Source organism: Erythrolamprus reginae, chromosome 1 (genome assembly GCF_031021105.1).
Source record: "Erythrolamprus reginae isolate rEryReg1 chromosome 1, rEryReg1.hap1, whole genome shotgun sequence".
Lineage (NCBI taxonomy): Eukaryota > Metazoa > Chordata > Lepidosauria > Squamata > Dipsadidae > Erythrolamprus > Erythrolamprus reginae.
In genome coordinates, this window is record NC_091950.1 from 97,770,017 (window position 1) to 97,891,912 (window position 121,896).

A 121,896-nucleotide genomic window follows, 5' to 3' on the forward strand; every position below is an offset into this window, starting at 1 on the left:
GAGGCCAAAATAAGGCCGAAATAGAACTATCCTAGTCTCCCTTAATTTTCAAATTTCAGCAAAAAAACATGTGACACATATAGATAGAATTGTCGGCTATCAATAAAATTAACTGCCTTTGAAATGGGTTGGGCCGAGAGGCAAATAAGGAGCTGTGATGTTCCTTCAATACACCAGGGTGATTCGACACAAAAATATGTAAACCTTCCCTGGTGCAGAGCTGAAGGGATTGGATACTGTAGCCTAGAGGATAATTCTCTGCCTTATAAGGCAAAGGGTGCAGGTTCAAGTCCCAGTGGGTATGGCTAGCTGATGAGGCCAAAATAAGGCCGAAATAGATCTATCCTAGTCTCCCTTAATTTCAAATTCAGCAAAAAATACATGTGACATATATAACATAGTATATATATATATAAAAATTCAGCAAAAACATGTGAGATATATATGTGTGTGGGTGTCACATGTTTTGCTGTTCAGCAAAAACATGTGACACGTGCAGAATATAGTTTGTCGGCTATGAGTAAATTAACTGCCTTGGAAATGGCCCTGGGTCCATGAATCGTGCATTGTAAGCAAATATGTGTGCATTTGGAAATTGTTGGTACTGACTGTGATTATATTATAATGGCAAAATCTGGATCATTTATTTACTGGCAACAATGAAATTAGTTATACACAAATAAACTGTTAATGGTGGTTCCTTGATAATTCAAGATAACGACTACACTATTATTCTTAACCAACAGCAAAATCTTCTCTGAGTACTCAGAGTGCTGCATTTAATGGATGAAGCAAAGAGGAAGGAAAACAACTGAACTGCAGATATAAGTGGTAACCTTTTGAAGAAGAGGGCTGAATGTGGGAGAGGAAAACTTTCTTTTGGGAATGGGTGTACTCTCATCTGGAAAGTAATAAATATCAAGTTGTAAATAACTTTTGTTCTAATTTTATTTTGGAAATATAGAGAGTAAATGAGTCAAAAAAGCATATATTTACTGAAGTTGTACAATATTTTTTCACCATATGAATCTGGAATAGAACCAGTGAAACAAGAAATGTATTTTTTATCCATGCAAGGGAGAACATATCTTTTTTTATCCTACCCCCAATTTTGAACATTTTCAAACATTTTGTTTTCAAAATGTCTTTTTCCAATAGGGATTTTGGAAATTAAGCATGCTATATGGAAAGTAAGACATTGTCAGCCTAAAAGGGGGAAAACATATAATCTTAAAATATGGAAACTTTGATGCTCTCTAAACTTAGTTGTTTGCTTACAAACATTTCATTACCAGACCAGGCAACATCATCAGTGTGTTATCAACACTTCAGAGAGATTCAAGTGTCTTGGGACCATCTTTTACCCTATAGTATCAATTTGGAGGGAGAACAGAAATAATTTCAGAGAGCTCATTGACTTTTCCTGGGTGTCTAAAACAAATCTCATAATGCCAGTGATTCTCATCAGGAATACTTCTTCCCCAGTTTTGAAAAAGAAATAATATGAAGTTCAATATAGTTCCAGACGCAGAAAACAGCCATTAGAACAAGATCCCCCAAAACAATTCAATATGGATCCTCAAGAGATAATAGGGCTATCCAAGAGGTTGCTAAATATATGAGGGTCAAAAGGAGGTCAGTAAATATGTGGGGGGTCAATAGATGGTCAATAAATTATGGAAGTTTGACTGGAATCAATTAACCTGGTCACTGGTCACCCATTAGTGAAAGTAACCTTGAAATGTCATTAATTGTTCTTGCTATTATTACTCTCAAGACTATTAGTTCAAGTCATATTTATTAAATTATTTTCACATGATAAATGTTTGATTTCAAAGAACAATATGAAACTACACGAAAGGGTTGAGTTTCGAAATGCTTACTATTCCCCTTTCAGGAGATTTCCCTAACATAGAAACATAGAAACATAGAAGTTTGACGGCAGAAAAAGACCTCCTGGTCCATCTAGTCTGCCTTTATACTATTTTCTGTATTTTATCTTAGAATGGATATGTGTTTATCGCAGGCATGTTTAAATTCAGTTACTTTGGATTTACCAACCACGTCTGCTGGAAGTTTGTTCCAAGGATCTACTACTCTTTCAGTAAAATAATATTTTCTCATGTTGCTTTTGATCTTTCCCCCAACTAACTTCAGATTGTGTCCCCTTGTTCTTGTGTTAACTTTCCTATTAAAAACACTTCCCTCCTGGACCTTATTTAACCCTTTAATATATTTAAATGTTTCGATCATGTCCCCCCTTTTCCTTCTGTCCTCCAGACTATACAGATTGAGTTCATTAAGTCTTTCCTGATACGTTTTATGCTTAAGACCTTCCACCATTCTTGTAGCCCGTCTTTGGACCCGTTCAATTTTGTCAATATCTTTTTGTAGGTGAGGTCTCCAGAACTGAACACAGTATTCCAAATGTGGTCTCACCAGCATTCTATATAGCGGGATCATAATCTCCCTCTTCCTGCTTGTTATACCTCTAGCTATGCAGCCAAGCATCCTACTTGCTTTCCCTATCGCCTGACTGCACTGTTCACCCATTTTGAGACTGTCAGAAATCACTACCCCTAAATCCTTTTCTTCTGAAGTATTTGCTAACACAGAACTGCCGATACAATACTCAGATTGAGGATTCCTTTTCCCCAAGTGCATTATTTTACATTTGGAAACATTAAACTGCAGTTTCCATTCCTAACATTAATAGGATTAGAGTACACTGGCAAAAATAGCTTTGGTTACAGGTTAACATCTGTAGCCAGCTTTTTCTATTATATTTACTTATGTTTAGTTTTGATTAATATATATATTGATTGAATTGAGTTTTAATTAGTAATTTTAGTATTAGTATTAGTAATTATAGCAGTAGGACTAGCAGATATTTTAGAACCCTGGAATCTAGTAGTCTTGGATTATCTACAAATGATGGCATCATTACATTTTACAACAGTTAGGATGAGTGGAGAATGATTTGCAATCTGCAAGAAAGGAGTATATGAGGTTTGCATAGCTTATCCAAAGTCTGCTTATTAAAATAATTTAAATGCCTTGTTATACCATACAAACATAAGAAAATAATTTCCATGCAGAGACAGTTGGCTGCTTTCTATTTTGTTGTTGTTTCCCGCCACCCCCGTCTTAAATTGAAAAAAAGAAATCACTTATCTATTAATATAAACTTGTCTGTATATGTGTGTTATTTATTTAGTTCAATTTCTTATAGCTGCCCAGCTCATTGTCCTGCTCCTGGGTGGCTAATAGTTTAAAAACATAAACAAGAAATACTGTACATACTCGACAGATGAGATAAGCCACAAACAGCCATCAACCTAACCAGTTTACACAGTCTGTCATATTTTCCAACTTGCATGCTCAGTAACATAACCAAAACTTTAGAAAAGGTAAACAAAATTAGGCTAATCTAATCTCTGGGGGAATGCTGATATCCAGAACTAACAATAGGAAGTTCCCAGAATCTACAAGCCTTATAAGAGCCACTCACTCTTTCTAAGGTTGAGCTGAAGCCTGTTCCTCACCATCCAAGCTTCCAGTTTCTAGATACTAGGATAGAATCCCCATGGCACTATTTGGTCATCCTGGAGTGGGATTATCAAGTATCTCACCTAGTGCTATTGGATGCTCATCTGGTAGTTTCTTATAGACATTAAACAGGTTCCATTCAGTGTTGATGGGGGTGGGGGGAGTTCTAGCTTTTCTAGGAGAAACAGTGCAACACAACACAATAGCATTAGCAATAGCATTTAGATTTATATATTGCTTCACAGTGCTTTACAGCCCTCTATAAGCTGTTTACAGGAAGTAAGCATATTGCCCCCAACAATCTGGATCCTAATTTTAGAAGGATGGAAGGCTGAGTCAACCTTGAGCCTGCTGAGATTCAATATGCCAAACTGCTGGCAACTGTTGATCAGCAGAATTAGCTTGGGGAACTGTACTCTAACCATTATACCATCGAGGCTCAATACTGTGCTGCAAAACCCCTTCTTCATGTAGGTGTTTAATTTTAATTTAATTCTAAAAAAAACACAGTCTATTATGACATTTGTATAAGTTTCAAAGAATGTTAATTATCTTAGAAGGTTCTCCAAGAGAAAGCTTTTCAAATTGGGCAACCTTTATAAAAAATAAAAAATATTTTCCCCCCCAGAAAGGAACAATCTCTTTTCGGAAAGAAACGGGATTTTGAAGTAAGCATTGTAAAAATTCAGAATATGCTGGAGGTGTATGATTTTGATTTATAATTGCTCAAAACAACAAATACATAGAAACATAGAAACATAGAAGATTGATGGCAGAAAAAGACCCCATGGCCCATCTAGTCTGCCCTTATACTATTTTTTGTATTTTATCTTAGGATGGATATATGTTTATCCCAGGCATGTTTAAATTCAGTTGCTTTGGATTTACCAACCACGTCTGCTGGAAGTTTGTTCCAAGGATCTACTACTCTTTCAGTAAAATAATATTTTCTCATGTTGCTTTTGATCTTTCCCCCAGCTAACTTTAGAATGTGTCCCCTTGTTCTTGTGTTCACTTTCCTATTAAAAACACTTCCCTCTTGAACCTTATTTAACCCTTTGACATATTTAAATGTTTCGATCATGTCCCCCCTCTTACATGACCTAAGAGCATTTTATTTAGGGAATACTTAAATAAATTTATATTTATAATGGTCCTACTAAGGATGTGTAGACACTACACATTACATCACATGTTTTAAAAATCTTGTGGTTGTGGATTAGATAATTATGGCTGCAAATTTCAATCAAACTTTGGATAATTAATTATCTCAATGCTAAACCATTTAACTCTAATTTTTGTGAATCATACTAAATTAAATTTGATGGACATATTGTGACTTAAATACTTGACAACAAGAATACACTTTCCCATTTCACATCAGAATGCTCTCAGAGTGTTTGTTGCTATATCAATCCTTTTTTAAAAAAAACATAACTATATTAAAGTTTTTAAAAAAATAAAAAACAGAAAAATAAATATAGAAGAAAGAAAAGAAAGAGAAAGCCAAAACTGCAGGAAAAAGAAAGAAAACATTAAGACGTAGCTTCCAAGTTTCTTTACAGCAGTTATGAATAAAAACAGGTAGTGACCCACTGGTGATGTCATGATGATGTCACTGAATCAGATTGGTCAGTGCCAATCCATGGGCGCCACCATCTTTAAAACATTTTTTTAAAAGATTTCTTCTGAGCATGTGCAGAAGCTGAGTTTCTAGCACTATGCATACGGTCACCATCTTGAGGAAGCAAACTGGCAGCAAGGTAAGAACCCACTCTTGCACTGTTCTATCTGTATACTCTTAGATTGTTTGCTGCATATCTGTCCTTAATTGAAAGGATTGCTAATTGCAATATAGGTACCTCATCTGATCATGCCATAATGACAACACCTTTGCTGTAAGAAAATATACTTCATCAAAATATAAAAATAAAAAGTTAAAGTAAGACTAGTAGGTCTTCATTTATTTTATACACTTGAAACACAATATTCGTTTCAGAATAAAATACATTGAGAGTAACATGAACATTCTTGCAAATTATCAGTTCTTTGACTGAAATAATTATACCAATTTAATATTACCTGTACTTATATGACTCTGCGGGGTAGACTTCTTGTATCTCTAGTTAAATATATCAATATTTTATAAATTTTACTCCTGATTGTGAGTTAAATTTAACTGTGAAAGTAATGAATAAAGTCTAATATACCATGTAGGAAAACGGTAGCTCAGTGGCTAAGATCCTGACAAGCGTCAATCAGAAGGTCAGCAGTTAAGTGGTTTGAATCCCTAGTGCCGCGTACTGGAATGAGCTCCCATTACTTCTGCCAACGTAGCAGTTTGAAAGCATGTAGATTAGATTAGATTAGATTTATTGGATTTATATGCCGCCCCTTTCCGCAGACTCGGGGCGGCTCACAACAATGGTGAAGAACAATACATAGTAACAAATCTAATATTTAAAAATCTAGGTTACAGTTTTAGATTAAAAAGTCCAAAAAAAGAAACCCCAATATATAAAAAACAACACACAATCGAATCATACACAAAAACTATATGGGCAAGGGGGAGATGTTTCAATTCCCCCATGCCTGATGGCAGAGGTGGGTTTTAAGAAGTTTACAAAAGGCAAGGAGGGTGGGGGCAATCCTGATCTCTGGGGGGAGCTGGTTCCAGAGGGTTGGAGCCACCACAGAGAAGGCTCTTTCCCTGGGTCCCACCAGATGACATTGTTTAGTCGACGGGACCCGGAGAAGGCCAACTCTGTGGGACCTAACCGGTCGCTGGAATCCGTGCGGCAGAAGGCTGTCTCGCAGATGTAACAAAATGCAAGTAGAAAAATAGGGACCACTTTGATAGGAAAATAACTATGTTAGTCATGCTGGCCAAATGACCACTGAGATATCTTCGGACAGTGCTTGCTCTTCAGCTTAGAAATGGAGATGAGTACAGTCCCTAAAGGCAGAAATGAGTAGCACAATTGTGCGGGGTGAACCTTTACCTTTAATATGCCATGTATGATGTATGCAGTGAAGGGCTGCAAAAAATTTTACTACCACACTGTGGGCGTGGCTTATTTTGTGGGTATGGCTTGCTGGCTATATGACCAGGTAGGAGGGGCTTGACGATCTTTTGACCGGGGGTGGGCTGTTGCCCAGATGGGGGGAACGCAGTGGAGTAGCGAAAATGGAGCTCCACCTCAGAGCACCCAATTTGTATTGAAAGATATTGAAAGAAAATGCACAGCATCCTGCATAAACCACGCCCACAGTGTGGTAGTAAAAATTTGGGTAGGCCTTCACTGCTTAAAGGTCATGTGACTGGCTTAAATGTGACGTCACTCACATCAAGGGTTTGGGTTAGGGTTAGAGTGCCTGGCCTCTCCTCGCCTCAGGGAGATACAATTTCTTCATCTATGTACTATTACTTAACATCCAAAATATACTATTTAATTCTATGAATATATGCCATTACCTTTGGGTAATGTCATATTATCCAAAGGCACACAAAAATATACATTATCTACTATATAAAGTGTACGTACACACACGCACGCACAGCTCTTCTAAAATTATATACATTCAACTTCATTTACTATGATAGGAAATGAAGCCCAGAAGTGGGGGGAAAAGAAAAAAATCACAATTTTTCTACCAGTTCTGCGTACCTGACCACATTTTTTCTACCGGTTCTGCATACTTGACCAATTTTTTTTTTACTGGTTCTACGTATTTGACCGTACCCATAGGAGCCCATCACTGGATGTACAACATACAATATAACTCAAATGTGATGAAACTGTACCTGCATTTCTCAAAAACAAAAACCATTTCATTTATGAAAGAATGACAGCCAGTGAGGTGCATATATTGCTGTGAATATTGCTGTAGTATATAAAGTTAAGTTTTCAAATGTCACTTATTGTTTAATTTTACTCTCTCAGTCCCATATGGATGACAAGGCTTTTCTTTTCCAAAGTTGTGTAGTATTTGTTCTTTCTCCATGTAATATTTAAATAATAATTTGTAAATGCTTTCTAATAAATTATCTTGATTCTGAATAACTATTTCAAATTCTGTCACCTTTTCCAGGCTTATTTCTTTAAGAATGCTTTTTATTTTTCCAATTAGTATTTGCAAATACTTTAACTATAGTAGATTCTTTCCTTCATTAAGCAATTCTTGTTACTTTGTGTTGTTTTGTTAGTATTGCTTGAGTCCAGTTATATCATGCTGGCATATATAATTAGATCTTTCTTACTGTAATTCTGTTTGAAATGAAGAACATTTGATGGTGATGCTAATAGTGAAATCTTTGGACTTATCCTTGCTTTTAAGAACTTCTAAATTTTTAACATTTTTTCTTACAGTATTATTTTATGTGTTTCTTTATGTCATAAATATCTGCAATATTAGCTTAGCCTTTATTAGTCAATATTAGCTGGGTGGCACAGTGGCTAGAGTACAGCACTGCAGGCTGCTTTAGCTAACTGTTAGCTGTAGTTCAGCAGTGCAAATCTCACTACCGGCTCAAGGTTGACTCAGCCTTCCATCCTTTCAAGGTCAATAAAATGAGGACAATATGCTGATTCTGTAAACCATTTATACAGGGTTGTAAAAGCACTATGAAGCAGTATATAAGTCTAAATGCTATAATGCTATTGCTATTTACTGCTGATATTCTGCCATTAGGAAATTTTAATCATCATTATTCATGAAGACAATTTGCTGTATAATATAATCTGAGACTAAGAAAAGTTAGCCCACCTTTCTCTTTTATATCGGCTTGCAAATACTGTTGCAAAATGTTGAATCTTACTCTTTTTTCTCATTCTGCATAAATCTATTAATTGTTATTTGATAATCCCACAAGTTCGGATTTGAATTAGTACCATTTAAAATAAGAAGTGTATACTAGGTAATAGATATATTTTTGTTCTCACTATTAATCCTAGTCAGGAAACATTTTAAGCGTTTCCATCTTTCAAAACCTTGTATTTTTTCTTTCCATAATTGATTGTAATTGTTTTGAATAAATTGCATCCTGTTAAGTAAAGTGTCTTATTATTGTCTTTGGTTTTTTAAATATTGATCTTATATCTGGAAAACCAATCAAAATCTTTCATTGTATCCGACTTTGTGGTATCATAATGGTTAACACAACATCATCTGTATAATTTCATTTTATTTTATTCACCTTGAATTATGATGCTGATTATCAGTTTATCTTTCCAGATCTTGTTGCCAAGACTTACAAGTTGGCTCGTCTCAAGGTAAAGTTTTATTGTATTTCTTTAATTAAAGGTTGGAGGACACACTTGAAAACAAATTGGAGTGGAAGTTGACCTATATTCACATGACAAACTTAATACTTTTGATAATTAGAGATGTTAGTAGCTTGCATCAATTTATAGCTGATGAAACAGCTATAAATTGAATGTTTATTGAATTTATAGGTCGCCCTTCTCCTAGCGGACTCAGCGCGCTTTAACCCATAAAGTCATTATTATTATTATTATTATTATTATTATTATTATTATTATTATTATTTGTATGCCGCCCCTCTCCGAGGACTCAGAGCGGCTCACAACAAGGAAAAAACAGTACAAATTCAATATTTAAAAAAAACAGTTTAAAACCCTTAACATAAAAACAATCATACATCTCATGTAGACCATACATAAAGTGGAAATGGCCCAGGGGAATCAATTTCCCCATGCCTGACGGCAGATGTGGGTTTTGAGGAGTTTGTGAAAGGCAAGGAGGGTGGGGGCAGTCCTAATCCGCAGGGGGAGTTGATTCCAGAGGGTCGGGGCCACTACAGAGAAGGCTCTTCCCCTGGGTCCCACCAGACAACATTGTTTTGTCACCAGGACCCGGAGAAGGCCAACTCTGTAGAACCTAACCTATCTTGATTTTACAGCTTCTAAAATTCCAAAATTATTTCCAGTGTCTTGGATAAATTTGAACTAAATCTAAATTTAGGGCCTTTTTAAAAAATACTGTTTAAAGAAGTGAATATACTTTTATATTAAATGTAAAAAAACCCTAGAATGTATCTATATATGATGAATTATAGATTTACTAAACATGGAGGCGAGAACAAAAACAAAAGGTTCTTCGATGTAGAGAATATATCAGAGTTATAATTTTGGATCACTCCTTGCTTTCTGTTTATGAGCTGGCTCTCTACCAATATTCTCTAGAAATATTGAAGAAATGTGTTAATTTGTATGGTTCGAGTTTGTCTGTTTAAAAATTACAGGAATTATTTATTTTATACAGTATATAGATTTCATTTTATTGCCTTCTTTTTTATTTGACAGTGTGCTTTTCCTAATTTCTCTCCTTGTCCTTTCCCTCTCACCTTTTTTCAACATTAAGGCAATAAAAAGTAATTACTTTATTTTAAAAAAGAATGATAAAATGAGGACTTAAAGGCAAGAAATATCTTGTCTCTCTGAAAGGCCAAATTTTCAACATTTCTTCTGCAAATATAAGACAAGACAAGACATTGGTCAACTATTCCATAGAACTGCACTTGTGAAAAATAATTTTAGTGGAAAGCAGTTTATGTTACATGGTTATTTCTGTATAAGGCATGCCACCTGCCTTTCAATATGTCTGTTAGGACTACACTACATGATTCTAAATGGCATTCCCAATTGCATTTCCATTTCTGCTAAACAATAAGTGGTATATGTGCTATTCCAATACTTGTGATCTAGGACTTTGTGGTGACTGCTGCTGTTTAAAGTTAAGAGCTAACTGAACTGCTAAAGGGGTTTGAATTGTGGAATGTGCTTGTGTGCACTTGCACATGTTTCAGCTGATCACTCTTCATCAGTTCTTCCCCAGATAGCCTGAGGTTTCTTAACAGCAGCAAAAGCCCATAGGATTCCTCCAGCAAATCACTTTCTTCATCTCTCTCTTCCTCCTCCCCCAATAACATACAAATGTTTCTCAATATCCTGCTGAATGAAGAGGCCATATGTGTAACATCTATACCTGCTGTTTTGTAATGTGTTTTATTTTTAGCCTGGTAAATGTCTGACAAATACCTGTTTTATTTTATAAATTTATGACTGATGTGTGCACACAGCATCTTGCAAAGGTTGTTTGCATAACTATTTACACTCCACATGAGCCACTGCCTTCTCCTTTATTTCTCATGGCCTCCTTTAGTGATGTAACATTTTCTCTGTTGATTATGACCATGAAACTAACAATATTATAACAACTGCTATCATGTCTCCCCTAGTCCTTCTTTTCATTAAACTAGACCAGGGGTCTGCAACCTGAAACACTCAAAGAGCCATTTGGACCCGTTTTCAACAGAAAAGAAAACATCAGAAGCCATAAAACTTGGGTGTCACTCACTCCCACCCAGTCACATGACCCCCCTAGCCACGCCTAACCAGCCAGTCATTAGGGCAGAGAAATGGAGCCACAAAATCCTTTGAACCCCTTCTCCCCCTTCTCCCCCCTCTCTCAATCTCTCTCTCTATGTGTATCTCTCTCCCTCTCTCTCTCCCCCCTCTCTCTCTGTCTATCTCTCCCCCTCTCTCTCTGTCTATCTCTCCCCCTCTCTCTCTGTCTATCTCTCTCCCTCTCTCTGTATTTCTTTCTATGTGTCTATGTCTCTTCCCCTCCCCCCTCTCTGTGTCTGTACATTGTTCTCCCCCTCTTTCTCCTCACCTCCCTGACTCTGAGATGAGGCATTGAACAGGCTAAGAGGCACTCTCACAGTACCTTGCATAACATAGTGAACTTTAGAGTGCTTCGCATTGGAAGATATGGTGTCCCCTCTTCCTTCTGGAGCCCATTACAACATGGACCCATAATGCAATCCTGTCCCACTTACACCTAGTAACAGGGTGTGGCTTGCAGCTCTGAGCCCAAAGTGGTGGGAGTTGAAGGCTTCTTTGAGCCCAATGTCATCCAAAGCAATTATTATTATTATTATTATTATTATTATTATTATTATTATTATTATTATTATTATTATTACTATGTCAATACAACACAGCAAACGAGATCACTATGCTGGATTTCGTATTTCATCACCAGTTGGGCGCTTCCCAAGCACCTAGGACTGCGTGATGTAGTGGCGAATTATGTTTGCCGACAGGGCCGCCGATAGGGCGGTACTACTGGGAGTGGCGTCACGGGCCCGGGCAAATTGGAAAATGGGGGGGGCGGCGCCCGCCAAAAATTCCCCAACCCAGCTTGCAATGGGGAAAAGCGCGCCAAAGAAAGCAAAAGGACCAGAGACACCTCGCCAAACTTCGCCTCTGCGGAGCTTCTCTGACCGCGGCCCGCACCTTCTTCTCACCCCCGCGAGGAAAGAAGGCAGGGAGGCCGGCAGACAGGCAGGGAGCCCCGATCGCAGCCACGGAAGAAAGCGCGGGGGTGACTTGGCCCTCCAGAAGCCAAGCCGCGCTGCTGGGGAAGCCGGGAGAGGACTGAGCCTGGCCGGCTTCTCCGCCGGACTTGTGTGTCCCCCAAGGATTGCGAGGGCAAGAGAGCAGTGCCTTTCGGCCTCTGGAGGTGCTGGGCCGGGGATTCGGGGGGGGGGGGGGGGCATGAACACCGCCCGCCGCCCGGAGCCAATCGCCTTCCTGCTGCTGGCGCTGGGAGCAGGTAAGTGCGCGTGGCCGGCCGGGTGGGAAGGGCGAGGCGCGAGGGGGAGGCAAGGTCCCTCTTTTCATGCATCCACTCAGTGAGCCTCTCCTTCCTTCCCTCCTTCCATTTCTTTCATTCCCCCTCTCTATTTTTATTTCTCTTTCATTCTCTTTCTTTCTTTTCTCTTTCTTTCCTTCCTTCTTTCTTTCTTTCCTTCTTTCTTTCTTTCCTTCTTTCTTTCTTTCCTTCTTTCTTTCTTTCCTTCTTTCTTTCTTTTGTTTCTTTTTCTTTCTTTCTTTCTCTCTTGCTCTTTCATTCTTTTTTTCTTTCTCTTGCTTTCTTTCTCTTGCTTTCTCTCCTTCCTTCCCTCCTTCCATTTCTTTCATTTCTCCTCTTTCTCTCTTTCTCTCTTGCTCTTTCATTCTTTTTTTCTTTCTCTTGCTTTCTTCCTTTCTCTTTCTTTCTCTCCTTCCTTCCCTCCTTCCATTTCTTTCATTCCCCCTCTCTATTTTTATTTCTCTTTCATTCTCTTTCTTTCTTTTCTTTCTTTCTTTCTTTCTTTCTTTCTTTCTTTCCTTCCTTCTTTCTTTCTTTCGTTTCTTTTTCTTTTTTCTCTTTCTCTCTTTCTCTCTTGCTCTTTCATTCTTTTTTCTTTCTCTTGCTTTCTTTCTTTCTCTTGCTTTCTCTCCTTCCTTCCCTCCTTCCATTTCTTTCATTCCCCCTCTCTATTTTTATTTCTAATTCATTCTCTTTCTTTCTTTTCTCTTTCTTTTCTCTTTCTTTCTTTCCTTCTTTCCTTCTTTCTTTCTTTCCTTCCTTCTTTCTTTCTTTTGTTTCTTTTTCTTTCTTTCTCTCTTTCTCTTTCATTCTTTTTTTCTTGCTCTTGCTTTCTTTCTTTCTTTCTTTCTCTTGCTTTCTGTCCTTCCTTCCCTCCTTCCATTTCTTTCATTCCCCCTGTCTCTTTTTATTTCTGTTTCATTCTCTTTCTTGCTTCTTTTCTTGCTCTTTTTCTTTCTCTCTTTTACCTTCCCTTCCTCTATTTCTTCTTTTCTTTCTCCTTCCTACCGTCTTCCCTCCCTCCCTTCAGTCCTTCCTCTCTTACTCTCCCCTTTCATAAGTTTCCTTGCTTCCTTCCTCTGTTCCTGTCCCTTCCCCCTTTCTTTCCTTCCTTCCCTCCCTCCATTTCTTGCTTTCCTTTTCCTTCCTCCCTTCTTTCCTCCATCACTCCCTTCTTTCACTCCTTCCTCTCTTACTCTCCCCTTTCACCTTTCCTTGCTTCCTTTGCACCCTTCCTCTGTTCCTGTCCCTTCCCTCTTTCCTTCCTTCCCACCCTCCGTCCATTGATTTACCCATTCCTCTCTTTCTCGCCCCTTTTACCCTTCCTTCCTTCCTTCCTTCCTTCCTTCCTTCCTAGCTCGCCCTCGCCTTTCTTCCCTTCCTTCCAGATGGGAGTGCCCCCTCAAGACACCCGCCTGACTGCTGGTACCCTGCTTTTTCTCTCCCCTCGTCCTTTCCAGCTCCTCGCCGGTGGCTGCCGGGTGTGGGATCCCCCTCCCTTCTCCCCTCGCTAGAAAGCACATGGTTTTTTGTCAACAAGAAGGGAGAAGTGCCAAGGAGCCATAAATAAGCCTCGCTCCGCCTGACCGATGCCAGGAGGATCTTTCTTTCCGTTGTCACTCCCGCTTCTTTCTTTCTCCTGGACGAGTCCACACAATCGGCTTAACCCAGTTCCTGAAATAGCCTATGGCAGTGTTTCCCAACCTTGACAACTTGAAGATATCTGGACTTCAACTCCCAGAATTCCCCAGCCAGCATTCGTTGGTCGGGGAATTCTGGGAGTTAAAGTCCAGATATCTTCAAGTTGCCAAGGTTGGGAAACACTGGCCTATGGGACCGCCTCGCTTGGTGTGAAGCTGGAAATGATCCCCGGGGGATGGAGTGGCTTGGCGACTTAAAATAGTTTTAAAATGGCGGGGGGGGGCAGACACTTAGGCTGTATGGGGCCCCAAAATTCCTGATGGTGGCCCTGTTTGCCGATCCCAGTAAAGTGGCCTTTTGCAATTGACAGATGGAGATTTTGTCAATTCCGATGGTTTTCAAATGTCCCCTGAGATCCTTTGCCACTGCGCCCAGCGTGCCAAGTACCACTGGGACCACTTTCACTGGCTTATACCAGAGTCGTTGCAGCTCGATTTTTAGATCTTCGTATTTCACTAATTTCTCTAGCTGCTTCTCCTCAATTCTGCTGTTCCCTGGGATTGTGATGTCGATGATCCATACTTTCTTTTTCTCCATTATTATTATTATTATTATTATTATTATTATTATTATTATTATTATTATTATTATTTAGATTTGTATGCCGCTCCTCTCCAAAGACTCGGAGTGGGGTCTCGGGTATAGGGCCTCTTTGCTCCTGCACTAAAGCTCTGGCTATCATCTTGTCAGGACCCAGAAGCTCTTTGTCTGAGTGTGGTGGGTGCAAGTTCCAGCCCCAAATGGCAGGAAACAAAGGCTGCCTTGAGCACAAATGTTGCACGAAGGCACTTACTGGGCTACTTCACTCCTGCACTAGGGCTCCGCTGACTCTCCTCCTTCTCCTCCCACTCCTTCTCCTTTCACGATCCCCTTGCCGGGTGTGTTGAGGCTAGGAGGAAGTATTTGAGCAGGAAGACCCTGCTAGGTGTAAGTGCAGAAAAGACACACACAGGGTGGGCAGGCACTAATTTGGGGAAGGTATCTCCATTTGTGTGCACCCTTCCGGCCCCACCATAGTCAGCCAGGGGATCGCGAGAAGAGAAAGAAGGGGAAGGAGCGAGGTCATTCTCTCCAGGTTTCCAAGAGAGGATTGACAATGAGAGATACAGAGATAAGCACACAGCTTTAATTGAAAAGCTTCCCCTGGGTGGGAAGTATCAGCCACTGAAATAAAAGAAATCATTCCTTTTCAGGTAAAGTATTTAGATGACCACTTTACTTTTCTGAAGTAAGGAGTTCTGACTTATGCCACAAGCAATTTTTCTCTTTTCTTTTTTTAAGGTCTGCTGGTTTTGCTATAACAGCCTGACACAGCTCTTTCCCGAGATTATCTAACTTTTGATAACCAATATATAGGAATCATTCATCAGAAGCCCAAACATTTTTCTGTCAAGATTTTGGGGTTGATAAGTGATTCTCTGACATGCATGTGTTTTGGATGGAGTTATAACAATGCCTCTTAACCAAACATTTCATGGGCCTGCAATGTGTTAGATCTATCTCATTTGTAAAGGTTTGGTCTGGAGATATTTTATCAAAGTCAATGTGGCTCATCATGAAATATATAAACAATGCATCTAGTATAGTATATGATTGATAATTGTTAAAATATGCCTGTGAATAATGTTATGTACTTCTCTACAAATGGATTATACAAGAGTCGCCCAGAAAGTAATGCACCACATTTTTTTTCTTCAACAATTATTTATTGAACATAATGAAACTTACACACAAGAAAGTATGATGTTTCTTCTACACTCTCTATTTTTCTATGTAATATCTGTCCCGTTCCATGGCCTTCCTCCAGCGAGACACAAGGGTGTGTATGCCCTGTTGGTACCACTCCTTGTTCTAATGGCCTCACCCTCTGTTCTTCTGTTCTGTTTTTCTAATGGTCTCACCCTCTGTGCCCAGCGACTAATCGTACTTCTGTTGACTGTAGATTCTCCATAAACTGTACACAAACGTTTATGAATGTTCTCAATTTCTCCGCAGTGAGAAATTCAATGACGATACGCTGCTTGTAACATACATCACTTACAGACACCATTTCAAAACACTGCTGCAGCTATGCTATCTGTCTGAAGAAACACAAAATTTACACACACAAGCCTGACAATTCAAATAATATATATTTAAAGTTTTGCATTCACACCATTACTGTAGGCTGAAGGAAAAAAAAGTTGTGCATTGCTTTCTGGGCGACCTTCGTATATTTTCCATAGATAGTGATAATATTCCTTAAGGTCTTGAGAGCTTTTAAAGAGGTGGCTACCATATCAATTCAGAATTATCCAGGTATTCTCATCTGATCTTCATGGCATATATGACAGGTCTTTATCTACATTGTGGTTGCTTACAACAGAACCACAATAGCTGGAGATATTTGACAGGAATTTAGCCTGCAATATGGTTTATCAATCATTGCCACCCTAGCTCATTTGTCCTTTAATTAATCGCCTCTGAAAAAGGCAGTGGTTGTACATTCCTTTATTTGTAGACCAATGTTGCAACATAAAGAACATTTTCCTTCTTTCTCCTATACTCCTTTGCTCACAACATGATAATCTGGAATCATAAAGAACCCGTGATTGGAGATATCACATGGAAAATAATTTCTATGTGAATTAAAGGCTTTGGGAGAAACAATGGTTCATTTGCTTCTCTGGACACTGACTGTGCCCAGCACAGTCATCTCACTTCACCTTACCTTATAGTCACTTAAAAAAAATCAGAGTAGATGATCAAGCAGAAAGTCATCTTTTATCAAGATGGGGCTATTAAGGAATAATTTTTGGAATGCATTTGCAGGCATTCATATTTCTGGAAAATCAAGAATAGGAGATGTGGAATAAGAATTTTCTCACTTTTAAAACTTCCAGTGTGAATTTGACAAATTACTTGACAGCACATTCATCATCTGGTCAGAAGAAAGTTCATAGAGGCTTTTTTTCAAGTAAGTGAAAATAAAATTACAAGTAGAACCTGCAATTGTCTATGGGAAGGTTTTTTTATCACTTGAACTGTATTAAACCTGATACCTTATGAGTCACAAAAGCTTCAATTTAGCAGAATCAAGCTCTGCCTGCAATAATGCCTATATAGTAAATACTGTATATAGAGGCAGTATTGGTCTAGTGGTTAAGGTGCCAGGTTAGAAACAGGGAGACTAGGAGTTCTAGTCCCATCCTAGACATGGCAACTACTTGTCACTCTCTCACAGCCCAACTTGTGAGGTACAAGGCTATTGTTGTGAAGGAAAGAAGAAAAGGAAGGAGTGTGTTTGCCATCTTGAGTTGTTTATAAAAATAATAAAAGTGGGACATATTTAAAATAAAAAGTACAAATTAAATAGCACTTTGACCTGAACATATTAGATTAACTACAAACATCAAATTATTAATAACGGATCTGACAACCTGAACACCTTGGTTCAGGCACCAATTCAGCCTTGGTTTCTCTATCTGCCAAGAAGTACACAGAGAAGCCTTTGGTGTTCTGAAGATACCACCTATACTTTTTAAGGCACTAACTGAACTCTGGTGTATTGAAATAACCCAACAGCTTGGCTTTGTGCAAATCCTTGAACTACAAAGTAATATTTTATATATACAAATCAATAAAACACACACACACACACACACACACACACACACACATATGTCACATGGATTTTTGCTGAATTTGAAAATTAAGGGAGACTAGGATAGATCTATTTCCGCCTTATTTTGGCCTCATCAGCTAGCCATACCCACTGGGACTTGAACCTGCAACCTTTGCCTTGTAAGGCAGAGAATTATCCTCTAGGCTACGGTATCCAATCCCTTCAGCTCTAATATAATATACATATATACATACAACATAAAACAGTGCATAGTGAAAAGTGCCCACCACCACGACACACACACATATCCCACCACCAATTTGGGGGTGTTTCTTATATAACCCACTTTGACCCAAGAGCAATATATCTATTTACATATCATAGAGTGATTCCAATTTATTTCTTATAGCTTGGTCTCGGATTCTACTCGTCATATATCATCTGACCTTGTCCCACCGTCCTATCAGTTGTCTCAAATCAGTAAAAAACTAATCACACAGGCTTGATTTGACCACACTTGAGCCACAAAGTAGCCAACTACCATTTAGTTTTGTGAATTTTACTAGAGGGAGAAAAGGAAGGAAGAGATGAGCACAGCACCAATACCTGGAGAGGGGTCTTGTTTAGTATCAGAATCTCTTCCTCCTCTGCTTCACCATCACCAATCCTATAGTAAGTGTCTCTGAAGGAGGAAAATATCAAGTGCATAAGTGCACCAGCATGCCTGCCATCCCTGTTCTAATGTTTCCCTCTTATTAGTATCCATCTCATGTATATAAACAGCGTTATATCTACGTATACTACCAATACGTACTTGACAAAAGAAGAATGCTCTGAAGACCTACCTCTGCCGGCAGGCATGGAAGCCATGAGTAATGAGATTGTCTTCGGACGTTAATATGTATGATTGAATTGGATGAATGCATATGACTGTACAGTATATGGATTTTTTAAATACTGTTTAGCAATTTGTATAATTCTTTTATAGTAATTTAGATTTCTTTTCATATTACTACATTTATAATGTTGTACGACACCCTGAGTCGCCTCGAGAAGGGCGGCATAGAAATCTAATAAATAAATAAAATATATAAAATAATATAAAATAATATAAAATAATATAAGATATAAGATATAAGATATAAGATATAAGATATAAGATATAAGATATAAAATATAAAATATAAAATATAAAATATAAAATATAAAATATAAAATATAAAATATAAAATATAAAATATAAAATATAAAATATAAAATATAAAATATAAAATATAAAATATAAAATATAAAATATAAAATAATATAAAATAATATAAAATAATATAAAATAATATAAAATAATATAAAATAATATAAAATAATATAAAATAATATAAAATAATATAAAATACAAAATATAAAATATAAAATATAAAATAATATAAAATATAAAATAATATAAAATATAAAATATAAAATAATATAAAATATAAAATAATATAAAATATAAAATATAAGACATAAGACATAAAACATAAAACATAAAACATAAAACATAAAACATAAAACATAAAACATAAAACATAAAACATAAAACATAAAACATAAAACATAAAACATAAAACATAAAACATAAAACATAAAACATAAAACATAAAACATAAAACATAAAACATAAAATATAAAATATAAAATATAAAATAATATAAAATGAAGATCTTCCCATTGCCACCCACCCATTATTTCCAACTGTTGTATAGGAAGGAATAGTTTTCAGCTATATTCCTTCTGTTGCACATTGGAAAGGGTTAATTCTGAAAAGGAGGATGTAAATGATTGTGATGAATTAATAAACCAACCATACAATCCCTCAGGTCAAAGAAAGAAGCCAGGACTTTCTTTATTAGCATACTTAGACGTGTATTTGCAGAACATGCAAGCCTAAATGTGATTCTAATTTGTGATTTATGTATTTATTTCCCTGCAAAAAGTATATGACTACCCAGCTTGAATATATGAATGTGGGCAGCTAACAAACCAGTTCACAAGAAAAACAGTACTTAAAAAAAAAACCTGCCAAAGACAACAGAAGACATAGTTAAAAATAAATTCTGTGTATCATGCAAAACCAGCTGATGTGATCTACATTTCTTTGTGTTCAGGGTAGAGAGTTGTGACAGCAAGCAAACAATACTACATGCTACAAATGCATTATTCATTTAGGATTTTTCCAGATATTTTTCGGGGGATTGGGGGGGGGGGAGAAAGAGGAACAGCAGCAGACAGCTTAACTTTGCAGATCTCTAAAAGCCAAGTGAAATATGGTAGTATGCCCTCAATGACAAATCCCTGCTTTATTTCTGCCACCAGAAAATTCCCAAAGACCTGGTCCACGAGGTTATGGGGAAACCTCACCTTTCCACCCCAGCCAAATCAGAATCAGAAGAAAGCTAGAAGGGACCTTGAATAGAATAGAAGTCTTTATTGGCCAAGTGTGATTGGACATACAAGGAATTTGTCATTGGTGAATTGGAGATCTTCTAGTCAAGCCCCCTACTCAAGCAGGAGATCCTATACATCTCAGTCAAGTGGCTATCCAGTCTCTTTTTAAAAACCTCCAATGATTAGATTACTAGAGTTAGAAGGGACCTTGTAGGTCATCTAGCCCATACACAAACACACACAACCCCCGTGCCATTTCCACCCCCGTCCCTGTCAAAAGTGGCGTTCCCCAAGGCAGTGTACTCTTTTCATCCTATACATCAATGACCTCTGTGATAATATTGCAAGCCACTGTGTGCTTTTTGCCGACGATGTAAAACTTTTCAACACCACTGACAACACACTCACTCTCCAAAAAGACCTTGACTTTGTCTCAGATTGGTCTAACACCTGGCAACTTCAAATATCAACCAACAAATGCTGTACCCTCCACATCGGCAAAAAGAATCCAAACCTCATATATGAACTGAATAAAAAAATTCTCACAGTCAATCCACACTCAGTAAAAGACCTTGGAATAGTAATATCAAACAACCTAAGTGCTAAAGCCCACTGCAACAATATCGCCAAAAAGGCTTCCAGAGTTGTTAACCTGATCCTACGTAGCTTCTGCTCTGGCAATCTCACACTACTAACTATAGCCTACAAAACTTATGCCAGACCCATTCTCAAATACAGCTCATCTGTCTGGAACCCACACCACATCTCGGACCTCAACACTCTCGAAAACGTCCAAAGATATTTCACCAGAAGAGCCCTTCACTCCTCCACTCGAAACAGAATACCCTACGAAAATAGACTAACCATCCTGGGTCTAGAAAGCTTAGAACTACTGTTATGTCCGAGGTTTATATAAGAATTATATCTAGGCAAAGTTCTAAATAGTTGTTGTTAAGCAGAAATCATCAAATGTAATAAGAACTGTTTACCTGTTTTCTATTGGCTGGTGTAGTTTGGCGCCGCTTGTTGCTGGGCTAAATGTTATAAATAGGAGGCTCCTGGTCTTACGCATCTTCTGCTGAGCGCGAGCCGGAGCGAAAGTGTTACAGCCTCTCGTTAACCTCCCGCTGTGAATAAAGAAGAAATACTTAGAACTTGTGTATCTCAGTTATTACAGTGGCGACGAGGACACATTACACCCAGTTTAACCACCAACAAGAGTCCAGCCGAGCTGCTTATGGGGAGGAAATTGAGGTCTCCCCTGGACAGATTGCACCCCTCTTTTGTACAATTCAAAAATGTAAATATGTCTATTCCGGAAAGGGCAATGTCTGTGGGTCAACCGATATTTGTTAAGAATTTTGACAGGGGCCAGCAATGGGAATATGGCACAGTGACCGAGCAATCTGGCCCAAAGACTTATATGGTCAAATTAAATGATGGGCGTCTATGGAAACGACACATAGATCATATACGGGAAAGACAGGAAACAGCTAGTATAAGAACAAATGTGGATAACAATAGTAATGGGGTCTCTACTCCTTCACCCCCCCCCCCCAGGGAGTTATACTAGACCGGGCAGAAATCAAGAACAAATAGACTGGGACTTACCTGGGGTCAGTGGCCACTCCAGCGCTGCCCCTTCTCTGCCACATGCCAGTCATGGGGAATCTTCTTCAACAGGACCTGAAGAACCCTCCTCTTCCGTAGATACCCAAGTATCCCATGAACCTCGTCGATCAGAGAGGACACCGAGAAGGCCTGCCCGGTTGGATGACTATATTACTTATTTGTCAGAATAAGTGTAAATAAAAAAACTAACCAGAAGGGAGAGGGGTGTTATGTCCGAGGTTTATATAAGAATTATATCTAGGCAAAGTTCTAAATAGTTGTTGTTAAGCAGAAATCATCAAATGTAATAAGAACTGTTTACCTGTTTTCTATTGGCTGGTGTAGTTTGGCGCCAATATCAGATAGCTGTCAGCCGCCGCTTGTTGCTGGGCTAAATGTTATAAATAGGAGGCTCCTGGTCTTACACGTCTTCTGCTGAGCGCGAGCTGGAGCGAAAGTGTTACAGCCGCTCGTTAACCTCCCGCTGTGAATAAAGAAGAAATACTTAGAACTTGTGTATCTCAGTTATTACAACTACGGCGCCTAAAACACGATTTAAGTATTGCCCACAAGATCATATGCTGTAACGTCCTTCCGGTCAACGACTACTTCAGCTTCAACCGCAACAACACAAGAGCATGCAACAGATTCAAATTTAATATTAACCGCTCTAAACTTGACTGTAAAAAACATGACTTTAACAATCGAGTTATCGAAGCGTGGAACTCATTACCGGACTCAATAGTGTCAACCCCCAACCTCCAACATTTCCCCCTTAGACTATCCACGTTTGACCTCTCCAAGATCCTAAGAGGCCAGTAAGGGGCATGCATAAGTGCACTGGTGTGCCTTTCATCCCCTGTCCAATTGTCTTTCCTTTATCTCATATATCATATATATTTTCTTCCTTTCATATATCTTCTCCTCTATTTTTAGATACTATCTTTATATATATTACTCAATGTCTATTCTCTTCCATATGTATTGTGTATTGGACAAAGAATAAATAAATAAATAAATAATACCCCCACACACACACACACGCGCTCATGCAGGAGTCCCTACACCATTTCAGACAAATGGCAGTCCGATCTCCTCTTGAAAGTCTTAAGTGTTGGAGCTCTCACAACCTCCACAGGCAAGCTATTTCGCCCTCACTGTCAGAAAGTTTCTCCTTATTTCCAAGTTGAATCTCTCTTTGATCAGTTTCTATCCACTATTCCTTGTCTGGCCTTCTGGTGCCTTGGAAAACAGTCTGATCCCCTCCTCTGTATGGCAGCCCCTCAGGTATTGGAACACTACTATCATGTCTCCTGTGGACCTTCTCTTCGCTAGACTGGTCATAGTTTAGTTATAGTTTATTATATTTGTATGACGCCCCTCTCCGAAGACTCGGGGCAGCTCACAACATAGGAGTAATACAATACATTACAAATCTAATAATAAAGAATTAAATCCATTTAAAAAGACATTAATAATATAATAAAACCCCTAACGATGCAGTCACACACATTCAACCTAATCTATCATACAGTAAGGCCAAAAACATAATAAAAAGGGGGAAAGATGGTAATTATCCCCACGCCTGCGACAAAAGTGGGTCTTCAGCATTTTATGGAAGGCGAGGAGGGTGGGGGCTATTCGAATCTCTGGAGGGAGTTGATTCCAGAGGGCCGGGGCCGCCACAGAGAAGGCTCTTCCCCTGGGTCCTACCAGCTGACATTGTTTGGTCAACGGGACCCGGAGAAGGCCAATTCTGTGGGACCTAATCATGCCCAGTTCCTGCAACCGCTCCTCATATGTTATAGTCTCCAGTCCTTTAATCAACCTGGTTGCTCTCCTCTGCACTTTCTCCAGAGTTTCAATGTCTATTTTGTTTGTTTGTTTGTTTGTTTGTTATTTTGGTAGTTATTTCTGAGGGCAAGCTGTTTCTCCTGGTTAATTATCCTCACTGTTACGAAGTTCCTCCTCAATTCCAGGTTGCTTGTCTTATCAGTTTCCATCCATTGTTTTCTTGTCCTGCTTTCTGGTGCTTTGGAAAATAAATCAACACCCCACCCCTCTCCACTCCTCTTTGTGGCAGTTTCTCAGCGTCCCTTGGGAGCTGGGCGGCATATAAATTAAATTAATAAATAATAAATATTGGACTATTGCTATGACGTCTCTCCCCCCCTCCTTTTCTCCTGGGTGGACATCATTGCAATGTCTTGTCTATTCTGTGCAGCAGGAAAGAAAGAAAGAAAGAAAGAAAGAAAGAAAGAAAGAAAGAAAGAAAGAAAGAAAGAAATAAAGAAAGAAAGAAAGAAAGAAAGAAAGAAAAGATAGGTAGGTAGGTAGGTAGAATGAAAGAAAGAAAGAAAGGTAGGTAGGTAGGTAGGAAGGTAGGTAGGTAGGTAGAAAGAAAGAAAGAAAGAAAAGATAGATAGAAAGAAAGAAAGAAAAGATAGGTAGAAAGAAAGAAAAAGAAAGAAAGAAAGAAAAGATAGGTAGGTAGAAAGTAAGAAAGATAGAAAGATAGAAAGAAAGAAAGAAAGAACAAAAGAAAGAAAGAAAGAAAGAAAGAATTATTTTATTGGCCAAGTGTACCCACAAGGAATTTTGGACACAGAAGGAATTTGTCTTTGGTGCCTATGGTCTCAGTGTACATAAAAGGAAAGATACATTTGTCAAGAATCATGAGGTACAACACTTAATGATTGTCATGGGGTCAATCAGGAAACAATCAATATTAATAATCCACATACACGCGAGCCGGGTGATTGGGGGGGGGGGCACAAAGCCCTTTCTCCCCGACGAAAACTACCGGCCGGTGCCCGTTCAGCGCCCTGTAAAACCACCGGCTTCCGGCAGGCGTCGCTTCTCCAAGGAACCGGGCGCAGCGTGTGGGCGGGCGGCAATATAGCCGCCAGGGGTGGTTGGGGTGGTTCCTCCTCCCCCGCCCTCCTCGGACTAGGATAGTATATGGTAATATGGGGGCGGGGTTAAGCCCGGCCAACCTTTTTTCTTATGGGAAGCGCGCTGGCTGATCCCGAAGTAGCTGGGCTTCGGCTCGTCCGTTTTCCGGAGCCGGTGCTTCAAGAAGGGACCCGCAAAATGTGACTCACCGCCTGGCTGGTCTCACTGGCGGCGCGCGGATTGTGACTTTTGCCTCTCCAGCTGCACCGGCTATCTTTCCCGCGGTTTGGAGGCTGTAAGTGGATGTTTTCGTTTATTTTACTCGCTGGGTGTGCAGACCCTGCTGATTGGGAAACTTGGTCTGCTTTTACCTGGCTGTCCCCGATCCCATTAGTGCAATACTTTGGCGGGGGAATAGGGCGTGGGAGGGTAGGTCGGCTGGCTTCGGGAGTTTGTAGGATAAATACCGCTTGAGTTTGAGGAAGAATTGACGCCCACCTCGCTCTCTCCCAAGCCGCGTTCCTCCGGAGTTGTGGAACTACAAGTCCCCCTTGTCTTCGGCCGTCCTGGCCTAGCGCCTCTCAAAAAGCTGTCAATCATAAACCGTAAAACATACTTATTTCGAAAGGGACGGGTTTCCCTCAAAACGTGTGTTTGTTTGTGGACAGGTGATAGAATCGGGTTCGCCCTCATTTCTTTTCACCAACTTGCCAAGCTCGGCGCCCAGACGTTAACTTTCCTGGAGTTTAGAAAGGCGAGGAGAGGGGGGGGGAAACATATTTAATTTCAAGCAGGGGGAGAACTTCCCGTTTGTAGGTAAAAAAAATAAACACAAAACAAAGCAAAACCTCTCCGAAGGACGAGTGGCGGTGTGTGTGTGTGTTTGTGAGGAGACCTGACAGCTGTTTTAACAGCGGCGTTTCGAAACCTGCCTTTGTTTTAATAAAAAGGATTGGCAGCTCGGGCTTTCGCCAATGCCTCAAAAATTGAGGACGGCGTGCTTCGAAATGTATGCAGGCGAATTGGGGTGGAGGGGGGGTGCCTCCTTTCAAGCGGTGGACCGGACCGGATTTTGAATGTGCCATGAGGCGAGAATTATTCCTCGCGGAATACCAATAACGAAGGTTGTGAAAGGAAACATCCCGACCGCTGACAAGCCCAGGTCTGAGGTATTTGAATTGACAGGAGGGAGTTTGGGGAACGAGATGCCACCCCCACCCACCCCCACATCGGATTGCCTATAACTTTAGCTCCAATATATATTATCCATAGAGCAGCTCCCTTTGTTTAAATAAAGATGGCTAGCTGTATGGTAAGGGTGCTACAGAGCTGGCCTTCCCCCTCTTTGTTATTTCGAGTATCATATGTATAGAAACATGCCCTGAATTCATGGCTCTGCTATTTGTCCCCCACCCCCTCCTTTCTTTCCTCTGTGCCAAATGTAGCATCCGAGGACCATCCTGATGTGCAAGTGTCTTGTTAAGGCGCTAGAAAGGGAGGAGATTCCTTTGTCAGCTTCCTCTCCTCTTTTGTGCCGTTGGTGGAACACTGCTAAGATAGCAGCACTAAGTCCATGGACAGGTCCCGTCCCATTTCACCCCCTCCAAAAAAAAGGGTGCTGGTGGAAGAGGAAGGGACACCCACCAAATTCTGTATTTCTGTATATCTCGGGAGGCTGGGCTGCTTCTCCCTGTGGAGATTGGAGATTCTGCTCTGCGTTCCACTCCCTTGTCTGTTAGGCGCTTGGTGGCTCCATCGTTATCTTTATCAAGGAATAGGTTTGGATTTTCCTCCTGCAAAGTTTCAGCTGCGGAGCCCAGTGAGAGGAAGACCACCTTGCTCAAAAGAGCAAAAGCATCGGTGCCGAGAGAAGAAGCGGCGGGTGTGGTCCTTGGCAGAAGGGATTGACTTGCCTTGCAGTGGACCCACGCTTCCTCTGGCTGATCTGATTTCCTTTGTGCCAGTCTGCGCCCCCCCCCCCCCCAATGGTTAATTCTCTTTGTTGATGGAAGGGAAGGGAATCAATGCTCAATTCAGTCTGAGAGCAATGGAGTGATAGCCTATCAGCAGAAAGCCTGACGGAGGATGACAGAAGACAGGAGGGGCGGGGGGCGGGGTTGGAGCAGGATTCTCCTTTAACAAGAGTATGAGCTGGGAGGATGTTCTGGGTTTACCTCACAGATTCAGACTCCTGTTCCACCATGCATGAGGTAGCAATATCATTCTAATTCCCAGCCAAGTAATCTAAAGGAGTCTAGGTTGGGAATACCATTGTAATTTGATCTAAGGTTTGTTTGTGGAGGTTTGTTCTTTCTTCCTCTCTCAAAAATCACATCCCCTTTGGGACAATTTATTGTGAATGGCGACCCTTGCTGGTAGATGGTATATAAGTAAATATGTCCCCGTCCCCCTCAGCCTCCAGTTGAGCTTGATTCTTGGTGAGGCAGGCAAGTCTGACCTTTTGTTTTCTATTTTTCTTGGCATTTCACCCTTTTCCTCCCTGCAACTTACTGTTGTAGACTGGGAACATATTTGCCATCCATTGCTTAGTTAGGATTCTACATTTTCTTTTTCCCCTGCTTTTTTTCCTGCACTTTATTTACCCAACCTCTTGGATTACCACTGCTATCAAATTATACTGTAGGGTACAAGCATTTTTTTAGATCGGGTTCTCTACCTGATCTTGCTATAAAGAGTTTGAAAAGTATCCCATCCTTTTGAAATATTAGTTCTGTCACTAAACATTAAGTAATGCAAGCTTGTCAGTCTTCAAACTCTGGCCTGGCTGACTTTCCAAAAGAAATAGATGAAGTAACTTACAAAAACTAAGGAAACAAGTATAAGATCCAGTACACTGAAAGTTTTGCAAAAAAAAAAGGAGCTGACTTTGAATACCTGTGAGAACAAACTAGGCCTGCTGACAGATATCAAAATATTCAATAGCAGTCTGAAAGCATTACATTAAAAGTAGTATCTGAGCTGTCATATAGCTTGAAGATAAACACCTTGGTACCTTTCTGAATATTTGATCAACTTCCACAATCCCTTGTTGTTGACATTTCTAGCTTGGCAAGTGTTTTGATGTCAAAAGCATACTTGTATTCCTGTTATTAAATTTCTACCCAACCTTTCTGGTTTTTTTAAATAGTCAATTGGGCTTAAGTCGATTGCAAATAAAAAATAAACAAAAAAGTACAACAAAATAGAATTAAATTGAATTCTGGAATAAATTTAAGTTGGCAAAGGATAAGAGTCTACCATCTTCCTAAATATTTGGAGAGGAGGGTTCAAATGCATCTCAGATAAATGGTGGGGAGTGTTCCATAGTGTGGGAGGTTTGCAAGAGATGACATTTTCCCTGTCTACTAGATGGTAGAACTTCTGACAACAGAGAGATTTTTCTCCGGGGCCTTTCCTGATGCTCTGAATAGTGAGGTACTGTGGATTTATATATCGTGACAGATAAAATTGTAAGCCAAAGAAATGACTGAAGCCTGAGAAGCAGGCTCCCTGTCAGTCAACAGGAGTGCTGAATTACCACCAGCTTATCAGGGACTTGGCAGCACAAGGAAAGAACAGCCAATCATTGACCATCAACACACCAATCCACCAATAGGAAGGCACCACCAAAATAGCTGAAAGCACACATTCTGGTAGAGAGAACTTCCCTGAGGATGGGCTCCAGCATGAGTCTGAAAGCTCCGAAAACTAACCCTCTGGTTGCTAAACCAACTGGATTTTCAACATTATCCTGGGACACATATATTTGTCTTCATTTGTGACTGATAAAATTCCCTGTCTACTCTTACAATGATTATATGCCATCAGGTCATAGTAAATTCTAAGCGACCACATGGATACTTTTCTCCATGATGATTAAATGTCTCCAGGGCTACTTATACTTATTTATTCAGATACTAGTATAAACAAATGCAATCTTTACTGTTCACTTTCTGAACCAACACTCTCTCTTTCTCAAACATATATTGCCATGCATGTCGATGCAGCTCAGAATCTAGAAGGACAAAGCAACTCAGAAGAAGTTAGATAAGAGAAACTAGTTCTTTCCCAAGGCTCTAAAGCAGTGATGGAGAATCTTTTCTCCCTCGGGTGCTGAAAGAGTGTGTGTGTGCACTATCGCGCATGCACAAGTGCCCACACCCATAATTTAATGCCTGGGTTGGGTGAAAATAGCTTCCCTCACCCTCCAGAGTCCCTCTGGAGGCCAGAAATGGCCTGTTTCCCAACTTCTGGTGGGCCCATTAGGCTCATGTTTTGCTCTCCCCAGACTCCAATGGCTTCTTCGGAGCAGGGGGAGGGTAAAATGCCCTCCCTCATCCCCTGGAGGCTCTCTGGAAGCCAAAAACGTCCTCCCAGAGCTTCTGTGCGAACCAAAAATCAGTTGGCAGGGACAGATATGCACGTTGGAGTTGAGCTAGGGCAACGGCTTGCCTGCCAGCAGATATGGCTCTGTGTGCCACCTGTGGCACCGTGCCCTAGGTTCGCCGTCACTTTTCTGAAGTACTATTACAATTCCCATTCAGTTCATATTTGCTTTTTGGGAAACTTTGCTTTTTGGGATTCAACTTTAGTTCTGACAGTAGACTTGTTATGAGAATAGACTCTGATTTTCAGGACAGAAACCTCTTATTTTTCCAAACGCTGCAAAAAATGGCATCTATCAGGCCAATCTCTTTGCTTTGTGGCATGCTTTGAGTGGGTTTCAAATACTCAACTTTTTGTAAAGCATCAATTCATTCATACATTCACGCAATATGTGGCATATGAGAACCAAGTCACTCTGAGTCAATATGGAGTATATGATAACTTCATAACAACCCTGGTAATATGTTATCAAAGTAACATACAACCATTTTTAAAAAATTGTATTGAAGTGTTGCTTCCTTCCTGGCTTTTAAAGCTGAAAAAAAGACTCTCAGAATGCTTTCCATATCAAAATAAACATCAGTTAACATGATAATGGTGTAGGTTTTCATATCTGTCAGGCAATATTGCTCTTGGGGGTTTAGACAACAGATGTCTAGACAATGGATTTCCTGATTTCCTGACAATTTGCCAGCAACCTCAGGATATCTGGCTTATAAAGACAGGAGCCCAGTCAGTCGCTGCTCAGTTGCCTGTGGTCTACATAGCATACCACTTTCTTCTTAAGGTGTCAGCCATAGTTGCTGATCAAACAATAGTATAGCTGTTGTCTAGACCAGTGTTTCCCAACCTTGGCAACTTGAAGATATTTGGACTTCAACTCCCAGAATGCCCCAGCCAGCGAATGCTGGCTGGGGAATTCTGGGAGTTGAAGTCCAGATATCTTCAAGTTGCCAAGATTGGGAAACACTGGTCTAGACCAGTGATGGCGAACCTTTTTTCCCTCGGGTGCCAAAAGCATGCACACGTGTGGCGTGCCCACACTCATGATTCAATGCCCCTCATGTGCCCTGTCCCCCTAATGCTGCCCCACACAAGCATGCATGCGTCCCCTGCCACCCATCTTCTCCCCCATTTCCTGGCTTTCGGTGGGCTTGGTAGGCACATTTTTCACCCTCCTCAGGCTTCACTGGAGTTTGGGACGAGCAAAAACGGCCTCCCCTGGACCCCCTTATGAGCATGTGAGCCAAAAATCAGCTGGCCAGCCCTGGAGCTGAGCTAAGACTCATGTGGTGGCAGATAGGGCTCCACATGCCACCTGTGGCACATATGCCATAAGTTCTGTTGTGGTTGGCTCTGGGCCAGCTCCCTGTGGGGGTGGGTGAATCCTCCCAGTGTCAAAGGCCTGTTTTACTGCCAAATGCTTCGGACAGCAAAGTATCATCGGAAACAGGGAGTGACTGTGAAATCGGACCCTCAGAGTGGGTCATGGCAGACAGCCCATTAGGAAGCAATTCATCTTCCTCCTTATCTTCGCTGGACTCTGATGAAGAAGCAGTTATTGATGCACGCATGCGAAGGGCCATGAATAGAAGAGAGCAGCTACGTAGGTATTACAAGAGATAAGAGAGTTCACCTGTGGTTGGGTTGTTGTGGTTTTTTCCCACTGTATTCAAGTATGTTTGCTTTGAAGGTGAGCCCTTTGACTACCAAAAGGGGTTTTTGCTTCTATTTTTCTTTGGATAAAGAAAGTATTCTTGACTTTTCACGTGTGTGTGTCTGCTTTTGCTACTTTTGCATTTAATTAGGGGATTGTGCAGAGAGCCCAGCAGAACAAGTTCACCATCACTGATCTAGAACATGGTCGTTAAACCCTGAAGCCCAATGCTATCTACCAGTTAGTTAGTTAGTTAGTTAGTTAGTTAGTTAGTTAGTTAGTTTGCTTGCTTGCTTGCTTGCTTGCTTGCTTGCTTGCTTGCTTGCTTGCTTGCTTGCTTGCTTGCTTGCTTGCTTGCTTGCTTGATTGATTCATTCATTCATTCATTCATTCATTCATTCATTCATTCATTCAATTGACTTCTTTGCTGCCCAATCCCGAAGGACTCAGGGCGACTTACAACAACAGTATGAGTACAATATAAATAGATACAAAACAGTTAAAGGAGTCGAACATTATCTAAGGTTAAAACATAACAAACTAAAACCCCATAAAAAGTCATTATAAAAAATGGTGATCACACTCCTATACATACACACCATTCATACAATCGGCCATGGAAGATGTAAATTTATGGCTCCCGGGCCTGCCAGCAAAGCCAGGTCTTTGTGGCCTTGCGAAAGGCCAGCTGGGTGGGAGCAGTATGGATATCGGGGGAAAGTTGGTTCCATAGAGCCGGGGCAGCCACAGAGAAGGCCCTCCCCTGTGGTCCTGCCAACCTGCATTGCTTAGTCGACGGGACCCCGAGGAGGCCAACTCCTTGTAATTTGAAACCAGTATTCTAAGTGAGACCTAGGAATGTTCCTTGCAACAAACCACAAGCAGCAACTGAAGCAGACCTGGAATTTTAAACTGATTTGGCAGGAGGTTTTAGCAGCCTATTCGATCAGAAGACCAAAGGATCTTGCAGATCCCCCCCACCCCCCTAGATTTAGGAAGACAAGTTGTCTTCACATTTATGAGGATGTCTTCAAAATGGACAATTAGAAGCTAAAACGACCTGGTGAAAAGCATTCCTTTGGCTCTGGAAAGAGTAACTTGAGTAGCTGGTGCAACACAAAAAGTTAGAGCTTATTACTCCTAGTGAATTGGCTAGTTTATTATTCCCTTTGTCTCCCCCCCCTTCCTCATTTAAAGGCTTTTATAAAGGACAAAAGAGATGAATACCTTCAATCTAAGATTTGATGTTGTAAATTGTAAATTAACCATTGAAACAACTTAATGTTATCCTGATAATTCTTATTTTGCTGCCAGATTTCAGAGGCTCAATAAGAGGTATATATCTAAATTGTGCCACTCAGCAGGAAATGCTGTGTGAGTCTGCTTGTGATGATTTTTCACCAAGATTGAAAGAAGAGTGAACCATGGATAAATCTTGTGCTGTATTGCTTTTTACATTTAGCATTTGCCATCAGGAAAGAAGCCAATAACAAAACAGAGGCTATGAAACGGTTGAGGATAAGATCTTTAAATGAAACTGCCATCCCAAAAGCAGCTTTATTATTAACACTGTAGCACACAATTATTTAAAAAGTGGATTGGAACAGGTTCTAGAAAAGTTATTTTCAGGTCTGCTTGAATGGATTAAGGCAGAGGATTCAATCACTAGGTTGTTTGGCTACAGAAGAGTATGAAATAAATACTACCATGTTTTGCCTCTAAAGCTAAGGCATATCTAAAAAGCTACAGTAGCTCTCTGAGAAGTCTTCAGTATTCCAGTTTCAGAACACTCACACGGAATTGAGCAGGGAAAGGTTTGATAGATCTTTCTTGTGGACTAAGAATTTCTCATTTCTTTCCAAATAACCGGCTTCCTAGATTGTTGGGAGATGAGTTTGAATTCTGTATGTCATGTGAACTATATAAACTAAAAAGCAGATGAAAATATTGCTGTGCTTGATGGATTTTTAGAAAGGCTTTTTGCTACTTCTTATATTGGGTTTAGCAAATCCTGTTTTGCATTTTCTTTAGAATGCCTAACTTGGCAATGATGTTTATCATACTTTCAGAATATTCCCATTTCATGAGCAATTCATAGATGAGACTGGCAGTTGCCAAAAGATGAAGTGACAATGAGATACCGAACTAGATTTCATCAAAGAAAAATCAGGTTAGCCCCAACACAGTTCTGTACGCATTTATTCATTAAAACAAATATTCCTTTTCATTTTATTTGAATTTCCCACTCCTCTGATTACAGTTCCTAAATCACCAGTCAACATAGCTAGTAGCTGAGGATAATGAGAATTTAATATTTCTGAAGGTTATGATTGGAGAAATTTAGGTTTAATACATATCTGAAAATGACATAGAGTCCACGAAACATCAATATTTGTTTGTTTGTCTTGTCTGTTTGCTTGTTTATTTGAATTATATGCTGTCCCTCTTTAGGGACTCGGGGTGGCTTACATCATATAAAGAACAATGCAAAATATCCTAAATCCAATTTTTAAAACTAAACTAATTAATCTAAAACACCCAATTTATTAAAACACCAGTCATTCTCATTCTAACAAACATTGAAACAAACATACGTTCCATTCCTTGGCAAGGGCTCATGTTGGCATAAGTAGGTCTTCAAACACTTGCGGAAGGCATGAAGGGTGGGTGCAGTATGAATCTCTGGGGGGAGCTGGTTCTAGAGGGCCAGAGCCCCCACAGACAAGGCTCTTCTCCTAGGCCCCGCCAGACGACCTAGTTGACGGGACCTGGAGAAGACCAACTCTGTGGGACCTGACCGGTCGCTGGGACTCATGTGGCAGAAAGCAGTCCTGTAAGTAATCTGGTCCAATGCCATGTAGGGCTTTATAGGTCATAATCAACACTTTCAACTGTGTTTGGAAACCAATTAGTAGCCAATGCAGCACTCAGAGTGCTGGAGAAACATGGGTGTACTTAGGAAGGCCCATGCTCTTGCGGCTGCATTTTGCATGATCTGTAGTTTCCAAATGCTCTTCAAAGGTAGCTGCATGTATTTGTAACTATACAGTAGTCCCTCACCTATTGCTGGTGTTACGTTCCAGACCCAGCCGCGATAGGTGAAATCCGCGATGTGGAATTTATCGACTGATAGTACTTATTTAAGTATTTATATTGTAATTGTTTGGTAAGTTTTCATTGTTTTAAGTGTTTATAAACCCTTCACACACAGTATTTATTTTAGATACAGTATTTAAATACAGTATTTACAATTTTAGATATTTTTTTTTTGAAAAACCTGCCGATCGAGTTCGGCGGGCTGTTTAAATCTGCCGATCGACTTCCTCAGAAACCCGCGAACCAGCGAAGATCCGCGAATGATTTTTCTCATTAATATTTCTTGAAAACCCACAATGAAGTGAAGCCGCAGTAGGTGAAGCGCGGTATAGCAAGGGACTACTGTATATTGTTTTATTTTATGGTGGAGAAAATAAAAAAATATATATCTGAAAGGTAGCCCCATGTGCAGAGCATTGCAGTTGTAGAGCTTCGAGGTGATAAGAGCATGAGTGACTTTGAGTAGAGACTCCCTATCCAGATTGGGTCGCAACTGGTGCACCAGGCGAACCTGGGCAAACACCTCCCTCGCCACAGCTGAAAGATGATGTTTCAGGGTCAGCTGTGGATCAAGAAGGATGCCCAAGTTGCCGACCCTTTTTTAAGGGGGTCAAAAGTTATTCCCCCAGCCCCAGAGTGATGGACAGACAGGTCGAATTGTCATTGGGAGGCAACACCCATAGCCATTCCATCTTGTTAGGGTTGAGTCTGAGATTGTTGACACTCATCAAAATGCTAACAGCCTTCAGACACTGGCACATTTCTTCCACTAATTCACTGAGTGGACACGGGATGGAATGTATAGCTGAGTATTATCAGCATACAGATGGTAACTCACCCCATGCCCTCAGATGATCTCACCCAGTGGTTTTATGTAGATATTAAATAGCAAGGGGAGAGGACCAACCCCTGAGGAACCCCACAAGGGAGGGACCTAGGAGTCGACCTCTGATCCCCTGTTAACACCAATTGTGACCCACCAGAGAGATAGGAGGTGAACCACCATAGGACGGTGCCTCCCACTCCTAACCTCTCCATGGTTGATGGTATCAAAAGCTGCTGAGAGGTCAAGGAATACCAGGATATAGGAATGACCCCTATCCCGGGCCCAGCAAGAAATCATCAATCAGCACAACCAAAGCAGTTTCTATATTGTAGCCAGTTCTGAATCCTGACTGTTGAGGGCCCATATAATCAGCTTCATCCAAGGACCGTTGGAACTGGAGCAACACCACATTCTCAACAACCTTCCTTATAAAGGGAAGGTTGGAGACAGGATGATAGTTGTTTAAAACAGCTAGGTCCAGGGAAGGCTTTTTGTGGAGGGGGCACACAATTGCCTCCTTGCAAGGAGCCAGAAAGGACCCCTCCCTCAAAGAAGTGTTGACAATCTCCGGGACCCAGCCCTGTGTCACCTCCCTACTGGCCGAAACCAGCTAGGAGGGACAAAGGTCCAATAAAGATGTCGCGGAGCTCACAGCTCCCATGGCCATACCCCAAACATGCAAGAACTGAGCCACACTTTTACTTTAGCTCCAAAACTAGTCTAGCTTTTCTCTTGTTTTATCACCATCCTTTAGAGGGATGGTAAAAGCAATGGCAGACAGTTGATTCCAGAAAGATTTATATTTCTTCAGGTCCTCTGGAGCTGCATTTGGATAGATTTATATGCTAATGTTGTTGCCAATGCTTTGTCAACCTGAAATTTAACAGCAGTGAGAAACAGCTTGTGTTAAGAATGAGAAATTTTAGAATGCTGATGAGAAGATAGTCCTGATTTACATTCTTATTCAATTGCTCTTAACTTTTGGAATCCTTGACTTTTTTCAGTGAAAGTAATGTGCCTATTGTCATTTATATGGAAAACCCCCTGCATTTTTCAGGCAGGCTATCAATTAATCCTTCTCGACTGGAATTCAAAATCTGCTTAGGTCACACTTTTTAAAAATTTTGTGTTCCTCTAAAAACATTGATAAAAAAATTACTAATCAGATGATTTAGATTTGAGAATTATGCATATAAATGTCCAATCATTTGCTCAGCTTTGAGCTAAATAATTTCTGGCTCATTTCCCATTATTTATAGCATAAAATTTATAGCATATAAATCTAATAAATTTATTATTATTATTATTATTATTATTATTATTATTATCACCTTATTCCTCAGTATATAGTTTGAAAGCACAGCTGCTTTCAATCCCTTATGTCCTTCCTCTGGAGTGGGTTTCTAAATTTTTTACTACCACTTTGTGGGTACAGCTTGATGGTCATATGGGATTGGCTTGCCGGTCGTATAATAGTTATTTCAGAGAGATGTTACTACTATTTTTGCTATTTTATATTTTACATGAAAAGCTTTGCATGCAAAGTGTGTGTTGTACCATGGCAGCACAGCAACCTTTATATATTGAAAATGTTATAGATAAAGGACAAGCAAGTCTCATATAGCATTTTTGATTTCAGTCGTGGATTCCTTAGATCAGTGTTTCCCAACCTTGGCAACTTGAAGATATCTGGACTTCAACTCCCAGAATTCCCCAGCCAGGACTTGCTCACTGCAACATACTTCCACTGGGTGCGGTGCTAGAAACTGAGAATTTTGAGAAGAAATGTGGACTTTTTCCTCAACTGAAGAGAGAGAGAGAGAGAAAGAAAGAGAAAGAGAGAAAGAGGGCAGAAAAGCCCAATTGGCCTTAATTTCGGGACATGTCATATTTTTGGGGAAACACGGTATTCAGGAATTTTTCCCATTCAGAAATATGGTTTCTTCTTCTCTGTTTTGAAAAAAAAATATTGGTTTTCAAATATATTTTTAAACAGACAAATAATAAAGAATAATAAATAATATTAAAATAAATAATAATAATAAACAAACAAAACAAAATATGGCTTCTAATGATCCTGGATCCATGGACATCAACTGCCATCTTCTTATGAATTTATAATCCCATATCGGAATAAGAACGTCAAAACTAAATGCTAGTATTTGGGACTTAAAGCCAAATTAAACAGTCTGTTTACAGTATTTAGAAAAGGAGGAAGTATTTTTTTAAAATATTTACCTACGAGTCATAGAAAAGATTAGCAGTAATGCAAGGCAGAGTATTTTGCAGGGTTTGAATGCCACAGCAGACAGACAGTAGATTGTCCTGTCCCCAACTCATCGGCAAATGTTGACTAAACTAGCAGTGGATTTTACTTTAACCCTGACCATGGAATAATGTTCACTCCCATGCTGGAGGGAGTGATGGGCTGGCAAATTTTTTACTGCCACACTGTGTGTGTGGCTTATTTTGTGGGTGTGGCTTGTTGGCCATGTGACCAGGCGGGAGTGGCTTGACAATCATTTGACTGGGGGGGGGGGGGGCTTAAAGGTCATGTGACTGGGTGGGAGTGCTTACCAACCAAGATAGGTTTTCAAATAGGTGCTTGGATTCTTTTTCAGTTGATTAAGTCATATTATTTGAATAACCACAAAAAGGACAAATGGTAGACAGCATTATTTGTTGAGGAGCCCAGTAACATTTTAAGGTTTTGTACTGAACCCACAAGGTTTAGTATGATAACAGATTAGGCAAGTAGCTCATTTTTCTTTAATTGCTATAAAAGTTCAGTTCTAGATATTGATTAAAACGATTAAAGCGTTTATGGGTAAAAACATATTTCCTATTTTAAAAGTAATTAAGGATCATACTAAGGTACTAGAGAAAGATGGACCATAAAAAAATCTATCAAGTATTCAATAAATAGTGCATAAACATACCACCCCGCACTGCGTCACACACTGTGGGGTTAGCAGCCCATTACTGGCTGGAGGCTATTACAATAGTTTAAGGTGGCAGACTAGTATGTGTATGAAGCACAAACAACTCAACTCTTGAAACAGCCAAAGAGTTCATGAGGAGGTTACCGTAATGCTTCTGGCATTTACTGCCTGAAACAATCACCCTGCTCTCCATAATGGTAAACCAACTCTCACTTTCTATTCATCTCTTGGAAATTTCTTCCTTAGTTGTTAGCCAGCCCTCTTTTGTTTTGGTTCAGATCAAATAACCATCAACAGTTCATGGAATTGGCATATACAGTAGCAGTGTTTTTCTAAGTTGGGAACTTTAGTATGGGTAGACTTCAACTTGCAGAATTCCCCAGCCAATCCACAACTTATAAAGTTGCCAAGTTTGAAAAAACATTGTAATGCAGGAAGCCTGCTAGCTGAGGACATCTAATTTCTTACCCTTAATTCTTAGGCTCATTTAAGACCAAAAAAATACTCTGAATAGCCTTGAGTAGTGAGTTGGTTAGTTGCAGTGCTTCCTTTTATCAGAGTCCTTCGAATATTCTGAACTTGCTTTTCTCCCATCAAAATGGTCACAAAAAGGACTTTTAAAACAGGTTCATACAATAAAGTTTACTGCTAAGCAGCATTTGATTATGTGTGCATTTTAGAAAATAAGTATTGATTGGACCCGACCTTCACTTTCCATCACTGTGTGGATGTACATATAAAGTAGTCATTTTATGTTCTCGGAGAGGGGTGGCATACAAATCTAATAAATAATGATGATGATGATGATGGTGGTGGTGGTGGTGGTAGTGATGTAGGAGTTTAATTTAATTCTGTCCCTTGCTTCCTCAACCTCCTTACTTAAGCCTTACTTTCTATAGTTTTTGTGTTGTCCTCTCCAGTTGCAACTTCAGGGCTTAATTTCTTGCAATAATTCTCACTGTTTATTGTAGGACTTTAGTCATTGGGAACATTGTGTTTGCTTTGAACACTGAAAATGTTTTAGGAGGAAAACATAGATGGTCACCCTGTTGCAAGGTCTACTGAATTCCTTTACTCCATTAATTTGCCTGCTCCACAGCATTCCATGAATAATTAATTTTGAAACATTCTCTTGTTTTAAAAGATGCTGAAGTTGTCAAGTGTTAGAAAACCTGTAACACTGAAGAAAATTCATCAGACTCCAAATAGCCATACTGTACATGAGCCACGCTTGAAGTACTCTCTGACTGAGGCTGGATGAAACAGTGGAAACATTTCCTTTTCCTTTTTTCTGGTCTCGTGGTGGCCTCAAATGAAATAGTTTTCCTATGCCACCCACTCTTTCCCCCCATTCTCATGGCATTTTGTGATAAGGATAGATGGAGATGGGCATCTGTATCAGAAGCTGGAAAACCACCTTTAGGCTCTGAAAGTTCTCTAGTATTCTCTTATTTAAATATATTTTTATTAAATTTTATTGCAACAAACAAACAAAAATACTTAAAGAAAATGTGCCCAACACCAATAAACCCCACCACCATTTAGGGGATTAAATTATTTGCAATAAATTTCAATTTCTTCCTTAGCTCCGTTTTACATTTCTTTACGTAAAAAAAGTGATTGGAATTTATTTTTCACATTGTCGTCATAAATTCTACTTAAGATATAATTTTTCACCTTATTCCATCATGCCATCAGCTTCTCCAATTTATTTTCATCAAAGTTATTTAATCTTATTTCCATAATTTCGAAGTGGATGTGGTCCACCATGTACCAGTACCAATTCTGGATTGTCCATTTATTGCTACCTTTCCACCCTAATACCACTATTGCTTGAGCGCTTTCCAAAGCTGCTGTTTTGATTTCTTTAAGTTCTCTAGTATTCTCTAGTAAGGCAGGTATCAGGCTCCAGGAAGATGCTTAAAGGTAGAGAAGAATACTTTGGGGCTCCATTGAAACATTTGGGAACATATCCTTTCACGGGAAGGATACGGGTTTAACTGAGCAGAATGTGCAGGAAAGCTGTATGGTATTACAGAAAAAAACACATGTGGCTCCTCCCAAAGGGAACAATGGCATTTTAAAATATAATATTTAAAGGCACACACACACACAAACACACAAACAGCATGTTTTTTCAGAGTTCCTTTTGCTCTCTAAGCTTGGTTGTTTTCTTGCAGATGTTTCATTACCCAAACTGAGTAACATCATCAGCGCTAATGATGTTACCTAGTTTGGATAACGAGGCATCTGCAAGAAAACAACTAAGCTCAGAGAGGATCCCTTATTTCAACCCCAAGCTTTATTGAAATGATACGTCTCTTCCAGTTTTTGGAAGGCAATAATGTTTACTACTTTCTTAGAATTCGCACTGTTGAGCCAAGTGAGGTTCATTCAATGTAACTATGCTTGGAGATGTACCTTTAGAAAGGAATGCATGGAATAATTACTAGGAAATAAGTCTCTATGAGATTTTCCAACCTTATAGCCAGATTATATTCTTTACATCCTATGTTATTTCGATGATTTTAAATAGCTCTGGATCAAAGCCCAGCAAGAAAACTGAAGTTGGCAATGAACATCAAAATTTCCTTGGCAGCCAATCCTTACTGTTACTATATAGAGCCCGAGGGCATGCTCAGAAACAAATATACAGGGATCCAGCCTTATAGAAATCACACAGATCCCAGAAAGTTTAGCCGATGCAGCTATAACAGCTGAAGCAGGAAGGGCATAACAGCTACTTAACCCCTCTTAACCCAACAAAAATCAGCAAACTGTTGTTGTGGTCTTAATAGTCAACATGAGGCTGGATGATACATCTTAATTTATAAACAACATATATTAAAAATAGTATGTACAAAAATAGATCTTGTTTGTTGTGGGATATTTGGTCTGAACTTCTTTTTAAAAAGATAATGAACAGTGCTTGGAAACGAGATGCAAGAATAAGGTCTTCTTATGACAGTTTCTGAATATCTTGTATTTTGTATAATATTTGAAAGGGGGATTAAGATTTTTATGCCAGAATTGTAAATAAAGTATTATTGGATGATTACTCATAACTTTGTTAATAATAACAGTACTTGGATGGCTTCAATGATGGTGAACCTTTTTTGCTTCAGGTGCCGAAAGCACACATGCCTATCGCACGCACATGCATGCCCAAACCCATAATTCAGTGCCCTCCATGCGTTCTCCCCCTGTACATTCATCATGACACCGCCCCCAAGCGATCCTCCCACGCATGTGCGCACAACCTCTCTGCTCTCCAATTTTCCAAATTACAGTGAACCCAGGAGGCCCATTTTTCACTCTCCCCAGGCTCCAGAGGCTTCCCTGGAACCTGGGGAGGGTGAAAATGCCATCCTCTGCCCCCCCGGAGGCCCTCTGGAGGCTGAAACCACACTCCTAGCGCCTCTGCAAAAGCCAAAAATCAGCTAGCTGACATGCACATGCATGCTGGAGCTGAGCTAGGGCAACAGCTTGTGTGTCAGCAGATATGGCTCTGCATGTCACCTGTGGCATGAGTGCCATAGGTTCACCATCACAGACTTAGGGCAACACAGTGGAACAGAAACAGACAAATATTTTTTACGCTTATTATAGTTTTATTTATCTGCCTGCCTGCCTGCCTGCCTGCCTGCCTGCCTGCCTGCCTGCCTGCCTGCCTGCCTGCCTGCCTGCCTGCCTGCCTGCCTGCCTATCTATCTATCTATCTATCTATCTATCTATCTATCTATCTATCTATCTATCTATCTATCTATCCATCTATCCATCTATTTATTTATTAGATTTGTATGCCGCCCCTCTCCGTAGACGCAGGGCGGCTCACAGCAATAATAAACAATATATAACAAATCTAATAATTTAAGAGAAACACTAAAAACCCCATTATTAAAAGCAAACATACACACAAACATGCCATACATAAACTGTATAGGCCTTGGGGAGATGTTTCAATTCCCCCATGCCTGACAGCAGAGGTGGGTTTTAAGGACTTTACAAAAGGCGAGGAGGGTGGGGGCAGTTCTAATCTCTGGGGGGAGCTGGTTCCAGAGGGTCGGGGCTGCCGCAGAGAAGGCTCTTCCCCTGGGTCCCGCCAAACGGCATTGTTTAATTGACCGGGACCCGGAGAAGGCCAACTCTGTGGGACCTAATTGGTCGCTGGGATTCGTGCGGCAGAAGGCGGTTCCAGAGATATTCTGGTCATAAACAACACTAGTTTCCAAACCTAGCCACCCTTTGAATAAAATATTCATGGCTAGAGACCTCTTCTTTCTATGACATTTGGCTAGTATTTTTTTTTTTGGGGGGGGGGGGGGGGGTTTGTTTCCCAATAGGAAAACTATAAATTGGCTTATGCTGGATGCAATAGTGGGTTCTAAAACCTGTTGCTACTGGTTCACATATGCATGTGCAGAAGCATCCCGGGCAGGTGGGCAGAGTCTCTCACTGCTGGTGCTACCGTTTCGCAGAACCAGGCCTAACCGGAAGCAACCCACCGCTGCATATATTTCAAGCTGCGAAATACCTTGAAATAGATCTATACTAGTCTCCCTTCATTTTGAATTCAGCAAAAATATGTTACACACACAGAGAGAGAGAGGCAACATACATGCATACATATATATGTAGAGTAAGACATCAGAGGTTCTGTCTTAGTACAGTATATGAATCTATTCATTGTAGGATGTTAAGTGAAGATTTTTAGCTTAGCATAATCAATGAACCCTGGTTTTGCATATTGGTCCATCTAGCCTAGTATTGTCCAGATTACTAAAAGACCTTTAGAGTTTCAGAAAGGATGTTTATCCTAGTCATTCTTTTTAATATTCCAGGGACTGAACGGAGAGTCTTTGGTATATGGCAATGCCATTGAATTATGGTCCTCCTCAGAAGTATAACTGGGGAAGAGAATATAGAACTTTTTCACCAAACATCCTAGGACACCCAATGTTCTTAGGTTCTTTTTTGGCAACTTTGCCCAGTAGCTCAAAGGCTATACTATATATGGAAAAAGAATTTGATACAAATCTGACCACTGCATGAAAGCCAGTGGTCTGCCAAAACAGACTATCTAAGTTATTACTCTGTGTGAACTGGGTGAAGAATGTAGATGAAGGTAGCAATTAAGTTGACTTTGGAATGATATTCTGGATACATTGGCAAATATCTTAGGGTACCTAATAGTACAGTTCCACAACATGCTTCATGATATCATGGTACAAACCTTGAGACTTGTTTCTGTTTACAGTATATCCAGTTAAGAGAACATGAAGAACAAATGACCAAGGTTTCTGTTGTAATATCACAAGACATGTTTCATTATTTTGGGGTCATTGTAGTTTGTTTTGGCTATGAATGCTACTTGACTTTGGCAGTTCTTAAATATTTACCAGGTCAGTCCCAGGGGTGGGCTGTTGCCCGGACCGGGGGGGGGGGAAACGCAGTGGGGTAGCAAAAATGGAGCCCCACCCCAGAGCATCCAATTTGCACTGAAATATGTTGAAAGATAATGCAGAGTGTCCTGCATAAGCCACCCACACAGTGTTGTAGTAAAAATTTTGGTAGCCCTTCACTGGTCAGCCCTGATAATACTCAGGTGGACAACCAGCTGGGAAAGCTGCTGTATTTTCTTGATTGAGAAGCTGAAAAAACAGCCTTTCTGCTGGAATTGTTATAGATTGCAACCAAGTTCAGTTTCTTTTCCTTTTCTTTAAACTTGCATCATAAGAGCACAATAAGAAGCAACCACAAAGTTTGTATCATATTTTGTGATGGATGATTGCTTATTATGGAGGCATGGTTAAAACACTGGGCTCAATCTGTTTCTCCTGGGAGTCTCCAAATAGGTAAGAAGTGACATTTTAAAAAAATAGTTTATTGATTTATTAAAAAAGAAAGAAGGGAGGGAGGAAAGGGAAAAATATACAGAAAAAAAAGACAGAAAAACACATATCAGAATAACATATTAAGATAGGATAGTAAACTATACATAATAAAGTAGCATTTCTGTTCAGAGTCGAGATTATACAAATATAGCAACATAACTTCAAATCAAGTACATATACAAGTTCAAAAATGTGTTAGCTTAATTAATTGTATTAGGGGATGAAGAGGGTGATGTATATATATGAGAAAGTGAAGTTTAGTTAGGGAAGAAAGAGGAGAGGGGAAGACCTGCCAGATAGCAGGCGATTTTGACTTGATGACTTTTGAGTTGTGACGTATGGTGGGTGTATATGATAAAAAGGAAAGAGTAGGATTGTAAGTGTTTACAGGTAGAAGTGACATTTCATCCATATGTATGCCTTAAGGCCAAATAAAAATGGGGAGTATCCTTTTTCTAATATAATATAATAGTAAAAGAGATCAGCTGAAAAGTTTTGTTAATCTGCCTCTCTTTTTCTCACTTAATCCAAACCCAAATGTGTGTTGGGAACTAAAATAAATGGCTGGAAAAAATGGACTGAAGAAAGGGGAAGGAAAAAACCAGCTGGTTTGCTACCCATTTCCTATGTATTCATGCTTCCAACCTCTTTTATATACATGAACAGAAATATGCGCCCACTGCTGTTACATACACTTCATTCATAATTAATAAGCAATTGAGAATTATGGTGTAATGATTAAGCATCAGGCTAGAAAGCAGAAGACCATGAATTCTAATTTCATCTTCAACATAACGCCATCCGAGTGACCTTGGATCCATCAATCTGTTTCAACCCTAAGAATCAGAAGGCAATGCCGAACTACTTTCAAAGCCTACACTGGTACACTTTCAAAACTGTTGCCAAAAAACCCTGTAGAGACTCTTCTTCAGGAATTGAGATTGATTTGAAGGCACCAAAACCAGACAAACAAACAAAAAAAACCCCCTACACATTAAATCTGACATTGTATCTTCTTTGTTGTAAGATCATATATGAAATTCTTCTTTAATTTGTACACCTATTGTATTATTTGCTTCTTACAGCAACTTTATAGAACCGCCTCCCCAACAATTCCAGGTGATTGTCAGAAAGCCAATATAAAGTCATAAAAGCAATCCGGAGCCTACCCTCATCTCAAGAACTTGTCATACAGACAGCAGCGTCTACTGCTGTTCAACAATTAGTACCTAAAAGCCCTGTGCAGCAAATATTTTCATTGCTTTCTGAATATCCTTCTGATGCTTTCTGAATAGCAGAGCCTCAATGGTTAGAGTACAGTACTGCAAGCAATTTCTGCTGATCACCTGCTGCCAGCAGTTTGTCAGATCGAATCTCAGTAGGCTCAAAGTTGATTCAGCCTTCCATCCAAATCCAAATATTCCTGAAATCATTGATGGTTCATGTGTGTTGGTTCCTCTTCCCCCCACCTTTTAAAGTAAGAAATCCTTTTCTCTGTGCCATAGCCAAATTAGTAATACTCTTTGAAACAACCTTATTCATTTTATACTTTATAAACCATTTGAATGGTTAAAAATTATTATTTCGTCTGCTTCTGTGTTCTACCATCTTCTTTTTCTCTTCTCATTGTCACCATGTTTAGTTCACACAGAAATCCAGGTATTGTTGTACTTCCACAAACTGGTTTCGTCATGGAAGTCTTCTTTCGTTTTTGTTTTGCTTATCCAAGCAAGGGAATTCTACACCTACAACTAATAATAATGTGCTGGGAATAAGCTTGTTTCCATAGAAACCAAGATGGTGTCAAACAGATGCAATGGCACTTCCACAATTTAGGAATGAGGCACATGCCAGCTAGATAATGGACTACGTGATCTCTGGAGAGAAAGAAGGGTGAATTAGTGTTTTGATTTTCATAAATCACAGGTATAATCTGTGTTTTCTAACTTGCGTCTGATCTGTAAACAGCTGTAATCTTTTGGAACTATTAAAAAACATGCTGAGAATTTTGCAGTGAATTATGCATTGCAAGTTGTCATGTTGAAAGCATCATTGTAGGGCATATCTTTTGCAGTATTAGTAGTGCCTGTAACTAGTCTATTAATGATCCGATTGATGCTTACTCTGGTCTGATAACTTCATTTTAATCCCATTTCTGATGGTGAATGTATTATAACACAGTCATTTCCACTCTCAATAGAAAGTGATTGATATTTGCATTTAGTTTAAATCTTTTAGAAGTATCTGGTCTAAGACATTAAATCAGCATGTTTGTTATCTGTGATTGTTCTTTTTTTAATGAAGTGTTGACTCTTCTCCCCAAATAATACTATGCCCAGCTCTCAACCTAAAGAAATTCCTTAAGAAAAGTGAATTTGTTTGTATGCTTCAGTTACATGGAGACATTGCATAGAGAGGTACTGTTTCTCATTTAGTTTTATGCCCCAGCTTGGATTACATGAATTGCTTTCAGATTATTATGAGACACCCAAGAATTTACAACATGGAACACATTGTAAAGAAGTTGTGAACAGCTTGAGTTTCCAAGCTAGCTTTCGTAAACTGTCATGAAATATATTAACAGGATTAATGTGTGCAGTCATTTTTCCCTGGAGCAGTGTCATGTCTCCAGACAGTAACTTTTACTCTGTCTGAGTGGGATCAGAACTGTGCAGAAAACTAATATTTCTTCAGCAGGAAGTAATAATTTAGATAATGAAACTAAACTAATGAGGTCGTTCTCATAGACCTAGAAAAAAATGTCCTAGCATCTTTTGAATTGTCTTTATTCAGAGGACAGCAGAGGAGAGCAACCAAGATTATTAACAGATTGGAGTCTATAACATACGAAGAGCAGTTGCAGGAACTAGGCATGGCCAGTCTGGCAAAGAGAAGGACCAGGGGAGACATGATAGCAATGTTCCAATACTTGAGGGGCTGCCACACAGAGGAGGGGTTCAGGCTGTCTTCCAAGACACCAGAAGGCTGGACAAGGAACAATGGATTGGAAACTGACCAAGTAGAGATTCAACCTGGAAATAAGGAGAAACTTTTTGACAGTGAGAACAATTAACCAGTGGAACAGCTTGCCTGTGCAGGTTGTGAGAGCTCCAACACGTGAGATTTTCAAGAGGAGATTGGACTGCCATTTTTCTGAAATGATGTTTGAGTAGGGGGTTGGACTAGATGACCTACAAGGTCCCTTCCAGCCCCAGTAATCTAAATCTAATTGATTCATTTATTTTATATAAAAGCATAGCAAAATTATTTGGGTGATTTGCAGATGATAAAGAGTTGCCCTGCAGAGAAATTTAATAGTTTACATTCAATTTGAGGAAGGAAAATCTGCTTTAGAAAATATTTCAGGGAAGAAAAGGATTTTGGAAAAATTTCTGTGTATGGAGCTTGCACTCATTTAGTTGTGCTAGGATAATTACAGGGTATTTTCATTATCAATTATCCATCAGTATACAGTCTCACTACATTCTTCTACTTCAGTTAAATCCCAAGGAAAGACATTCTAAGGTAATCTTTTCACTTTTCTGACTAGATTGGTAAGTATTGACAACCAGAGAGATTTTGGAATACAGTGATCCCTCGAGTTTCGCGATCTCGATCTTCGCGAAACGCTATATCGCGATTTTTAAAAAAATATTAATTTTAAAAAACCCCACTTCCAGGTTTGGCTTCGGGAGTCAGCTGGGAAGCGGCGCGGCTGTTTTAAAAGGTCGCAGCCGGCCTGGGGGGCTACCCAGCACCCCCCCGAACCCCCAACCTGGGTCTTCCCGGTCGCCCACGCAAAGGGGAAACCCCGGCTCCTCGCTGATGCCCACCGCTCGCCCGCCTGCCAGCAAGAGGGGGAAGACCCAGGGAAGGTTCCTTCAGCCGCCCAACAGCTGATCTGCTCGGTAGCGCAGCAGCAGCGAGGAGCCGAATCGGGGTTTCCCCTTTGCGTGGGCGGCGGGTAACGCAAACTCCACCATCTACGCATGCACGGCCATAGCAAAAAGGGCGCGCATGCGCAGATGGTGTTTTTACTTCCGCAACCCTACATCGCGAAAAATCGATTATCGCGAGGGGTCTTGGAACGGAACCCTCGCGATAATAGAGGGATCACTGTAGTGAAAAAAAAAGGGGGGGGGTTAATACTACCATAACATTCTAGAAGAAAGAGCTTTCATCACTTTCAGTTCTAAAATAACCTTAGAAACGCCACCAAGATCAATTCAAGATAAATGTCTATGTTCTGAAAAAATATGTCTTTCCCTCTATTCCTCATTGACTTATTTTATTTGTATTCTTATATCTTCTCCTTTATTGTTTCTTTGACATATTTTACTACGTGTATATTCTCTATAACCTACAATGTGTATTGGACTAAACAAACAAACAAACACTTCTGAGAAATTGCAAGGTGGATTCAAAATAGCTTTAAAATAAATGAATTTCATTTTCCTCCTTTGGTTCCACCAAAAATCCGTTCCACCAGTTGATAACATTAACTTAAAAGAAAAACTACAAAATTATTGGTAACCTCCCCCCAATTATATACATTCTCAAAATAACAAGTAGTCTAAAGCCTGCTGTCTTTTTTCAAGGTGAGATATGCATTTAGCAAAGGATACATATCAAAAATGATCAGAGTGCATCAAGTTGTCCTGGATTAGGGATGTCAAACTCGTGTTATCACAGCATCACCACGTGACGTATCGGGACTTTTTCCCCCTTCGCTAAATTGGGCATGGGCATGACCAGTGCTTGACACATCCAGGCCATAGGCTGTGAGTTTGAGAGCCCTGTGCTAGAGCCTTTTAAATGCTAGCCATTCTAGCTGGATTTTGTCCTCTTGTATGTATCCTTTCATTTATATGTGCATAGATTCTTCCATGAAAATAAAGGTGACTCTGCAGATACACAATCTTTGAATCAATGTTCATATTCTATTTGATAAACAAAAAAAAAAAAAAACCATGACACCTTCTTTCACATATGGTGGTTGTGTTCTGAGATGAAAAAATTCTGGACGAAAATCCACAAATAGTTACAAGACATAATAGAAACAAAGATAAAATTCTTACCGGAATTGTTCTTATTGTGAATAATAAAAAAGCAATATAGTAAAACCGAAAAATATCTAATATTACATATTACAACTGCGGCCAGAATTACCTTCGCCCGATATTGGAAAAATACAGAAATCCCCTCAGAAAAAGCAGTAATTAATAAAATATATAATTGTTCTGAAATGGATAAACTGACAATGGAATTAAGGGGCCAAAAAGATTCTGAGTATCATGAAATATGGGTAAAATGGCACAGATGGATTGAGTTAAGAAATAAAAATAAAAAGATCACAAGAGAACACATTCTATTTGATGTAGCATTATGATCTCATACATATATTTCTATTGCTGAATCAAAGGATTCTATACAGATAGGGCATTAAGTGAATGCTTGGCCATAATTATCTATGCCCTGTTCACATTCAGTATAGATACAGTGGAACCTCGACATACGAGCAGCTCTACTTACGAGCTACTCGAGATAAGAGCTGGGAGGGGAGCGACATTTTTGTTCGCCTCCCGAGCTCACATTCGGGATACGAGCGCCAAGGAGCTGTCTCCTGAAGCCGAACGCTAACTTCCGCGTTCGGCTTCAGGAGACAGCTCCTTGGCGCTCGTATCCCACGCGCCACTTCGCAGCTGTCTCCTGAAGCCGAACGCTAACTTCCGCGTTCGGCTTCAGGAGACAGCTGCGAAGCGGCGCAGGTGTTTTAAAACGTCGCAGCCGGCCTGGGGGGCTTGCCAGCACCCCCCCGAGCCCCCCAGGCCGGCTGCGACGTTTTAAAACACGCGCACCGCTTCGCAGCTGTCTCCTGAAGCCGAATGCTAACTTCCGCGTTCGGCTTCAGGAGACAGCTGCGAAGCGGTGCAGGGGTTTTAAAACATCGCAGCCGGCCTGGGGGGCTTTCCAGCACCCCCCCGAGCCCCCCAGGCCGGCTGCGACGTTTTAAAACACGCGCACCGCTTCGCAGCTGTCTCCTGAAGCCGAATGCTAACTTCCGCGTTCGGCTTCAGGAGACAGCTGCGAAGCGGTGCGGGGGTTTTAAAATGTCGCAGCCGGCCTGGGGGGCTTTCCAGCACCCCCCCGAGCCCCCCAGGCCGGCTGCAACCTTTTAAAACATGCGTGCCGCTTCGCAGCTGTCTCCTGAAGCCGAATGCTAACTTCCGCGTTCGGCTTCAGGAGACAGCTGCGAAGCGGTGCGGGGTTTTTAAAACGTCGCAGCCGGCCTGGGGGGCTTGCCAGCACACCCCCCCCGAGCCCCCCAGGCCGGCTGCGACGTTTTAAAACACCCGCGCCGCTTCGCAGTTGTCTCCTGAAGCCGAACGCTAACTTCCGCGTTCGGCGGCAGCGGGTTTTTTTGTTGTTGCACGGATTCATTGACTTTACATTGTTTCCTATGGGAAACAATGTTTCGTCATACGAGCGTTCCGACTTACGAGCCTCCTTCCGGAACCAATTAGTCTCGTAAGTCGGGGTTCTACTGTATTGGAAAACACTTTTGACAATGCCCTTAGGAACACTATTTAAATGCTGAAGGTTTCCCCCTCCCCTTCAAAAATAGGTCCTCTAAGTTTCTCACAGCAAATTGTCCTATTCTGCATTCAAATTTTAGATCAATGTAGCAAGTAACAGGTTTAACTCCTCAAGCAGAGGGCAAAAGAATTGATGGTATCTCAGCAGTAGAACTGGCACCATATTTACATGAGCTCACATGCCACATGGTAAGGATATGATAGCTGGAAGTCAGAAGGCTAAGAGGAAGCCACCAGTGATAAAAATCTGCGCTAAAATAATGAGGCATGCCAACCCCAGTAATCTATACTAACAGATGTGTGCCATTTCCACCAGTTTAAATTTTATAGTAATTTTCTAAAGTCTAAAAGTGTGAGCAAGGATTAATATTGCCGACATATTTTGAAGATTAAGCAGCAAGAACTGATATTTTTAATACATACCTCAGTTTTTCCTATAGTGATATAGAAGAGCCATTAGGGATTCTTGCCAGACATTGAAAAGGACACTAGAGAAACAGATGTCTGTTGCAAGGGAATGATTTTTTTCCTATTTGATCTACAAATTTCATACTTCTCTTTTAATTTTCTATTCAAATGTCTTTCAGCAAAAAAAAATCCCACCACCCAAAAAACAAACAAACAAATATGAACAAATATTCTGTCATTGCAAAAACTAATTGAATCCATGTCCATCCAAAATAGATCACAACTTTGCCTTTTAATTTCCAGAAACCTTACATGGGCATTCTAAACATCCATCATCTTACCTACAATCTACCTTTTATTTTGATAGAATACAGTATTATAGTATTAAGCAAAAGAAATGAGGAATGTTTGAACACCAGTTCATTGTTTGGACAAGGCCTGTAAGAAAAAAACCAGAAACAGCAAACAAATGTCAGGAGAGATAGTGGAAATAGTCAAGCAGAAATGAGAAGTCAAATCCAAGAATGACAAAAATTCAGAAAGAAGCTTTATAGTTTATACTTTAAATATTGTAAGTACTGATAATGTTTTGTTTGGGCAATTATTTAATAATAAAAAGGCAGGTGAGGTGCATTCTCATATGCCCTGCTGTAGCACCTCCCTTATGAAACCAGTTGCAACGCCTTGGTCTCTTCAATCTTGAAAGGCAGCGTTTAAGGGGTGACTTGATCAAAGTGTATAAAATCATGCATGGGATAGAAAAGGTGGATAGAGAAAAAATATTTTCTCTATCACACAATACTAGGACGAGGGGACACTCCCTAAAGCTCAAAGGCAAGAAAGCGAGGACAAATCAAGGTAAATATTTCTTCACCCAGAGGGTCGTTGGTTTATGGAATTCACTTCCAGAAGAGGTCATGACAGCTGTCAGCCTTGATAGCTTCAAGGCAGGATTACACAAATTCATGGATGCCAAGTGTATCAGTGGTTATTGAAACGGATGTCCATGTGCTGCTTCTATGTTGGTTGAGGCAGGCAGGATTCCCTTGGGTACCATTTGTTGGGGGTCAAGGGAAAGGGAGGGTTTTGCCTTCTCTTTCTACTCAAGATCCCCATGTACAATTGGTGGGCCACTATGTGACACAGAATGCTGGACTCGATGGGCTTTGGTCTGATTCAGCATGGTTCTTCTTAGGTTCTTATGTTCTTATCTTATGTACTCGATCATAGTGTTTGATCGTGTGGCTTGAGCTTAAATTTTCATTGATGGAGCTGGTGGGTGGCAGAGAGAGATGGCACTGCAGTAGTTCATGGAAGACAGCATTTAGAGTGTGGAAACTCCTGCAGCTGAACCTCACAATGAGATTAGAAACAGAGCTGTGAACATTGCTTCGCATTAATGTAGTCAATGTGTCTTGCCCTGGCCTGATGAAACTTTATTAAATTTTGGCATGCTGTCAGACTCTTCCTTCTTAGAATGAAGCTGCTTTGAGCCAAGTTTACATTCTTCATAAAAGTTTCGTGCAGCTCTAAATCTAAAATCTGTTAAGAAAAGATGGATAACAACCACTGTCCCCCTTCTGATGTTACAGGCACAAACTACATACCAGTGTTGCATATGTTTTCTGTGCTTTGTTTTTCTTTGCAAGTCTTTGCTGTTTAGCAAACTGCTAGGAAATGTGATAACACTGAGAAAGCCAGGTCTCCTTGAAATCCTCTGAGCAGGGGTAGGCAAAGTTGGCTCTTCTATGATTTGTGGACTTCAACGCCGAGAATTCCTCAGCCAATCATGCTCGCTCAGGAATTCTGGGAGTTGAAGTCCACGTGTCATAGAAGAGTCAACTTTGCCTACCCCTGTTCTGAGTAGTTGTCTGGCTCCCAGGTTGCTTGCTTGGAAGAAGATACCAGCTCAACATCAGGATAGAGAGGGTTCTCTGTTGTCCTTTACTTGTGTATTTCCAACCCTTACTGTGCCATAAATCATGTAAATAAATCATTGAATGTCATATGACTCTTTTAGTAAAAAAAATCTACCACCTGTTCTTTCAAATTGATGAAATGCAGACAATTATATGTGGACTTGCAGACAAAATCCTTTTATTTACTGAAAAGGACCTGTACTGATGGACTTGTACCTTATAATTAAGCAGAGTGTAATTTGGGGGACGTGCTGCTTGTGGTTGAAGACTGGAATGCCACTGCTGAAAATAGTAAGAATTAAAATGTACTCTAAATGGTTTGTATGCCTATGAAACAAATAAAGCAAGAGAACAACTCACCAGTGACTGCTAATCCAATGATTTCTTTATCACTGTTTGTTTAAAATATGTCTATATATGTGGACATCACTGGATAGATCACATATAAATCATATTCACCATGTTATTGGGGCAAGGAGCTTGGGGAATTCAGTTTTAATAGTAAGAACATAGCAGGGGGCTCGTTGTAGAAGTAGTTCATGAACTGCTCATGTGGAAATTTCAAATCAATCAAAAACAGATGGACAAAATTAAATTGGTTTCCATGATACAATCTTGAGCATCTGCCTACCTACTCAGAACCTCTGTGGAAACTGGAAAAATTGTGCAGTGTAATCTAAGCAGTTATTAAGGATGGATATAAAAAGAGGCTGTCAAAGACCAGAAACGGAAAGGAACAACTAAAAGTGTCAGGACAGATAGTGGAAATAGCCAAGCAGAAACCAGAAGTCAAATTCAAAAATGACAAAAACTCAGAACAAAGCTTAACAAAGAATTTCAAAGGACTATTAAAGGAGGCAAAAAACAGCATTAAAACATCTGCTTGCATGTATGAGTGGTTCTTTAAATTGGGGTTTTTTAGATTGCTTTTAATATTAGATTTGTTTACATTGTCTTTTTATATTGTTGTTAGCCGCCCCGAGTCTTTGGAGAGGGGTGGCATACAAATCTAATAGATAGATAGATAGATAGATAGATAGATAGATAGATAGATAGATAGATAGATAGATAGATAGATGGATGAAAAAAATGAGGTAAATCTTCAAAAGATCTCCAAAACGACCAACTGGTATCGTAGAAGACCCCAAAGGACAGATAATTGATTTCTAGAATATCAAACAAAGATGGAAGAAGTATATTGAAACTTTATACAATAGAGATGTATTTTGCAGATGTTTTCTATTTACTTCTAGTATTAGAAAAAGTACAGTATTTCACCACTGTGGTAATTATCACATTGGAAGACTACAGGAATTGTGCTTACAATTGCAGACTAGAACTGAAATACTGTAAAGAAACAAAAAATATTCAAACGTTGTGTCATGTCTGTGCTTACAATGATCAGAAGCACACAGACATTTTTTTTCACTTCATGGATGTGAAAGTCGGACTTTGAAGAAATGGAATATAAAGGGTATTTTTTTGAACTTTGGTGTTGGAGAAGACTCTTCAGAATGTCTTAAATAGCCAAGCAAGCAATCAAATAAGCAAATGGATCTTATAGAAACAAAGAACAAATGTTTAATCTCAAATTACAATATTTTAAACATATTAGATTAAAACCTATTTCTCTTGAGAAGAATGCTGAGAATGCTGCAGAATTCTGAGAATGGTAGAATAATACTGAGAATGATAGAACTGAAAAGAAGAGGACAATCAGCACCAAAGTGGGTACCCTCAATTGCAGTGGTGGATGAATTTTTGGAGAGCCATAGAGAAAAAGGAAGATGACATTGACAGCGATATGCTAGATCTGTTGCCAGAATGATGGGCTGAAAGATATTTTAGTCCCCGCCTGCCTAATTCACTGAATAATGTGGGAAAGGTACGAACAATCAAATTTGCAAAATTCTGCTATTGTGGCCAATCTTAATAACAATAGTTTTAGCCTTCTTTTATTTATTTATTATTTGGATTTGTATGCCGCCCCTCTCCGAAGACTTTGGGGATTTATTTCTTGGCCTGGTCTACTTAATAGGGCTGACAGCTCTGAAGGGATGGCCTGGGAACAGATTTGAGAAGGTCTATCTATATATTTGCTAAAAAATTGAAAATGATTTGATGAAATTGGCAAACTTATTCAATCAATAATCTGAAAAAATGTGGAAACATATTTCAGCTCCAGATAAGCTTATATTAGAAACAGTCTTCCAACAGTTGCTTGCAATTATGGTGGGTGAGGCAGGTGAAGAAGAAAGATATGACCAAAGCTAAATTCAAGTTTATTAACTGTTCCTTTCTCTCTCCATGCTGCACAAAACTAGAAAAGTTCCCTTAAAAGTTCCCCACAAAACTAAAAAAGTCACCTTAAAGCAAACAAACAAAAAGAAATGCAACAATGTTATTGTTATCATGGACTCAATATTTTCAGTGTCTGGTATTTTTCAGGAAGGGTATTATTAATGTTCTCCTTTCCAGCTGCTGTGCTTTGAAAATTGTGTGTGTACTTAAATTCTCATATGTTAATGATAGAAGAAGAAACTGTTTGTGTGATTAAAACAGTTTTCTATACTAAATTCAGGGTAGAGGTGCAAAATAAGAAAAGAGAGTGGTTAAAACATCAAGATGTCAGCCACATTCATTTGATTGAACCCAGTCTTCTTTTTAATATACAGGGCTTTGATCAGGCTTTGATCATATCTCCGGGACCACCTTCTGCCGCACGAATCCCAGCGATCAGTTAGGTCCCACAGAGTTGGCCTTCTCCGGGTCCTGTCAACTAAACAATGTCGTTTGACGGGACCCAGGGGAAGAGCCTTCTCTGTGGCAGCCCCGACCCTTTGGAACCAACTCCCCCCAGACATCAGAGTTGCCCCCACCCTCCTTACCTTTCGTAAGCTCCTTAAAACCCACCTCTGTCATCAGGCATAGGGGAATTGAGACTTTCCCTCCCCATGGCTTATAAAATTTATGCATGGTATGTTAGTATGGATGATTGGTTTCTAAATTGGGGTTTTAAATTAACTTAAATATTAGATTTGTTTACATTGTACTACTGTTGCTGTGAGCCGCCCCGAGTCTGTGGAAAGGGGCCGCATACAAATCTGTTTAATAAATAAATGAATGAATGAATGAATGAATGAATGAATGAATGAATGAATGAATGCATCTACAGCCCCATTTTGACTCCTGCCTCCACAAGTGCCCCTGATGAGGAAACCCTGAGCTACATCTTTCCCACAAATCAGAACTTTTCCACTCTTATTGCAAAAAGACAAAGAAAAATACACCATTAGATACAGAGACAGGAAAGGATTAGTTCTCAGCAGTCTCTATTCCGGAATATAATATGAAGGTACATGGAGATTTTGTTTCTAGAAATGCTTGGCTGTTTGCTTCTGTCTATGAACTTTCGTAGTTGCAATACTACATTGGTATGTAAACAATTCAAGTCCCCAGTAATCTCTCTTCCAGGTGAAAGCAAACATAGATGAGATGTTCTTTGGCACTTCTTATATCCTACAATATGCCATCTCAGTTGCTTTTTTTTTTTTTAAAGACATTCACTAATATTTACAGCAGTATATGTTTTCAACAACAAAAAATAAACCATTAAACAATTGAGGAAGAGACAAGTTGTTTCTTCCCCAAACCCCAAAATCTTCAACCTTATATTGTCTACAGTTGACCTCTCCCCTTTTCTCAGAGGTCTGTAAGGGGTGTGCATAAGCGCACTATTGTGCCTACCGCCCCTGTCCTATTGTCCTATTTGTCTTCTTTTTTCATTACTTTCTATGTTATGTTTATATAAACTACTATATTTGATTAACAAACAAACAAACAAACAAACAAATAAATAAATTAAATTGAAGCCAAAAGTCAATTGAAGTCAAATGTACTGTGTGTATTTCTTAAGCAATATTTGAATAATTAAAGGTTGTACATTTCATTATTGTTCAATGTGTGGATAATTCCATCTTTCTTAGATAACTAGCAGGACCACATATCCCAGAATCTGTTCCAGTGGATAATGGTGATACAGTCCTCTTGAAATTTTCACCTTATTGAACAAACATAGTTAGTTTTTGTTTCAGTGTACTGCAAGGACTAAGAAAATTAAATTGTGTGAATTATGATTCAGTCAACCATGATGGAATGAATCCTATAAAAACAACCTGTTTATTTATCCCGATTATATGTTTATCTATTTTGTTGTGCCACTTATTCAGAATAATTATAATATGATTTGTTACAATTTTGAGGTTGACAAAGACTCCCAATGTATGCCTCTTGCCCTAAGCTGTTCTGAAATCTAGACTTTCTGCTGTTGTTTATCCAGGTTAAAATGGCAATTTACATCTCTTTCCACTTCAATTAACCATAGTGGCAACAGTTTTGTCAGTTGATATGTCGAATTGAGTGAGACTAAGAAACTTCTCTCTTTTTTCTTGTGAAGGTGCTGAAGGGGAAATATATTGTCTTTTCTTCACCCACATCCTGTTACTGGGTTTGGGGATTCGTTATTTTTTTCTTGTTTCATTTTTAAACCATCCAGAGTCTTATTAAGGTTTAAGAAACAGAAATTGTAGACATAGACAAATGGACTTCCTTCAAATGAAGAGTTGCACTTCTTTGAAAACAGCAAAGGCAAAACAAAGAGCAGAGAGGTCAGGTCACTGTCCTGAAGTCATTAGAATCATCAGTCTCAGACTGCTGAGACTTTCAGATTCATTAGTTGAAACCTTGACAATGTTCTATATAGTCACATTTCTCAAAAGGTCCTATGAACATCAATTCTTGCAAACGTTTTACAAGTTATCCAACTTCTGGATTTATTTCAAGGTGCTGCTTTTGGTCTTTCTAATATTTTGTGGTTGGATATAGGTGTAAATTTTCTGAAAGATGCCCTATTTAATTCATAAGCCATGAGCCAAACTTCAAAAGGAATATAGCCAATCATTAGGAGCGACATTTCGGCAATATTCCGATGCAGTCAAAAGTGAGCACAAGGAAGTTATTTGCCCTCATGATCCTGTTTTCCTCCTCCTCACTGGACATATCATAAATCATATTCTCCAATGAACCAGGTTGGTGGGCTGTGAAACCCACACCCCTCCTTCTGACTCCAGGAACCTAGGACACAAAATCAGTAAAATAAACATTTGTGGAATGTAGTTTTAATTAGTAAAATCAGCAACTCCATCAGCCTTTCCCCCCTCCTGCTTATGGCAACTTGAAAGCTTTGCAAGTTGACAGTAGACTTTCTGGTGAAAATCTTTTGCTAAAACTATGAATGTGCTATATTATAATTATGTTATATCCCTGTTGAAATTTGCCTCTAATGCCTTGGAGGCCTAACTGAACTCATTCTTTTTCTAACAATAATGGTAAAGTTAGAAGGATTGCTTTTATGACCCGTCATAATGTACAACAGAACAACAAACAATAGTAGCAGTCAAGCTGTGGAAATTTTGCTCATTCCCTGTATGGAGTCTTTTCCAGACTGTTGGTGCCTCTGAAGTGCTACTTGAGTTTCTGCATCACTCAATTATTAAGAATATTTTCTGGATTATACCTTTGAATCAGGTCTGCTGCAAAGTCTGTCCAGTGATTGATTGCTACAATTGGTGTAAAGCTGAGGAAACATATTACCAGAGAAAGGATATTTGAGTGGAGTTTTGTTTTTTCTTTGTGGAGCTAATCTGATACTGAAGTCATCTCTAGTATTTCTGAATCTTCAAAAATAGAAAGGTCCTAGTGGCATAGAGAGTAAAAAAGATAAAGTTGAGGCAAATAGGCAGTTGTTCTTACCAAAGTGACAAGGCATAAAACATGCCTTAAGTCCACAAGAGATAAAAGTCAGAAGATACTCATGTAGACAACTCCATAGTGAAAATAAGTACAAACATTAGTTATGGGTGATGGAGAAGATAGCATGTCCAAGATTCTGTTACTATAACCAAAATCAATGAAAATACAGTAGTAATTTCCTAAATTAATTTACTTGAGGCTGACAGGTAGAGCAATAGGAAATTTGCCTTATGAAACAAACCATAGTTGCTGAATTCACTTCACAATTAGGGTGTGTATGTTCTCACAATGGTATAAAAACTAATATCAACTTATATAAAGATGTCATTAAAGTATGTGAGTTGAGATACAGTACTTGCCAAATATGATAGGTTAAAAAGTGAAATAACCGTGAAATAACTTGAACTTCATTGTGGATAAGGGAAGGTAGATTTACAGTGTTTTCAAAAGAACAAAGAGAAACAAAGTCAATCTATTTATTTACCTTCTTCAGAAAAAGGGGAAAGTAGAATAAGGCTATTTGGGAACTCCAAGGAGAAATTAAAATCTCCCCTGACTTTTTTTTTTGCCTCTAAAACACAATTTCAGTCTTTGATCTGAAAGTGATAATTGCCTAGGATCACATATAATTTTCCATCTTGAGGCTCATTGAGATGATAATAGGAAAATGAGGGGAGGCAGTGCATTTCTTAGGAAGTCCTGAGCCTAGTCCAACCATATATGAATATGGGTCACAAACAGAATTTAGAATAGAGGGTTCTCCTGGGTCTTTGATGGCTGCCAGAAGAAAATAGGAAGATATTAAAATTCAGGAAAATAGCGCAATAGAGAGCATGGCAGAGAAGCTAGCAGAAGTATTGAACTCTTGTCTGTCTCTAATATCCTTGAAAATTTCCACATTATGTACTATATTCTCATTCAGAAGGAAAACCAACATCATAAATGGTCTAGCAGCTCCATTATTGCAATGTGAAATGCTTCATAGAATGAAAGCCTACTATAGCTCTATGAATTCACATCCAGCCTAACTTCAATATGGATAGGCATTTTGATATGATGATAATGCTTTATGTTTCGCTCTTTTAGACCATAAGAAGGAAGCAAGATGAAATGAGTTTGGTCTCAAAAGACAGGGCAGGGGTTAGAAAAAAAGGTTCACAAAAAACCCCAGCGACAAGTGACTGAATGTTGAGCACATGAAAGGATATTTATCAAATTGAGAGGTGGTATCAAGCATTGAGCAGTTATATTGTTCAGCAAAAGGACAAATGGGATAATGGTTATGAAAGATCAAGTACAAAGCCACAAGTTTATAGAACGAACGTAATAAATCACTGGTGGCTGCCAAGAATTGGACAGTGAGTAGCAATCAAAATTAATAAGACGATTTTTAAGAAATGTCCCTATATCAAAAATAAAGAATTGGATCTATATACTTGCATGATTTGATTCCTAACTTCTGGCTACCAAAGAATGATATTAAAACTGCATTCCTCAGCTGTCAAAAGACAGGGCATTATGAAAGATCACAATGAATTGGAAAGAGAGCTTCAGAAGCTCTATTACCTGCTGATCACTCGAGGCATAATTATTTTAGGATTGGATCACTTTCTTCATTCAGACTTCAGGTTAGGCAGAATTCATTCTTGCAGGTTTTTTGATCATGGTGGTGAGATGGTCCTCAGACAGTCACTGGCATATCTTAAACCCTCCATTTTATCATACCACTCTGCTACGCCCTGGTCCGACCACACCTGGAGTACTGTATTCAGTTCTGGTCACCACACTTCAAAAGAGACATTGAAACTCTGGAGAAGGTGCAAAAAAGAGCAACCAAGATGATTAAGGGACTGGAAACAAAGACTTACGAAGAGAGACTGAGGGAACTGGGCATGGATAGCTTAGAGAAAAGGAAGGCCAGAGCGGACATGATAGCAGTCTACAAGTATACGAGGGGATGTCACAGAGAGGAGGGGATCACTTTATTTTCCAGGGCACCAGAGGGCCGGACGAGGAACAACGGCTGGAAGCTGACCAAGGAGAGATTCAACATGGAGATAAGGAGGGACTTCCTGATGGTCAGAGTGATCAACCAATGGAATAACCTACCAGCGGACGTTGTGAACTCCAACACTCTGGACATTTTTAAGAGAAGATTGAACTGCCACTTGACTGGTGTGCTATAGGGTTCCTGCTTGGGCAGGGGGTTGGACTTGATGGCCTTCATGGTCCCTTTCAACTCTAACAATAAATAAATAAATAAATATTTCAAAGACATTTTACAGGTAGCCCTCCTTTAGTGACATTTGAAGCTACAACACAACTGAAAAAAGCAACTTACGGCTGTTTTTCACTCTTATGAATGCTTGGCATGCTTGGCAGTTGGGTCATATTTGTCTGTTCTTTTTAAATAACTTTTTAATGGGGCTTTAGTTTTAGATAATGTTTTAATCTTAGATAATGTTTGATTTCTTTTTATCTCTTTGTATCTATTTATATTGTATTTTTATTGTTGCTGTAAGCCACCCTGAGTCCTTCAGGATTGGGCAGCATTGAAGTCGAATAAATAATAAAATAATAAAATTTTATGACAGGGTCATGTGATCAACTTTTGAGACCTTCTGGCAAGCAAAGTTATTTAGGAAGTCAGATTCATTTAACAACCATGTTACTAACTGAACAATTATGTTATCAGATTAATACCTGTGGCAAGAAAGGTCATAAAATGATTCCTAATTCACTTGACAACTTTTGCTTGGCAACAGAAATTTTGGGTTCAATTGTACTTGTAAGTCAAGGACTACCTGTGTATGAAACTAAAAGGTGATTAGTTTACCATCATTTTCCTTGAAGCTGCCTTTAATTCTTTGCTCATCTAGATAATCTTTTTTTTTTAATGGCATATTAGGCAAAATAATAAGGTGGGGCTTAAACAAAGACCCAATTAAGTATGCACATACATAGGTGATGTTCTCAGTTACATCAATAAAAAGAAACCATATTCTTACATTATCTTGTTAATTAGTGCAAAGACACTGGTATGGTCAGAACAAATTTAAGTTCAATAGTTGAATATGTCTAGCTGTTGGCCATCAGATTATTCTCTTCACCATTCACCATTAACATTTTTCTCCTTTTCATCAAATATAAAGCAATAATAATGATGTTGCAGATCAAAAAAATAAAGGAATTCTTAACTAAAAATGGAATTTATATATGCTATAAAATAAAATTAAAAATTAAAAAAGAAGTGAAGGAATTGGAGAAAATTATGAAATACAAAAATCTGCAAACAGAATAGAATGTCTGTGGCAAAAGAAAGCAAATGTAGTACTATTACAATAATAATAGACACCTTGGATACAATTTCTCCCTAAAACTGGACCACTTGAACATCATCGGCATTGACAAAATTACTACCAGTCAATTGCAAAAGGCAAAGTTGGAACAGCATATATTTCATGATGGTACTTTTAACACTGTCAAACTACAATATCTGCCTATCTCAGCTCCTTGGGAGGGACTTAAAAGATGGATAAAAATTCCAAATCTAATGCAATTGCTGTAAAAATTGCTGCCTTCCATTGAGGACCTGTATACTGCATGAGTCAAAAAGAGGGCAGGGAAAATATTTACTGACCCCTCACATTTTGGACACAAACTGTTTCAACTCCTACTCTCAAAACGTCGCTACAGAGCACTGCACACCAAGACAATTAGACACAAGAACAATTAGACAAGAACAGTTTTTTTCACTCTACTAAACAAATAATTCCCTCAACCCTGTCAGACTTTCTACTAAATCTGTACAGTACTTCTATTCTACTAGTTTTTCTCATCATTCCTATCACACATTTCCTCCCAGCAACTGTAATTTGTTGCTTGTATCCTAAGATTTTTATTAATATTGCTTCTTCATTGCTTATTTGACCCCTATGACAATCATTAAGTGTTGTACCACATGATTCTTGACAAATGTATATTTTATTTTATGTACGCTGAGAGCTTATACACCAAGAGAAATTCCTTGTGTGTCCAATCACACTTGGCCAATAAAATTCTATTCTATTCTATTGTAAACATCTGGCTGCAGCCAGCCATAACATATTAAACTTATATGTCACCCAATTTTCAACAAATTATCAACTCACAACAATTAAAGAAATTACAATAGAGTAATAAAACATGAAAGAAAAATATTTTTAAAATGGCAAGCATGATTAAACAAGGGGTCTCCATCTCCCTCGCCAAAGCTTTTTTTAAACAGGAGGATTATTGGATGTCAAGGCCAATCTCCCTATACAAGGCCACGCTTCTAGGGTCCTAATGGATGTAATAGAATGTAGGAATAACCTTGGCAACAGTCGGACAAAAGAAACCTGAGTCCAGGGCAGAAATGTAATTTGAGTAAGAATCCCAGATATGACCTTCTCTAATTCTCGTGGAAATAAAGGAAGGGAGGGGTTTGAACCACATTCAGACTTGCAAGATTCCTTGCAATAAAGTAACATTAGAATTCATAATTCTGCTCTCCCAGTTTGGTCTACCTTGAAGGACTTACAATAGATGACTTGTTTAATCAAAGGAACCCAGATTATATCAACTGTACGAGATCAAACTAGCCGAGCACATGCTGTGACATCAGGCAGCATCTACTTTTTATCTACCTTTACTCATTGTGGTTATGCTCAAGCAAATTGGAATCTGATTTGGGCTCCGTTGTTAGATCAGGAAATGCCTGGAACTCATGTTCAATCTAGAAGATTCTTCATTGGTGAATCTGGGCAGACTGCTGTGATTGGGCAGCTTGATGCATTTAGCATGGAATAGGAAACATGAGCCATCTGATAAATACAGCTATTTCTCTTCAGTTTTCTTCTCCTCTTGCCAATCCACCCTCCCTTTATTTTAAAGAGAGAACACAGACACCTTCTGTACATTTGGATATTTGCAAAGCAATTACCATCCAAGTAATTGAGTGGGCACTGTGTTTAATTATAGTACATGCTTAAGGAGCTTAATAGAATAATTGAGATGCTTCATTTTTTTTCTATGATGAAAGAAACCAATTTTTATCTTTCTCGAGATGAAAAGTTTCAAAACAAAGAGGCATTGAGGAATGCTGTCAATCACTAGCTCTTTGGCCAAGAATCTTGTACAATATGACTTTTGTGCCCTTATCTATAGGAGAGTGTCTCTGCAGAGAATTGTGACCCACAGCTGCATTTCCAGTAGGTCAATCAATGGTAGGTATTAGAACTGCTAGGTGGAGAGCAAGTTTTAAAATAATGCTGGAAGTAGCTTGCAAAGTAATTGCAGACAATTCCTGTTAAACCACTGCATAAGATATTTATTTTTTATTTGTTTAACATTATTTAGCAGTTATGTTATACATTATCCAGGAAACTTCAATGTTAAATGCAGACGTTTGAGTGCTTGTTGTTAAGGTCTGTTTGGTTCACACTTGCACACTTCCCAAGGTGCACTACAGGAGAGGCGGCTAGCTCTGCATTAGAAAGAAAGATGAATGGCTTTCCTGCAGATGTATCTTAGGCCCTCTCCCCCTACCAAAGCTGCCTCACCAACAGGCATCACAGCCAGTAAAGTTCAGTGCTGGCAGGATTTTGAACCAGTACATAGAAAAAGTTGACTCATCTCTCCATCGAAATGGTACCTATTTATCTACTCGCATAGAATGTGCTTTCAAACTGCTTGGTGGGTTGAAGCAGAGACGAGCGACAGGAGCTTACCCTATCATGCAGTGCTGGGACTTGAACCGCTGGAGCAAAGACCATCGCCTGAGCCAACATCCCCCTTAGTGCATTCAGTTTAATTCAAATCTTAATTTGAGATATCTATTAAAATGCATTGTTTATATGTTTAGAAACTGAATTAATAAATAAAGCACTCATTCTGAAATTGCCAGGTTTGGTTAGTATTCTAGTTGAAGACCAAGCTATGGTAACTTAACACCATGCATTTAAACTACTGTGGTTCAGTCTACTTGGGACTGATCTTAAAAAATATTTGGAAACTTCAATTTGTCACAATGCATTGGGCTACGTCTGTTCAGATTCTCAGCATTGGGAGCATATTGCACCAGTTTTGTAGCTCCTGCTGTAATGAGAGTAACTTGGGAGATAGGAGGAATTGCTGAAGCCTAGACAACAGTCTGATAAATGAAATCTGAATCAAAAGCAGGAATGGGAGCAGGAAAAGCATCTCTTAAAGGACCATCTCTAGTTCCTTGGAAAATAAATGTAGGGAGAGCAGAAGTGCTTTCAGATTTACAAGGTTCTATTATTGTAACTTCACAGTAAATATAGTGTTGGGTTCCTGCCTGGATCTTCTAGAAGGGCTGACACCATAATTAGTTATTCATTGGTGTCTGAGTCAAATTTAAAGTACTACTATCGAACTATAAAACTCCTATAAAAGCCTACCAATTGTACCTTCAAGGTGAAAGTACTCCTATCAATAGACTCAACAATTAGTGCTACCAAGGAGAGAGTACTGCAAATCCCACACTTACAGAAGGTTCAGTAGTCGAGGTGAGGCAGTATTTATTTATTTATTTATTTATTTATTTATTTATTTATTTTTATTTATTTGTCAAGTACATATTGGTGATATACAAAGATATAATAATATTTATATACACGATACTAGTAAAAGAGAAACATTAGGACAGGGGACAGAAAACACTCTGGTGCACTTATGCATGCCCCTTACTGACCTCTTACGAATTGGGAGAGGTCAACAGTGGATAGTCTAAGGATAAAGTTTTGGGCAAAGTGGATAGTCTAAGGATAAAGTTTTGGGCAAAGTGGATAGTAGATAAAGTTTTGGGCAAAGTGGATAGTCTAAGGATAAAGTTTTGGGCAAAGTGGATAGTCTAAGGATAAAGTTTTGGGCACAGCCTATCTGTGGAGACTGAATTGGCTCCTTTGCTAATCTCAGTCGCCCTCAGTCTGCAGGAGAAGGGTGGCCTGGAAATATAAACAAACAATCTTTCAGAAACTCATGAAGTACCTGATGTGAACATTTCCATGTTTATATTAACTACTTTTATGTAGATTACATTGCATGGGTTTTAATTTGGTGACATAAAAACGTCAAATATATAAAACAGTGCCTACCAATTCAGTCTAAGCCTGCTTAGGCACTGTTCAATTTTCTGACCTAATCTTTGTGCTAAAAAAATCTTTTGTGTCTAATTTATTTACATTTACATGACATTACAGGCTGTTCTCTCAATAACCTTTTTCTGTTCTCTGTTATTATCTTGGGAACATCAATGCTAGAAGTTTGCACACGAAAGAAAATTGGATTTTAGTTTAGCTTTAACAACTTTGTTAGTTGTCTCTCTCAATTCAGGCTACTTTCTCTGCTCATACAAGCTCCATAACACAATCTCGTTTTATATATTTGAAGCATTGTTTTAAAAGTTGATTGGGGGGAAAGTCAATCTGCTTTACATCAATAGCTCTCAGGACAAAATACAGTTAGTGAAACATAACCACTTTAAACAGGTACACATAACACACTAGTAATCAATATCTTGCCTGTCCCAATTGATCTTCATAGGAAATGTTTTAGGTAACAGTGTAATTGATTAGGGTTTTTTCTACCTCTGTTATTTTAGGAGTCAAATCAGTTTCATTCTATGTAGCCCTTATCTAAAGTCATGAAACTGTTAAGAAATTGGTAGGACCTCACCACAAGTATTGTATCTAGGGTTAGGGTTAGCTCAGTAATGGCAAATCTATGGCACATGTGCTACAGGTGGCAGGCGGAGCCGTATCTACTGGCACGCGAGCTGTTGCCCTAGCTTAGCTACAATGTGCATGTGTGTGTTGGCCAGCTGATTTTTGGCCTCACACAGAGGCACTGGACGGGTATTTTTGGCTTCCGGAGAGCCTCCAGGGGAATGGGAGAGGGCATTTTTATCCTCCCCCAGCTCTAGGGAAGCCTTTGGAGCCTGGGGAGAGTGAAATACGAGCCTACTGGGCCCACCAGAAGTTGGGAAAGAGGCCATTTCTGGCCTCCAGAGGGGTGGGAGAAGCTGTTTTTGCCCTCCCCAGGCATTGAATTATGGGTGTGGGCACTCACGCATGTGCGATAGCACACATGCATACTTTTTCAGCACCCGAGGAAAAAAGATTCGCCATCACCGGGTTAACCCATATGTTTAATTAACATGATCTAAAACAGAAGTTCAAAACAAGGCAGGGAGATTGATCAGAAGAGTAGAGATTAAATTTAGTAAAGTGCTACAAAGGTATACAAAGGGAGTTGACTACATTTAATAGAAGGAGTTGTAATAGTACTCTACAAGTACTTGAGAAGATAGCAGATTGAAGGTCAACATGAGTTCTTCCATCACCGAGAATGCAGGTTGCAGAATAAATGGATTTAAGTTTTGGAAAAAGCAAATTCTGATTAAATAGCAAGCAAAGCATGTCCTAACAATATGAGCAATTATGCCCTAGAACCAATTACTAAGAGGGTTGATAAGCTCTTTTTGGCTGGATGTGTTCCAGTGGAGGCTAGACAACCATCTGTTGAGGATGCTTTAATTTGGATTCCTGCACTTGATTGTCTAAACATTCCCTCCCAGGCCTTTGATTCTATGAGTCAGGCTCACTAGTGTACAAGCATGCGTGTTGTTGTTTTTTAAACCAGGAAACCTATCCTATGTCCAATTTTTATTGAACTACTTTCAGTGGACCTAAACTAACTTGGCCAAGGAGGTGGGATGCCAGGAACTACAATTCAGCATATTTGGAGGAACTGTTTTTCCATCGATACTTTAAATACGACAGTACTCACCAGAACTTAGTATTTGGCGTTATATTAAAAGATAAAAATGAATATCAAAGTCAGCTTGCCTTTTACAAGCAGTGAAAGGACAAAAGGTTTAACACCCTCAAGTCATGCTTGTGAACTCCTGGAGGTTGGCCGTTATAGAATAGAGAAAACAGATTAGATGAATATTTAGTCTGTTGAAAGCATGTTTCTTTTTAGATGCTTAGCTTCTGAATCTTTGAGTTCACCTGAAAGAGTGAATGAATGCACTTAAAACGGGTTCAAGTAATTGAGGATAAAAAAAACTGCTACAAAGTTTTAGAATGGTAAGTTATTGAATTCAATCCATCATGGATAAGCTACCCCTTCTGGAAGGCTAAAACTTCTCTCTGACTGGAGGGACAGATTCTAGGAAAAGATTTAATATAAGAAGACAGCTGCCCATGTTTAGCTAAATTTGTTGGCTAAACTAGTAACAAAGCTAGTTTGAGTTAGTCTGAATGTTTCTTCAGCTATCATTATTGATAGGAATGTCCAGAGTTTCTGAAAGAACTTTTTCATGTATCATCTGTTGTCTTCTGTCTCTTTCAAAGCTTGAGAATATGATGTGCTCTCTACCGTCAAGCTAGCAGAGCTAGAATACAAAAAGAAGATAAAAGCAGTGGTTCAGCAATAGAAAATAATAGATTTTCTGGGATAAATGTTGGTATGGCTTAGAATGTGGTGCCTACTAACCTGCACATTAGGTTAAAGTAAGATGCGAGATGTGTAGATTTAGATGAATGTACTGTATGTCCATTCTACCTTGAATGAATGACTGCTGATGCTGAACTCCCTAAGCCCTTTGAAAGCAGAAAGCAATTTCAGCTTTTTGTGACAATAAAATAAAAAGCTTATTCTTTTAGATAATTTGTATTCCTCAGCTTTACGTGTTTTATAATCTCTTTTGGGTCCACCAGAGAAATCTCAAAGTAGCATTATAGCAAATGGTTTTTGAAATAGTGAACTTTTCATTTCTATAAATGATGAATGCCAATAGGAACAAAATACCACAATCCTTTATTTGACCCACCATCTAAAAAAAAAAACCCATCACAAGACAAATTTGATAACTTCTGCATTATGCCTCTTTTCTTTAAACTTTCCATGATAAAAGGGCAAGAAGAGGGCAAGAAATTGCAGATCTAGCATTCATTAAGCATGAAGAACATTGAAATCCAATATTTAGTAGGCAAAAGTTAGATTTGGTATTTTCCCCAAATTTTTCCAACCTCAGCAGATTTTTAAGGTTCATCTTAAAAGGGATTTTTCTTACAGATGTCTGAATTTTAGTGTTCACTATTCTACAGGCAAAAAGTTGTGAGCATGAAAACAGCTGTTCTTACATAATTTTGGGGTGCTAAAAACGAAAATAATATTGAAAAATATATACTGGTTCTAGTTTCCAGGATATAAGCAAGATCAACCCCTAGTCCCCTCCTTTGTGGGGTTCTTCAGTGGTCGGTTCTCTTCCCTACCTTCTATTTAACATCTACATTGGGTGAGATCATCATGCTGATGATACCCAGATTTACATCTTCATCGCCGTGCCAATTCAGTGAAGCGGTAGACGTGATGTGCCAGTGCCTGGAGGCTGTGAGGGTCTGGATGGGAGTTAACAGGCTCAACCTCAACCCTGACAAGACTGAGTGGCTGTGAGCATTGCCCCCGAAGGACTGATCTATCTGTCCATCCTTGGTTCTGGGATGGGACGGATAATAACCCCCTCAGAATGGGTCCACAATCTGGGAGTCCTCCTAGATTCTCAGCTGAGATTAGAACAACATTTCTTTGCTGCGGCTAGGGGGACCACTGCACAGGTTCACCTACTGCACCTATTTAGATTGGGAGTCTCTTCTCATAGTCACATATGTCCTTATCACCTATTTAGTCTGAGATTCCATTTCCTCCTATCTTCGTCTGCCTCTTAGCCCTCTGTTTCTGTCTCTTCCTTTCTCTCACTGCTGTTTGCCGTCTCCTTCCCGATAATGTGGGTGTCTCTTTATATGTCGGATGCAATCTGCTGCAATAGTTAGCTTCCTAATTCTTTGTGGATCACCAGGGCTTCAGACCCACCATGTTAAGATAACAAAGACAGATGTTTTTGTCCTGGATAGGGAGAATGCTTTTGCCTCATTGCCGCTTGGGATGCCCCTCTCCTTCCACTCAGTCCTTCAGACTCCCATGCCTTGAAGTGATTCCAGAAAAATGAAAATAGAGCAGCTTCAAAGAAGGAAAATCATTCTTTTCCAGCTGAAACACCCCAGAAGTCTCAAACTTTTGAACATTTTAAACTTGTTTACTAATTTAGTTTTTCTTGATAAACATAGGTGGCACGCGGAGCCATATCTGCTGTCACATGAACCATTGCCCTAGCTCAGCTCCAATGTGCATGTGTGTGCCAGCCAGCTTATTTTTGGCTAATATAGAGGCTCTGTGAGGGCATTTATTTGGCTTCCAGAAAGCCTAGGGGACGGGAGAGCCGTTTTTACATTCCTCTGGCTCTAGGGAAATCTTTGGAGCCTGGGGAGGGTGAAACACAAGCCTACTGGACCCACCAGAACTTGGAAAAAAGGTCATTTCCGGGGAGAGCTGTTTTCGCCCTCCCCAGGCATTGATTTATGGGTGGGTATGAGCACACAAACATGCTTGATAGCACACGTCCACGCTCTTTCGGCACCCTAGAAAAAAAAGGTTCACCATCACTGCAATAGATTATTTCATATATTCACTCTTGCGAATATAATTCATTTAAATTTCATATAAATATATGGGTTTATATATACGTATTAAGTTTTGGCACATTGCGGTCCTATTACCTGTAGTTGGAAAATGTAAAATGTCCATTGTATGAAAATTAGGAAAAACCAACAAATTTCATTATTATATTTGAATTCAGCATTAAGAAATGGCACATTTCATTTCTGAAACTAAAAAAAAAATTGAAAATTTGTAGAACAGTGTAATGTTTACAATGTAATGTTTCAAGCCTTTCCATCAAGAATTCAGACGTGACCAGGTAGGACAAAATAAAGCATATTTAAGATAATTTGCTGAAGCCTTTGTCTGTTAGTGTTATCTTGTGAGTTGTGTGTGGGGGTTATGAGTCTCTAAGCCAAATAGAATAAACACACATTCATGCAAAGAAGAATCAGAGAGGATTCTGCCTATTTGCATAGTACAGAACAAATCTATTTCTATTTTCTCTATAATATAATATCAAATGAGAAGCCAACCTTATATTCTTTCAGGGCCAGGTTTAGAATATCGAGACTTGTTTCAAATATCAAATGATTCAACCATCAGTTGACATTTTTTGCCATGTGGAGCTAATTTTGCATGCACATGATCATAGGCCATTCATCTAAATATGTTCTCCTGTGAGGATTGCCATTATTTCTGGAAGGAAAGAATGTTCCTTATCTTTAAGGGTAGATCACCCCATTTCAGATATCTTGTTAGATTTGGATCAGACTTGCAAATTGTTCATTGTGCTGCATGGAGCAGGATATTAGAAATGACTAGACGTTTTATACTGTGCCTTGGCCTCTCATCACTTTTGTTAAAAAAAAAATGGTTAAATGAAGCTTAGAAAATACAGAGGATTCTTTCTTATGGGAAGGTTGTAAGCATTTGGTTTTGTGGTATTCTCCCAGAATATCCCAAACTGACTGAAAGCATTTATTATGAGCATGTTTATTCAGAGTAGCAATCACCATATTGCCTTTCAGTCTAAAATTTGCACTGAGCTGAGCTATTCCCCAGGGAGAAGAGATATGCATATTCCTTTCGCATGCAAGTAAAGGAATTGGAAACTTTCTAGGAGCCATGAAAGTTGAGGCAGAGTAAGCACCGCGTGCAGATTTTAATCTGGAAGAGAGAATTAGTGATTCAGAGAGACACAATGTCTCAGCAGTTAAAAACTGTCAGCTGGAAAGCTGACAGTCCAGTTCAAGACCCGAATGCTGTACTATGGGATGAGCTCCCGTTACTTTATAATGCTCATACTATGGGATGCTCATTTATGCTCATACTGTGGGATGAGCTTCTGCCACCTCCTGCCCACCTACCAGTTCAAAAAACCAAGCAAATGTGGGTAGGTAAATAGGTACCACTTTGGTGGGAAGGCAACAGTATTCTGTGTTTTCTTGGGATATAGTCAGAAATATCTTCCGACAATGCTGGATGTCTTGATGAGAAACAAAGATGACACTGTCCCCCACAGGGAAACCTTTACTTCATTAATTACCCACCCCTAATTTTTTTAGGCCAGACCAATGAAATGAAAAGAATGAAATGAAAAGAAAAGAATGGCTAATTTGGTAGAAATCAACCTATTTTGATACAAATCATTCCAGTTCTGTGATATCTGATAACACAGTTCTGTGATATCTGATATCTGATAACGCGGAGAGGGGTGGCATACAAATCTAAATAATAAATAAATAAATAAATAAATAAATAAACAAACAAACAAACAAACAAACAAACAAACAAACAATATCAAAGCCAGGAAGGACTCTAAAACTTTTGGTGTTAGATTTATAAATTCTTGATTTGATTCTTAATTAGAATCAAATTAAGAATTCACGCTCGAGAAAGTGACAAACACAAAAATGTGCTACACAAAGATAACACCGTATAAACTTATCTCAAGAAAACATATCAGTAAAGGCATCTGACATTAAAATACCTTTCATTTCATAGGGATGACAGACTTTAATTGTTCCAGCATCTGTTAGTAGGAAAACTACCAAGCATGGTCCTTATGGGAAAATGCTGGATTCTCTTGCTGACAACTTTCCTTTTGAGAAGGTAGTGGCATAAGAAAATCAGCGTCATGCTCCATAATTGGATGCATTCATAGATTTTGAGACTGCATACACTTAAACTTCAATTTAACATCATTTTTTGGCAGAAGCTCACTGATATAACATGCCTAGACTAGTTTCTTCAACTGAAACTAGAATGATCCAAAATACAAATTGAAGAATGATTTAGTGTAAATACACAAGAATCAAAGCCCATATTCCGATTTGTTCTCCAGGTTTGAAATATTAGGGTTTTTTCCTCCCTTTTTAGTCACTTGGCATTTGGCCATTTTCTTTAAGACCATTGAATTCATGTGGATTCAGCTGGTTCTCCTGACGACTGCTGATGTCTGGTTTGTTAGCTTCATTTCTGACAATCTTCATTTGATGCTGCTTAATAGGAAAGTTTGGGACACTGGAGGAAGAATTTAGGGCATTGGAAGAAAATGTGATGCCAGAGATCTTCATTTTAAGAAGAAATAAAACTAAATAAAATCAAATATTGTATGTATCTCATGCTTTAAAAAAGCAGACATTAATAAACTAAAACAATGCTACGTTGTCCAACTATATATTTCCACCAGGTAATTTTGAAGACTCCACCAAAAGCGATAAAAGGTGCCTTCAGAATGATTATATTTTCAACATACACCATTATACATCTTTGACAATGTAAGAGGTGTTAAATACCAATGATACATCTTCTTGTAGAAATTCTCTTTCAGATTATAGCTCAGAGTGAATTTCATGTTTTCCCATTGATCTAGCAATATTATTATATCATTTTTGCCCACTTAATTACACAGTCTTTATTATATTCACTTCTAATACAAGACTATATGCATGACAATGACATGCTCATTATCAATACCCAAATCCAGCTCAAATTCAGTTTTTTGTTTATAAAACCAGAATTCTTCTTATCCAATTTAAATATTTCTAATATAAAGCACATAAGGAAACCACTGACATATGAAATCATCCTTTTCCAATATTTCCCTTGTTTTTAATTTAAAACTTTATGAAAGTCAATAAATCAAGTTTGTGTGGCTAATATTTCTCTTGAAAAGCTTCTTGTGGTGTTTAAAGGATAAAACGATACTTTATGAGGATTTCTTCATATTCCCGGTATGTTGTTTAAGGCACTTGAACAGATTTAATATTGAGAATATATAACAATTGATAAAACTCAATTTAAATTATCTAAAGGTGTGATATTCTTCCAGAATCTGATTTTGCTGTGTACATCAAAAACTTCTTTTACTTCTTATTCTAACCCTCAAATGTAATACTCTTTTTTTCCAAACATTCATAGGCTGATCCACTGATAGCCCATCTATTAAAAAAGCATATGGCTACATCTTATTATTTTACCTAAAGAAATATTAAAATGCCACCATTTAATGCAGGGTCTGCAACCTTAAACATTCAAAGAGCCACTTGTCCCATTTTTCACAGAAAATGAAATGGGAGCTACAAGACCTGGGTGGGTGTGGCCAACTCAACTTTATTCACTCCCAGTCACATGACCCTTCCAGCCACACCTTCTCAGGATTTCTCTGTCTATCTCCCTCTCTCATCTCTCTTTCTCTCTCATCTCTTTTTCATTATTTCCCTCTCCCTCCCTCTCAGCCACCCTGAGTCTTCAGAGAGGGGTGGCATACAAATCAAATCAAATCAATCAATCAATCAATCAATCAATCTATCAATCAATATCTTTCTCTTTCCCTAATCTCTGTCTTTTTTTCTCTGTATCTTCCTATCACTCTGTCTCTCATTTCTCTTTCTCTCTCTCATCTCTTTCTCTTTTCCTCTCTGTCTCCCCCCTCTCTGTGTCTCTCTCTCTATGTATATACTGTATGTGTGTGTGTATCTCACTCTCTCTAGCTCCCTGTTTCTATGTCTCTTCCCACTCTCTGAGAAAACCTCCCATTCTCTGAGAAATGCTCTCCTTGTGGCTTTTCTCTACCTGTTTTTTCTTTCTTCCTTTTGAAAATCCGTGCTGGGTGAGGAATGAGCACAACTCACAATGGAGCCTTCCCTTCCCTTCCCCCTCCTCAGTGGTGGGCTCCTACGGGAATGGCCAGGAACGTGGTTTCCGGTACCAAAATGTGGAGCTCCACCCCAGAGCACTCAATTTGCACTGAAAGAAGTTGAAACAAAATGCATAAGCCACACCCACAGTGTGGTAGTAAAATTTTTGGTAGCCCATCATTGCCCCTCCTCCTCTAGTTCTCAGTTTCCTGGCCCCACCACAGCCAGGCTGGGGATCAGAGAGGAGGAGGGGGAGAATTAGGGAAGCCTCCACCATAGGTTGCACTCATTCCTCAGCCTGGATTTCCAAAAGGAAGAAAGAAAAATGGGTAGTGAAGAGCCTGAGAACATTCAGGACTTTCCAAGAGAGTGAGAAGAGACAAAGAGACAGAGAGCAAAAGATACAGTCTCTCTCTCTCTCTCTCTCTCTCTCTCTCTCTCTCTCTCTCTCTCTCTCTCTCTCACACACACACACACACACACACACACACACACACACAGACCACTGGGTGAGTGTCTTTGGCAAGAGCTAAAACCAGCCAAATCTCTCTCTCTCTCTTTCTCTCTCTCCCCCTCCCTCCCTCCCTCTCTCTTTCTTCCCTCCTGGTGGGAAGAGGCAGGAGGCTACTTCTGGGTTTGTTTTCCACCCCAAGAGAGTATTGCCAGGGACAAGTGGGACAGGGAAAGGGCTCCAGGAGGGGGAGGGGACCAAGTTTCCCCATTGTGAAGTAATCTATCTTTCACTGTGCTGTGCAAAGTGCTGCAAGAGCAGTGGGCAGGTCATGGAGGGGGTATTGGGTCTTCCTCCCACCCCACACCAAAGAAAAGCTCGTGGGACTTCTCCTTCCATCCTACACTCGCTCCTGCACGAAGGCTCCGCCTATGCCACTGTCATGTCAGGATAATTTAGTTTATAGTTATAGTTTATTAGATTTGTATGCCACCCCTCTCCAAAGACTCGGGGCAGCTCACAACATAACAGTGATACAATACATTACAAATTTGTATGCCGCCCCGAGTCTACGAAGAGGGGTGGCATACAAATCTAAAAAATAATAAATAAATAAATAAATAAATACAATAGTAGAAAATTAAATCAGTTTAAAAAACGTTAATAACATATACTATTCAACCTAATCCATCATACAGTAAGTCCGAAAGCATAACGAAAAAGGGGGGGAAGGTGGTAATTATTCCCACACCTGGCGACAAAGGTGGGTCTTCAGCATTTTACAGAAGGCTAGGAGGGTGGGGGCTGTTCGAATCTCTGTAAGGAGTTGATCCCAGAGGGACGGGGCCACCACAGAGAAGGCCAACTCCTGCCAGCCAACATTGTTTGGTCGACGGGACCCGGAGAAGGCCAACTCTGTGGTGGCTAATCGGCCGCTGGGATTCGTGCGGCAGAAGGATGATACCTCTTTCATATTTCTGCTGTGACAGGGTGACAGGCAGCCGCAACAGAGGGCCCAAAGAACTGCATACGGCTCCAGAGCCACAGGTTGCAGACTCCTGATCTAGTCCAATTGAATCATTGTTGTGGAATGTGCTTAATCAGGCATTAATTGTATTTATTGAATATAACTCTCATTTCTCATCAAAATTTAATTCCTCAATATTTGTGCCAAGAGCATTCCAACTATGGAACTCTTTTTTCCTCCTGAAATCTGACTCCAGTTCGGTAATAGATGAAAAATTAAAATCTTTCTTTACAATTAATTGGCCTATGTTTAATCCCCAAATCAAACCAGATATATATAATGTCAGGTTATCTTTGGTTCCAAAACTCTGAATTTTTACAATCAAAAATTTTTTATTAGTAAAATTATATAATAAATCATTTGTACCCCAAATCCCTCATTCAGCTGTACGTATAGTTAGGAGTTCTTAATTAGATTTTCTATCCCTCTGCTAATTATCAGATTTTCTGCTTATTTGAATCTGATCAACTCAGCCTATAATCAAAATATATTTTTCATCAGGAGCGTATACATTTCTCCTGAGAAAAAAACTTCAGTCTGTATTATCATCAATTTATGAAATATCCCTCTCTGTTTTATTATACCTCTCAACACTATTCTATTCCATAAAGCAAATATTGTTTGACAAAACATCTAACTGTATCAGTTCTATTCTTTTCTAGAACGAAAATAGGTTTGGATCCCAAGTCTTAGTTAAAGTACAAAGTTCAAAAAGGAAGTTGGGTTGAAATTACAATACAGTATTACAATCATTAAATAGAATGACTCACCCATGAGAGATGGCTTCAATTCTCCTTGTTTTTCAGAAGCAAATTAAAGTTTATTCCAATAGACGTTTGCCCATTGATCCCTAAATAAAATATAAAAATGACAAATGCTAAAAATAGGCAAAGAAAAAAAAAGAAAAAAACACCCCAGAATTGTGACTGCCATTTATATATAACATAAATGAATGCACCACAAAAATAAATAATTAAATAATTAAAACTGTTCTGCCTGGGTCCCTCCAGCAAACACCAACCCAAAAAGAGAATCCAGACACACTGGTAAAAATCAAAGGCAGTTTATAGAATTCAAAGCAAACACAGGTAACAGAAAATGTCCTTACAAACAGGAACACGCTGAAACTTCAAAGATGTTTCACGAAGGCCATGAAGTAAAAAAGGATTCTTGCTGTCCAAAACAACACTGGAGATAACAAACATACGCCTCCCCCAAGTCTTCCAGTCTTCTAGGCCACAAGCCAAGATCAGAGACGCCGAGAAGCAAAGCAGGGTCACAGAACTCCCAGTTGATAACGCTCCACATGGCTAAAAGGGCTTGCCTGCCTTTTAAACCCTGCTGAGGAGAACCACGCCCAAACCCAGCTGTTGCCAATTCAGTGATGCCAATACCTTTCTAATTGGTCCCGTCTCTGAGCTGCACGTCTCTGTATCATGTCAATTATAGCCTGTGCTTCCTCATCCAATGAGGCCAGGCTACTGGGTGGGGAGAGCCCCCCCCCCCCCGGGGCTCTCAGGCTGCTCCCCCTCATCCTCTTCCTGACTTTCCTCTCCCCCGTCTGCCTGGTCCTCCCCCTCCTGTTCACTGTCCTCCTCCTCCGGGCCTGGATCCAGCAGAGACGCAGCCAGTCCCTGAGGAGCCTCAGGCTGAATCACAACAAAAACTAATAACAAGATGGGAATAAACTAATTCTTTAACTATTAGGCCACAGGAGTTCATTTTCTTTCCCCTGATAATCTGCAACCCCTTAAAAAAGAAAAAGGAATAAAAGGATATATGAAATTATCCTTCCACTCATACAACTAATTTCTCAATGGATTGTGGTACTTTCTGTCACAATCTGAATATTAACAGACAGTAATTTAAGGATCATAGACCCTGGTTAACCAATATTTCAGAACAGCCAGAAATGTACAATACAAGGTCAAAATCACTACCACTTGTTGCTTAGTCTTAATATGCCCTTCATGAAACTTTATGTTTACCATAGTCCCCCAACTTTTCTGGAAATAGCATTAGATTTTTTTTTACCATATTCAATAACCTTTACATGCCCGGCTCTGCTTGCAATACATTAATCATGATTAGAAAGACTTCTACAACCACAGGTTTAGGACTTCAAAGACAGTTATATTTTGAAGGCATGTGAAAAACTGAAGCAAGCAATTCATCATGGTTTTACATGCTCTGAATGCATTGTTCAATAGCATTTGCAGGACGTTGTTTATCTTTCTATAAGGAAAATTCAGAGCATGAGTTTTCCCTGCATGCTTGACTTCGTGTTAATATATTGCCTCACAACTGGCTATTTTGCATTTTTTTAAAAATAAAAAAAATCATTTTCCCAATAGATCTACTTTACCAGCATCTTTGGAAAGTCATCCCACTATCCCTCTGTTAATTCAGGCTAGCACTTTATTGCCTTTTTTATTTATTAATTGGATTTCTATGCTGCCTCTCTCTGAGGACTCCAGGCAGATCACAACATATAATAAACAATATACAATATCTTGAATCCAATTAATTAATTAAAAACCTAAAATTCCCAAAAACCATTAAAAAAACAATCATTCCATACACTCAACATTCTCTCAACACATTCTAATGGCCCCAGGCCTGGGGGCATAAATGACTCTTCAGACTCTTACAGAAGGCGAGGAGTGTGGGGGCAGTATAAATCTCTGGGGGGAGCTGATTCCAGAGGGCCCCCCCCCACTGAGAAGGCTCTGCCCCTAGGTCCTGCAAAGCGACATTGTCTAGTTGACAGAACCTGGAGAAGGTCAACTCTGTGGGACCTGACCGGTCGCTGGGATTCATGCGGCAGAAGGCGGTCTTGGAGGTATTCTGGTCTCATGCCATGTAGAGCTCTATAGGTCATAACCAACATTTTGAATTGAATCCAGAAACCAATTGGCAGCCAATTTTTTGGCACTTTGTGTACATTGCTGGTTCATACTTGAGTTGTAGTCCACTATGACACTAGCTCCCTCTCAACAGTTAGAACCAGCGGTGTGCCCAAATTGCCAAAAGAGCAAATACAGTCCTAGTTTTATCAAAAGAGTGTTAGCATCAAGACTACAAGAAGTCATAGTGCCACTTTACACCATGCCGGTGAGACCACACCAGCATGGAATACTATGTCTAGTTCTGGTCACCATCATACAAAAAAAAAAGATGTTGAGACTCTGGAAAGTATGCAGAGAATAGAAACAAAGATAATTAAAGGGTATGGAATCTAAATTGCATGACGAATGGTTGAGGGACTTAACCTTTAGAAGAGAAAGATCGGCAGTTGGGGTGGGTGGGCAGAGAACATGACAGCCGTCTTTCAGTACTTGAGAAGCTGTCACAAAGAAGAGTGGCTTGACTTATTTTCTAGGGCACTGGGACAAGAAGTATTGGGTAAAAGCTTCTCAAAGAGAGATAAAAACTAGCAGTAAGGAGAGTTTTTCTGACAGTAAGAGCAATGAATCAATGGAATAGCTTGGATCCTAAGATAAAATACAGAAAATAGTATAAGGGCCGACTAGATGGACCATGAGGTCTTTTTCTGCCATCAGACTTCTATGTTTCTATGATCCTGGAATTGTGGGTGGTCTGTTACTTGATGTTTTCAAATGTAGAAAACATCAAGTGTTTTATTGGGATGGTATAAGACTCCTGCCTTAATTAGGAGGTTGGATTAGAAGACCTCCAAGATCCCTCCCAGCCTTATAACAATAGCAATAGCATTTAGACCAGTGGTCTCAAACCTGGGCCACTTTAAGACTTCAAGCTTTGCTGAGGTGAGGTGTTGAGCTTTGCTGGCTGAGGAATTCTTGGAGTTGAAGTCCACAAGTCTTAAAGTGGCTCAGGTTTGAGACCCCTGATTTAGACTTATATGCTGCCTCATAGTGCTTTTACAGCCCTCTCTAAGCGGTTTAAAGAATCAGCATATTGCCCCCCAACAATCTGGGTCCTCATTTTACCCACCTTGGAAGAATGGAAGACTGAGTCAACCTTGAGCCGGTGGTGAGATTTGAACTGCTAAACTTCAGCTAGCAGTTTAAGTAGCTAAAGTGTTGTGAGCCGCCCCGTGTCTACGGAGAGGGGCGGCATACAAATCTAATAAATAAATAAATAAATAAATAATAAATAAATAAATAAATAATAAATAAATAAAGTATCCTGCAGTGCTGCACTCTAACACTGCGCCACCCCTACTGTTATGATTCTATGAATTCTTTTACGTCATCAATTAATTCCTGGTAACTTCCCCAACCACTCCAGCTTTGTTCTTCACAAATATTAGAAAGAATTTCTGCTGTGAAAATCATTCTCCTCAGAGAGATTTCAAAGGGATTCAGCAAAGTCAGCCACAGCTGTGGGGGTTGTCCAAGAGAAGCCATCTGTTCCATGGGAGGAGGCGAGAGAAAAGAAGAAAAATTACACCTTGTATTGACAGGCATTTTATCTGTCCAAAATTAAAAGAGTGGAGGGGGGCTTCTTGGGTTTTTTGTTTTGATTATCAGTTTTCTTCACTGCAATCAAGTGTGTTGTTTTCAGAACTTGCTGAAGGAGAGAAATAACTATCTCAACAAACTCCCATCTTGCCAGGATTCCTGACAATTAATTAGTTTGGCTTGACAATCATATTCAAAACGTTCTCACCAGTGGATGCTCATCAAATTGAACAGAAGTATCAAATAGAGCAGTGTTTCCCAACCTTGGCAACTTGAAGATATTTGGACTTCAACTCCCAGAATTCCCCAGCCAGCAAATGCTGGCTGGGGAATTATGGGAGTTGAAGTCCAGATTGTATTTATTGTATTTATTAGATTTGTATGCCCCCCCTCTCCGAAGACTCGGGGCGGCTCACAACAGTAATAAAAAACAGTATAACAATGGAACAAATCTAATAATAAAATTATATAAAAAACCCCAACAATTTAAAAACAGCACATATATACCAAACATAAAATATAAGAAAGCCTGGGGGAGATGTCTTAATTCCCCCATGCCTGGCGATATAGGTGGGTCTTGAGTAACTTGAGAAAGACAAGGAGGATGGGGGCCGCCACAGAGAAGGCTGTTCCTCTGGGGCCCGCCAAATGACATTGTTTGGTCGATGGGACCCGGAGAAGGCCAACTCTGTGGGACCTTATTGGCCGCTGGGATTCGTGCGGTAGAAGGCAGTTCCGGAGGTATTCTGGTCCAATGCCATGATATCTTCAAGTTGCCAAGTTTGGGAAACACTGAAATAGAGGTCAAGAAGGATTACTCATTTTTATTAATAACTTGGATAAAGAAGTGAAGAGATGGGGAAATGAGCTGAAAAGTAGCAGACTATAAGGGAGGAAAATGCAGTGACGTTCAGTTTAGGAATCAAAACTCAAATGCACATAGGTGATCATCTTTCCCGAGAAGAAATGCGTTTATAAGCTGCATCAATTGGAATAACATTTCCAAAACACCTGTAGCCCCTTCCTCTTCATATCACGTCTAGTCCTGAATTGGAGAAGCAATTTCCCCATGGGATCCCCTGGCAGGATCTCTTTCAATCCTTTGCAAATCACTGTAAGCAAAAAGCTTTTGCCAAAATCTTCCACCAGATCAGGCGCTTTAAATTCCCAACCAGTTTGGGAATTTTCTTGGTTTCTGGATATATCCAGTGAGAAAAATATAAGACTTTAGTAAAAATGGACTTGAGTATTGTGTATGGAGGGAGAACAATGGTCATATATAAACAAATAGTATTTGATGGTAATAACTTTTAAATAGGCCAAGCTGAATCTCTTATGTCCTACAAGGACATTAGAGCTTTCTCACACATACTGTACATGCAGAACAGTGAATAGGGTGCAGTGTTTTCTACTGCTTGGCTTAAAAAATGCTGCCAAATAACCTTCCTTCCTTCCTTCCTTCCTTCCTTCCTTCCTTCCTTCCTTCCTTCCTTCCTTCCTTCCTTCCCTACTTACCTACCAAACTGGTTGGGAATTTGGAGACTTGAAATACCAAAAATCTGAAGGATATTGCTTTAGGAGTATGTTTCTCATCAATATAACAATTTTTCCTTTATTTTATTCAGGTTACCTAATTCAGTGCACATACATTATCTCTTTCTCTTTTTAAAATTAATTTCAGTGAAATGATTAATGTTCCTCATGCCGTATCAGCATTTCTGTTAATTGCTTTGAAATATATGTTTTTAAGATTATATCTATTACTAAGGAAACAAAAATGAATTGGGGAAGATATTATGTTCTATTTTCCTCTCTTTTCTAATTGCTTTAAAAGTCCTTGTAGTCCAAGTTATTATATTGCATCTGATTCTAGAATGCCTGAAGAAATCAGTTTTGTCCTCAATAGAGGGGGAAAGTGTTAGGGTATTAAAAAAAATTAGGAGAAGAATAAATTATTGAGCTATAGAATTTTAATATTTCATGTTTTTAAATTGCTTTACCAAATGGGATGCTCTCTAGATGTATGAATTTCAACTTATGTAAATCTCGTCTACTTTAGGAAGTCCATGTTGCATGTAGATTGGAAAAAATAGATTTTTGTCTCTAGAACACAGGTCACCAACCTGTAGTCTGTGGACCATTGGTGGCCCATGATACTACTTCTATCTTCTATCTATACTGTTTCTTTCCTTCTAGGGGAGAGGAGGAGAGGAGGGAAGAGGATAAGGAAGGGAAGGGAAGGGAAAGGAAGGGAAAGGGAAAGGCGGGAGGGAAGGGCAGTGGAGGAACTACAGCTATAGCTCTGGAATATGGGACTGACTTTCCCAACAGTATCAGCAAGCTACCCTCAAATAAGTTTCAATTATTTTGTAATAATTACACTACCTTTAATACTTTTATTACAATTAAACAACCTTTAAAGATTTTGTTATGATTAAATAAATACTTACAAATAAATATTTATTTATTTATTTATTTATTAAATATTATTCGTTATAATTAAATAAGCATTTATAATTTTGTTATGTAAAATAGGTGCATTTCATATTAATAAAATGGAAGTTCTCTGATCATTATTTTACAAACGTATTTACAGTATCTTTCTTTTTAAAAAATCATACTAGTGGTTTGCAAATCTTAAAATTATGAATTAGGGTCTGTGGGATTTAAAATTATGACCGTGGTGGTCCCCGAGGTCCAAAAGGCCCTGCTCTAAAACAACTTTCCCCCCACACACTGTTTTATGTTGTGGTGTACTTTTAAAAGATTTGAGATGCCATTTAATTATGTGTACTTTATCTCTTATCATTCTTCAACCAATAAGGCTATTGCCTTATTTTGGAAGATGACATTCTGGGTATTTCTGCACACACACACACAGAGAGAGAGAGAGAGAGAGAGAGAGAGAGACCTCACACACTTCACACACACACACACACACACACACATACATAGACACAGAGGGGGGGAGAATGAGAATTCTCCATTGCTGGATCGCTGTGGTTAATGGAAGAAAGCATTTTTCCAATATGAATTATAATTAATCTATGGAAACTAAAATGAAGCCAATTTCCTAAACATATTTGCTTAAAAATTAATTCCAAAAGAATGGAGATATTTCCGTAAAAAAATATCACAACAAATGTTCATATGATTTCTGCATTCCAGATTCTGGATTGTGTAGCTGGGTACTGCCCCGTTTCTGTGCTCCCCCCTCTTTTTTTTTGTCTTCCACAGTCTCTCGCAAATAGGCTTATGCTACCCTCATAATCATTTGATTTTAATTTATGTTATCTCTCTCTGCATCTTGGCCATGGGGGCACCCTGGCATGACTAAATGCTGTATTTTCTTGTCTTTAAAATAGAACTTGAAACAGCAAACCTCTTATAAGTCTTTTGGAAACATAAACCTCCCCCACTTTCTATAGCTGGAGGGAAGACAGGCTCTTGGCTGATAATAAAGCTTCCCACACCCACTATAATTAATAAGATGAAGCACACAAAGCAGCTGCCTTCAGTGGATTTCAATAACTGCCCTCTCTTTCTTGTTTTAGAACCCAAGAAATCTGCAGATACCAAAAATATCAATCTGCAATTTATCTCCCTCTAGATGTATTAGGAATATAGCCCCCAAAATTGTCAACCACTGTGTCCAGAAACGACCACAACTTTAATAATAATAATATTAATAATAATAATAATAACAACAACAACAACAACAGAATTGGAAGGGGATCTTGGAAGTCTTCTAGTCCAACCCACTGCTTACGCAGGAAACCTTACACTACTTCAGACAAATATTTATCCAACATCTTAAAAACTTCCAGTGTTGGGGCATTCACAACTTCTGGAGGCAAGCTGTTCCACTGATTAATTGTTCTAACTGTCAGGAAATTTCTCTTTAGTCCTAAATTGCTTCTCTCCTTGTTTAGTTTCCACCCATTGCTTCTTGTTCTACCCTCAGGTGCTTTGGAGAACAGCCTGACTCCCTTTTCTTTGTGGCAACCCCTGAGATATTGGAACTCTGCTATCATGTATCCCCTGGTCATTCATTCATTCATTCATTCATTCATTCATTCATTCATTCATTCATTCATTCATTTATTTAGCTTCTATGCCGTCCAATCCCAGTGGGACTCAGGGTGGCTTACAGCAATATAACAGCACAATACAACAATAAAAAGTTGTCAAATACAGTGATACCTCATCTTACGAACTTAATTGGTTTCAGGAGGAGGTTTGTAAGGTGAAAAGTTCATAAGATGAAACAATGTTTCCCATAGGAAACAATGTAAAAGCAATTAATGCTTGCAAGCAAAAAAAAATCGCAAAAACGGTGCTATGCTGGGCACCACCGCCCGGCTGTCACCTTTTGAAACAGCTGGACGCTTCTCGGCGTTCTCCCGAACCCGAAAAGTTTGGCAAAAGTTTGAGTTCGGGGCTAGGGTTTGGGAGGCCGCTGAGAAGCGCCACCGCCCAGGTGTCACCTTTTGAAACAGCCGGGAGGCTTCTCGGCGTTCTCCTGAACGCTGAACCTGGAAGTTCGGCAAAAGTTCGGGTTTGGGAGGCCGCCAAGAAGCGCCGCCTCCCGGCTGTCACCTTCACGAAGAGCCACGGAGCTGTCGGCTGGTCAGGAGGCTCAAATGGAGGTGGGAAATCCCAATAGGGAATTCCATGGGTAGAACTTTGGCATCACGGAAACGTCCTTCCTGGCCGGCTGAAACATGGACTCCAGGAAGGATGTCTTCGTGATGTCAAAGCTCCGCCCATTAAATTCCCTATTGGGATTCCCCACCTCCGTTTGAGTCTCCTGACCAGCTGACAGCTCCGTGGCTCTTCTGCAAAGGTGACAGCCGGGCGGCGGCACTTCTGGGTTCGGCGGCTTGCTGGCTGGGGAATTCTGGGAGGTGAAGTCTGCCAAGGTTGGGAAACACTGCCACAGAGGACAGAATGTATTGAATGTGGAAAATAATGTAGTACCTATGCTACAATCCATGTATTTTTTATTACAATATATTTATTCTTTGCATTTTAAAAAAATCTTGTAACCCTACTTTCTGGATAACCCTCATAATAATGCTTATAAAGTGCTAGGGTTATGCACAAATAAATGTTTTATTTTGTCAGTGATTCCAGAAAAGTGACTCTTGGTTTTCCCCCCGTTAAGAGCCTCATGTGTTCAGCTACTGTTTTGAAAATAGGCAGGCTGAATGATGCTGATGAGTCCCTGCCTTGTTTTTTTCACTGAGGCAGAGTAGATTGCTGAACCAATATTTTGTAGTGCCGGGGTGGTGTTCAATACCTTTGTGAGGCAAGGAATTTCACTGAGGCAGAGCCACACACACTGTTTTGTGAGGGGAATTCTATGCCTGAGTGTTTTGTTGCTGTTGCTTCTCGGAGTAAGAAGCATGAAAAAGCTGATGTTGTAAATGTTTAAGAGTCCTTTGGGATATGACTTGAGGAGCAAAATTCACTTCCGTACTTGCCTGTTGCTGTCTAACGTTTCTCTGATTTGCCTCATGTACCATGAGGGAGATCTTAGTATGCTCTCATCATTCAAGTGGAAGTAAATATTCCACAGTCAAAAAATATTTTATTGCTGCAATTGTTTTGGGTACTTAAAAGTTTCTAACGAAAGAATATAATAGTTGCCAATCTATGTTTGGCTAAATCATTTACATGATTTACTATGAGTTGTATTGGCTTGGGGGGGGGGTGCACAAAGGGAAGCTCAGTCAATCAAGAGCCAGGATCACCACTTTGCCATCCCGACTCTTATGATGCTATGAATTCATAGGGTTCACAGGGTCATAAGAGTCGGGGTGGCACAGTGGTTAGAGTGCAGCACTGCAGGATACTTTAGCTAACTGCTAGCTGTAGTTCAGCAGTTCAAATCTCACCACCGGCTCAAGGTTGACTCAGCCTTCCATCCTTCTGAAGTAGGTAAAATAAGGACCCAGATTGTTGGGGGCAATATGCTGATTCTGTAAACCGCTTAGAGAGGTCTGTAAAAGCACTGCGAAGTGGTATATAAGTCTAAATGCTATTGCTAATCTCATTGTACACATGTTGAACTCTGACAATAAAGTTTTGAAATGAATTGAATTGTTTGAATTGAAATGAAAAGGATGTTCATGAAAATCTTTTTTAAAAATCTGGATTTGACCCTCTCTAAGATGTATGTTTTTTTTCTAATATATCTAACCTTTGGTCTGTCTAATTTCAGTTTCTGCCCAAGCCAGCAAGTCACCATGGCAACCAAGCAGCCTCCCCCTCTGATGAAGAAGCACAGCCAGACAGACCTTGTGAGCCGTCTGAAGACAAGGAAGATCTTAGGTGTTGGCGGGGAGGATGATGATGGCGAGGTTCATAGGTCAAAGGTAATGGGCTGCCAAGAATATCTATAATAGTGGTCCCTTAGAATTAACAATTCATGCTGAAAAATATTATATACTTATATACAAGGTTATTCAAAATGAATGAACCGATTTTATGACGTATTTATTCATTTTATTTATTAGATTTGTATGCCGCCCCTCTCCGTAGACTCGGGATGGCTAACAACAATAATAAAACAGCATATGACAAATCTAATATTTAAAATAATTAAAAAACCCTTATTAAAAACCAAACATACACACATTGCTTCAGTTCTCAGTCATGTAATGAGTCAGTGACCATTTTAAAGAGGAGTTACCTAGGTTTTGAATGGCTGCCACAGAGGCGATGTAGTCACGCCGTTCCTCTGGCAATGGAACCATTGGTGAGTCCTCAAGAAAAGGCATTCTGCATTGGGGGGCCCAAGACCTCGCACTTTGTGCTTGGCCTGTGAAATCCCCAGACCTAAAAGAGTGTGTTTTTTTTCCTTTTGGGGATAAGTAAAAGATCACATTTATGTTCCACTGCTACCCACTAAGTTTGATGGCCTTAAATATTGAATAACAATAGCTATCAACTTCATGGAATGTGATATGCTGATTTGCACTTGGGAAGAATTCTCTTATTGCATTGATCACTTGTAAGCAGGGGTGGGCTACTGCCTGGACTGGGGGGAATGCAGTGGGGTAGCGAAAATGGAGCTCCACCCCAGAGCACCCAATTTGCACTGAAAGATGTTGAAAGAAAATGCATAAGCCACGCTCACAATGTGGTAGTAAAAATGTTGGTAGCCCTTCACTGCTTGTAAGACAGGAAATAAAAATTGATGGTGAGTAGAATACCTGTGACTTGGCTGGAGTATTGTATTACTTTTTCTTAATAACATATTGCACCATGAAATCGGTTGATTCTTTTTGAACAATCCTGTACCTTGAAAACATACAGTACTTCAAAAACTGCAGGAAATGAGATTAGGCAGTAATGAAGAACATGTTAACCTCCAGCAATTCTTAAAATTCCAAAACCCACGAATCCTAAGTGCATAGCCCTTTGTGAAATATTGTATGAGTTGCAGTCCAGCAACTTTTGGAAGTTTACAGTGGACCATTTCTTGATTAAACTTTTTTAGAATACCTAAAGTCTATTTAGGCATCTCTAAAGTCATATTCCTGATAGAACAGTGGTTCTCAACCTAGGGGTCGGGAACTCTTTGGGGGTTGAATGACAATTTCACAGGGGTCTCCTAAGACCATGAGAAAAATAGAATAGAATTTTATTGCCCAAGTGTGATTGGACACACAAGGAATTTGTCTTGGTGCACATGCTCTCAGAGTATATAAAAGAAAAGGATACATTTGTCAAGAATCATGTGGTACGACACTTAATGATTGTCATAGGGGTCAAATAAGCAATGAAAAAACAATCAATATTAATAAAAATCTTAGGATACAAGCAACAGTCATACAGTCCTAAGTGGGAGGAAAAGGATGATAGGAATGATGAGAAAAACTAGTAGAAATAGAAGTGCAGATTTAGTAAAAAGTCTGACAGTATTGAGGGAATTATTTGTTTAGTAGAGTGATGGCGTTTGGGAAAAAACTGTTCTTGTGTCTAGTTGTCTTGGTGTGCAGTGCTCTGTAGCGACGTTTTGAGGGTAGGAGTTGAAACAGTTTATGTCCAGGATGTGAGGGGTCAGTAAATATTTTCCCCACCCTCTTTTTGACTCGTGCAGTATACAGGCCCTCAATGGAAGGCAGGTTGGCAGCAATTGTTTTTGCTGCAGTTCTGATTATCCTCTGAAGTCTGTGTCGGTCCTGTTGGGTTGCAGCACCAAACCAGACAGTTATAGAGGTGCAGATGACAGACTCAATGATTCCTCTGTAGAAGTATATCAGCAGCTCCTTGGGCAGTTTGTGCTTCCTGAGCTGGCACAGAAAGAACATTCTTTGTGGTGCTTTTTTGATTATGTTTTTGATGTTAGGTGACCATTTTAGGTCTTGAGATATGATAGAACCTAGAAATTTGAGGGTCTTTACTGTTGATACTGTGTTGTCTAGTATTGTGAGAGGTGAAAGGGTGGAAGGGTTTCTCCTAAAGTCTACCATTATTTCTACGATTTTGAGTGTGTTCTGTTCTAGATTGTTCTGGTTACACCACAAGGATAGTTGTTCAACTTCCCGTCTGTATGCGGATTCATCATTGTCTCGAATGAGTCCGATCACTCTTGTATCATCTGCAAACTTCAGTAGTTTAACGGATGGATCATTTGAGATGCAGTCATTAGTGTACAGAGAAAAGAGAAGTGGTGAGAGTACACAGCCTTGGGAAGGCACCTGTGCTGATTGTACATGTATCTGATGTGATTTTTCCTAGCTTCACCTGCTGCTTCCTGTCTGTTAGGAAGACAGATTTCCCATATTGTTAGGAACTAAAGCTTCTATTCTGGTACCTTGGAACATATTTTTACAATCAGGGTGTTTACAGTGGGGTTGCCCCTATGACCTTCCTGTCAATCAACTTAAAGCTCTGTTGGAAGAATTGGTGCTAGACCTATGAGGAATTGTATTAAGGGGCTGCAGCATTAGAAAGGTTGAAAACCACTGTGATAGAAGAAGGGGCACTCAGCTGGATAGAAGAAATTGGTAGTTACCTCCTTAATATGAATACGCAGTGTTCATAAAAACATCCAAAATCTGAATTGCCTTTAAATCCGTGTAACACACTATTAATGTTAATCTGATAGATGGAGTGTATCTGAGAGAGCGGGTAAGTGTGTTTGGGGACTAATTATGTTACTTTAAGGTTCTTATTTCCTCTAAGATTCTAAAAAAAGATGAGAGAGTTGATGAAATGTAAACCAATGACCCCTGGGTATTGTTAGACTCCAATTTCTGTCAATTTCAGCCAGAGTAAGAATGCTGTTATCTGTATGAAAGCAATACAGATGTTTTCCAATCCTCATGTCAAAGGCTGTGTATATGTAGAATGATTCAGACCTAATAAGAAGCTGCTTTGTTCCCTGACACATTAACTACTGAAAGATTTTGATACTTGGTGAGGAAAAGAAAGATTCTGTCTTCATCAAGCCCTTGTTTCTTTGTTTCTTGAGCCATCTTGTTTGGTCATAATGAAAAATGAAATTGAATATTAGGGGACTATTAACCTAAATAATCAAATATTATATTTGATCAGAAAGGAAGGGGGAATTGCAGGGCACATACATGAAGAAGAAAGGAAGGGGATTGAGAACAATTTGTGCAAGTTGCACAAAGGTGTCTTGGAGTAGGACCAATTACTAATAGTGATTAGGCTTGGAGGACAAACTTCTCAGAATGTTTAGCAGAAGTTAGAATTGAGAAGCTGTATACATGAATTCTTGAAAACCATGATTTCTCCTATTTGAAATAGCATTTCAACAAACAAGATTTTTTTAAAAAAACAACCATTTTGTTGATACTTGAAAATAAGAGAGTTGAATTATGGGGTGGAAAAGGAGAACCAGATAATGGTAGAGAGGAAATGCTAGTTTTAAGCCTGGGTGGAAGGGATGAAACCACACTTGAGAGGCAAGGCAGATGAGACAGGAGAAACTAGAAATTCATAAGTTTGTATGTATTGCTTTGGTTTCCCCTTAATTTTATAACTTATATTAAAGCCAATGTTTTTCTAATCAGTTGCATAACCTCCCCTTCCTACCAACACATATGCACAGAACTGTTGTGTATGTGAATTAATAGCAAAAGCTTGAGGATAGATTAACAGCAGTGGGTGGGAATTATGAGACCTATGCAGTTGGATGGTGGGGGTGGATGGTTGAAGCTGCTGTTCTCACCTCATTAGAGACATGTCTTTGTAGGTGTAAGAAAACCTATGGTTCTCTAAACTGAAAAAATAGAGAACTTTGATTTCTAGGTAACTCACACAAAAATCTTCTTTTTTCAGTATAGCTATCGTATCTCTCCTCTTTTCTCTTTATGCCTTTTTCTCACAATGTTATTTTGCTTTTGATGTATCAGAAGATGCCTTAAAGGGAATAGCCAAGAAATGTACAGCTAATCTGTTGCTGTTTTCCAGAATGTTTGTCAATGTCTAGTCTAATCTAAAATTCAATGCCAGACAATTTCCCATCCAAGTGCTAAGCACCTTGCACCTTGTTTAGTTTGGATTTCCTTAAATTAACAAAGGCTACCTAGGTTGCAACCCAAGTGGCATGTACAATTATCACATGGTAGAATTTGAATAAGTATCTAGTACATATCAGTAAGTGCAAATTTTGATGGAACTTTTAGGGCTTCCTAAAAATGTATTTATCTTAACTGGACAAATTTGTGGCTTTTGACACACACTTATTAATGAGCTTGGAATTAGAAGTAGCAGTTGACCATGGATAGTAGACAAGGTGAAAGGATTTCAGAGTGCACTACCATTTATTGGTAACTTTCAATTTTTTTAATGGGTGTGTAATTTTAAAAATATATTTTCTCCACAATTTTCATTTTTACATCAACACATATACCTTAAAATGTCAGTATCATACATATTTATATATTTTTGTTCAATCAATCAAAAATCAATGTCCTATTTTGCACCTATTTTATCCTGTTCATCAGTCTTCTTTTCCTTCATCCCGTTAGTGTATTTGGTAACTTTCCTGTGGCAAGATAGAAATGTCAGTGGGAGCGGCATATTTTATGCTGATAATTAATATAATATGCCGCCACCATTAAGACTGGTGGATAGCTCTTCAACTGAGATATGCATGTCCTCTCCACTGTCAAACTATTCCCCACACCGTCAAACATAATTCCCTCAACACTGTCAAACTATTCACTAAGGCTGCACTACTATTACTATTAGTCTTGTCATCATTCCTGTCGCCCATCTCCTCCCACTTATGACTGTATGATTGTAACTTGTTGCTTGTATCCTTATGATAATATTGATTGTTTCCTGATTGCTTATTTGACCCTATGACAATCATTAAGTGTTGTTCCTCATGATTCTTGACAAATGTATCTTTTCTTTTATGTACACTGAGAAGAGAGATGGGCTGCTAAGGTGGAACAGTGATGTGTGCTCGCCCCCATGGCTCTGGGTACTAGTGGAGGTCAGCACAATTCTGCTACTGCACCTGTGCAGGTAGCAAAATCGTGCATGGAGATGCAGGTGCACCCATGTTTTGGCGCAGTTTTTTTGCTTCTGCACGGGCATAGAAGCAAAAAACCGTGCTGAAGCATGGGTGCGCCTGTGTCTCCGTGCGCGATTCTGCTACCTGCACAGGTGCAGTAGCAGAATTGCACTGGACTCTGCTAGCATTCAGAGCCATGGGGGAGAGCACATGTCACCGTTCCACCTTAGCAGCCCGCCTCTGATTGAGAGCATATGCATCAAAGACAAATCCTCTGTGTGTCCAATCACACTTGGCCAATAAAGAATTCTATTCTATTCTATTCTATTCCATTCCATTCCATTCCATTCTTTTTTTGTAAAAAATGTTTATTGAGTTTTAAATACAGTGTTCCCTCGATTTTTGCGGGTTTGAACTTCGCAGAAAGTCTATACTACGGTTTGTCAAAAATATTAATTAAAACATACTTCATAGGTTTTTTCCCTATACCACGGTTTTTCCCACCTGATGTCATATGTCATCGCCAAACTTTCATCTGCCTTTAATAAATATTTTTTTTAATAAACTTTAATAAATAAACATGGTGAGTAATAATCTGAATGGTTGCTAAGGGAATGGGAAATGGTAATTTAGGGGTTTAAAGTGTTAATGGAAGGCTTGTGATACTGTTCATAGCCAAAAATAGTGTATTTACTTCCGCATCTCTACTTCGCGGAAATTCGACTTTCGCGGGCGGTCTCGGAACGCATCCCCCGCGAAAAGCGAGGGAACACTGTATAAGGAAAATGGGGGAGGGGAAAAACTGTGAGGGGAAGGTATACATAATAACAGGAAATCTCCATATAAACATGAATTCAATTGATATACATCCTATTAAATCTATTCTAAATTAAAGTATCTATTACAATATTTATAAAAAGAAATATGTAAAAAAAAAAAGGGCGACAAAGTAGGAGATACGAACAGAACATAGAGTGTATAGATGAGAGATTGATAGATGCAGATAGGATAGGATAGGGGGGAAAGGGAGAAGGGGGAACCTGCAAGATGGCAGGCAGTTTGGAATTTACAGCTTTATTCTGCTCTGTTCTATTCTATTCTACTCTACTCTACTCTACTCTACTCTACTCTACTCTACTCTATTCTATTCTATTCTATTCTAGTGTTCCTCTTTGAATGGACAAAACAGCAGAAAGGAAGAATTTATACACTTCTCTGTCCACCCTCCCCCTTCTCTTCCCTCATTATATGCCTGCTTCTAACTCTAATCCTTATTCAAAAACAAAAACGAAATGCTTTTTCCTGACTGAAAAGCCCTTGGACCAAAAATGAAAAGGAAACGGAAGAAAAATTCCAGGAACCATTAATGGCTGAGAATCTACTGTTGCGGATTCATTGTTGAATGAATGCGTTTTAATAAGACCCAGGAGGGTGAATTTGTCAGCCCATGGTGTAAAGTTGCAAAGTGTGACATGGATGGCCAAATTCAAAAGCCAAGTTGTCAGATGAAAAGATAATGTTTTGCTTCTTTGTTCTGGCAAATGGCAGCTTAGAGTGTGCCAGGGATAGGCAATAGATCTGCAACATTTTCTGATTGGGACAATGCTGCATGATGAATTTAACTAACTTTGTCTCTAGGATTTTCCAGGGCTGTTTTAGTCCACCTTACTTTGCTACTGTGTATGTATGTGAGTATGTATGTATGTATGTGTGTGTGTGTGTGTGTATGTATGTATATTTTGAAAGCGCCTATTTGTTTCACAGAGTAAATAAGTGGTGGTGTTAAAGTAGGGAGAAGGTTCTTGGCTCCATGCGACTCCAATGTCCATTTCTCTGTGTGAACTCTGCTTCTGACAGATGATTGTACTTTTAATTAATGGATTGACCTTTTGTCGGTGAACCCCAGCAGTTACTTAGCAACTTAAAATGATCCTTGTCAGGTGACCTTCTGAACAGGTGCCTTTTATGTATGTAGCCTTTTTGTGTTCTGAAAGTAGAATTACAGTAATCCTTTTTTTTTTTTTGAAAAATAGAATTACCTTAAAATGCTGGTAATTTTAAAAGGTCATTGGAAAGTGTCCATAATACGATTATATAGAAGGGAAAACAATTTCTGTAAAGAAATAATTTAGTGCTCCATTTTATTTTATGGATGATTTTTTGGGGGGCAGATTTTCCCGATTGTAGATAGTTTCAAATCTCTCTCTCTCTCTCTCCCTCTCTACCTCCCTCCCTCTCTCTTTTTTCCTCTCTCTCTCTAACCAAAAGTATGACAAACTTTCAGACAAACAGGCTTGTAGTAAGAGTTCCCAGAACTTGGAACAGTAACAGGGCCTATGGGCAAAATAACTCATGTCCTGAAAATATCCATGGTTACACAACGCTCTAATTAACATGTGAGGCTTAAACCTCACATAAGTAAAAACAATTTTATTTTTTACATAGTAATGCACTGGCTATAAATTGTAGAATTCAAAAGCTTGGAAGCTCTATGCCTTGGTGATTTCCTTTGCAATTCTCCTCCACCCCAAAGAATATCACTCTTTTGAAGAGGAAATTGATCTCTGTTTAAGATGAGGGGTGTTGGGTTTTGTTTTGTTTTTTGTTTGTTTGTATGGGGGAAACCTGTTTATATTATGGAGATTTTCAGTCATTCTGGGTCATGGTTGTTCTAAAGCTGCTTTTTCAAAAGGCAGCTGGACTTTCTCATTTTTCTCCGAAGACGTTTTGCTTCTCATCCAGAGCTGAAGAAGCTTTTTGGATGAAAAGTGAAACGTCTTCAAAGAAAAACCAGAAAGTCCAGTTGCATAATGAAAAAGTACCTTTGCAACTCTCTTATGTTTAATTATACTTCTCTAAAGTCACCTATAGCCCAATAAAGTAGCAGGGCTTTGGCCTATCCAGTGAGCTCAGAGGAGGCTATCTTTATTTTATTTTTCTCTTGCCAACTTTTCAATTGCTTTTGTATCATTTGCTAAAAGCAGGAAATAACAATGCAATGCAAATTCTTCCCTAGCTGATAGTGCTAAGCTGGAGATGGCAGGAAGCAACTGAAGGCTGTTTGAATTGCCTTTGTTCTTGTTTCCTTGGGCCTCTTTCTTTCCTGTGATTTGTAGTTTCTTGACTACCCAAATATATTTTTGCTAGGGTACTCATTGTTCAGTAATTAAGATATTTCCCTCTCTCTGCCTTGAGATGGGTGGCAAATAAATTTGATGAATAAATAGAAATAAAAAATAAATCTCTGCAACAGGATGCAAAATTTTGCCTTTTAAACTCACAGTTTTTTATCTTAAAACTAAAAAATCCAATTTTTGCCTGTTGTGAATATTGAGCACAACCCACTGGGAAAGCATTAAATGTTTTCTGGTTCTCTCCTCTGGACTGAGAACAATCCTAGTAAGTACTTAACCATGTTGGAAACAGTTGCAAAAGATGTAACCTATAGTGAGTGTTGGTAATTTGCAGTTACATTCAGATAACTTTCTATGGATTCCACATGTTTTGGTCATTGATCTTTCTTTGCCTTTTATATTTAGGTCTTTTTAAATTAAAGCCTGTGTAATTGTCTTTTTTTGTTTTTTAAAAAACAATTTTAACCATCCCTTTTCTTTTGAAGAAAGGATGAGCTGAAAGATTTTAGGGCTTCACCAATTTTCTTGAGTCACCTGGGACTGTTTGTTTTTCATGCAGCCGAATTTGAGATACTTTTTATTTTTATTTGTCAAGCATATATAAGTCATGATAGCAGTCTTACAATAACCCAGGGGTTGCCACAAAGAAGAGGGAGTCAACCTATTCTCCAAAGCACCTGAGGATAGAACAAGAAGCAATGGATGGAAACTAAACAAGGAGAGAAGTAACTTAGAATTTAGGAGAAATTTCCTGACAGTCAGAACCAGTGGAACAGCTTGCCTCCAGAAGTTGTTTTTAAGCAGATGTTGGATAACCATCTGTCTGAAGTGGTGTAGGGTTTCCTGCCTAAGCAGGGAGTTGGACTAGAAGACCTCCAAAGTCCCTTCCAACTCTTCTGTTGTTGTTGTTATTATTATAAACATGATTGCAAATAAATGAAATATATGAACAAGATTATGAATACATGAGATGGTTACGAATAAAAGGAAACATTAGGACAGGGATGGTAGGCATGCTGGTGCACTTATGCATTCCCCTTACAGACCTCTTAGGAAAGGGGTGAGGTTGACTGTAGACAGTCTAAAGTTAAAGGTTTGGGGGTTTAGGGAAGAAACCACAGAGTCAGGTAATGCATTCCAGGCATTGATCACTCTGTTGCTGAAGTGGTATTTTCTGCAATCAAGTTTGGAGGCGTTTATCTTAAATTTGTATATATTATTTTGCTCATGTATTGTTGTGGTTGAAGCTAAAGTAGTTACTAACAGGTGGGACATTGTAGCAGATAATTTTATATACTACATTTAGATCAGACTGAAAGCGGCACATTTCTAAGTTGTCTAAGCCCAACATTTCAAATCTGGTGGCATAAGATTTTTTTATATAAATAATTTTTATATAATTTTTATATAAGGTATTTTTATATAAATAAACTGCATTTCTTTGCTCCCATTTCCCACTCTCCCACTTTCTTGTTCAAACTTACACAACAAGACCATGCTGTTCCCCCAACGTGCTTGCAAAGGGATCATAAACAAGTGATAGATCACTTTTTTTTAATGTGCAAAATAAACCCGGAGTCTGTTTCAGACATCTTTAGGAAGCCACTCAAGATAGCATTTATAGCATTTAGACTTATATACTGCTTCATAGTGCTTTTACAGCCCTCTCTAAGCGGTTTACAGAATCAGCATATTGCCCCCAACAATCAGGGTCCCCATTTTACCCGCCTTGGAAGGATGGAAGGCTGAGTCAACCTTGAATATCAACAGACTGACCAGGTTTGCCAGTAATTAAAACTATTTTTTAAAAACATCATTGTTGTTTACCCTTAAAATGGAAAGTCTTCAAAGAAAACGGGTCTGATAAGTTTTCTGTGCTACAATATACTGATCATTTTATTTAAAAAAATAGGTAAAGGGAAAAATGGAATAGGCACGACATATATCCAGATACCATCAGCAAAACATAATTTGCTGGATAAGTATTTCTTGATACATAAAGAAATCAAATATTTTAACAGCAAGGATATAATTTGCTTTGATTAATAATATTCTTTGCATTAATATTTTGAATCCCTGAAGAATTGCTATCAGAGGCACAGGAGAGGTGGGATAATACTATACTGAAGTTTCCTTGTCTTCTTGATATAACAATTTCCTATATAAGATATCCTTTCCCATAGAGATGCAGCTTTAAATTGCTGAGAAGTATCGCAATACACCACCAGTAGTCAAACCATCAGTTCAGTTTCCTGCCTTTTCTGGGGAAGGCTGATACTGCTAATTCCATACAGAGGGTGACTATTGATTCGAGGATAGGCAACTTGTTTGCCATCTGTTTAGATCAATCTTTTTCCAAACTGGCATTCTTTAGATGAGTTGGTTTCATAATTAGTTGACAATATGAATAGTTTTGAATGTTGTAGACTACACATTATGAGAAAAGCAGCTGGTATACAGTTTATTTGAACATTTATTTTTAACCACAGATTTTAGCAAAATTCAAATAAAATTACAGCAATCCATGTCAATACAATACATCCCCTCTAATATTAATCAACTCTAATATTAATCAACTCCCTCCAGAGATTAGAATGGCCCCCACCCTCCTTGTCTTTTGCAAATTACTCAAGACCCACCTTTTTCCCCAGGCATGGGGGAGTTAGGATATTCCTTCCCCTAGGCCATTACAAGTTATGTATGGTATGTTTGTGTGTATGTTTGGTTTTTATAATAAGGGTTTTTAGTTGTTTTATTAAATTGGATTGTTACATGTTGTTTTTTATCATTGTTGTTAGCCGCCCCGAGTCTGCGGAGAGGGGCGGCATACAAATCCAATAAATAATAAATAATAATAATTAATGGTACTATAATTAAACATAGAAAGTCCCAAAGGTGCTTTTCCACTATGCAACTGGACTTTCTGAGTTTTTCTTTGAAGATGTTTCACTTCTCATCCAAGAAGCTTTTTCAGCTCTGGATGAGAAGCGAAACATCTTGGGAGAAAAATGAGAAAGTCCAGCTGCCTCTTGAAAAAACAGCTTTGGAACAATCATGACCCAGATGACTGAAAATCTCCATAAATATAGACAGGTTTCCCCAATAAAAAACAATAACAACCCAACACCCCTCATCTTAAAAAGAGATACCAGGTTGCCTTCTTATCTTCCTTGCAGCCATTGCCAAAACCCCCACAATTTGTTTCATTACACATATGTTTTCATCAGGCAACAAAAAGTAGATTTTATTTTCTCCTAAACTGGACTGATTCAGTTGAATTAACAAGAGCACAAGGAATCTAGCTTTGTTGTCCTGAGAAAGTTTGCAATGTAATGAGTAATAGAGTAACTCTTCTACCTGTAAGTTATTACAAAGGCATAAACAGTGTTCAATTGGCAATAAAATTAAACTAGTATAATGTGATTTAGAGCATTTTAGTAGTCACACTTTCACTCTCAGCAAATATAAATAATTTTTAGGGGGCTTTTTGGACCCAAAATATAATTTGCATGCATTTTTCCTCAATTGTTTTTAACAAGGTGGCTCTGAATCAGTTTATTAATTCTGTTTATTTGAATTCCAGATCAGTCAAGTCTTGGGCAATGAAATCAAGTTTGCAGTGAGGGAACCTTTGGGGCTCAGGTAAGTTCAATCCAGAACCAGGAGCCAGGAATACATGACAGCAAAGGATTTTACTCATTTTGGCTCCAAGCATGCTTCCTTTTCCTGCAGTTGAAAAAGCCCTATGTGGTAAAATTAGTAGCAATTGCAACCTTGCATCTAGAGGCATGTCCTGGTTCCATAGCTCCAGCGACCGGTTAGGTCCCACAGAGTTGGCCTTCTCCAGGTCCCATCGACAAAACAATGTTGTCTGGCGGGACCCAGGGGAAGGGCCTTCTCTGTGGCAGCCCGACCCTCTGGAATCAACTCCCCCCGGAGATTAGGACTGCCCCCACCCTCCTTGCCTTTTGCAAACTTCTCAAAACCCACCTCTGCCGTCAGGCATGGGGAAATTGATTCCCCTGGGCCCTTTCCACTTTATGTATGGTCTGTAGGAGATGTATGACTGTTTTTATGTTAAGGGCTTTAAACTTTTTTAAATATTGGATTTATACTGTTTTCTTGTTGTGAGCCACTCCAAGTCCTCGGAGAGGGGCGGTATACAAATCTAATTAATAATAATAATAATAATAATAATAATAATAATAATAATAATAATAAACCGGAACTACCATTTACCAGTGGCAAAGAACTGGTAGGATCTTAAGCCCAAAAAAGTGGTCGAAAATGAGCAAGCAAAACTACTATGGGGCTTCCGACTTCAGACTGACCGAATTCTGAAGCATAACACACCAGACATCCTGATTGTGGAGAAAAAGAAAGCATGGATCATCGACATCGTAATCCCAGGAGACAGCAGAATTGAGGAGAAGCAGCTAGAGAAATTAGTGAAATATGAAGATCTAAAAATCGAGCTGCAACGACTCTGGCAAAAGCCAGTGAAAGTGGTCCCAGTGGTACTTGGCATGCTGGGCGCAGTGCCAAAGGATCTCAGCGGACATTTGAAAACCATCAGAATTGACAAAATCTCCATCTGTCAATTGCAAAAGGCCGCTTTACTGGGATCGGCAAACATAATTCGCTGCTACATCACGCAGACCTAGGTGCTTGGGAAGCACCCAACTGGTGATGAAATACAAAATCCAGCATAGTGATCTCGTTTGCTGTGTTGTATTGGCATAATAATAATAATAATAATAATAATAATAATAATAATAATAACAACAACAACAACAACAACAACAACAACTTTCCAATAAAAAGAATACTGTCTGGGCATACATATGCAGAAACAGAGTGAGGAGAAGGCTTTATGTTTCGAGGTCTTGATTACAGTTGGCCAATATGGCTGTGGGATACTCTTATGATTGTATGTTAATCAGAGTTCTTCCTTCAATTTACTGTCAAGGATGAAAGAAATCCATCAAAAGCTAAGCAGCTTTTGAAACTGGATTTAAAGTGCTGCCAGGGGATATGTTAAAGCTAGAAGTTAAATGGCTCTAAAAAGAAACAGAATTCATGAGTACAGCAGTGAAGACTTAGAACTTGGACTAGAATATTGGAGGGTTATATCTGTATTCACCTAGTGGCTGTATTCACTTGGCGGCACCCTTGTGAGGGCATCACTCATTTTCTTTCAGTCCAGCCTATCTCACAGGATTATGTAGGGCAGTGATGCAAACCTTTTTTTTGCTTGGGTGCCAAAAGGGCGTGCGTGCCCAGACCCATAATGCAGTGCCCTCCCTCCCTCCATGCATGCATGCACAACCTCTCCTGCCCCCCCCCCTGACCTCACTGAAACCTCCAGAGTCTATGGGAGGCATGAAATGGGCCCAACAGGCCTACCGGAAGTTCGTTTCTGAACTTTTGATAGGCCTGTTGTGCCATTTTTTTACCTTCCCCAGGCTTCAGGTGCCCTCCACGTGTGACCTGTAGCACCTGTGCCATCACAGATGTAGGAGTTAAAATTAGGGAATTCCTGGAATTTTCCTGCTGTGAGTTCTCATGAAAAAATAAAAGGGGGAGAGAACATAAATATAAAAAAAATACTTTTAAAAAATCAGCTTGTTGTCTTTGGCATAGAAAAATCTGCCATGTTGTTTCTAGATAAACTTGTTTCTTGAGACCTTGATGCCCTGGTTCACAACATAAGAAGAGGTTGATGGGTCTGTATCTAATATTCTGCCAAATGCTATAAGGTAGTATCTCTCTGAATTCAAATAGTTCATATTTTGAGATGCGGTAGCTGGAGATCACCATGTAGGTGGAAGCTACTGATGTTGATAGCCAACATCAGCATAATCAGCTTTGTCAAAGAATAAATAGTAAAAGGAATAAATAGTTTCTCCCCCATAGAGAGAGAGAGATGTTCAATAAATATTCTGACCATGTCTTTGAGATATATTAATGTCAGTGGATTGTAATATTGTTTCTTGTTTCTTCCTTCATATGTCTTCTTGAAAGGCGAATGTTTGGTCTGAAGTCAACAAGTTGGCTTTTATGCCAAAGGCAAAACTAAATTCATGATCGCTTGACTGAAATTCATGATCTCTTAACTTCTAATCCAATATTTTATCCACTCTACCAATTGAAAAGTTTAGATGATATATATAAGTAAGTGATATTAAAGGTAAAAATATCACTGTTCACCATAGTTTTATTGATGAGTAGCAATTCAGTAAAGTCTTCCAAAATAAGGAAAAATGTGACTCATTCCACAGTGTAGGGACCATTATATCTACAGGCACTATACTACTTAGATAATTAGGATGATGCATTAGACAGAGAACAAGGTTTATTTCCCCTCTTCCTAAGTTCAACAAGAACAACTTGCAAATAAGAAAACCGAGAATGTTTTGGAGTGCTTTCAAGTGTTTACAGTGGTGTGTAAAAATAAAAGCACAGCTGGTTGTATGTTTCATTGAATTCCCAAGTGAAGAGAAATTGACCCATGGTACAGAGTTAAACCTATCTTTCTATAGATTCAAGTCCCTTTATATACCTGTACCTACTTTGCTTTTATTTATGTTTATACAAAAACTTGCTATCTTGTACATGTTTTGACAAACAAAATGAATAAAATAAAAATTTAGAATAAGAAGCAGTGAATATGGCAGAGGCAGAAGTTTGGATGCACACATATGTTTTTTTATATTATTCTTGTTTTGAATAGACTTCAAAAGATGATAGCCTACAATTAGCCTAGTAAAGACAATTTAATAATATTCTGACTTGTCTAGCTTTTGAGATTGTGATTGTTGTCTCTTTCTACTTCCAACAATTATTGAAAGCTCTGAGATTTGAAAAATAGTAACATTAGTAAAGGGGAGGAAGGGGGGGCAGGAAGGCTATGGGGGAAAAAACCCTCTATAAATGCTTCTAGCTGGCAATTTAGATTGTGAGAGACATTGCCATGAAATGAAAAAATATTGTAAATGAATTTTTGCCGCCAAAGGAAAATATTTATTGTTCTGTTGTTGTGAGCCACTCCAAGTCTCCGGAGAGGGGCGGCATACAAATCTAATGAATGAATGAATGAATGAATGAATGAATGAATGAATGAATGAATGAATACATACATACATACATACATACATACATACATACATACATACATACATACATACATACATAAAATATGAAAGACAAAAAAAAAGAACTGTGTGAAAACCGATCAGAACCAGAAAATTGGAGGCACAGATAACTGTGGGGTTCTGTAAAAAATAGGTTGAAAAGTTTAGCTGATTCTTGAATAAATGTGTAGTTGTATAGTTGCCCTTTGAACTGTTGGTCACAACCAAACCAGGGATGGGTTTCTTTTATCTTCCCTACCATTTTGGAAGTGTGTGTGTCACATCAGAAGTGCACACTTTGTACATGCATTGCATTACATTTGTGTACTGACTCTCTGTGTAAGTGCAGAAGCCTTTGTGCATGCCTAGAGGATTTGTTGCCAGCTGTTTTCAAGCAGCAGTGACCAGGGAACTGGTTCAGGGGTTTGGCAAGCTAGCCATCATTACCAGTTCAGCAAACAGAGCCAAATTTCCACCACTGGCTCACACCAACCAGTCCAAACCAGTAATAACCCAATGTTCTGCCCCGGCTATGGACCACAAAGAACGCAGCACACACAAAAGTGTGTGTACAAATTTTAGTTTATTAATGAAGGACTACTAAAGAGCTTTCTTAGTAGTTGTCAAACACAAATACAGTTTATAGCAGTCTTTTCTGAACACCTTTAATTCAATTTCAAGTCCATAAAATAATAACTCAATTCTGAGTAAACAGTCTTGCAGATAATAGCAATCTTACAATGGTTAGCAAAATACCCAGAAGCAATTTGCATGAAAAATTCCAAGAGGCAGAACAAGATCAGATGTTTCTGTAGTCAGGACACAAAGGAATATGAACAAAGTTGTTTCCTGAAAATTGGCTCCTTCTTTGTCATGCTAGGGAAGAGGCCAATTATCCCCAAGCCTTACACCCGAGGAGACCTCCTCCTGAGGAACCATTTCTGCCTTTTGGCAGCTCTGCATGCCCATGCATTGAGAATAGGCTCATCCTCTTCTTTGTCACTGATGGAAGCTTCTGTAGGTTCTGAAGGCCCTAGTGAAGCTCTGCCTATGCCACCAAATCCTCTTCAGCCTCCTCAGTGTCGGACTTGGGTACCAGTTGCACAGGCCACTGGCACATCACCACACCAGCCTTTTCACTGTTGGAATCAGCTACCAGCTGTAGGTGCTGCTGGCGGGCCACAACACCCACCACTGAACCAAACATGATACATTTGGAGGACAAGGCTGAAATATTTGAAGAAAAAACAACTTCTTGCCAACCATTAAACACTGAATTGGATCTATTGTGCTTTGGAAGTGTGGGACAATCAGCACTGCAGGAGTTTCTTATATGGGTGGAAGAATAGAATAGAATAGAATAGAATTTTATTGGCCAAGTGTGATTGGACACACAAGGAATTTTTCTTGGTGCATATGCTCTCAGCATACATAAAAGAAAAGGATACATTTGTCATGAATCATGTGGTACAACACTTAATGATTGTCATAGGGGTCAAATAAACAATGAAGAAACAATCGACATTAATAAAAATCTTAGGATACAAGCAACAAGTTTCAGTCATACAGTCCTAAGTGGGAGGAAAAGGATGATAGGAATGATGAGAAAAACTAGTAGAAATAGAAGTGCAGATTTAGTAAAAAGTCTGACAGTGTTGAGGGAATTATTTGTTTAGTAGAGTGATGGTGTTCTGGGGAAAAACAGATGGATTCAATTAGTGATGAATAAAAACGAATGTCTTATTCTCAGTGAAGAAACTGAAACTGATACTTCAACAAGGTGATGATTCAAAAAAATTCCTTAAGTGCTTTCTACTCTTGGGGAAAAACAGCTGCAGCCAGGCAGAAATGCTTTCCACCCCCACCTCCCCCAGGCTCAGCATAGCTCATGCTTCTTCCCAAAAGCCAAGGACCACAAGCTACGGTAAACAGCAAATCTTGGTGGGATTTCTGCCTGGAGCTTGGCTTGGGACCTCAGCCAAGAGCTCAAAAGCTGAAGGTCAAGTCTTAGAATTTGGCCTGCAGCTCAGGAGCAACCAGAAAAAGAGCAACCTCACTGAGGCAGCACCTCATCCCATGCAGTGCAAGAAATTTGAGAGAGAGGCAAAGGTTATTTTTAGATTTCTGTTTGTTTTAAATTATTATTATTTTAATTATTTTATTACATTTATATGCCGCCCTTCTCCGAAGACTCGGGGCAGCTCATAGAATACAAAAAACAACACGACAACAAATCTAATTAATTAAAAATTACTACTAAAATCCCATATACTGTATACTGAGCATTAAAGACATATTTATGTGGCAGCAACTTACAAGTACAGTGATACCTTGTCTTACAAACGCCTCGTCATACAAACTTTTCGAGATACAAACCCAGGGTTTAAGATTTTTTTGCCTCTTCTTACAAACTATTTTCATCTTACAAACCCACCGCTGCCGCTGGGATGCCCCGCCTCCAGACTTCCGTTGCCAGCGAAGCACCCGTTTTTTCACTGCTGGGATTCCTCTGAGGCTCCCCTCCATGGGAAACCCCACCTCCGGACCTCCGTGTTTTTGTGATGCTGCAGGGGAATCCCAGCAGCGCAAAAAAGGGTGCTTTGCTGGCAATAGAAGTCCAGAGGTGGGGTTTCCCAGTGAAGGGAGCATCAGTGAAATCACAGCATTGCAAAAACACCAAAGTCCTCAAAACCCGACCTCCGGACCTCTGTGTTTTTGTGATGCTGCGATCAGGGGAATCCCAGCAGTGCAAAAAAAGGCGCTTCGGCTGGCAAAAGGGGTGAATTTTGGGCTTGCACGCATTAATTGCTTTTCCATTGATTCCTATGGGAAACATTATTTCGTCTTACAAACTTTTCACCTTAAGAACCTCGTCCTGGAACCAATTAAGTTTGTAAGACAAGGTATCACTGTATTAGGAGGGTGATGTTAATCCAGAGCAACAGTCCATTGTTGGAAAAGGTGTGCGCAAGACCCTCTTAACAGCATTATGGGTCCTGGACAAAGTAGTGTACTGGGATCCCTATGACAACTATTCACAGGAATACAAATGTAAATGGTCAATAAAATTGAACATATGTTTTCATGTTAGTATTAATTTAAAAATGCAGTAAAATATAATGAATATGTTGCAATATTTATATGATATAAAGTGCATTGAATGGCTAACATACACCGGTTAGTATGGGTTCCCCCATGCTCATGGGACCATGGGCAAGTGCGTTAAGACAGGCCTGGGTGTGTTCCACAATACAATTGTGTACAGTTATCTGCAAAAAATAACCTTTGTAATCTGGAAATGGAAGGATTGAGTGAGAAGAGTTCTTCAAGGAAGAGTGGAAAAATAGCCAAAATCAAGAATTGTAACACTTGTAACTGACTAAAGAGGAAACGTTTAGAAGCTGTTATTTCTCCCAAAGGAGGTGTTATTAAGTACTGGCTAAAAAGTTTTACAAAGTCTAAACCGGCTGCAGTCACTGTTCTAAATTTATAAACAGCTACACATCAATAGTAAGTATGTATTCAACTAACCAAAAATATCTCAAATTTAACTTTGTAGCTTCTCTTCGCTCAAGGAATACAATTTAAGCAGGAGTGCCTAATTTTTTGCATGCACCTTTGGAAAGCTTTAAACAGGGCGATCACAAAGGGTTGCCTGCGGTATTAAAATCTCTGTGCTGTTGTTTATTGTTGTTCATAGAATGATAGAACTTACAATTCAATAAACCTGGAGGACTGCTGGGGTTTATAAAAATATAGCAGAGTTCTGCTAGCCAACAAAGAGACAAATTCCTTACAGGAGGTGTTAATTTTTATGTTAATATCCCTATAGGAGTCTCTTCTTGAAATGGCACAGCCAGCTGAAAACAGTTCATTAACAAACTTAAACTTGTAAATATTTTGTAAAATTTCTCTTATTAGCTGGAACATCCTATTTTCCAAATAAAATCTCATTAGCAATGTTTGGATGATATTAATGATAGGCAATTAGCATTTACATGCTCTTTCTGGACTTCCTGGTGTTTTGAAATTACTTATTTGTTCTCTTTTATACCCAGTTTTATTTCACATTCTCTTGTCAATAGGAATTGCTCAGATGACTCCTTTTGCAGAAGCAGAAGTAACTATTTTTTTCATTTATTGCTGACTGGAGGAAATGTGATATTTAACTTTTTTTTCCCATTTGAACTTGCAGGGTTTGGCAGTTTGTCTCAGCCATCATATTCTCTGGGGTTGCCATCATGGTAAGTATGGGAAACATTTTCAGATGAAGACTGGGAACATATGTGCCTAGACATGATTAGCATTCTGTTCTTGGCAATTTATAAAACTACAGTGAAATCTGTAAAAATTCTGTCCTCAGATTCAGTCCCTTGACCATTTGTTCATCAATGTTTTCTCGTCGTACTGGAGAGATAGAAAGTGGTCCTTGACTCATTAGCTTTCATTACCAATGTGAACTAATAAAAAGATTACATTCAAGTTGTATCAGATTTCCACGTGTCATAAACTTGAGTTGGATACCTAATACCCTAGAACAGGGGTAGGCAAAGTTAGTTCTTCTATGACATGTGGACCTCAACTCCCAGAATTCCTGAGCCAATCATGCTAGCTCAGGAATTCTGGGAGTTGAAGTCCATATGTCATAGAAGAGCCAACTTTGCCTACCTCTGCTCTAGAACAATGGTTCCCAGGCTTTCTGACTTGGTGACCTAGTGGGGGAGGGGGAGAGAAGGAATTGTACCATGTGAGTGGCAGGCACAACTGCCCTCCACCCATGCAAATGAAGCTGTGCACATGTGTACACACTCAGCTACCACTTGTGCAGTCCGGTTCAGAACAGACCTCGGCCCAGTAGTGGACCTCGGCCCAGTAGTGGACCTCGGCCCAGTAGTGGACCTCGGCCCAGTAGTGGACCTCGGCCCAGTAGTGGACCTCGGCCCAGAGGTTGGGAACTCCTGCCCTAGAAGAAAAAAGTGCAAAAAAAATTAAAACAATATTGATATGATAAAAAAATAGTCTGTACTAACAGAATGAAACTTATCCGATTTTGTTGCAGATAATTAATTTCTAGAAGCACACACTGCTGAATCAGATGACTGATTCAGCTGGATTCATTAACTTCTTTATAAACAACCACCTTGCTTGGCAATAGAAATTCTAGTCCCAACTGTTGCCAGAAATCAAGGACTAAATGATTCATTCATTCATTCATTCATTCATTCATTCTCATTCATTCATTCATTCATTTTCTATGCTGCCCTTCTGAGACTCAGGGCAGCTTACAACATATTAAAAATCTATATAAAATTGCATTCTAAAAAACCCACAGTTAAAAACTAAATAGATTCATATGTCATACATCCTACATTCATTCATTCATTCATTCATTGGGCGGGGCTATCTTCTACAGCACAGGACATGATACAACTTGAAGATACTGTATTTGGACTGTAACTCCCAGCCAGCGAATTCTGGGATTTGAAGTCCAAATATCTTCAAGTTGCCAAGGTTGGGAAACACTGCTGTAGAAGATAGTCAAGGCCTGGCATCTCATAACAAAGTGCAGGCTATGGAATAATGAAGTTAGCTTACAGGAAAACAAGCCCTGACAGTAATCAACAGTTTGATTGTGGAATCAAAAAAACCAGAGACGTGGCAGGCTTTTCTTCATTAGAAAATATTGGAAGCAAGACAGTAATAATGTATGTTGGGATATTTTAACCGAGATTGCTACAATAAACAGGATTATCTAAACTCTCCCAGCTCTTGTTTCTCTAAAATAAAAATTGGGCTTTCTTTCTTCTTTTTTTCCATATAATTGTTATTAAAAGTTGTAATGAAACTAAAATAAGCTAATAAAGAACATAAAAGAGATATGCAGCAAAATATAAATATAATTACAAAATTATATCTATAATTACAACAAAACCTCACTTTTTTCTTTTAGCCAATTTTTTTCCTAATCCACAATTTATAATGCATTTTTTTTTGTTTCATTCAATAGAGGGTTTACAGTCATAAAAGTAGATAATGGTTCTTCCTATAATTAAAGGAGTTGATTTAGCCATTTCTGCAAGCTCTATTTTCTTCACTGATCATTCCTCAAAATTTTCCACATTTGAGTGTATAGTAATTTCATTGCAGTTGTCATATAAAAGAACAAAATTACATGTTTTAGTAGCTTTTTATAGCTTCCCTCTGTCTTTTGCCACTACAGTCTGCAACCGCTGTTCACTTGTATGGATGAAACAGTGATCCAAGTAAACTTCTCTTTGTGAGCATTGACATCTGTCTGCAACATATTTAATTATATTTGATTTCTAATTTCAGAAAAAATCCTTTTCTTTGGAGACTAAATATACTGCTCAAAAAATAAAGGGAACACTCAAATAACACATCCTAGATCTGAATGAATAAAATACAGTGATCCCCCGGGTATTGCGAGCCCGATCATTGCGAAATGGCTATATGGCGATTTTTGAACCCGGAAGTAAAAACACCATCTGCGCATGCGCGCCCTTTTTTTCTATGGGCACGCATGCGTAGATGGCGCCAGGCAGATCAGCTGCTGGGCGGCTTCCCTGGGTCTTCCCCCTCTTGCTGGCGGGAGGGCGAAGCCCCCCCCCAGCACCCGCTCGCCCACCGTTCGCCCGCCCACCCGCCGTTCGCCGCTCGCCCGCCCACCCGCCGTTCGCCGCTCGCCCGTCGTTCGCCCGGCCACCCACCGTTCGCCCGCCGTTCGCCAGGCTCGCCCGCCGCTCGCTGCTCGCCCGCCCTTCGCCCGGCCACCCGCCGTTCGCCCGCCGTTCGCCCGGCTCGCCCGCCGTTCGCCGCTTGCCCGCCCTTCGCCCGGCCACCCGCCGTTCGCTCGCTGCTCGCCCGGCCACTCGGGTTCGTTTGGCTTCGGGACATGCCGGCAGCGATGTTTTAAAACAGCCGCGCGGCTTCCCAACTGAGTCCCGAAGTTTGCCTTTGACTTCGGGACTCAGTTGGGAAGCCGCACAGCTGTTTTAAAACGTCGCCGCCGGCATGTCCCGAAGCCAAACGAACCCGGGTGGCCGGGCGAGCAGCGAGCGAACGGCGGGTGGCCGGGCGAAGGGTGGGTGAGCGGCAGGCGCGGCAGCAGCGAGGAGTTTGCGTGGGCGGGGGGAAAACCCCAATCTTCGGCTCCTCGCTGCTGGGAAGTAAAAACACCATCTGCGCATGCGCAGATGGTGTTTTTACTTCCGCAGCACTACTTCGCGCAAAACCGATCATTGCAAGGGGTCCTGGAACGGAACCCTCGCAATGATCGGGGGATCACTGTATTCTCATTGAATATTTCATCTGCACAACTATTCCATTTGCACAACAGCATATGAAATTGACTATCAATCAGTGTTGCTTCCTAAGTGGACAGTTTGATTTCACAGAAGTTTGATTTACTTGAAGTTATATTCTGTTTTTTAAGTGTTCCATTTATTTTTTTTGAGCAGTGTATTTCAGTTACAGGAGGGGATTTTTTAAAAAACTGAAATTTGTTTTTTTTTCTTACAGGCTCTTACCTTTCCAGATCAAATCTATGATGCTGTCTTTAAGGAAGAGGTAGTCAACAGTAAAATGCCTATCCGTCTCTATGGTGGAGCTTTACTTAGTAAGTAATACATGAGATATACACCCAGATGTTGATGTGGTCTAGTCCACAGGTTACCAACCTGTGATCTGTGGTCCACTGGTGATGAGAGAATTTTGGTGATCCGTGGAGAAATCTTAGCCCCTGGGACATATCTGGCCGAGAGCAATTAATCCAGTCCAGGAAGAATAAAGGAAAGGAAAAAGAAGAGAGGAAAGGAGAGGAAAGGAAAGGAAAGGAAGGGAAGGGAAGGGAGGAGAGGGGGAGGGAGGAGAGGGGAAGGGAAGGGAGGAGAGGGGAAGGGAGGAGAGGGGAGGGACTAAAGCTACAGCTCTGGAATATGGGACTGACTTTCCCAGCAACATCAGCAAGCCACCATCAAATAAGGTTCAATTATTTTGTAATAATTACACTACCTTTAATAATTTTGTTACAATTGAACAACCTTTAAAGTTTTTGTTATGGTTAAATAAGCATTTATGAATTTGTTATGTTAAATAGGTGCATTTCATATTAAAAAAATGGAAATTAATAAAATCTGATCATTATTTTACAAATGTATTTATCGTTAAAAAAATCATATCAAATATATATCCTGGTCTAGTCCATTGGGAATAGCTGAGTAAACACTATACAGGTACTCCTTGATTTGGGACTGGTTGCTTAGCGATCGTTTGAAGTTTCAAAGCAGAGTCCTATGGCCACACAATGCATTTTGCAATAGTTTTACTGAAAACCAACATTTGTTTGTTTGTTTTTTGCAAAACCACATCCAGGCATAACATTGGTTCTCTTAATGACTGAGGTATTCACTTAACAATTGCTGCCAAAGAGGTTGTAACATTGAGTCATTCATACGATGGCAATAAGCAGGGTCCATTATGGACATACATAAAATACTGCCTAGAAGAGTGGAGGTTTATTTCCTAGGATGGAAGGAGAATGAAGCGTGTAGTGTCTTTGCATAGAAATTGCCAAACTTGAAACTAAGCCCTAGGTGATTTGGGATTATAACTTTTTTAATCACTTGTCATTGGACAAGAGGTAAATTAATGGAATGTTTACTGTTGATCTTCATAAAGTTTCTTCCAATTTTGCCCAGAGGAAGGAACACATACTGTGCAATCAAGTTGGGCTTTGAAGTCATTTAACAGGCTGAGGAAAGATGGTATTGTAAATAAGAATCAGGACCTGTAATGTTGTTAATTGTCTTGAGTCCCTAGGGGTAGAATAAATCTCCATCATCGCGGTCATCTAAGAATAATGATACTGAAATTGCACTGTTATAATTTGCCCACTGAGATACAAAGTTTCCCGCACATGGAAATGTGCTGTTTTGAGACGGTAATATGTCATTATAAATTTCATTTGTAATGATGCTCCAAGAGTTTTTAAATTATTTCGTTTTAATTTACGTTCAGTGCCAAAGCAAAAATGTATTTGGGAAACTAGGCATGAAACTAGCTCGCTTGACAAGTGGAATTAGCCATATTTTTTCTTTCTTTTTACCCAAACTTTGCAAGTAATATTGTGTGATCCTGTAATGCCATTTCTCAGACACACAGAAAATTATGCTGTTTGAATGATGAAAAAAACGTGTTGATTCCAAGGCAGGGTTATTTACTTACATGCCACATTTGATATATGAATCAATTAATTTCAGTGGTATTACTTCTCTGTTGATGGATTCAAATTGCTAGCTCTGATGTCACAATATGACTCCAGCATTACAATTTTGTGCTTGTGTATCTCTGTGTATGTTTGTCACTCTGAGAGAAAGCCATGGAAGTAAGACCTCATTCACAAAGGGTGTCATAGGTTTGTGTTGCTGAAATTTATTTTATTTATTTATTATTTATTTATTAATTGGACTTATATGCCGCCCCACTTCGTGGACTCAGAGCGGCTTACAACATTTGGGTAAAAGATAAAATAAGTAAAACATTTCCAGGCCAATTAATAGAATAATTAAATTTAAAAATTGTCTAACAATTTAAAATCAAAAAGTCACATATATGCTATCACACCAAATACATTCATGGGGCAGAAGCTGGGGTTTAATGACCCCAAGCCTGGCGACATAAATTTGTTTTCAAATTCTTACAGAAGTCAAGGAGGGTGGGGGCAGTGTGAATCTCTGGGGGGAGTTGATTCCAGAGGGCCGCCCCCCCCCCCAAACAAGGCTCTTCCCCTAGGCCCCGTCAGCCAGCATTGTCCGGTTGATGGGACCTTGAGGAGACCAACTCTGTGGGACCTAACCGGATGCTGGGATTCGTGCGGCAGAAGGCGGTCTCAGAGATAATCTGGTCCTATGCCATGCAGGGCTTTATAGGTCACAACCAACACTTTGAATTGTGTCCGGGGAGTGATAGACAGATGTGGGCATATTTTGAAAGGCCCAAAACAGCTAGTGTGGCTGCATTTTGGACAATTTGAAGTTTCAGAACACTCTTCAAAGGCAGTCCCATATAGAGAGCATTGCAGTAGTCGAACCTCAAGGTGATAAGGGGGGGGGAGACCAAAAGGGTGATAAGAGCAAAAAAAAGGTGATAAGGGAAAAAAAATGCAAAATTGGGATTTGCTAGACACATAGGGTAAGGGGTGCGCATAAGTGCACCTTTGTGCCTACCGTTCCTGTCCTAATCTCTTTTTTATCTTTTCTATCTCTACTTTATACTTACATTATGTTAAACATACTACAATACAATACTATATTTGTATGACAAATAAAATAAATAAATAAAAATAAAAATAGGATGTTAGAATAATTAAATGTCAAGTTACAGTAGCACAGAGATTATTCATCATGATTTCACCACCTCCTAATCAGTCCCAAAGCTATTATGATGCTTTATTTACACCAGAGCAGTATCAGGTTGCTACCCGCTATGCGCTGCAATGTGCACCGGTAGCAAAAATGGAGCTGTAGCAAAAATGGAGGGAACATGCACAAACATGTAATTTTGGCTATTTTATGCTTCTGCGCATGCACAGAAGCAAAAATATCGCTGAAATCTCGGGTGTGCGTACGTCCTCTCACAAGATTTTGCTTCATGCACATGTGCATGCCAGCAACGCAAAATTGTGTGTGCATTGCACTAGTAGCGGCAGTAAGTAAGAACCTCCACCTGCACCAGAGTATCAATAAACTGTGAATGAAACTCTTCTTGGATTATATCGTTCTGGAGCCCAATCATGCATTTGTGAGAGCACTAAACGATCATTTAAAAACTGTAATTTTATCAAATGATGTAAAATTTCATTTTGAAATTCTGTGGAGCAAGATTCTATTCTTGGCAAGGCCACTTGATTAAAGTCCAGTCATTACCAGTGTTGGTAATGACCTTTAAAGCCCTACATGGCATTGGGCAAGAATACATCCGGAACCGCCTTCTACCGCACGAATCCCAGCAGCCGATAAGGTCCCACAGAGTTGGCCTTCTCTGGGTCCCGTCGACCAAACAATGTCTTTTGGCGGGCCCCAGGGGAAGAGCCTTCTCTGTGGCGGCTCCGGCCCTCTGTAACCAACTCCCCCCAGAGATTAGAACGGCCTCCACCCTCCTTGTCTTTCGCAAATTACTTAAAACCCACCTTTGTCGCCAGGCATGGGGAAGTTAAGTTATCCTTTCCCCCTAGGTTATTACAAGTTATGCATGGTATGTTTGTGTGTATGTTTGGTTTTTTATAATAAGGTTTTTTTAGTTGTTTTTATTAATTGGATTGTTCATGTTGCTTTACCACTGTTGTTAGCCGCCCCGAGTTTGGGGAGAGGGGTGGCATACAAATCCAATAAATAAATAAAAATAATAATTTCCTTCCTCCATTAAAAAAAAATCCATCCAGGCATGCACACTTAGGCCTATGCATATGTACACATGCTTGTAAAGTGCTTCCTTAAAAAACATTATTTTACCCATTCAAGAATCACTCAAAGGTCCCAGCATGTGGCACAGCAAGAGTTATAATCACAAGTGTATATACACATGCTGGTGCCTTTCCTTCCCCCCTTTTTTTCTGTTTTTCTTTTTTTGTTTTCCTTTTTTATATCTTTGTATGATTACTTCTTTTTTCTATGTTTCATTACTTTAAGTATATAAGTGTTTTGCATATGTCTTTTAAGAATTTCAATAAAATTTATTATTATTTTTTTAAAAAGAATCACTCATATACAGTACTTGATTTCTCTTACACATCCGCTGTGTATTTAGTCAGTTAACATTAACAATAGTACTTAGACTTAGGATATTTTTCAGACTATAAGAGGCATAGGGTATAAGACACACTAAGATTTCAAAGAAAAACAAGTTTTTGTCCTTGTGAGCCCCCACGAGCACTGTGCAAGCCTCCCAAACCCTCTGTGTGCCCTGATCTTTGCAAAAAAGGGCCAATGTTTTGCAAAAACTGAGCCATTTTTCCGTTCCCCTAGCCCCAGGAACACTCTGCAGGCCTCCCAAATCCTTTGCACACCCTGTTCTTTGCAAAAGCTCACCCATTTTTCACCCATTTTTGTGAAAAATGGGGTACACAGAGAGGGTTTTGGAAGCCTGCAGTGCTCCTGTGAGCTCGGGGAAGGCAAAAATGCTCCCATTTTTGCCAAAAACAGCCCGTTTTCACCTGTTTTATGAAAAAATGGGGAGCACAGAGGGTTTGGGAGGCCTGCAGAGAGCAAAAACACACACACCGTTTTTGCAAAAAAGCCCCTAGGATATTTTTGCCCTCCCCCAGCCCCTAGGAGCACTCTGCAGGCCTCCCAAATCCTCTGGGAATCTCATTTTTTGTGAAAAATGGGCCTATTTTTTTGCAAAAATGGGACATGGGGACAGAGCCGGGATTCAGGAGGCCAAAAATGGCTGTATTGGGTATATAAGATGCACCAACATTTCCACCATCTTTTAAGGGGGGAAGGTGCATCTTATACTCCAAACAATACAGTATATACTCAGGCAGGGTTTCCCTGTCGCCGCTGCTACCGGTGCGGTTGTGTGCACAGCAGCTTTGTGTGCTCATGTGCAGGAAGCCAAATCTCATGTGAGGATGCTTGCACACATGCGAGATTTGGCTTCCTGTGCATGCGTAGAAGGCAAATCTTGCGCAAGTGCACATGCCTGCCTGCCAGTCACATGGGACTGCATGTGCAGCTCCATTTTGGCTACCACACTATAGAGTGGCCCCTGGTATTATCAGTAAACAGAGTCAGCATATTTCCCCCAACAATCAGGGTCATCATTTTACCACCCTCAGAAGGATGAAAAGCTGAGTCAACCTTGAGCTGGTGAGATTTGAACTCTAGGCTGTGAGCAGTGAATTAGTGTGCAGTGCTTCTTTCTAACTTCTGCACCACCACGGCTCTTATTGTGAAATAAAACATATACAGTAATTTAAAAAGAAATTTAAAATTTGTGTGTGTGATGGGAATCCCTCCAAAATTATCAGGGTAAATTAAATGATTAAAAACCTGGTTAAAGGAGCCCCAAGTCCTGGCCAGCCAATAATGTCTTTGGAATTGGCTTTGCATCCCTGCACAAGCTTTCTTATGAGCTTGTCATTGTGGCAATATAATTAGAGGAGATATACAGTGTGCGCATAACGGTAAGCAACTCCAGAGAAAATGGAACATAAATCGAACAAATAAAGAGATCCAAACTCTACCCTACAGACATGTGCAATAAAGTAGAATAAAATTAAACTAATCTAGTTAGGGAGAAGGATAAGCTATAGCTTCTATGGCTTGTTTGTTTGTTTTTTATTTTGGTTATTTATGTGAAAGCATTTATCCAAGCTGAACCACAGCTGCTGGCTTGATGTCTAAAATGATTTGCTTCAGGGCTATGAGTTTTCTTTAGCATTCACAACCCAGTGCTGTTTTGTGCTCACATTCCTGTTGTCTTTCTGGGAGAAATTATAAATAAGGTTGGGACTGTATGGGCACAGCTATAAGAAGTCTCGCTCAAGGTTTGCATGGTTGCATGAAATCAAAATAGATTTGAGTCTGGTCACTGGGAGTTCTTTGTGCAGTGGGATAACTTTTCCTGCCTTATCCTTTTTTCAAAGTCTGCAGCAGCATCTGCTGGCTGCAAATAAAAATACAGGGTAACTTGGCTATGCTGGAAGGAACCCTCATTTTTATAGCAAATATTGTACGTTCTCTTTCTCCCACTTCAAAGGGGACAGGTTTAGATTATGGGACAACATACTACATTGTTCCCAAACAGTTTAATGGGAAAACATTACCTTTGCTTTAGCTGCAGTTCCTGGAAGTAAATTAGTGATATATGCACTGTAATCTCTAGAGCTTCTGCAGGGATTTTACTGCTTATATTTATCTTTCCATTGATTGTTGAAGTACACAGACAATTCAAAAACAAGGCATAAAGATTTTTTTCTGTGTCAGACACACAAACCTAGTGAGGAATGGGATAGATTATGTTGATTGATTATCTACCATTTGTACCATCAAGTCAATGTTGATTCATAGCAACAATATATATAGATTTTTCTCCACGACAATCTGTCCCCTGCCTCATCCTTCAAGTCCATCTGAACTTCTTTTTCCTTCCATTTTTCCCAGTCTCAGAGCCAGTAGTGGGATCCAGCCAGTTCACACCTGCTCAGGCTAACCAATTACCCCCACCCACCCACCCCACACACCATCAAACTGAATCCTGGACGCTGCGCTGCATTGCAATAAATACATTAAAGGGTTAAATAAGGTTCAGGAGGAAAGTGTTTTTAATAGGAAAATGAACACAAGGACAAGGGGGCACAATCTGAAGTTAGTTGGGGGAAAGATCAGAAGCAACATGAGAAAATATTATTTTACTGAAAGAGTAGTAGATGCTTGGAACAAACTTCCTGCAGACGTGGTTGGTAAATCCACAGTAACTGAATTTAAACATGCCTAAATAAACATATATCCATCCTAAGATAAAATACAGGAAATAGTATAAGGGCAGACTAGATGGACCATGAGGTCTTTTTCTGCCATCAATTTTCAATGTTATATGTTTCTAATAGAGAAACGGGCAACAAAATGGCAGGTGTGATGGGAGGGGGCTGCTTTCCCTCTTTCCTTCTCTGCTCTTCCCCCTTCCCTCATGATGGCCGCTCCTTTTCCCATTTCTTCATTGCAGTGCAGTGCCCAGGATTGACTTTGATAAATTGTTTCAACTCCTATCTTCATTCGATGCTATAGATCACTGCACACCAAGACAACTAGACACAAGAACAGTTTTTCCCCGAACACCATCACTGCTAAACGAATAGTTCCCTCACCAATGTCAAACTATTCACTAAGGCTGCATTGCTATTATTATTAGTCTTCTCATCATTCTTATCATCTATCTCCCCCCATTTATGACTGCAGGACTATAACTTGTTCCTTATGATTTATATTAATATTGATTGTTTCCTGATTACTTATTTGTACCTTAGGACAGCGTTTCCCAACCGGTGTGCCGCGGCACACTGGTGTGCCGCGAGACATGGCCAGGTGTGCCGCCAAGCTTCAGCTGGGCGGGGCGCTGCCGGTACTTCCGTCCTGGGGCTCCCGCGCGCAGCTGTCTCCTGCTCGATGCCGCGGTTTTCGGCGCTCTCCTGCTGGGCCCCAAAGAAGGAAGGCAGGAAGAAGGAGAGCTCCATTCTTCGCACCTTTTTCCCGCCTTCTTTCTTTGGGGCCCAGCAGGAGAGCGCCGAAAACCGCAGCATCGAGCAGGAGGCGGGGGACATCTGTGAGCGGGAGCCCCAGGACGGAAGTACCGGCAGCGCCCCGCCCAGCTGGAGCTCCTCTTTCGTCGACGGCAAGTGTCCGATGGGAGCGGGGGGGGCCGCAGCGGCCGCAGGCAGTCGGGGGAGATGGCGGCGGCGAGAGGGATCGCTCGCTCGATCACTCTCAGCTGACTGCAAGTGGGAGCCCTGACGGTGGCGGTTGGACGTTCTGCTGGACGTCGTACATGCTGGCGCTGCGTGCCTGGCATATACGGTGTCCAGCACCGCGTCCAGCTGCCGCCGTCAGGGCTCCCGCTTGCAGTCAGCTGAGAGAGAGAAAGAGAGACATATAAGAGGCAGAGAGAGAGAAAGAGAGACATAGCAAGAGAGGCAGAGAAAGAGAGACAGAGCAAGAAAGAGAGACAGCAAGAGAGGCAGAGAAAGAGAGATAGAGAAAGAGAGAGAGAAAGAGAGACATAGCAAGAGAGGCAGAGAGAGAGAAAAAGAAAGAGAGACATAGCAAGAGAAAAAGAGAGACTTAGCAAGAGAGGCACAGAGAGAGAGAGAAAGAGAAAGAAAGAGAGACATAGCAAGAGAGACAGAGAGAGAAAGAGAGATAGCAAGAGAGGCAAAGAGAAAGAAAGAGACATATAGCAAGACAGTGAAAGAGAGAGAGAGAGCAAGAGAGAGAGAAAAAAGCAAGAAAGAGATAGCAAGAGAGACAGAGTGAGAGAGCACGGGAGAGAGAAAGACATAGAGGAAGGGAAGGAGGGAGAGAGAAAGAGAGCAAAAAAGAGAGGAAGAAAGAAAGAAAGAGGGATGGAGAGAGAGAATGAAGGGAAGGAAGGAAAAGAGAGAAAGAGGGAGAAATAGAGCGAAAGGGAGGAAGAGAGAGGGTTTTTTGTCCAAACTTTTCTTTAGCCCGCCCCCCCCTTTCAGTGTTCCCCAGGATTTTGAAAATACAAATAATGTGCCGCGGCTCAAAAAAGGTTGGGAAACACTGCCTTAGGACAATCATTAAGTATTTAACCTCATGATTCTTGCCAATTGTATCTTTTCTTTTATGTACACTGAGAGCATATGCACCAAAGACAAATTCCTTGTGTGTCCAATTACACTTGGCCAATAAAGAATTCTGTTCTGTTCTATTCTATTAGGAAAAAAAAATTACACACATGTAGAGAAAGGAAACAGATAATAAAATAAAAATGGAAAAGAACATACAAATAGGAAATGCAGACAAAGAACAAAATGTACAAGATAAAATATGACCAGATAGTGAACAATTCTAAATTAATATATAATTAAAATAGTCTGATACATCATAAATGCTTAAAATACGTCACATCCATTTTCAAATAAAGCATATCCTTGTTAAACCATGGACTAAAATTACTTGCTTTAGCACATTAAAAGGAGGTGGTTGAGAAGAAACTGAAGGGATAAACAATTTGTTAAGACAGTACTGTAGATTGTGTGTCAAATTAATAATAATAATAATAATAATAATAATAATAATAATAATAATAATAATAATAATTTATTAGACTTGTATGCCGCCCCTCTCCAAAGGCTCGGAGCAGCTCACAACAAAATACAGAGCACAAATTTAATATTAAAAACAATTATAAAAGCCCATTATAAAACAGTCATACCATCCAATTAAACCACACATAACATGTGTAACAGCTAAGGGTCAGTTACATCCCCCAAGCCTGGCGCCATAGATGGGTTTTCAGTAATTTGCGAAAGATAAGGAGGGTGGGGCCAGTCCTGATCTCTGGGGGGAGTTGACTCCAGAGGGCTGGGGCCACCACAGACAAGGCTCTTCTCTTGGAGCCCACCAGACAACATTGTTTTGTCGACGGGACCTGGAGAAGGCCAACTCTGTGAGACCTGATCTGTCACTGGGATTTGTGCGGCAGAAGGCGGTCCTGAAGGTATTCTGGTCCGATGCCATGTAGGGCTTTATAGGTCATAACCTATATAGATCAAATTAACAGTAAACTCATGAGTTTTGGCTGTGGCAAGTTTCAAAATTTGCAAAATGAAAGGGCAGAGGGCTTAAATCATGGTACCTGTGAATCTGCAGTAGCTCACATTTGGAAGTTGTCCTTTCATAAAGCTTTGGTTTACAAGCAACATGAATGGCAGTATTTCTCTGTCATATCCTGCCGCTCTCCTTATCCTGTCCTAAATCAGCTATTCTGATCCTTCTTTTTTTCCCCTTCCAATCTGCAATAGGCATCTCGCTCATCATGTGGAATGCCCTCTACACAGCTGAGAAGGTCATAATCCGTTGGACTCTACTGACCGAAGCTTGCTACTTTGCAGTACAGTTCCTGGGTAAGTAGTGGTCTTTTGGGAAACAGGAAGTAACAAAATCTCTCTCTCTGTCTCTCCTTTTCTCCCTCTCCCTCTCTGTCTCTCCTCCTCTCCTTCTCTGTCCCTCGCCCTTCCTCCCTCTCCCTATCTCTCTGTCCCTCTCCCCCACTCCACGTGTGCATGTGTGTGTGAAAAGAGGCAGTCATATTATGATCTAGATATTGATTTTGAAGGAACTCGAGTTTTAAATTAGTTAGTTTTAACTTTAAAATTGTATTTAGGATATTTTTATTGTTTTTTATATATTGTAAGCCACCCCCGAGTCTTTGGAGAGGGGCGGCATAGAAATCCAATAAATAAATACTGAATAACCAAAGAAATATTTCCTAACTATTTTGAGAGACCAGGAATTTAAACCAACAGTGATATTAGTACTCATATTTGCTGACAAAGAAGTGTTGAAATGAAAATGATAACATCTAGTTATTGCATCCCAATTCACTGAAGCATCTAAGCTCTGAAAGCAAAGCAATTTACAAGCTTGATTAATTTCATTTTAAAAAACCTATGCCTTCCCTCTGTTTTTCAAACATTTTTTTCTTTCAGGGCAGGCAGGGAGTTGCTTTTCAAACTCTGTTGTTCTGTATTCCTTCACTAACTGATAAATGTGTCTTTTCTCTTTTTATAGCCAGTTGTCACAAGATAAAAATTCTGAAGTCAGAAATCCAGTCTATCTTGCACTTTCTGAGATATTCGGAAATTGCTTTCTTAACATAAGTCAGTGGGAAAACTAAACTTTCAAATTGATTTTAAAAAAAACTGTTAAATACAGTGAAATTTAAAAAGCTTCTACATGTACTGGAATCCCAAGCAAAATATTTGATCTTTTTTGGTTTGAATTTTCAGGTCTAAAGGGAAAATTTATACAGTGAAAGTCAATTCTGGTTACTACTGCTAAACTGTCAATGAATTATATATCTATAAACCCTGGTTTTTGCAACATCATAAAATGTTCTGGCTCCCTACTTAGAGCCCAATCTCAAGCAAAGATAATCTAACAGAGTTAAAAGAGATTTGAGTTATAGGTATCTTTCTACCAAGAAACATATGTTGAGGGATGGATTTTTAATTAGACTCGGCAGGCAGGAATCAAAGTAAACAAAACTTTATTTAGTAAACAGAAAGTAAATTGTGCCAGGAGCGACACTTATAAAACAGCTGGAACATGGCTGCATAGAGAAGAGTACAGAGTGGAATGCTTGCTACGTAAACAGGCGGATGTGACTATGTGGGATGTGATGTAAATATGGGTGTGATCAGAGGGAAGGCACACATTAACTCTTTAACTACTGAATGTCTCTGTGGCTGGCAATTCTCAGCGTGACAACATATATGTTCAAAAGCACATTTGTGGGACAGCCTTCTTCATGTTTTAGCTATAACCTTCTTTTCACGATTGTTAAATAGGTCTACTTAACCGTAATGACTTAACAAAAAGCAATATGGCCATTCTGTTAAATAAGAATGTAGTAAACTAGGTTTTGTTGTAATCTCACTATTACAGAAGACAGCTAATGTATTGGTAGTTTGCTTGGTGTAAGTGTGGGGCTGTCTTATTTTAGCCTTCACCTCTCACCTTTCTCTTTCAGTGACTTCAATCACCTTGGTTGAGAATGGCCAAGTGTCTATGGGAGCCACATTTCTTCTCATCAGCCGAGCCCTCTTTGTACTTATCAGCATTTATTATTACTATCAAGTTGGACGCAGACCCAAGAAAGTCTAATGGCCAGAACTTTAGGGGTGGGTGGGAGACCTTGGTTGATTTGGAAGAACTGGAGGGCTTTTCTATTCTCTTTTTCTTTTCCACATTCCTTTTTGTTCACGTTAGTGCATTGTCTTTAAAAGCAGTCATTATAGCATGCATCAATGTGTCAGTCCAGTGCTGATCTCCTTGCCACAGCAGACAAGAAAAAAGAGAGATCAAAGTTGCCTAATGTCTCTTTGGAAAGGACTGAGATAATGAGCCTTGCTCAGAATGTGGGGGAGGGTGATTCCCAATTGTTAGCCAATTTACTTCACTGTAAAATTAGATGATGGCCCAGGATTTTCCATTCTACTATCCTCTAGTCCAGACCGACTAGTTTGAACATCTGTCACAACAGCCAGTGCAGGATTGGGATGACAGGAGTTGAAGTTCAACGATGACTTGGAAAAGAATTTGGAGCAGCTTTCCAAGGTTTACATAGATAAACCCAGCAATTCCATTGAAATTGCAGTGGGCGTCTTAGTTATACAGTGATACCTCGTCTTACAAACGCCTCATCATACAAACATTTCGAGATACAAACCCGGGGTTTAAGATTTGTTTGCCTCTTCTTACAAACTATTTTCACCTTACAAACACCGCCGCCGCTGGGATGCCCCGCCTCCAGACTTCCGTTGCCAGCGAAGCACCCGTTTTTGCGCGACTGGGATTCCCCTGAGGCTCCCCTCCATGGGAAACCCCACCTCTGGACTTCTGTGTTTTTGTGATGCTGCATGGGAATCCCAGCAGGGGAATCCAAGCAGTGCAAAAACGGGCACTTCACTGGCAACGGAAGTCCAGAAGTGGGGTTTTCCCAATGAGGGGAGCCTCACTGAAATCACAGCATCGCAAAAACACAGAGGTCTGGAGGTAGGGTTTCCCATGGAGGGGAGCCTCAGGGGAATCTCAGCAGCGCAAAAACGGGCGCTTCGGCTGGCAAAAGGGGTGAGTTTTGGGCTTGCCCGCATTAATCGCTTTTCCATTGATTCCTATGGGAAACATTGTTTCGTCTTACAAACTTTTCACCTTAAGAACCTCGTGCCGGAACCGATTAAGTTT

General features: G+C 39.6%; 1 protein-coding gene across 1 annotated transcript; it reads left to right on the forward strand.

The window, feature by feature from the left end:
• Window positions 1-24,677: 24,677 nt before the first annotated feature.
• TP53I11 (tumor protein p53 inducible protein 11) lies at window positions 24,678-121,472 on the forward strand. The gene is made up of 7 exons (XM_070734848.1): window positions 24,678-24,761; window positions 85,843-85,996; window positions 97,840-97,898; window positions 105,585-105,633; window positions 108,929-109,025; window positions 118,953-119,054; window positions 120,683-121,472. The coding sequence occupies exons 2-7, from the start codon at window positions 85,868-85,870 to the stop codon at window positions 120,814-120,816; spliced, it is 570 nt and encodes a 189-aa protein (XP_070590949.1). The 5' UTR covers window positions 24,678-24,761; window positions 85,843-85,867; the 3' UTR covers window positions 120,817-121,472.
• The last annotated feature ends 424 nt before the right edge of the window (window positions 121,473-121,896 follow it).

Bases quoted from the DNA above. Each gene is read 5' to 3' on its own strand.
- TP53I11 (XM_070734848.1), top strand. From the start codon at position 85,868: ATGGCAACCAAGCAGCCTCCCCCTCTGATGAAGAAGCACAGCCAGACA. The intron at 85,997-97,839 runs GTAATGGGCTGC...TTTGAATTCCAG, and splicing joins GCGAGGTTCATAGGTCAAAG to ATCAGTCAAGTCTTGGGCAA. The intron at 109,026-118,952 runs GTAAGTAATACA...AATCTGCAATAG, and splicing joins CTATGGTGGAGCTTTACTTA to GCATCTCGCTCATCATGTGG.